The sequence below is a fragment of the Salmo salar genome, chromosome 15 (genome assembly GCF_965601325.2).
Source record: "Salmo salar chromosome 15, fSalSal1, whole genome shotgun sequence".
NCBI classification, from domain to species: domain Eukaryota; kingdom Metazoa; phylum Chordata; class Actinopteri; order Salmoniformes; family Salmonidae; genus Salmo; species Salmo salar.
In genome coordinates, this window is record NC_138305.1 from 38,416,366 (window position 1) to 38,560,544 (window position 144,179).

At 42.3% G+C, this 144,179-nt stretch overlaps 1 protein-coding gene across 2 annotated transcripts; it reads right to left on the reverse strand.

Moving 5' to 3' along the window:
* Positions 1-16,671: 16,671 nt before the first annotated feature.
* On the reverse strand, positions 16,672-92,781 carry LOC106571329 (ephrin type-A receptor 7). Of its 2 annotated transcripts, none has more exons than XM_014144271.3 (17): positions 92,594-92,781; positions 90,788-90,852; positions 88,805-89,474; positions 72,400-72,555; positions 64,732-65,067; positions 36,392-36,516; positions 35,006-35,174; positions 34,261-34,372; positions 31,743-31,798; positions 27,763-27,876; positions 27,135-27,320; positions 25,600-25,661; positions 25,217-25,426; positions 24,743-24,892; positions 22,508-22,701; positions 20,792-20,947; positions 16,672-20,507 (listed from the first exon to the last, which is right to left on the reverse strand). In XM_014144271.3, the coding sequence occupies exons 1-17, from the start codon at positions 92,685-92,687 to the stop codon at positions 20,393-20,395; spliced, it is 2,970 nt and encodes a 989-aa protein (XP_013999746.1). In that variant the 5' UTR covers positions 92,688-92,781; the 3' UTR covers positions 16,672-20,392. The 2 variants fall into 2 exon arrangements, with proteins under 2 accessions (XP_013999746.1, XP_013999745.1); XM_014144270.3 differs by having other exon boundaries at positions 27,763-27,888.
* Positions 92,782-144,179: the final 51,398 nt, after the last annotated feature.

The following is a 144,179-nucleotide window of genomic DNA, read 5'->3' on the forward strand; positions in this document are numbered from 1 at the left end:
CAATATAGCCCTCAAATAGACATATGATGCAAAGTACACGTATGGTATATATACACAGGGCCTGCAGTGTAAACAGTCACGCTGTAGCAGCCCTTTTGTCTCTCTCAGTATGTGTGGATCCAGGGGCAACGGAGGCAAGCAGTAGCAGCAGTAGCAGCAGAGGCCTGACCCACTTTGCTAAGCTGAGCCGCAGCAGAAGAAGAGTTAGCAGTGTGCTGAGGAATGAGCATCTCACACACACACACACACACACACAGACACACACACACACAGACACACACACACACACACACACACACACACACACACACACACACACACACACACACACACACACACACACACACACACACACACACACACACACCACCCTGTGTGAAGGTGTCAGGCAGATGACAGACGCAGCACCAGCCCGACAGCATGGTTATGCAGGCGCCTGATGGGCCTTCAGTGCTACTGCTGTGACAGCCCCCTCTCATCGTCACTGAGCTAATCACTCAGCCTGTCTGTCTGTCCACTACACCCCAGCCCCGAGCTAGCTCCGCTCCACTCTGCTCATCACATTAGCCATGCAGGGGACAGAGAGAAGGGACAGGGACGCTATTGCATTTACATACTTCTTTGACTATTTTTTTTTTTTAAGTTGTTTGGAGCTAAAGAGCTTTGTCCACAAAATAAGAGTTCCGATAATTAATTACACAACATGTTTCTAATTTAAAATCTAATCTCAAAGAGGTGGACACAAATTATTTGGCCTAATTGAAAAGCTAAAAGCAATAAAGCAGTACTCTACAACCCTAATGTGATTCTTGAATAGGTGCAGAATGAAGTGAAGGGTCTGTTATGTTCCCCCTTCTATTTAGATCTTGATGGCCACAATCTACACATCAGCATACATTCTGCCTCACTCTGTGTTGTTACATTGCATAAAAGTATGTTCGTGTACTAATTCATATCTAGGCCTAATCCTTGCTTCTTTTTGTTGCATAACAATGAAGCCTATGAAAAGCTTTAATTTTTGTATTTTTTGGGGGGAGTGAGGCATATTACCTCCATCTGTGTGTACAGTTCCCTGGTTCCTAAGACTGGGAGATGAGACGATAAAATTGTTAGCGAGGACTTTTTTTTATTTTGGAACTTCTACGTTTACCAAGTAAAAATGTGTTAATGTCCAAAAAACAGAAAGCTGTATATCTTGGTCTCCTACCAGAGAAAACTGTTTTGAACTCAGCTTCTCTGACTGAGGTAATTAATGTGACAGGAGAGAGCAGCCTGGTCTCATAGACTAGAAGTAACATAGTAAAAGCAAATCCGGGAAACTCAAATGAGAATAATATGTTACGTTTGGTATGGTTACATAAAACAGAATGTTACTTAAGGCAGAAACAAAAAGGGAGTGGTTGGTCGGGGTGGATGTGTGGGTGCAAATACTTAGCATGTTAGCGAACCCTAACCCTAATCCTAACCTTAAACATTTAGTTAACCCTTCCCCTAATCCTAACCTTAATCCCAACCGCTAAACCTAACCCCTAGCCTAGCTAACATTAGCCAGCTAGCTAACATTAGTGTTAGCAACCTAGCTAACATTAGCCACAACAAATTGGAAATCGTTACATATCATACTTTTTGCAAATTTGTAAAATATAGTATGTTTTGGAAATTCATAACATATCATACAAATTGTAATTCGTAACATATCATACGAAATGGATGATGGACATCCACAAATTAATACATACCATACGAAACATAACATATCATACTGAATGGAGTGTACAGATTTAAATAAAGAATAATACGAAATGCTCTGAGACTAGGTTGGAGAGAGAGGGAAGGAAAGAACGGAACCAAACATTATTGTACACAGATAGAGACAAAACAAAAATTTGAATGAATCTGGCTTCCTTTATCAATGTTACAGAGTTTTTAATCATCTCCAAAACTCCAGGTTGAGAGAAAGCTCCACAGGGAAAACAAAGGGTCAACGTTTCTCCATCTCCTTGAGGGGCTGGGACACTGGCCCCCACCACCCTACACCTCCAGGAGCCCATTGAGGCCCCAGTAAATGTTTCCTGCACAAAGGGCTTGTTCTCAGGGACGCACAGGCAGTGGGGATAAGAGAAATCTACAGGCTAATTATCTCAGACCCAGCTAGGTGGATATGGAGGGGCCTGCCAGGTATGCTCTCAATGGTCTTCTCTGGTAGGCTAGCCTGGGATTAGTGAGGTGGAAAGAGGGAGGCGGACATGCCCCTGTGGCGAGGTAGCCCCAACCAGGCGAGCCCGACCAGCAGGCCTGTATCCGGGTGTGAATGGAGATTGCCTGCCACGATGGCTGACCGCAGAAGTGCCAGGGCCGTGTGCCGGGGGGAGTGTGTTGTCAGTGGTCACCTATTATCCCTGTCTTTTGTTGAGAGATGGTTACTATGGGGGAGCGTGTGGGGGATTTTAAGCATTCTGAGACAGGGCCAGGGCCTGTGAAGGCTAGAGTGGAATGTGATCAGAATCCAGCACTGTTTGATGCTTTCATTCGTGTGACCTCTTGTCTCCCTGCCTCACCATGCTCCGTGTCTCTGAGCCAGTGGAAAGATGAAAGCAGCAGGGCTGGGCCCCTCTGGACAGAGCCCCAGCCCCTCTCCCCTGGTTCCATGGTCCACTGAGCCTTACTGGGCCTCACTAGGGTAATGAGCAGGGATCTCCGGCTAGCAGGTTAATGTGCTTTTATTGCCATGGTGGAGATAACAGAGTTGTGATGACTACACCTGCCACAGCCAGACAGAGAGGGGTGAGAAAAAAGCCACCGTGAAACCTCCCAGTGGGCCTAGAGCTGTCTACTGTATATTGGCAGGAGTGCAGCTGACAGATAAAGCATCTGACAATTACATATCGCTGTGGGACAACAATTAAAAATGACTCAAATATTTCTCTTTCTCTCCCTCAATGTTTTTCCCTCTTGTTTCAGCTTGCTCTTGGATTTTACATAACAGAGAGAGGGTAAGAGAGAAAATTAGACTCGAACACTTCTCTTTCTACCCCAAATTCAACCCACACTCATCCACCAACAATAGAAGCTTGACCGCCTTTCCTGGACTTACTTTCTGCCCTATTCTCCCAACCTCTAGAAATCCTATTCTTTATTGATTATTGGAGGTTTTGCTGATGTAATGGACAAGTGTTTTGTTCACAGACATCTCACCTGATTACTTGTTTTTTTTCTATGGTTAAAAGGGGCAGTGCAGTCAAGACCATAATTTTCATGTTTAATTTTGAGGTCGAATAACACTCTGAAATTGTAAAAATTATGATAATGCCGTTTTTGTGTTAGAGATGAAATTCCTGGAATTTCAGCTTGTTCCGGTGGGAGGGAGTTTTTGGCCCAGATAAAGACATCACAGTCTGATCTGATTATTTTGACCAATGACTAGTCATCTTTTATTTGTATATGTATCCTCCTTCTTTTAATTGGTAAGCAGGTAGGCTCATTAGTCTAGGGTCCTATTTGCCAATCAGGGCTGTGTATGTAAATATATTAACATTTGTATCAACACGCCCCCACGCAATCAGACTGAGCATTTCAATGGTAAAAGGAGGCTCAGGGAAATAAATGAATATACATTCATTTGGAGATACTTTCATGAAATGAACACACACAGTGATTTAATAGACATACAGTTACATTTAAAAGACTGCATTTGGGCTTTAACTTAAAATATTTGTCATGAAAAAGCACCTCCATTGTACAGAGTAACCTCTGCTTGAAAGCAATGATGTAACATCCTGAGAATTGTCAGTACAATCGCAAGTCAAGGGTTGTGCTTAAGTTAATTTTGAACCTAAGAATCAATCCTGTATTCTGGATCCCCTCCACTGTGTTTCAGTCATGTCCTGGCTGCTCAAAGCAGGGCCTCAGAGCTGAATAGCACCATTGGACATATTTGTGGTCACACTGAAAAGCTGGCCATTTATCTGTTTGCCCTGAAACCCCGCACTGCACTGTGCTCACCACTCCTCTGGAAGTGGGATTATGTCTCCTAAGGGGCCATTAAATCTCTAAACCCCAATTACACTGCTACCAGTTGATTTATGGGTTTATTTTTAATGACACATTAAAATGCAATTAGCATCTGTATCCAGAATAAACTGTGTGTATCCAATGAAGGTCTTTCAGTATAAATGACATGGATTCCCCTTCACTACATCACCGATTGGCTGTTTGGCAAGACCGTATATTGCCTTGCTGTATTTTATCCATTTGCTTTAGATTGAACAGAAATGCATTTAATGGGAATCCATTAAATCCACATGCATTAACTTCAGTAAGAGGAAAATAAAGTAAGGGAAAGTGAGAAAATGAATAAATGACATGTTCTGAACTTGATCTGGATTCTATCGTCTTAATTAGAAAAAGTGGCTATATTCTCTCTCTCTCTCTCTCTCTCTCTCTCTCTCTCTCTCTCTCTCTCTCTCTCTCTCTCTCTCTCTCTCTCTCAGTTACAGTGATTTGCAGTTATGAAATCCTGTTAGCAAATGAAAATTCATTGATTTTTCACAAAATGTATTAAAATCTGCTCTGACATGGAAGCAAGAACATCTCCAAGCAATGACCTCAAGAATTACCACTAGATTTACTGTACGTGCAAACATTTTCCACTCAATACTGCCACTGACCTGCAGTCAGCAAACAAAAGATAATGTCCCTTCCGAAAGATAGTCAACTTTACACATGGTGAAATACAGAAATGGCACAGAGATCAGCAGATTGCGTTCTGGGATGCCGCGGTGCATACTGATCGAACTGCTCGTATTGTATTCTCAGAAAAAATGAATTTGCTTTAGACAGGCCAGAAGACATGCAATGCAAGCTCAGATATGTTATTATTCTTCTAGGTGTCTGCAGCATTTACCAGGGCTTGCATATTGCACTTTGAACCTAAAGCTAAGGCCTTCACTCTTCATCTCTTAGCTAAGTCCTCTGCATATTTTATATAGCTGGTCGCTTTTCCTCATCAGAAGAGATGTATTGACAAGGGACTAGACCAAAGCAGGGGGCGCTCATCTGTTCCAATATCCCAATCTGCCTGCAACCTCAGGTCACACATCAGTGAGCAGCTCTCCATTGAGAACAAACATGCCAAATGTCTCCATTGATTTGTTATGCTCCCTGCATACTTACGCAATCAGGGGACATGGATAGCCCATATGGTCATACCCCTGCAAACAAAAATTAGTCGTTAGGATGTACCTGGAATGTCAGGTTGTATCATGATCCACTGGACGTCCTTAAGACGTCCCCTGTTTTCTGGGGACATACAATTTCATATAGAATCATCATAAATGTGACCCCCCTAAGTGACATAAAAGGTGCAGATTAAATTCATTAAATTCCACTGTAGCCCTTTCCTACAGTCAAATGTCCAAATCACCCTCTAGTGGCCTCATGGGTGGAATATTATTAAAACATTTCATAATTAATAAACATTATTTCTAAAATCCCACAGAAAACCCGGTGTTTCTATGTCAAACAGTTTTGTTATATTTCAGTCTTCTGTGATGTACTGTATATAAAGTGTAATATTGAGGTGCAAACTCAAAATGTGATACATTTCAACTCGATATCTGACATGGTACAGGTGTCTTCTTTTTCTACGCCCATAACCATATGTGTGAGGTGGATACTTTTGTTTCAAATTATGTTTGGTTAAGACTTCCAAGAAACACTCTGTGTGACCCTGATTTAGTCCACTACAGTAAAAGGTTAAAGCCAAACTACTCAGCAAGGATCCTCTTACTGAAGCACTAAAAGGTAATTGAAAGAATGTCTTAAATTGAACCTGATTCTTAAAAAAAAAACATTTTTATCTTTGGCATGGTCTGGTCTTAGGGCACAAGTGTCATGCAGAAACATCAGAAGCAACAGGGAGAAACGACTTGGGTGTGTGGATGGGAATGAGATCAGAGGAGCAGTCACATGGCTGAGTTAGTGTATGGTGACAACTGGAGGGACCCACTACAGCATTATTTCCATGAATACAATTGATCTTGCACTACCGTTGGCGCGACCTCCTACGTAGAGTTTGACTGACAAGGGTCAACAGCATCTTTCCATTCAGAGTCACTGCAGTCTTCCCTTCCCAGCACCTCAAGTAAAAGAAGGAATTGTATTTTTTTAATTTAACTAGGCAAGTCAGTTAAGAACAAATACTTATTTACAATGACGGCCTACACCAGCCAAACCCGGACGATGCTGGGTCGATTGTGCACTACCCTATGGGACTCCCAATCACAGCCAGTTGTGATACAGCCTGAATTCAAACCAGGGTGTCTGTAGTGACACCTCTAGCACTGAGATGCAGTGCCTTAGACCGCTGCGCCACTCGGGAGCCCAAAGGGAAGCATCACTTTAAATCCGAGCCAACCCTTCTATCTATCGTTCAATGTAATTCCCTTAAAAACAAGCTGCTTGCCTTTGCACAATCCACACTGCACCACTCCCTCACTGCACCATGAACCAATTAACACAGGTGGAACATATGGGTAGTAGGTAGTAAAGTAATCTTTATACAGATTTTGAAAATACATTTTGGGAGGAACACGTTATGAAAAGCTGTCCAAGTGTTGTGATGTACTGGGGAAGATGATGTTTCTGAGATATTTGTCTTTGCTACTCCTGTATTACTCTTCCATCCTTCATGTGACCATACACAGAACATTAGCACAATGCCATTTGTGTATGGGATATAGGAATACACTGGCCTGGAGAGGGCCAAACTGAGATTTATCAACTGAATACATACTGATAGCTATTATATGAGACACAATAGTACTCACTCACCGTACATCAACTGCAAAGCCTTATACTGCAAAGCCTTATGGGAGAACACTATTTGGAGGATCCTTTTGTCAACGACTACTCCTATCAATCATGCAAATTACCTCTCACCTTGTAATATTTATGATAATGCAACCAATGACATTGTGTTAATTGCAGCCATTTCTCACCTGTTCTGAGGGTGTGACACATATATCAGATAAGATCCTATCACTCCCCCTTCTGCTTGGACTACATCAATCATGTCCCTCCCTTTGAGGGTTATATTACATGGTGATGGAGCCAATATTTGTGAATTGAATGCGTTGTCTTCCCCACTTGCATTTCCATTCAGTTGTCAAATGTGGAATTTGATTACTCGTTGACAAAGTTGAGATTTTTGAGACCCATTCTCTTGTGTTTAATGGTATGTAGTGCATAGTTTTTCCTTTTTATAATGTTATAATGAATGGCAGGCAGGGTCTCAAAATCCAAACTGACAAAATCCCGAGAGACATTTATGAGTCCTACATTTGTATAGTGGTGTAAAGTAGTTCGATAAAAATACTACTTAAGTCATTTTTTGGGTATCTTCACTTTACTATTTATATTTTTGACAAATTTTACTTTTACTTCACTACATTCTTAAAGAAAATGATTTACTCCATACATTTTCCCTCCCACCCAAAAGTACTGATCCAATTCATGCACTTATCAAGATAACATCCCTGGTCATTCCTACTGTCTCTGATCTGGCGGACTTACTAAACACAAATGCTTTATTTGTAAATTATGTCTGAGTGTTTTACAGATTGCCCCTAGCAATCTGTAAAAGAGAATTAAAAAAAATGTTGCCATCCGGTTTGCTTAATATAAGGAATTTGAAATTATTTACACTTTTAATATTGATACTTAAGTACATTTTAGCAATTACATTTACTTTTGATACTTAAGTTTATTTAAAGCCAAATACTTTTAGACTTTCACCCAAGTATTATTTTACTGGGTGACTTTTACATGAGTCCTTTTCTATTAAGCTATCTTTACTTTAATCAAGTATGACAATTGAGTACGCCTTCCACCACTGCATTGGTGATCACTTCAAAAACAAATCTTCAGTCAGGACCTTTGTTTGGGAAGTTATGGAATTCACTGATTGGTCTTTTTGAAAAATACATAGATTACTACATCACAATAACCAAATATCTTTATCTATGTAAATCATAAAAATAACAAATCTGAAAATCCTCACCTGAAACTTTTCGTTATAAATTTAAGACACACTTCATTTTGACTTTCTCAAAACCAAGCAATCGGATTTATAGTTTCTCACTGGTTCCAAATCCTTTTCCAAATAATATATTTCTGGAAAAAATCACATTCCACAAGGGTGTATTTGTGCCGTCTGTCTTCTGAAAGATGTCTAAAGAACAGGACTAGTGAGTGGTTTTATGACTGTCAAACTGGATCTAATTGAACCATGCTGGAAAGAATCCACTAATCCTCTCATTTCATACCCTATAATTGCTCTCCGTGTATATCCAATGTCAGACAAGTGAAATATGGGTTCGTGCATGTGTAACAACAACACTAATGATGCCCTTCTACATGTCAAAACTACCATACCACTTCAGCCACTTCAGCCAACCCCAAATGATTCTGTTATCTATAGAGATAATTGTTTTAGCACTCAAGGGGGATCTGTTGTTTGTCTTGTTATACAAATTAGTGATTAATGTGTGAGTTTTCTCCCCTCCTTATCAGAATCCCCACACCACCATCCAGCTCTATATGGGGGAAATGGATGCATTTGATTGTATTCAAAAGCATCTCTGTTCTGGCTTAGTTTAGCTGTGCTCTTCCTCCATATACCCAAATCTCCCTCTGCAGATGTGTGCTGCAGCTGACAGCTGCGTTAGTCACAGAAATAGAATAAACAATTGTAAATGAAAGCTCAATTTCTTGTTAACAATTACTGTTGAATGGAGACCAGGAGGTTAATCTAGTAATCATTGAATCTGCATAAATGAGATAAGTAATGAATTATGTAAACTAGAGGCATTCTCCCCGAAAAGTAAGACATAGGATGTGATTCCCAAAATGGTTATTCATATAGAAATAAAACCCCTACAAACTGGTTGAGGAAGGCGAGGAAGTAGACAAGAAACATGCCTCCGCAACTGTCATCTCAGATTATAGAACCTTTGAGCACAGACCAAAATAACCCAAATAAAATATCTATATGGAAACATTCCCAGTGCTAGGGAGTAATTAACTTCCTGTAGAAATTCTCCATATAGGTCAGGGTGAATTGCCATTAGTTGATTTAGTTTATTTTCCAGACAGTTCCCTAGCTGAGACTGTACTGAAGTACCATTTACCCTCATCTAAGTCATATTAGAAATATCAGTGGCTCCCACATCTCTCCCCTTAACCCTGGAGGGCTGATCAAGCTGGAATCAGGGCATGATGAATGTTGGTCTGGGCTTACAATTTCCCATGACCCTTTGCACCACACACACCATACTTCATTGGAAAATGTGTCTGGTATCTAACCTAGTTTACATTGAATAACACCACACCAAGGTTATTAGGGGATATGTACTCCATACATCAGAGGCTGGAGCTTTAAGCAGATATTCAAACAAAGGCAGTACACCATCGAGGGCAGCTTACTGTACTCCATTAGGGCTGGGAATTACCAGGGACCTCACGATATGATATCACGATACTTAGGTGCCGATATGATATGTATTGTGATTCTCACGATTCTATAGTGTATGTATTGCGATTCGATGTTCCAAACATATTGCTCACTAGGCTTTATGTTTGCAACAGAAAGACAAGAGAGAGCATGAGAAAGTTTGTTTTTCAGTCATGGAAATAAAAGTGCTGAAAACATGTTGGCTTACTATTTAAGAAGAAGATGAAGAACAAGCTATAGGATGAAAAATACCAGAGTTTTGGTGCAGATACAGCTGACTAGCGATAACTTACGCTACCTACAGAAGCATGGGTTTTTAATTATTATTTTTATATTTTTATTAATCAATACATGGAGTCAAATATTGATATAATATAATCCAAAAATAATATTGCGATATGTAACTGTAGCAGTTTTTTCAAGCATCATAAGTTCATTCAACATAAATTATTGATACAAGTCCGACAAGAGTTATCTTGCAAGGTGCCATTTTAAATACCCTTTGAACTGTTGATTTATCAACTGAGAATCGATCTGTGAGAGGGAAAATACAATGTGTCAGGGGCACAGTAAGTAGTACTTTGTACCCTTTCCAAGGACCAAAACAGAACCATGTGTCTTTCTTTTCCTCTAGTTCAGCACAGTATTTCCCATTAGACCCATGGGGAGAGAACTGGGCCCTCGGTCAATAGAGGCCCCATTAGGGACCCCCGTGGAGGGTGGGCTCTGGGCATTGAATGGCCTATCCTGGCTGCTGCTCTTAGCGGTGCTGTTGGTGGTGGTGGGGATGGGGAGCCTCTCCAAGCCCTGCGGCACTCATCCATCAGGCCCTAGTTCCTCTCTCCAGCTATACCACAGCTCCCTCATCCAGGTACACAGCACGAATGGCAGCCTCTCATCTATTCTAGTGGGTTCCAGTGTTATTATGAGCTGTGAATATTGGCTACTGAGGGAGTGAATTTGTCATCTGTGTTTATCAAAATCAAGCATCCTGCCAAAGGACAGCCAAGCAGCTGTTGGCCACTATGCATTCACAGTGTATCAATTCAGGTGTCAATGAATTGTGGCTAATTTCATTTTAGTCTTGTGGAGATTTTCTAGTGTTGTCTTTCACATGCATAGGGTCTCATGTACAGCACCATACCACTACAAAGGGATAGAGGGGAATTGCTGTTAATGTACATATCAGACAAACAAATCTTCACAGGAATGTATGGTAATTGTTGCTATAGGGACGGGTATCGTGCATGTGTCGGTTCATAAACAGTCATGAAGCAATATTTATACTATATCACCATAGTGGTTACACAAACGCTGTTCTAGCACGTTTACCCAGATACCTCACTACCGCCTGAGCTGTTGGCATCTCCTACAGTATTAATTTCCCATTAATAATGTGGTACATCTCATGTGAGATGGAAAGACAATGGTGTCACAATGCTGGCACACATCTCTCTATTGACAATGGGCTACTCTGTGATTTCCCTGCCTCTTCATCCCTCACTTTGCTGGCCAATGAGAGGGCGATTTGCAGAGAAGATGCATGATTGACCCTTGACTCTCATTAGAGTGGCACCCACGCAGTTCACACTACTTGACCTTTGCGTGCCGTGGATGGTGCGGAGCAGGTCTGACTTCACTGATTTCTTTAGCTTTGGTTCCTCCCTCGCATGATTCCCATGAGGAAGAAACCTTTATTGCATCGTTATTTTCCCAGGTTTGATTTATTTCTTTCCTCTCTCCTTAGAACCCCGCTGAGATTGAATTTGATTTTAATCAATGATCTTTGCACTTTACCTGACTGGCCCTTCCACAATGTTATGCAATAGTCATCATCATACTCTCTCATTACACAGCAGTGACTAGTAAAAGGCAAGGAGATAGATATGGAATATCTATGATGGCGAGTAAACACCATTGACTTCTCTGAACCCAAGAATTCTGATTCTTCAGGTTTCATAACAAGAGCAGCTCAACCTAAATGGCATTTCAAATCCTTCCTCAGCCCAAATATGTTATCATGAATATATTCCTTGATACTATGTGCAGGTACATGGATTTGTGAGGCTCGTCTTCACAGTCGGCCATTACGGGGCTAGAAAAAGAGCCTCGGCTAGCTCATGCCAAATGAGCTGTTTCCTTCTGCACTACTGGCCAGCTAATAGCAGATACGCATAACTTACTGTGTCTTTAAAGAAACCATCAGATCTGCCAAATCCGTCATCCTTCTCCACAGAGGCTTTTGCCAGCCTGTGAAATTGATCATCTGCCCAGAGGATGGCAGTCCGGAGAGGGGGAGCCATATTTTACTAGCCCCTAAATACTTAATTCTGCAAGGTGCCATGTGCCTGGCCATAAAAAGGAATCAGTGTGAATCCAATGGCGGCCAGGCTATTCCCAATCAAATAGTCCGGGGTAGACTGGTATGGGAAAAGCATCTGAAAGGGTTTTCATAAAGGAGATAATGTGTCTAACTCGAGTCATGCCAGCGCTTTTCATAAAAAAAGGGAGATATTTTGAAAGGTATTAAAATAAAAAGACTTATGATTTAGTATTCTTTGGGGTAAGACGAATGTCAGATTTGAATCACAAATGACCATTATCTATTTATCTGCCTTGAGCAAAACGGGTTTCAATCAGCTTTGTGTGAGTTTGCAGAGTTGATGTCTTTATTTGCATCACACTGGACTGATGAGTCTTACCTTTAAGCATGTTTGAATGTCAAGCTAGGAAATGACTCTGCTGTCAATGTCATCATCTTAGGTGAGTGCAGAGACGCTGTAATTCTCATGCATAAACCTTTCCCTGCACTTTGCCAATTATTTCTCTGCGTTTCCATAAAATATAACACGAGCAAAAGAAGAATAACCTTTCTGTTTGTCTGCTGAAGGAAGGTCTTGTCTGAGGTAGATCAGTTAGGCTGATGACAGATTGTCTCTTCGATTCATACAATCAAATATGCAAATAATGTTCAAATATGCAAATCATTATTCAGCTTATATATTTTAAAGCCAAACGTGTGTTTTTCAAATGTCCTTATATTTTAGTTTGAAGCTTTTCATTTGCATATGATCCTGTTCATTTGTCCTTATTTATCAACCAAAGGATGAATTTCTTACTTGTGAATATGCTTTCAGATGTAGACCTAATGATCAAACCAGACTGACGATTAAGGCTAAATGGAGATGTTTGAGTTTCAGTGAAATACCTGACAACAACAGAAGACATGTTTCAAAACTGTTTTCAATTACATACAGTTGAAGTCGGAAGTTTACATACACCTTAGCCAAATACATTTAATCACAATTCCTGACATTTAATCCCAGTAAAAATTCCCTGTCTTAGGTCAGATAGGATCATCACTTTATTTTAAGAATGAGAAATGTCAGAATAATAGTAGAGAGAATGATTTACTTCAGCTTTTATTTCTTTCATCACATTCCCAGTGGGTCAGAAGTTTACTACACTCAATTAGTATTTGGTAGCATTGCCTTTACATTGTTTAACTTGGGTCAAACGTTTTGGGTAGCCTTCCACAGCTTCCCACAATAAATTGGGTGAATTTTGGCCCATTCCTCCTGACAGAGCTGGTGTAACTGAGTCAGGTTTGTAGGCCTCCTTGCTCGCACACACTTTTTCAGTTCAGCCCACACATTTTTTTTATAGTGTTGAGGTCAGGGCTTTGTGATGGCCACTCCAATACCTTGACTTTGTTGTCCTTAAGCCATTTTGCCACAACTTTGGAAGTATGCTTTGTGTCATTGTTCATTTGGAAGACCCATTTGCGATCAAGCTTTAACTTCCTGACTGATGTCTTGAGATGTTGCTTCAATATATCCACATAATTTTCCCCCCTCATGATGTCATCTATTTTGTGAAGTGCACCGGTCCCTCCTGCAGCAAAGCACCCCCACAACATGATGCTGCCACCCCCGTGCTTCACGGTTGGGATGGTGTTCTTCGGCTTGCAAGCTTCACCCTTTTTCCTCCAATCATAACAATGGTCATTATGGCCAAACAGTTCTATTTTTGTTTCATAATTTCTCCAAAAGTACGATCTTTGTCCCCATGTGCAGTTGCAAACCATAGCCAGGCTTTTTATGGCTGTTTTGGAGCAGTGGCTTCTTCCTTGCTGAGCGGCCTTTCAGGTTATGTCAATATAGGACTCATTTTACTGTGGATATAGATACTTTTGTACCTGTTTCCTCCAGCATCTTCACAAGGTCCTTTGCTGTTGTTCTGGGATTGATTTGCACTTTTCGCACCAAAGTATGTTCATCTCCAGGAGACAGAACACGTCTCCTTCCTGAGCGGTATGACGGCTGCGTGGTCCCATGGTGTTTATACTTGCGGAATATTGTTTTTACAGATGAACGTGGTACCTTCAGGTGTTTGGAAATTGATCCCAAGGATGAACCAGACTTGTGTAGGTCTACAATTTTTTTTCAGAGGTTTTGGCTGAATTCTTTTGATTTTCCCATGATGTCAAGCAAAGAGGCACTGAGTTTTAAGGTAGGCCTTGAAATACATCCACAGGTACACCTCCAATTGACTCAAATGATGTCAATTAGCCTATTAGAAGCTTCTAAAGCCATGACATAATTTTCTGGAATTTTCCAAGCTGTTTAAAGGCACAGTCAACTTGTAAACTTCTGACCCACTGGAATTGTGATACAGTGAATTATAAGTGAAATAATCTGTCTGTAAACAATTGTTGGAAAAATGACTTGTGTCATGCACAAAGTAGATGCCAAAATTATAGTTTGTTAACAAGAAATTTGTGGAGTGGTTGAAAAACGAGTATTAATGACTCCAACCTAAGTGTATGTAAACTTCCGACTTCAACTGTACAGTAGTATTTCTTTTGTGGGAAAAAAAGTGTTCAGTCAATGCTATATTATCCATCTATTTTTCAATTTAACTTGGCAAGTCAGTTAAGAACAAATTCTTACAATGATGGCCTACCAGGGAACAGTGGGTTAAGTACCTTGTTCAGGGATAGAATGGCAGATTTTTACTTTGTCAGCTTGGGGATTCGATCCAGCAACCTTTCAGTTACTGGCCAAACACTCTAACCCCTAGGCTACCTGCTGCCCCATCTGCAGGTTTTGCTTAACAGATATCATCAATTTATAGTGTGTTGGACAAATGTGAGTTGAATCTTCAGTCAAATCCATAATTGCTTTTTTTTATGTCTCTTAGCTGCCATAAAACCCCCACAAACAAATACACACCTTTGCATGCTCATCATGTCATATTTTAACATTACTGCTCACCTTGGGATCAGACATGATAAATAGTTGCGTAACCAGTGAACATCCAATTTTTTCATGTGTGGAAATTGCATATCTGTCCTTGGCTTTTCGTACTGACAAGTCCACTAGCTCCAGCAGTCATATTTCAAACCAGGAATTTAGTTATAGAAAGCAGGAAGTCAGATGGTTTAGTTAAGCCTTCCCACTGGGTACACACTGGTTGAATCAACGTTGTTTCCACGTCATTTCAATAAAATTAAGTTGAACCAACGTGGAATAGATGTTGAATTGACTTCTGTCCCCAGTGGGTTACCGTTCATCTGATTTCCATGTACAGCATACTGCCCAGCAGAACACAGCTGGCCATTGGATGATGAGTCCTCATTATTTAAAAGGGTCATGATCTTTTAAACTGCTGAGGCAGACTGGTATTGTCCAATCCAGGCCAAGTGTATTCTTATATATTTCAACAATATCACTATTGACCTTGGTGTTAGATGTGAATTGTATGAATAATGGCAAACTAGTGCTTCAGATTATTGCAGAATTGCAAAAAATAAATTATTTAATTCCCTTAATCCTCTATTGGCAATCTTCCAGTTTTTCTCCATCTCTGTCTGATGGTTGAGTTAAGTGCTGCATATCTGGGAGATATGAACTTTTCCTATTCAAACACGGAGAAAAGGGTTTTATAGAGAAGATACGTATTGCGACGCCTCAAGCAACTGATTGAAAATCAAACCCAACTTTTACAGGAAAACTTGCAGAGCTTCTTTTCTATACTTGTTCTGTTGGAGTTCACATATTTTCAACGTCAATACTATGTCCAATCAGCCTGCAGTCGTGAGAAAAAAACACGATAACATACAACCTCTACCAATGGACCCTAAGCATAAATCTGCCAAACTAGGAACCATGAGGATGGAAGAACACTCTATGTTGCTATTAAATCAGTCCAACTCTATTGTGTATATCAAAATACTCAAACATTTCTGTGTCCATGTTAGATGGCAGGATGATTAGCAGGCTGTAGTGTACTGTAGGGATTAGTGGTGACAGAGGAGTAGCCATAGAGCCTCTCCTACTCACCCAAAAATGCATGGATGGGGGCCAAACTCCCCTAGCAATATACACTATGGATGCATCCCAAATTGCACCCTATTCCCTATATAGTACACTACTTTTGACCAGAGCCCTATGGGCACAGGTCGAAAGTAGTGCACCATAAAGGGAATAAGGTGCTATTTGGGATGCAACCCTTAATAATGATTGCATTCCATCAGCCCGTGGGACAAGATGTTGATATCATTCCAACTTAATAAAATAAATATTAGAATAACAGGAGATATAATCCTTATAAATCGATTAAGGTTCCTTTGTATAAAATCCCTCAGGATGGAGCTTAATTAGATGTTTTGTTCAATGTTGGAGGTTTAGTAATGTCTTCTTAATGACACCATCCCAGCTATCTTTCTTCATATAGACTGTACCCTCCCATGTCACTCAGTCTCTCTCTCTCTCTCTCACACACACCACACACACACACACACACACACACACACACACACACACACACACACACACACACACACACACACACACACACACACACACACACACACACACACACACACACACACACACACACACTCTCTCTCTCTATCACAAAAACACAAAACAGTCATGTATCACATTTGTTTAGATTGAATCAAAACTACTTTGATTGTATTCTTACTTTAACTTTCAAATATCACTGGTTAATGATTTACAAAATGGTGTGTGTTGATGAATATATTAAACACTTTGAAACTGTTAAAAAGCAAAGGTTGTACCACATGTTTACATGGAAATCCTGTATAATAGTAGCTATTTATGATGGAAAAGAATCCAATGAGAAACAAAAGATTTCTATAGAGATTGTATTATATTTCCAAAAATATATGTACAGTCTATTACAAAGGTTACAAAGCAAAAAAGAAATGTCCTATGTAACAGGAAATTGTCTAAGAAGTAATGATTTTACAGTTCTGCTGTTTGGGGAAAATACTCTTGACCGATGAATACTCAATACTCTCATCACAGAAAAAATAAATAATACATTGACAATTCATATAACTGTACATTAAACTAAAAGAGAAAATAAAAACAAAATACAATTCTAGATGGAAAACCTGTCTTTGGTCCTAAATGAGAAAGTATGTACAACTGAAATCTTCTGGGTGACAATAATCATCTGCAAGTGAGATAGAAAAATATAGTGCATTTTCAATGTATTCAGAGCTCACTACAGAGTAATGTGTGTAAAAAGACAACAATATAAATAAAATGTACAGGTTTTACAATTAGAACATATACAAAGTTCCCCTCGGACCTCTGATCTTTATGACACCATCAACAGTGCTGAACTCTTTGGAATCATCCAACACCTATGCATTGCAAAGGCGTGTCCACAATTTCCAACAGTTTGTCCAAAAGGTTTGAAAATAATAACCATTCTACTTTGTATTTAAAATGTGTTCTCAATCCTGAATCCAATCAACTCACCACACAAACTGCCTTTAGCTTTGTTGAAACAGAACAACACCCCCATATATTCACTTGAACATCCTCAACAAGAAAACGGGTAAGAAACAAAGTAAAAGCGGACAGTAAAAGTTGACTGCCTGTGAAGGTTACAGATTATTTATATGGCAGATCGATTGTATCCAGGTCTTAATCTCAATTTGGCTCAAAATTGCTGTCTCTACAGGACCCCAGACTCAGAGAGAGAGGGAGGAGGGGGAGTGGGAGCCTCCAGCTCCGGGGTGTGAATGCCCCTAGGGGCCCGCTGTTGGAGATCAGAGCAGGGGAGAGTAGAGAGAGAGAGAGAAAAAGAGGGAGCCTGCTTGCCTTCCCGTGAACTGGGGGTTTTGTGCTGACTGAATGCCTTTACGCTGGTATTCAATTCAAAGGGCTGGCATGTTCCCAATTGCTGAGCTTTGCTGTATGGATAAAGAATGGGTCTGTCTGTCTGTGACATGGGGCCCAGAGTGGGCTGGGCATGGTCTGATTCCCTGGGTACCCCCCCACAGGTGTGAGTCCCTTTGGACCGAGCACAATGGAAATTAATCTAGGAAAAAATAGACAAAGTCACTAATGGCTTTACAAAAACTAAGCTTGCAGCCATAGTCCATGATAGTGTTCCAAGGTTGGTTTTCTGAAGACCAATTCATTCTCTACAGGCATAATGAAAGACGTCTTAAATAAACCATTGGGAAAAGCTGCAGCTTTGAAAATCTGAATCTATGATCAGTCCATAAAGACAGCCTTGGATATAATTGCAATTGGAAATACCGATTTTTCCTTACTTTAAATGACAAAGAAATGAGTGAATCGACCATCAGAGTATACAATGCTGGAGACATATTCAACGTGATAACATTCATTTTGTTGTAGAAAGAGAAGACTGCGATGGCACCATTAGGTTGGCTCTTTAGCACATCTTTGCAAGCCCATTCCTTATCTCTGTGCCGTGATTAACATACGAAGGGCCAGGTAAGTTAAGAAAAAAAGCATAGAAAACACTTTTATGCATGTTACATCACCCTGTTTGCCTGGAAAGGTTTGAGCAGAGACACATTAATAAACATGTGACTAGCTCTCCTGACCAGCTAGGGCTGGGACGGTATGTGATTTTCACAGTATGAGCATCATAATATGTAGTATCAGGATTTTCAATATATTATGATAATATTAGTTACTGTAGGTACCTCGCACCGAACTGAACGCCTGCAAATGCAGTGTGCTGCAATGGAAAAGATGATATCATGACTAATATGTGCGACTCTCCGCTGGTTGAATGTCATCTCACTCCACTGTAACAGCCATATATTCCAAACATACTCATACTCTGTGACATTGTTATTAAGTCATTAGCATGTCACGGTATACCATTTCGTAAGTGGCATTACTATTTCATTATTTGATAACTCTGTATTCCGGTATACTGTACCAATCTATCCTCCCAGCCCTATAATCCAGGTAATCTTCAACTGGAAAAAGGTCAATACATATACCTTTTTCCTGTTGGTCACAGAACGTTTCATTTTCCCAGCACTGAGCAACTGATATTTCTGTAAAACCTAGCACCTTAAAATCTCAGAGGACCATTTCCACCTGGGCTAATTATTGCTCTGTTCAATCTTCTACCCTACACTGACTGTGTTAACCATCACTCAACATATGTAAGTGTAAATGCACTTGATTTGATCTATTCAAGTTCAGGATGACAGGATACCACAAAGAAAAAACGGAACTTGTCCATTCAACCCTACAAAAGACTGTCTCATTGAATCGCAAGAAAACTTGCCATAGAAGTGCCTAAAAATAATGGGAGTACATTCGTTTTAAGGGAGAATTAGTTGTAGAAAGAACATACACAGCCTTTCATTGATTCACCCTTCACAACTGTATTAACCAAAATAGGAAACAAATACCATTTGCTGCAACATAAAAATAAGTTTGTTTAGGCATTTCAAACCCTTTGCGGTGGATCAAGTCTCTTTAAGTTTCAATACAACCTTTCTATAGTGCTGTCTGTGGAAACATTCAAATAAATAATTAAACAACAAAACATTTCAGATTGAAAGTATATTGGACAATAAGGTAAAATGATTCATGTGGTAAACATAAACATTGCCAATTTGATGCTTGATATTAGATATTAAAGTTGTGATCAATCTGAAATCGCTTTGCCTTGTTGGTGTCATACTGTTTCGCAATTCCTACATACAAATTTGAAATGTTTTCATTATACAACGAGAACATCTGTCTTCAGAAAAATTCATACAACAAGCCACTCTTGCAAGCTTGAAACAACCAAGTGAATACTACTATCCTTGAAGTCACTGATCTGAGGTGCAGGATACCATTTCCACTTCAAAAACATCAGGGACAAAAAACACAACTCATTGCAAACAGTTAAAACAGGTGTCTCAAGACAAACTGGTCAAGGTACCTCTAAATCATCTCCACCAAAATGTTCACACACCATATTCATCCTCCCTGTCCGGCTGGATGGGAACGTTTACCCTGTTGTCAAGTCCAAAATGAAAAGAAGAAAAAATTGTAACGCGAAAGAAAAATATTAGATTACTGTACGTACCACACCATATCACTGTGCCTTCTGAAACTAACAAAATTAACAAACTAGAATAAAAAATATTTTAATAAAACACTGCAAGGGGAAAAAGTTTTGGGGGGATTTTTTTGCTTTTTTAAGTGAAATCCATTTTCATGGTGCCCTCCCCCCCAAAAATTCATAAGGTTAAAAGAACAAGGTAATATGGATAAAACTCCTTTTCCAAAGCTCCATCTCTATTTGTGGTTGAGTTTCTCAGAGCGGCATCATGTCCAGGGAGTATTCTCTCATTCTCTCCTTTAGTACCCGTTCTAAAGAGGGGTTAAATCCTTTGCCAAGGAACAAAGGAATGATTTTAATTCCGAAAAATCCGGAAAAACAGAGTCAGACACAGGAGACGACGTCACGTCACATGATTTTTTTATGATTATCCTGGGAAGTTCTGCCCTAGCGCTGCTCTAGATAGCTCTTTGCCCCCCTGTCCACAGGGGGCACTGTAGTCTATCATCACACCTGGATGCCCGTGCCGTGGAGATTTAGCATCTGGGCTCTCATAGTCTGTATGTTGCTCATGATCTTCTTCTGATGTCCCACTAAAGTGATCCCCAAGCTCATCACATCCCTGCAAGACAAGACAACCAATCATAAATCACAGCACTGTACCACAAAGATGCTCAAAACATCTCATGATTTATAGCACTAGGTATTTCATTAAAGGAGAAATGGAGGATAAAAAAAATATAAGTAAAACTCGACAGGCTTGTTCATGAATCAAAATGATGAAATTGAAATTTAGTCAGGGCATATCCAAGGATATTGAATGAGAAAATAATTATAAGACAACTCTCCAGAACTGGCTATGGTGGCTTTGGCATCCACAAGTGTTTTAAAGTTCAGGTTCATTACTCGATTGACATCCTGGCCACAGATTCCAGTGAGCTGTAGCCTTCGACGGTGAAGTTGTCTCTGTATCTCTCCATCTTGATGGCCTCCAGCCACTCCCCCACCGAGCGGAACGTAGTGAAGTCTGGTGTGCTCTGATCTAACAGGGGACTAATCGGTCTGTGGGATGAGCAAGACAAAGACATTAACGTCTTATGCAAAAACATTCCAACAGCAAATACAAATTCAGCTGGAAACAAAACACAAAGACAGCCAAAGACATCCCGGGGTGCAGTAAATTGCAAGTGAAAAATAAATTACCACATTTTTTACACTTCAAAATCAAATTCAAAAGTGACTACGCCATCTGATCCTCTTTTTCAGTCAAATATGTGTGCTAAGTAACTATCAAAAACCCTCAACATCAGTTGGATGGTAATTTTCGCTTCAAATCCCCACAAATGGCCCCCAGAAACGGAAGAGTTTTTTTTACATTTTCAGGGGGGTTCCGTTCTCAATCTCACCCAGAGAGATTGTGTTCCGACTGTAAATATAATTAATTTGACAAATGTCACAGTGGGGTCCAGAGTTCCCACAGCACCTGAAAGTCCCAGGAACTCATTACAGGGATTGATTTAAAAGCCCTGCTATTGACCATAAAGCCATGGAAGCTGCTTTGGCTTATTGATTCTCAGGGATTTATCTTTCATCTGTGAACTCCTATGGATAAATCAACCACTGGATGCTCTGAATTGTCCACTAATGTAGTTCCATAGGAATGAAATATGAAGAAACAATATATACTTCCAGAGTCTTCAACAGATGTAGGATCTTAATTTGATCACTCTTTTGTTGCTGAGAATTTTCCTGCACCGCAGGAAATCTAGATGAGCTTCGTGATTGACATAAATTCACTGAAAACGCACAGTTATATTAACAATATAGCACTTTTCATGTAGCCTACGTTTGACTGGCTAATAGCCTAGTATAGAACAAGTAGGCCAGCACACTTTTAAAGCTCCCAATTCACCGCTTTATTGACAACGTTTCCAGCCTAAGCACCAATCAAGCATCATTGTGAACTAAACACAGGATTATTTTGCTGTGACAATATACAGGTAACTGCCAGAAAATAAAGGAAACACCAACAGAAATTATCTTACTAGGGCATTGAAACAGCTTTAATACACCTTGGCATAGATTCTGTAAGTATCTGGAACTCTATTGGGGTGATGTGACACCATTCCATAATTTGGTGTTTTGTTGATGGTGGTGGAAAAAGCTGTTCCAGAATCTCCCATAAGTGTTCAATCGGGTTGAGATCTGGTGACTGAGACAGACACGGCATGCGGTTTACATGGTTTTCAAGCTCATCAAACCATTCAGTGACCACTCATGCCCTGTGGATGGGGGCATTGTCATCCTATGGGGGCATAGCAATGGTACCCAAAATAATGTCTTGCCCAGCATTTTTATACATGACCCTAAGCATGATGGGATGTTAATTGCTTAATTAACTCAGGAATCACACCTGTGTGGAAGAACATGCTTTCAATATATTTTGCATCCCTCATTTACTCAAGTGTTCCCATTATTTTGGCATTTACCTGTAGGTCAAATTAAGATTCTACATCTGTAGCAAACATGGCCAAATCTAATAAATGAAGCTGAAAATTAAATGTATTTCATTGGTGTTTTGTAGTGCTCAGTCATAGGGTTAATGAGACAAGCTTTCCTTACCTTGTGCATGTTCCCAAAGGGGTTTTTAAGGTATTGGGATTGCGAATCATCTTATCAAGGATGCCAACTATTTGATCAAATTTGGGTCGATCAGCCCTGTCTTTCTGCCAGCAGTCCAGCATTAGCTGGTGCAGGCCTGGAGGGCAGTCCATGGGAGCAGGGAGGCGGTACCCTTCCTCTATGGCCTTTATCACCTGGGAAAACCGAAACACAGGAGAGTCATTACCACCACATTAACACAAGTCACCATTTCCTACAGTTCATTACCATTTCATCCTCTAATCAAGATGTTTGTAAACAGGAAGTGTCAGTACATAAGTCTTTTGTGGTTCCCTATTTACAGACGTGGTACATTGAGGGGAAACAAGCGAAACCGGATGTTCATCGCTCAGTGTCAGCATGTTAAGATGATGGTGAGACACAAGGACACAGAGTAGCAGGACCCAAATGAGGAGCTATTGAGAGTAGCATCCTGTATGTCCCTGTATGGCACGGAGATTAGTCTCTGGAAGAGCTGCTCCTGTCTGTTATAAAGAACCAATAGACATGATTGTAATTCATTTAGCCAACAGTGGCACTTTTTTCCTTTAGATGCATCATTTATACTGTTTGTCTCATCAATAGGGGGGCATCTGCATATCCTTAAAGCTACATATATTCTCACTGTGTCAATAGTTAAAAACCAAGTCCATTGAAAGTCTATGGCGTGAGAACATTTAACATTAGGGGCAATGGAAAACTTTGATTTGAGACTCAACCGTCTCTTCCTCTATTCTAGGATTTATTTTCTGCAAATATTAATCTGTTATTCCTGTCAGGGCTTTTCAAACAACACTGAACTACGGAAGGAAAAGTGTCGAAACACTGAAACTGTTGAGGAAATGTAAATATTTCTCTTTGTGTATCCCAGAGGAGCTGTTTGCCAACATCTTGACAGAGGAACTGAAATCCCTGACATTGATGCCTGCCAAGCACTAAAATGGCCAATCATGTTTAGCATTTCTACCAGCTGATTGTTCAATCAGCAGGCTTCCCATTAGGAGGAGTTGAGAGAAATATAATCCTTTTTCGTTGTTTCTGCGGAGGAGAAGACTGTTTGTCCTACTGGATTATATCATCTTTAACTTTGCCAAGGGAGACAACTAACACTGGAGCATCTTCCAGACTAGTATTTGCAAACATTGGTGGATTTTGGGCTCCTGAGTGGCGCAGCGGTCTAAGGCACTGCATCTCAGTGCTAGAGGCGTCACTACAGACCCTGGTTTGATCCCAACCTGTATCACAACCGGCCGTGATCGGGAGTCCCATAGGGCGGCTCACATTTGGCGCAGCGTCGTTGGGGTTAGGGGAGGGTTGGGCCAGGGTAGGCCGTCATTGTAAAATCATGATTTGTTCTTAACCGACTTGCCTAGTTAAATAAAGGTTAAATAAAAAATGTCAAAATGTTACAACTTATAGATGTAGTATCTTAATTTGAACACTCACATTCGTTCCTGAGAATGTTCCTGTTCCTGTAAACTTGTAGTGTATTCTAAGTTTAAAATGGCTTCTAAAGTTTATTTCTACCTCAAAATGTCAGACTTGTTTTGCCCTAACGAAAAATGTATCAACCCCTACAAAAAATATCCATTAATTCTAATCCAAATAATAATTCACATTTTCAGTTGCTGCAAAATTGGATTAAATTAAGATCCTACATCTGTAAGCATCATCGTTACTGGTGTTTGAATCGGCGACCAAACTCCGCTAAAGCCACTTTTGCGATCAGCATGATGAACAGCTATGCAATGTTCATCTGTTCCAATTTAGCTGAAACAAAGCAATGACTGCAGTTCAAACTAAAGGCTCTACATGACTAAGTAAATGGCTCTGGAATTATTGAACTCAGCTAATGGCAAATTTGGTTTTCATTATCCTAACTCATTATAAAGGTTAAAAGCCATTTTGAAGTCAGAAAATTATTTTGTATGCCAAGTGGCTAGCTACTCTTTTTCTTTATATTATCATATATACATTTTATGAATATCAATCTCTGATTAAAACAGAATTAATTAAAACCTAACAATCCACCTCATTCAACTATGAATAGTAATTGTGGCCCATGTTTAAATCATTTATAAGAATTCTGTTAATTCTGTTAACCCCTGGGTAATATGGTAGCTAGTCCCTGAGCTACATGTGAAACCTGACATGACATTTGGTGTATAATTGACTTCATGTAAAAGAGCAACTCACATCTTGATTGGACATGTCCCAGTAAGGCCGTTCCCCATAGGACATGACTTCCCACATGACAATGCCATAACTCCACACATCACTAGCGGAAGTGAATTTACGGTACTGGATGGCTTCCATTGCTGTCCATCGAACAGGTATCTTTCCACCCTGTTCAGTAAAATGCAAGTCAATGGCTGGAGTAAAGATCAAATTCATTATATCCTGCATCTTCCCCTAAAACATCAATTAAAATAGAGTTATACCTCTGCACACAGGGTCAGCAAAACGTGAAAACTTTCAAAGCAAAAACTCTACCACATAGACTGCAGGCTTTGCATATTGAATAGCTAGCTAGCACAGGTATGCATGGGCATGCATCCATATTTTATACTACATTTTCATGCATTGGCTGTTGGCTGGATTTGAGTATTCAGAGAGAGCGCAAGGTGTCTAGGAAGGGAAAGTAATACGGGGCTGGCTTAATTGACTTACCGTTGTTGTGTAGACAGCCTCGGGATCATCGTCGATCACTCTTGACAGGCCGAAGTCAGATACTTTACATACGAGATTGCTGTTGACAAGGATGTTTCGTGCAGCCAGATCTCGATGGACATATCCCATGTCAGAGAGATATCTCATCCCCGCTGCTATGCCCCGCAGCATTCCCACTAACTGGATCACTGTGAACTGACCATCGTGTTTCTGTACACAACAGAGGACAACCGTCAGCTAATCAAGATCCACTGAGATCCAGGTCACAAAGCTATTGCAGTGGTTTTATTCATAGAATAATAAGCTCTTATTGGGAACATATTGTATTATACATGTATAACTGGTAAGGGAGTTGCCATTTGAATGCATTGAAAGGTTCTCACCCTGAGGAAAGCATCTAATGAGCCGTTTTCCATATATTCAATCACAATCATCACCGGTTTTCCTGAAAACAAGGGTGACACTTTCCGTTAATTGACTCATAAATATGGCTTGCAAGTGTTTATTAATGACGGCCTGCTAAAAATACATTTCCACCTCAGTGTTATTTTGAGCCGTTTGTTTGTAATTAAGTGTTAACATCTGCCCCTTATATTAGGCTGTCTAAATTAGAAAAAATAAAACAGGGAGCAAGGCTAATTCAATCAGATACTTCTCAATGTCATTCCTTTACGACTGCAGCACTTTCACATTGTATAGCTAGCAAAATATATTGTAAAATGTTCCTCTCATGTCTTTCTCTCGCAGTTGGTCTGGCAACTTAACCTTTTCACACATTCACGTTATTCACTAAATGTAGAAAACATTAGGAAAACCTTCCTATTATGTGAGTTGCACTCCCATTCACCCTCAAAACAGCCTCAATTAGTCGGGGCATTGACACTACAAGGTGTTGGTAGCGATTGATGTTATTCTTCAATAACACAAACTCCAAAGCAAATCAGGGGGAGAAAAATAGGTTTATTTGAGAAGGACAAATCAAGATGTTATGCTGGGAGGTAGATGTTTAGTCTCCCCTGTCCTCAGCTTTCTCCACGGAACAAAGGAACAGGATGCCATTTACAACCCCCCACCCTAGCCTGGGGTTGACCAATCAGAAGTCCTTGCAGTACGACTGGGCCAATGGCCAAATAACAAGTATCCTGCTCCCGACTCAATGTACAGAACGTAGCACACGTAGCATACATAGCTCTGAGTTCAGGACTGACATTCCACAGATTCTAAACAGCTGTTGAACTGAAGACCAACTATTTACATCGACAATTCCCTATTGACCATTAGTACTATATTTAGTTTATTAATCTCGTCCTCTTATCCTCTAGGTTGTGTATTTATCTTCAAAATATTCTTATAGTGTTGAAAGCGTTCCACAGGGATGCTGGCCAATGTTGACTGTAATGCTTCCCACAGTTGTGGCAAGTTGGCAGGATGTCCTTTTGGTGGTGGACCATTCTTGATACACACGGGAAACTGTTGTGTGAAAAACCCAGCAGGCTTGCAGTTCTTGACACAAACTGGCACCTACTACCATAACCCGTTCAAAGGCACTAAAATGTTTTGTCTTTCTCATTCACCCTCTGAATAGCACACACACAATCCATGTCTCAATTGTCTCAAGGCTTAAAAATCCTTATTTAACCTATCTTCTCCCCTTCATCTATACTGATTGAATTGGATTTAACAGGTGACATCAATAAGGGATCATAGGTTTGACCTGGATTCACCTGGACAGTCTATGTCATGGAAAGAGCAGGTGTTCCTAATGTTTTGTGCACTCAGTTTATAATGACTGTAGCAATTTAACACTTGAAATGCAAGCTAAAAACAATAAATATTGACATTTAATGTGACCTTAATGTGTGTGTGTGTGTGTGTGTGTGCGCGTGTGTGTGTGCGTGTGAAAGAATGCAGTCCTTACCTCTGGTCACCACTCCCTCCAGATGGACAACATTGGGATGGTCAAACTGGCCCATAATGCTGGCCTCACAAAGGAAGTCTCTCCTCTGTTTCTCAGAGTAGCCCACCTTCAAGGTTTTAATGGCCACTGACGTGTCCCGTTTCCCTGGGAGCTTCATCCGTCCACTACACACCTCCCCAAACTCTCCTGTGAGACAGACAGAGACATAACTTGTCATGACCCTTAAGAAAAACCTGCATTTCATGTTTTGACAAAGCGCTTAGTGTGTTTTCAGACAAAACAGCTGCGCTGCAGGACAAAACAAATTGGACTAGGAGATCTTGTTCTGCTCTGTGGAGTGTAGCAGAGACACATAATAAGACAAGCTGTGGATATATAGATACTCTCATTGACTGCATCTCTAAAACTATTGTGGCAGCAATTTATCAGCTGTGAGCTGCTTTGCTATTGTCTTGCCTTTTAAAAAGTAGCAGGGCCACACATTAATTGCAATGAACTTTTCCCCATTATTAATATACGGTGAGGATAAACCGTGTCCCCATTCAAGGTGTAAATATGTGGCTGTCATTATGATGTATGAGTATACGTGACTTAACAGAGAGAGCTGGGAGACACCAGCCAGACTCACCTGCTCCAATAACTCGCTCAATCTTAATGCAGGACGCGTCCAGCTCCTTGGCAAATTGATGGACAGCCCTGTTCGGGTCCTCGTAGGTTTCAGGGTCAATGTATGTTTTGGTGCCTGGAAATTTAACTGTAGAAAGGTAAGGGGATTACTGTTACGATTAAATATGCATACAGAGCACCAGGCTGGCCGGGCGCTTGACAGGCACACCATTACCAAGGGCAATCATTCAGAAGGAATTGCTTGCTAAACAGCCAGCTGATGGAAAGCATCTGCGTCAAAAGGTCTTTCTATAAACACCCTAAACCAGACATTTATTATTTTATGTTACTCCTTTTTTATTTTCCTCCAATAGAAATGAAAACGTTATTATATTTTCTTCCTAACCTCCTCACAAAGGAGCGACAAGGATTTCAGAAGCCTAGAATGGGATTTGCTGCTAAAGTTGTCTGCTATACTGAGCAGGGTTTTGAGTTAGCTAAGTCTGTCAAGCTCTGCCAGTGAATTTAAAAGTCTGGTAAGGCAATCCCTGATATACTGTAATACGAGTTATAGAAGACAGTTATTTTCTTATGGTCTGTGACTTGATAACCTTCTGGATTTTGCTACCCAGATAATGGTGACTTTAGTTCTATCACAACTAGTACAATATTACGATTATAACACAATGATACTGGAAAGGTTCATACATATTCATGCGCACATACAGATAGATGTATGATCATAATTTGATCACTCACAATTTGCTGAGAAACGGAAATGTGTTGTGTATTCAAAGTTTAAAAAGGCTTCTAAAGTTTGTAATTTCCACTTTAAAATGTCAGACTTGACTTGCCCTAATGAAAAATGTGGATTTTAAATAATTCCATTAATTATAATTCACATAATAATTCATAATTTCTGTTGCTGCAGGATTATTTTCCTGCTGTAGCAAACTGGCTCATATTAAGATCCTACATCTGTAGGGTAAAAAAAAAACACTGCCTGAGAAAGACGCGGTGTAGTTCTTCCCATGTATATAACACCACACTAATAAATTACACGGGTATAGTACATGAGCGTGTTCCACTGACCTAATTTGTTCATATCAAATTATACCTAATTAGAACATAACCTGCCAGCTTCAAAACCACAAGCTATTTAATGAGATGCACATAGTGGAAGAGTAACACACAGCGAAAACACAGTACAGACAGAAACATGGAAAACAGAGACACCAAACACCATCATTAAATTACTAATCAGCTCCAGACTCAATAATGACAAACAGAAATAAATACTTTTTTGTAATATCCTCTGCATACATCCTGGAAAGCCATGTTGGCCTATCCAGTAACATAAACACAAACACATTGTGTTCCAGCGAGGAGCTCCAGCGATGGCAGCTGATATTCCCCTCCAATCCATCCTATAATTGCTTTGTCCATCCAAGCTGTCACTCGATCTGATAGGGAGACATCTTACCATGACTTCCGGCACTAGACAGCGGACAAATTGGGCCTACATGTTGAATTCACGCACTATCTGGCTTCTGTCACCCTGGCAGTCCCTCTATTAGGCCCAACAACACACAGCGGAGCGCTCTTGTTTGCGTTTCCATCTCCCAGTGTTTTTAGCTGAAGGACCTGTGCCTTCCTGCAGCTTGATCTGTCAGGTACTTATCAGCCGAGGATCGCGAAACGCCAGCACAGCCCTCTTTCTACCACTGTGCCCATGTGACACCTTGAACCTTTGTTTCACAATCAGCAGTTTGCCTACAGCAGCAGATCATTTGGGCTTCGCTTGGGAAGATGTCTGTGGCTGCATCTCTAGGGGCATCGTTAGGATGGGGTGGTGGTGTGTGTGTGTGTGTGTGTGTGTGTGTGTGTGTGTGTGTGTGTGTGTGTGTGTGTGTGTGTGTGTGTGTGTGTGTGTGTGTGTGTGTGTGTGTGTGTGTGTGTGTGTGTGTGTGTGTGTATTGGTTAAAGGAGCCTAGAAGAGGAACCTTGGGATAGAGCAAATATGTGTGTACATCTCTACATCTCTACTCCGAGTACCACCAGGAGGTCGACAGCATCCTCCTATCCTACCAAAGTGGCTGAAAAGTTGGGCCTTTACATTGTTTATGAAGAATTCTCTCTTTCAGCTCTGCCCTGGATCACTGTCTCTGACAACTCTCATATTTATGTGTTTGCAGTTTGGAGCTAGGCCTCGTGTCCTCATCTCAATAGATGTGTCTATCAAATACCAACCAGATGCTACAGTTGAAGTCGTAAGTTTACATGCACTTAGGTCGGAGTCATTAAAACTAGTTTTTCAACCACTCCACAAATTTCTTGTTAACAAACTATAGTTTTGGCAAGTCGGTTAGGACTTTGTGCATGACACAAGTAATTTTTCCAACAATTGTTAACAGACAGATTATTTCACTTATAATTCACTGTATCACAATTCCAGTGGGTCAGAAGTTTACATACACTAAGTTGACTGTGCCTTTAAACAGCTTGGAAAATTCCAGAAAACGATGTCATGGATTTAGAAGCTTGAGTCAATTGGAGGTGTACCTGTGGATGTATTTCAAGGCCTACCTTCAAACTCAGTGCCTCTTTGCTTGACATCATGGGAAAATCAAAAGAAATCAGCCAAGACCTCAGAAAAAAAATTGTAGACCTCCACAAGGCTGGTTCTTCCTTGGGAGCAATTTCCAAACGCCTGAAGGTACCACATTCATCTGTTCAAATAATAGTACTCAAGTATAAACACCATGGGACCACGCAGCCGCTATACCGCTTAGGAAGGAGACGCATTATTTTTCCTAGAGATGAAAGTACTTTGGTGCGAAAAGTGCAAATCAATTCCAGAACAATGGACCTTGCAAAGGACCTTGTGAAGATGCTGGAGGAAACAGGTACAAAAGTATCTATATCCACAGTAAACGAGTCCTATATCGACATAACCTGAAAGGCCGCTCAGCAAGGAAGAAGCCATTGCTCCAAAACCGTCATCAAAAAAGCCAGACTACAGTTTGCAACTGCACATGGGGACAAAGATCGTACTTTTTTGAGAAATGTCCTCTGGTCTGATGAAACAAAAATAGAACAGTTTGGCCATAATGACCATCGTTATGTTTGGAGGAAAAAGGGTGAAGCTTGCAAGCCGAAGAACACCATCCCAACTGTGAAGCACGGGGGTGGCAGCATCATGTTGTGGGGGTGCTTTGCTGCAGGAGGGACTGGTGCACTTCACAAAATAGATGGCATCATGAGGGAGGAAAATTATGTGGATATATTAAAGCAATATCTCAAGACATCAGTCAGGAAGTTAAAGCTTGGTCGCAAATGGGTCTTCCAAATCGACAACCCCAAGCATACTTCCAAAGTTGTGGCAAAATGGCTTAAGGACAACAAAGTCACAGTATTGGAGTGACCATCACAAAGCCCTGACCTCAATCCCATAGAAAATGTGTGGGCAGAACTGAAAAAGTGTGTGCGAGCAAGGAGGCCTACATACCTGACTCAGTTACACCAACTCTGTCAGGAGGAATGGGCCAAAATTCACTCAACTTATTGTGGGAAGGCTACCCAAAACGTTTGACCCAAGTTAAACAATTTAAAGGCAATGCTACCAAATACGAATTGAGTATATGTAAACTTCTGACCCACTGGGAATGTAATGAAAGAAATAAAAGCTGAAATAAATAATTCTCTCTACTATTATTCTGACATTTCACATTCTTAAAATAAAGTGGTGATTCTAACTGACCTAAGACAGGGATTTTTTACTAGGATTAAATGTCAGTAATTTTGAAAAACTGAGTTTAAATGTATTTAGCTAAGATGTATGTAAACTTTGTTGAAGTCAGAAGTTTACATACACCTTAGCCAATTACTTTTAAACTCAGTTGGGGGCCTTGTTGTTGGACCCACTTCCTGTGAGGCGACAGGCATGCTGTAAGTGAGATGTTTCAATGTGTGTGTGAGCTGATGAGGAAAGAAGGGACTCACATTGAAAATACAGCTCCTCGTCTCCTTCCTGGTCTGCCTTGCTGTAGCCACAGTGCCTGTCAGGGAGAGAGGCGGAGGAACACACAATCACTTGATCGGGCCGAGGCAGAAGACCTGTCTGTTTTACTAGAATCTTAATGCAGCGCCACAATGCTGCAGGTACAGATACAGCTGAGAAGCAGGGGAACACTGTTTGGCTGCTGATGTTGAACTAAAGTACCCACCTCTGGTATTCCATATCTACTGCTCAAAAAAATAAAGGGAACACTTAAACAACACATCCTAGATCTGAATGAAATAAATAATCTTATTAAATACTTTTTTCTTTACATAGTTGAATGTGCTGACAACAAAATCACACAAAAATAATCAATGGAAATCCAATTTATCAACCCATGGAGGTCTGGATTTGGAGTCACACTCAAAATTAAAGTGGAAAACCACACTACAGGCTGATCCAACTTTGATGTAATGTCCTTAAAACAAGTCAAAATGAGGCCCAGTAGTGTGTGTGGCCTCCACGTGCCTGTATGACCTCCCTACAACGCCTGGGCATGCTCCTGATGAGGTGGCGGGATCTCCTCCCAGACCTGGACTAAAGCATCCGCCAACTCCTGGACAGTCTGTGGTGCAATGTGGCGTTGGTGGATGGAGCGAGACATGATGTCCCAGATGTGCTCAATTGTATTCAGTTCTGGGGAACGGGCGGGCCAGTCCATAGCATCAATGCCTTCCTCTTGCAGGAACTGCTGACACACTCCAGCCACATGAGGTCTAGCATTGTCTTGCATTAGGAGGAACCCAGGGCCAACCGCACCAGCATATGGTCTCACAAGGGGTCTGAGGAGCTCATCTCGATACCTAATGGCAGTCAGGCTACCTCTTGCGAGCACATGGAGGGCTGTGCGGCCCCCCAAAGAAATGCCACCCCACACCATGACTGACCCACCGCCAAACCGGTCATGCTGGAGGATGTTGCAGGCAGCAGAACGTTCTCCATGGCATCTCCAGACTCTGTCACGTCTGTCACGTGCTCAGTGTGAACCTGCTTTCATCTGTGAAGAGCACAGGGCGCTTGTGGCGAATTTGCCAATCTTGGTGTTCTCTGGCAAATGCCAAACGTCCTACACGGTGTTGGGCTGTAAGCACAACCCCCACCTGTGGACGTCGGGCCCTCATACCACCCTCATGGAGTCTGTTTCTGACCGTTTGAGCAGACACATGCACATTTATGGCCTGCTGGAGGTCATTTTGCAGGGCTCTGGCAGTGCTTCTCCTGCTCCTCCTTGCACAAAGGTGGAGGTAGCGGTCCTGCTGCTGGGTTGTTGCCCTCCTACGGCCTCCTCCACATCTCCTGATGTACTGGCCTGTCTCCTGGTAGCGCCTCCATGCTCTGGACACTACGCTGACAGACACAGCAAACCTTCTTGCCACAGCTCGCATTGATGTGCCATCCTGGATGAGCTGCACTACCTGAGCCACTTGTGTGGGTTGTAGACTCCATCTCATGCTACCACTAAAGTGAAAGCACCGCCAGCATTCAAAAGTGACCAAAACATCAGCCAGGAAGCATAGGAACTGAGAAGTGGTCTGTGGTCCCCACCTGCAGAACCACTCCTTAATTGGGGGTGTCTTGCTAATTGCCTATAATTTCCACCTGTTGTCTATTCCATTTGCACAACAGCATGTGAAATTTATTGTCAATCAGTGTTGCTTCCTAAGTGGACAGTTTGATTTCACAGAAGTGTGATTGACTTGGAGTAACATTGTGTTGTTTAAGTGTTCCCTTTATTTTTTTGAGCAGTGTATATACTCTGTAAAAGACTGTTTAGCAGTCCTTGTTATATGTGTAACATTGATGTATTGAATGCACCCTCGGGCAGGTAATTCGTTGTACATGGTTGTTCTATAGCACTGTACAATATGGTTTGCTAACAAACTGAACTGATGATGGAGTGATGATTGACATGCAGATTAATGTCAAATGGATTTAGAAATCACACGTGTATGGCTCTACCCCCATGTAAGGCATGCTGTGATGAAATGCTATCCACATGGAAATGAGGGACCAATGGAGGAGAGCAGGGTGGTGACTGACACACAGGAGGGTTGATCTGGGAGGAGACGGCTACAGGCAGTGTCATGAGTGTATTACTGTTTAACACCAACGACGTAACACACGTGCAGGCACACATCGGCACGCACGAACACACACTCACACACGCACACACACGCACAAAGAGGAGACAAAAGCTTTAATTTTAGAGTACCTTTGTCTCTATAATGGATTCATTACAAAAAATAAACATGCAAAAAAGCGAGTCAGTTGTTCTTCACAGTGTGAGGACTGGAAAATGATGCATCACAATCCATTAGCACAGCATGCCATAGATGATGGGTGCCTGTGGTGTGTGGTGGACTGACTCCACGGCTATGGAGTCCTGTGAGTGACAGAAAGGCTAACTGACAAGCAGAGACTCACAGCAGTGGAGAGTCAATGGGGCCTGCGAGAGCGTACCTTCTCCCAATGATGAAGCCAAACACCATGAAGACCAGGATGATGGTTCCCGCCACGGCCACCACCGCGATGATGATGACGGGGTTCTGCTCGCTGGAGACAATGGTGGATGCTTGGAGAGGGATACACATGCAAGCGCACACACACACAAACAAACACACACAGACAAAGGGCACACAGTGTGAACATTCAGCACATACAGGACATAATAGAACCAATGAGTAGCGAGCATGGAGACTGATAACCCCCTTCTCACCCTTTACCACAGAGACACGGAAGGCTAGTTCTATTTCTGGGCCCTCTGCATGCACGGCTCCACTGTTTCAGAAAGTGGGCTTAACAGTCCCAGATGGTAATGCTGGTGCCCTTCATTTGAAACAATGACACATTCGGTTTGGATTGTCTCCCGTTCAGAGCCGATTACACTGTTAGACTGTTTGCATTGACAAACCACCAATTGCTCAAAAGAATGGTGCTAAGGCACTTTAGACTGTCAGTGCACATGGTGTATGACTGGGAGAATTCATGCATTTTAAATCAAGTCACTTCAGTTGCTATATAAACACCAGCGAGAGAGGAGAGTAATGATTTCTGAGCCCTGGCACTTTAGTTGGGACCTACTGCTCCTTGTGGACGATACTCAACCATATTTCTAAATGGGATAAATGGAGCTATGAGATCAGTGGCATTTTGATGAAGGTCTACACACTAATCATCTCTGCCTGTGCATGTGTTCTGCTGGTACCTGAGGCCTCCTCCTTGGTAGTGACCTCCAGCCGGGGGCCGTAGGTGCCGTATCCGGCCGTGGTGAAGGCTCGGATCTGAAACACGTAGGCTGTGCTGGGCTTCAGATTGTTCACTGTGGCTGACGTGGATCTGGACTTCACTGTGGAGTAGATACGATCCTTCTGGTCCTATAGAGAGGAACAAACAGGATTTGTGTTATAATCATCCTGTCAATTTGCAACCGTAGACAGTAGACACCAGTATGTCTAGATGATGTATGAATTGACAATCAGAGACACCAAGATACAGCCAGAATGTGTCTGTAAATCTTTGAATGCCTCAGTTTGTCTGGTGTTTTTATATGATTTCAGAAGATTTATTAATGAACTATTTGGAGGAGACCCCTATCTGGGGTTAAATAATGACTCTCTGTGTAGACTATTTCAAACCAATAGGAAGAAAAAAAGCTGTGATGTCAGGCTCAGAATCCGTTTACAATTTACAGACTGCGTGTACTGTGTCTTTTGTTGTTGATCTGTAAATGATTTGCTCGGCAAAAAACCCAAATGGAATGCCAAAGCCTGTTAGGAGTGAAGTCATGCTTGCTTCCAATTTTACAGCTGGGCAGACTATAGCCACAGTACGTGACACAGGAGACTGATTCCTGGCAGCCTGAGAGGCCATGGCCAACAGGGCCTGGAACATCAGGAGTCATGGAATCTAGCCCTTTGATTTGTTGTGTTAAACCCAATCTTCTCAACCTCCTCAACCCCATCGCTACCTTGCTCATCTGCTCAGACTTAGGGCACACGGGAGCTGAGGTTATATTATATATGAGGGGGTGAAGGGGGTGAAGGGAGGAAAGGAGAGAGGGAAGATACAGAAACAGATTGTTAATGATGGCAGAGTAGCATGATAAAGTGTGTGCTGCCTGGTATGTGTGTGTGGGTGGCTGTGAAGAACCAGGGACTGATTAAAATCTTATGAGCGTCTCATTCATTATTGCAATTATGGGACAAAGGATCTCCTCGCAGAATCCTGCCGATCCCACTCGCAACGGCATGCAGATAGAATGTGAAGTGAAGAGTAGGCAAAATGAAACTAAAAAGGAGAGGAGAGAGATAGGGAGGGGATGGGGGGGGTAGGGTTTGGGAGAGCCAGAGTTGTCTGTGTTCAAAGCTGTAACACAATCACACACAGATACATACACACACACACACACACACACACACACACACACACACACACACACACACACACACACACACACACACACACACACACACACACACACACACACACACACACACACACACACACACACACACACACACACACACACACACGGACAGGCAACACACACACTCTCTCTCTCTTTCTCTCTCTCTCTCTCAAACACACTCACTTTTTCGTAGTACTTAATCTCATATTCAGTGATGACTCCGTTGGGCTGCTCAGGCTCCTGCCAGGAGAGCTGGACGCTTCGCTGCTGAACTCTCTCCCTGATGACCTCACTGACTTGGGAGGGAGCTGTTGGAACAAGACGTGTCAATAAGTGATGGGCAAACCCACTCAGCGCACATAGTTTTTTTATCAACTTTTTCTCCATGCACTTGGTTGCATGTTTAAATGTGTATTTTTTTCTCAAACTCATGAAACGCACGCACGCACACAAATATACACACACACACACACAAATATACACACACACACACACACACACACACACACACACACACACACACACACACACACACACACACACACACACACACACACACACACACACACACTCTATTCACACGGCTGCTCCTAAATGTTTACACCTCTTAATTACAGTGCAAACAGCATAAGATAGCATTATCCCAGCCAGTGTAAAACTTCAACATGTGGATTCTGAATACATGTGGTCCTTTGTAGCTCAGTTGGTAGAGCATGGCACTTGTAACGCTACGGTAGTGGGTTTGATTCCCAGGACCACCCATATGTAAAATGTATGCATACATGATTGTAAGTCGCTTTGGATAAAAGCATCTACTAAATGGCATATATTATTATACTGTATATTATAATTAAGTCAAATAAATTCCAGTGAGATGGCGGTCGAACCGGCAGCACTTATTCTCTGACAGATGCATTCAAAAATCCTTTTAGTGAAATGCACCTGTAACCTCACGACACCTGGTTTATAGCAGAGTAATTATCTGTTGCACTGAGCATAACCTCTGAAAGTTAGTCTCTTTTTTCCCTTCTACAGCACAATTAAAGTGTCTTGTTCCTGCACTGGGTGTGAAGAGCTGTGAAGTTAAGCTTGTAATTGTACATTGTAACAGTTCTGAATATTTAAATTCTCCCACATGTTTGAATATCCATTGTTAAGCAAGAGGAAGTAAACATAGGCAGATTTTTGTAACAAAGATAATAAACTCAAGGTAATGAATTCAAATCTTTGTGCAGATGGGGCGTGCATTGCTCATTGCTGGTGTGAGCTGGAAGATGGACAGAGTGGTGTATGATACTCTTACTTCCATCTACTGTATCAACCACACACAGTCATGCCTCAAGGCCAGTTAGGTTCTGAATGAAACAATGCTTTAATTTTCTCAGAATCACAAATTACGACACATAAGGTTTAACTCCAGAACTTCCACAGAAAATGGAAAATACTCATTGAACTTCAAGTTATGAATATACAGTAGAGTATATCCTTTCAGCTTTCAGCTTGCCCTCCCGGACCACCTGAAGGCACCACAGACTCTGGGCTCCTTTAAAACGGGCCTAAAGACCTTTCTCTTTAGGAAGGCTTTCTGTTGATATCTGTGCTCCTTGGTGTCCTTGTCCCTGGTAGTGTCAGCTGGGTTCTTAACGTCTAGCTGTCTCCACTTGTTTTCTCTTTATTTATTATTGTATGTACTTTGAGATGATTCTGTATAATGAAAAGAGTTTTATAAATGTAATAAATAAATAAATAATAATGATCCAATATCCTATGAGAATGTATATGAAATAAGCAGGCAAAGGGATTTCCCATAGGAAGGAGGAGGGTGAGCCCTGATTGTGTGGGAAGGAAGGTTGAAGTTGGAGCTCAGAGCGGATAAAGTGCTGATGTCTCTATGTGTCATGCTGTTTAGTCACCCAGCGGAAGAGGGGCTCTCGGAGCTGTTGGGCCCCAACAGGGCCTGACCCCAGATTTGTTTTAAGATGATCTCCCCACTAATGACTGCTGCTGGATTTAAACCTTGTTAGGGCTCATCTGCATTCCTGACAGTAACGCACACGACACCAGAGACCCTGTCACAAACTCCCTGTTTTGATATGTCACGTATAATCCTACCAATCCAACCAAAACACGGTAACAATATATATTTTTCACAATGGCCTCGCAGTTCCTGGGACGATTAAGTTTCCACAACAAAAGGTTAGGCAGCTTAACTTGGGCCATCTTGGATGCCTGTTCTCTGCACCCTGTCCTGTGACTGGTCCTTTAATAAGTACAGACAACCGCCCCTCTCCTGATCGATGGATGTTCTGGTTTGAGTTTAGAACTGCGTCAAGACACCTCTAGCGTGTGTTCCTTTCAATCCTTTTACACTTTACTGTCAGTCGCTTGGCTCCATCGACTGTTTGGAAATTGAATGAAGATTTTGACTGTTGTGAGCCTCTCTCTCTCTCTCTCTCTCTCTCTCTCTCTCTCTCTCTCTCTCTCTCTCTCTCTCGCTCTCGCTCTCGCTCTCGCTCTCTCACTCTCTCGCTCTCTCGCTCTCTCGCTCTCTCTCTCTCTCTCGCTCTCTTTCTCGCTCTCTTTCTCGGGCCGCCAGTTGGGAAACCCTGCCCTATATAGTGCAATACTTTTGGGCACTTATGGGCCCTGGTCAAAAGTAGTGCACTATGTAGGGAATAGGGTGGCATTTGGGACACATCCACAGGCAGGCCTAATCATTAGATCGTCCCCATTTACCCCCCTCCAGCCTTGGGCCTTCTGCTAGGACTCTGTCAGTCACCCAGCAGCCCAAACAAACTTCACTCCTCCACTTCACCCCTCCCTCCCTAACTCAAGCACAGGTGACAAACATCTGCAATGTTTTGTTTTCACTAGGTACCATCATTAGATCAATGCACACTATTTGCAGATCTGTTCCACAGGAGAGAAAAAAGTGAATTCTCCAACAGTCATTTAAAAAAGGAAGGTAGTAGCAGTGGCCTTGAAGCATCTCAAATGTTTGAGGGGTGAGAATGAGTGAGGGAGCGGGGTTGGTTATTAATACGGACAAGGCATGTTCCTTTAAACGGTTCTATTCCTCCCCTGTGGATTACTCAGGCAGGACCCTGTGACAGCCATTAATGACGTACTAAACATTATAGGGACCAGAACCCAGTCAGCCACAAGACTTTTAACAAACCCGAGGGGCTTAGTGTACCAGAACATTTATTAATTGTTATGCCTGTCTCAAAGTGACTGTTTGGGGGAAAGCGTTTGTGCAATCACTCAGTCTACAATATTAGAGAATGTATTAGAGACCCCCAACACCTCCCACTGTAAAGCTAACTCATCCGGAAGCCCACTCTCTCTCATGCGCTGCATTTGAATACCTTTATGAATACATTACGCTGGAAGATTTTAATATCCGCTTCTCTTTCACTCCGGTTGGTTCTGGGTAAGTCTACAGTGGCGGAAGTAGTGGCAGAGAAAATGTCAGTTCATTATAGAAACTCCTTTCTTTCTGCTCCTCTATAAACTACTCTGCTTTTAATTACCAAACTACTGAAGTCAAGCTTGAGTATCTTACGCCCACATTATTGACTGAGTGTACTAGATGACGTATACTATCTTAAAAGCTATGGTTACTTAACAGCATTTAAATAGAAAATGAGTGGGAGATTGCTGCATCTAACAGGCTCTGCACAGTAGACAGGAAATCTAATAACAACAAGGTAATTTCAACACTTGAAACACCTGCAGATAACATACATTGGCTTAGCCTATGATATAAATATTAGCCTAAGGAAACGGGTGTGATGTCACACAGACAGGAACCACCTCAGACATGTTTTACACACAGTACGTTGTTTTTGGTCTGTCCTCTAGATTTCATTCTGTCATGACCACAAGTTTGATATTTATGGCCCACTTAAGGATCTCAACTTTAATAGATTGGGAACCTCTATGAAAACATCAAGATCGGCGACAGTATGGTCCCAGGGTTGACGCTAATGAGCTATGACATAATCCCCAATAATTCCCATTTGACATTGTGACTCACATAGGAGAGAAAAACTCCCTCGTATTAAATGTTGGCGGTGCCCAGGAGAGAGAGGGATGTTGAAGCAGTGGACGAAGGGAAGTAGAGCTGGTGTGTGTGTGTGTGTGTGTGTGTGTGTGTGTGTGTGTGTGTGTGTGTGTGTGTGTGTGTGTGTAAGAGGTGGGTGTACTCCCTCATTGTTATAACTAGGTTTCCAGCTATAGCCTAACTGGCTGTGAGACAGTGTAGTCTTGCCTGGGCTGGAAACAGCAGACTGGGTCTACTAGCTTAATAGTGAAGGTTCTTCAATCACTCTGGGAGCAGTCATGGAAAAGAAGACAGAAGGAGAATTCACCTTTTGTGTTCAGAGCAAGCAGTAGAGGCTCAGTGACTCAGAAAATAAAAACCTCAGACAATGATTGGCCCAGCCCTTGATGAATGTGAGGGGAGCTGTCGGGATTGGCTAGTGGGCCTCGATCTGCACTGGTGTGCGTCCTTCATCCGCCCGCTCCACTGCCTGCCGCGACAAGCCACACACGGAAATGTGCCTTCCCAGCCACCGCCGCTCACAGCTTTGTCACCTCCGCTTAGAGTTTGGGGAGGGAGATGGTGAGAGCGACCACAGCAGACGTAAATTGTTCAGCCCCGTTAAGTAACGCTTTCATTTTGTAGAGGGATCAAGGCTTCAGCTTTCATGTGGATGACATCGCTGAGTGGAGTCCTTTGTAACAGAGAAATTCCCAAGCTCTGCTCAGCACCTACAGCAGAACCAGGGTTCTCTCCTTTCACTCCCAGCACTTGGCAATCTCCTTCTCTTTTCAAACAAGTCATTAAATATAGATAATAAGCCAAAGCTAGAATGTCTTTATTCATCTGTGAGTTATATTTCATTTGATCATCTCTATAGTTACCCTGATTCAAATTCAGTGTGAGTGCTACGTATAAATGAGTGTCTGTAAAAATACCCTTATATAATCACCCTTATAAAAATACCCTTATAAAATACCCTTATAGAAATACCCTTATAAAATACACTTATATAATTACCCTTATAAAAAATACCCTAATAAAAATACCCTTATATAAATACCCTTATATAAATACCCTTATATAAATACCCTTAGATACATACCCTTATATACCTTATATAAATACCCTTATATAAATACCCTTATAAAAATATGCTTACATAAATATCCTTAAATAATTACCCTTATAAAAAATACCATTATATAAATACCCTTATATAATTACCCTTATAAAAATACCCTTATAAAAATACCCTTATATAAATATCCTTATATAATTACCCTTATAAAAAATACCCTTATATAAATACCCTTATAAAATACCCTTATATAATTACCCTTATATAATTACCCTTATAAAATGACCCTTATAAAAATACACTTATATAATTACCCTTATAAAAATACCCTTATATAAATAGCCTTATATAAATACCCTTATAAAATACCCTCATAAAAATACTCTTACATAAATATCCTTAAATAATTACCCTTATAAAAAATACCCTTATATAAATACCCTTATATAAATACCCTTATATAATTCCCCTTATAAAAATACCCTTATAAAAATACCCTTATATAATTACCCTTATAAAAATACCTTTATATAAATAGCCTTATATAAATACCCTTATGAAATACCCTCATAAAATACCCTTATGAAAATATCCTTATATAAATACCCTTATCAAATTACCCTTGATGTGGTGTGCTTCAAAATAGAGTTAGCAAGAGACTAGCTAGCTAGTTGGACCACTACCTGTATAATGACAATGCTGGACTAGGGGCACCTTTGCCGGGCATTCAGGGAGGTCAAAGTGGCCTCTGCTTCAAAGTAATTAGCAGAAACTGATTTAGAGGAGTTTGGCTCTTTCATATTACATCAGCGAACTGACAGCTCCGCAACTGATGGGTAATGATTAATACATATCTGACACTTCAGTACTGCCATCAAGATGACAATTCCATACCATTATTTTCCCACTCAAAGACCTTTTAGAAAACCTAGCCCAACGTATATTAATTTGTACTCCCCTGGATCAACAGTGAGATATTTATGGGCTTCAAAACTATGTATCGCCATCTATCATGTACTCTATGTTATCTTGAAGTGACTATTTTTAAATATCATGTAACAATGGTATACTGTGTCTACATCTTTAAACCATCTAATAAAAGCTTTCTGACCAAAATTTGAATCAATGATGAATAACTTCTCGATTGGCCAATTTTATGTCCGCAAATGAATTAAATTCAATGCGTTTCAGCAGGTTTCCTGTGTCACCCACCATAACAAAATAACTATAGTCTTGTGGTGAACTGTGCCGTGAGTGTGAGGGTCAGCGGGAAAATTATTCCAGACCCTTTTAATATTCATACTCACTGACATGGACACATAATGTGCCGTGCGCATCATTGCCCCTCCATCGCGAGCTGACGGAGTCCGATCCGTTCAAACCTGCCCCTCAATGGTCGTCCCATGCTGTGTGAACTCCGTTCTAATCTCCAAATAGTTGTGTAACAGATGCAGAAATCACTGGTCAGCTTTGTTACATAATTGTTTAGGCAGCAGGGACCCCACTTACTGAAAATACACTCTGCTGCTCGGTGTCAGTGGCCAAATTAGGAAGCAGGGCTAACAGGGCTGGCAGCCTATCATCAGCAGCTCTGAGACACACACCCCGATTCCTCCAAGAGGACAGGAGAGTAGCTGGGGCTGCTTGGTTGTCATGGAGATATTTGTCCTCTACCCTCATGTAAAGCATGAATGGAATCATCTCCTACCTGGAGTTTCACTACCGATCATTCTTATCCCCATCATCAGTTCGCTGCAGCTAGCGACTGGAATGAGCTGCAAAAAACACTCAAACTGGACAGTTTTATCTCAATCTCTTCAAAGACTCAATCATGGACACTCTTACTGACAGTTGTGGTTGCTTTGTGTGATGTATTGTTGTTTCTGCCTTCTTGTCCTTTGTGCTGTTGTCTGTGTCCAATAATGTTGGTACCATGTTTTGTGCTGCTACCATGTTGTGTTTACCACCATGTTGTTGTCATGTGTTGCTGCCTTGCTATGTTATTGTCTAAAGTCTCTCTTTATGTAGTATTGTGTTGTCTCTTTTGTCGTGATGTGTGTTTTGTCCTATATTTATATATATATTTTATTTTTTATCCCTGCCCCCGTCCCCACAGGAGGCCTTTCGCCTTTTGGCAGGAGGTCTTTTTGCCCTTCTTAACTGACTTGCCTAGTTAAATAAAGGTCAGATAAAATAAAAAATAAATAAATTATTAAAATGAGAGTGATTTATAAGAGAGAAACAATGTGTCATCAAGAGACTGGCTTACCAAGAAAAAATCCAAAAGGACTTATTCCAGGTAAAAAGAAGGACGCAACAAAAAAAGGCAGAGATTGATTTCTTATTGCTCACTTTAATCCATTGTACAGAATGCGGACAGGTGACTGATGTTTCGATGTCAAGCTGATGTCTTCCTCAGAGTGACCAGACCATTGCACTTAGCTCCTATTTATAGCCTAGTGGCCCACTGAGACACAACAATATTAAACAATTATAATGATATGTTTCAAGGTAAATGGAAAATTGTATCATCAACTTCAGGATCATGATGATGTAAATAGAAGAACGATAGCCTAAATGTCTTCTTGGGTGCCAGTTAAATAGTACGCATTAATGGTCTGAGAAAGATAAGTCAATGTTTTGTTTTCAAGGCCGGGGGCCCAAATAATTCTGTCTTCATAAGGACATTTCCCTGGCTATAATAGTCAACTAGGCTAATGAACCACAGCCAATAATAAGGTCCCGTGTGGCTCAGTTGGATGCGCATGGCGCTTGAAATGCTAGGGTTGTGGGTTTCATTCCCACAGGGGACAAGTATGGGGAAAAAAGTACAAAAATGTATCCACTCACTACTGTAAGTCGCTCTGGATGAGAGACTCTGCTAAATTACTTAAATGTACATAAATGTGAATAAATGTATGAACCAAGAAAAAGAAAGATGCTGTAACATATGGAATAAACAATGGTCCATGTACTATTAGGGAGTAAACAATGGTCCATGTACTATTAGGGAGTAAACAATGGTCCATGTACTATTAGGGAGTAAACAATGGTCCATGTACTATTAGGGAGTAAACAACGGTCCATGTACTATTAGGGAGTAAACAATGGTCCATGTACTATTAGGGAGTAAACAATGGTCCATGTACTATTAGGGAGTAAACAACGGTCCATGTACTATTAGGGAGTAAACAATGGTCCATGTACTATTAGGGAGTAAACAATGGTCCATGTACTATTAGGGAGTAAACAATGGTCCATGTACTATTAGGGAGTAAACAATGGTCCATGTACTATTAGGGAGTAAACAATGGTCCATGTACTATTAGGGCCGGGACGATACCAGTATCACGATACTTGTTAGCAAGGAAACAAAACACGAAGCGGATTCCTACTTCTTTAGGAAAACAACCGTAATGTTGGAAACAAACATTATGTTGTCATCCAGAGTCACATGTATGTATTTTCCAAGCTATAGCACACAATATTTTACACACAGCAGGTTTTAAAGGACCAAATAATTTTGCAATATTGCAATACTGGTATTGTACCTGCCCTAAATACTACAATACAAAACACAACACAACACAAAGACCTTGCATTCACACATGAAGTCAAATTTGGCTTCTTTACATGCAATAACAGCATCATAAAATGTGTAATTCAGCTCCGCATTTCTGTCAAATCCTCTGCTGCTCACACCAAGGGGTATACAAGAGGACAATTTAATGCAATACATTTTACTTGCTGCCAAATAAGGCTTTTTGTTGACTTATGTTGGCAATCCAAATTTGACTGACAATAAACAGCATGCCTGGATGTGGGAGGAGAAGAATGTAAACGATGCTAAACACCAACCTGTTTTAGGGGCGGTCGTCGGAAATACATGAAAGGTAAAAAACAGAGTGAGATCTCCGTGGCTTTGTAAATTAATCTAGTTTTTGTTCCAGTCCGTTTTCCATCTGAACTCACTTAGTGTAAATCCCAGTCGGAGTACAGAACAGAACCTCCCTGGAAGACGTACAGGGCCAGATCCATGGAATTCACGGCAGAAAAATATGCCACGGCCCTGCTCGTCCAAATCCCTTATTGTGAGTCGTATTCTAATGATGATATTTAAGTCCTGCTCAGCACACTGAATATCACAGGGAATCAGGTGATGAAACAACTGATGAGAAATGAAAGTAGTGGGACAGGTGGTAATGTAGTAATGTACACACCTGGATATGCTTATCGCCTGCCTCAATGACCTTTCTGCTGCAGGCAGCTGCAAGGCATGTCTTTTCAAATACACCAACAGGCCTAAGCAGAGAAAGTCTATGTGTTTGCATACAGAGTGGCTTTATCGTTTATCTTAATAAAACAAAGGTTCTGGATTGAAAAGGCACAGAGGCAGATTACAGCAGCGGCGCACACGGCAGAATGTTCCTAAGAGTAGGTCTGACTGTGACTGTGGACATTTACAGGATCCGCTGCTAACCAGCCACAAGGCCCTCCACCTCCTCGTCGCTTCTATTAAATGTCAAAGCACAGCCCCAGGCCCCCGGCGAATGCATCTAAAGCCTTGATTGGACAGCCGAGCCATATGGGGATTGAAATGAGAGAGAATTCATAAAATGCAGTGTGTTTGGAGGGTGATGGGGCTAGCTTGTGTCGGAATCCCGAGGCACGGATATTATTATGGCCACGTATCTATGCCTTCCTACAAAGGCAGCTCTGCCTGTCTTAGACTGCCTTAACCCCGCATCCTCATTTCCTGATCAGCGGTGAATAAATCTTAAGTTTGGCATCGGCACGGCGAATATACAAATGCCAAATGAAACCACCACAATCGGGGGAACATATGATCACTGAGGGTTGGCATCATAAACATCTATTTATTATAGAAATACCTCTGTCATCACCAAGATGATCATATTAATCAGAGCTCATATGCTCTTTAATCACAGTCTTGGACAGCATCCATAGCAGGGAAATTATATCCAGAGCCCCTCCAGCCAAGTCTGTAATTTTGCATTGAGCAGTCTGGTTGGACGCACTCTGCTGACTGCCAACAGCTCTAAGCCAACCCGGCAGACCTCTCTCTGTCTCTCTCTCTCTCTGCCTCTCTCTGTCTCTCTTTCTCTCACTGTGTAAGAACACTGAGTCAGGTCCATACCTGTAGATTCCAGGCCAAAGGCAGACCATCTCTCCCCAGTGTGGAAAATAACCCTGCCTGCTCGAAACATTTTGGAAAGCTACAGGGGGTGCGGTATGTTGGAAATTAAAGACATCATCATCACCCCTGGAGCTGCTGTGGCCAGCGTGCTGAGTGACTACCTGAGTCTGTCAACAGATAAAGCAGGAGCAGCACAATAATCAAGACTTTCTTTTTTGAGCATCACGGATATGTGGTTAAAGGGTTTTATCTTGTTTGGCAAGTAGACTGGAAATTATCAGTCGAGAGAGGGACTGTGAATGTAGACATGGTCCGTTCCAACAAACTTGGCATCACAGACTCACAGAGTGTGATAAGAGGGGAGGTGGTTCTATTCAACAAACTCTTGAATGTTTGTTGTAGCGTAGGCAAAACAAAAAACCTGAAAAAGACGGACAAAAAAAGAGTAAAAAGTCATTTCATTTAACGACATGGCCGACCCCAGTAGATTTCACCACAACTCTGACCCCCTCAGTTTACTGGCAACTCTTTATGTTTCTCAAGCCACAGGTCACAGTCACGCTCTCAGAGGGGAGGTATGCTGCCTCTTAGCTCTCTTATGTCTGCCTGTAAATCACAAATCAAATAAATGCCCACGTCACAACTCTGTCATTCTACCTCCTATTTTGCCACCTCATTCTACCTCTGTCGCAAAACAGGTGATGATGACATGACATAGTAGTGGGAGGAATACTCCAAGTGGGTGTAGGATGGAGCAGAACTCAGTCCGCCCGTGACAGGCGAGTGTGCCTGTCCATGTGAAAACAAATCTGCTTAGTGTCCCGAGCGTTGAGGGACAGAGCTGGCAGGCCCACTAAACTCCAAGCAGCCAGTAATGACATGATGGGGAAGGCCCACATACTAGCAGCAGCAGCGGTCATGATGAGTAAACCCTGCCTCCGACACCCAGACAAACTCAGCCCGCAGCCCTCAACCCGCCCTCCACTGAGCCATACAGACAGCAAAGACACAGATTGCGCAGAACAGTCTGCTTAGTCACAGTATAGTTTTAGAGGTCAGCTTTTTGTGTGTCATCGCCGGTGAGCTATCATTCATCTGTGTGATGTGAAGCAAGCTTGATGTCTTATGTTCAGACAAAAACAAAATGACAGGGCATGGCGAAAATCAGACACGTGCACTGACAATGACAGGGTGTGCTCAATTTACACTTCAACACATACTCCAAACATAGTTCCTTCAGGGAATAAAGTATGTAGATGCATTGATGATCTTAGATGTGACGGCCCACCCAGCCATATTTATTCATGATGTATTATATTAGCTAAACAGAAACAAAAACTGATTATGAGTCATGTCTGATTACCATACAAAGAGAAATACAATGACTCAGTGTCTATGGGGTTTTCTCATATCACACTGCAAAACATTACAACTCCTGGCTTTGGAGAGAATTTCAGAGTTGGTTTGCCAGATTTCCCCAGCTTGCAACAATCTGTTTTGATCACAACTGTAACCATGATTTATTATAAATTGTCAGGTAAAACCTGTTTTGGCATGCTAGAACTCATTGAAGTCTTACGTTGTTTCCACCCCTAGGTTGGGAATGAATTGAACAGACTGAGAAAGAGCTGATTGTTCCCCCAGTCAGACACCACTGTCTTCTCTCCCCTTACATGGAAACACTCGCTGATTTCAACCTAAAGTGTGCTGAGTGATGTGCTACCTTCTAAAACAAGGGTCTCTCTCAGGTTGCTTAGCTGAACCCTGAACTGCTGAGAGAGGCTCTCTCTCTCTCTCTCCCTACCCTACAAAGACCAGTGAGACTGTCCTTTGTCCCTCCACTGCCCTACTCCCCTCGCCTCCGCCAGCTTCCAGAGCATGTGATTGGCCATAATCACTGGGCACAAATCGGCTTCAGTTTGCCGTGAGAAGCGCAACACCACTATAATACCCAGAAGATAGCCAGGTCAGCTCCATTTCCCTAGAAAGCACCCCCCTAAGCCTCTTCAACACTGTTCTGGGTGGGATGACAATAACAATAAAGCGAGGGGTTTGGAGGCAGCCGCCCCCAACCTTTCAGCTGGTGGATATTGGCTAAGCTATACTATCTACAGTAGTATGACCCTTGACCCAGGAAATAGAACCACAGGAGGTTATATCTGCTGAGGTAGGAGGGTATGATCTGTTTGTTGTTGTTTTGTATCAAAGATTTTCTATTATATTGACAAGATAGCCAAGTGACCACTCGCTCTAACAATGGAAATACAAGTCCACTATGATTGAAGGTAGGTGAGCTCAGGTGGGACCATCCTAGCCAATGAGAGGGCAGATACGAGTGTGAACAACAGGCACAACTAAGTTGTTTTTCTCAAAGTTGCCAGAATGCCATGTGCATCCACTTATATCAGTATATTTGTAACAGAGTAAACATTACGAAACTTCTATTAGATCAAATAAGCCTCAGGTAATTCAACACTCTCTCTTAGAGTTCCATACAAAAACTGGCTTATCTCATGCGGACAGATTTTGGGCGGAGTAAATCCTTGCGCTTCGTCTTTTCCTCTCTGTTTGTATTCAGTACCTGAACCGCTTTTGGTTAGACTCATTCCCCCAGACCGCAGCTCTCAGGAAAACAACGGATCTCTCAACACAACAGCTGAAATTATTCTGCTGCTACACAAGTCAGGAAAATAGTAATGGGGTATTATAAATGTAGTATTTTTTTGGTATTCAGATCAACATTTTGCTCATACAAGGGAGAGCAGGTGTGAGTGTGTGAATATGAATACGTTCTCACATTTTGACATAAGGATCATGATGAGTTACACTGGCATAATTATATAAGGTAATTATCCCTCAGAACATTGTACAGTTCCATGAACTCTTCAGAGCTTGTCTTATAAGAGCATTATTTGGTTACTAACTCCTCTAATAGACTTTGTAATGACTCTTTCTTCTTTCCTCAATGTAGGAAAAAGATGACTGCAATTCATCTCTGACATAAAGCAAGCATTAGAGCTGTCAAATGATTAAAATATTTTATTGAGTTATTCGCAGAATTTGCTGTGATTAATCGCGATTAATCGCATTGTCAGAATTTGCTCAAAGTGAGGTGTAATTTAAAGATTTTTCAGAAAAAAAATATTACAAGAATATTAATGTCTTAATTTTGTCTAAAGTAATGGTTAGCAAAATCAGGTACATTTAAAATGCACACTTTCTTTAACCTCAATGTCAACTTGTTTCTACATGACATTGTAGATTTTAGCTGTATATATTATGTATTTTGGAAGTTTCCATGTACTTTCAGACAATGCAAATAATCACACAAAAACTAAATGGTGCACTAAAACGACACAAAGTTAACTGATTAACTGATGAACTGATTAACTCTGACAGCCCTAAAAACAATTGATCAACTACATAATAATCTATTGCTCTTTGAAAACAATACAAGTCACAGACTAATAGGATAAATATTGAATGGTAAATGTTATAAAAGCTACTAATCAAGATCTTACTCAAGGTTGAGAAACATTCTTGTAGAGGTCAGCCAGATCCATCTATAGAGACTGATTCTGATGTGCCCACAGAAGATCAGGACTAACGGTATTCATGAAATATAGTATGATGTAGGTAGCATACATCATGCTATGTCATTAAGTAATCATTGAGGATACTTTTTGTAATTGCTCCATTAGCTGGATAATGTTCTCTCATTTGGGGATCAAAGTGAGACGTTTTCATGGCTTTGTGGTGAAGTTATTGCAAGTTGCTTAAAATGACAAACCCTGGGAATGGCCCAATAAAACTCAGCTAGGCTTGGCAGATGAATCAGTTTCTCTGGATTTATGAAAGGAGGAACACGGCCAGTGGAATGTATTGGAATGTGAAAATAGAAAGGCCGGCAGCAAGGCCTTTGAAGTCGTCAGCCTGATTAAAGTTTGGAGCTTTGCCAGATACAAAAACCCCAATCTTTACTTACTTCAAATTTTCTCTCGGAATTGTCATTTTATTTTCTCAAAGAGAAAGCCGGTACAGTAAGAACACAAGATTCTGTGGACCTGTTCGTCTTTAGAAGAGGGGGAAGACAGGACTTCCCTTAATCTATTACAAATGAAAATGTGTTCTGGTCAAATCAAATTCTCAGCCCTCCACATGGAACTAATCAGTAGTCAATGCTTTACATCACTTTTAATTGTGTTGTCTCCTAAAATGCCTGGTCTAACGCAGCTGCCATTAATCAAACAGCACAATTAAAAAGCTGCCACAGCCTTTTCTTTGTTTATCAGTCTGAATTGCCTTAATCCTTCACTATTAAACTAAAGAACAGTTAGTCCAGCCATTCATATCCATATCCCATGTACTCTCCATTTTGGCCATGCAGCCTCGATGTGGATTTAGGAAAGGCGGCAGCAGGGAGTGAAGGGTAAGGGGTGGGGCTGTTTGTGATGTGATATTCTACACTGGGAGAACAACCGGGAGGACCACCAGCAATGCAGAGAGCACACAAACAGCTTTTACACAAATAGCACATTCTCCTAACAATGAACCCAATGGGATAACAAAATCATCTGAAATTGGACTAAGACGGTTAAATGCTGTGCATATAGGGGAGTTAGTGACTGAGGAGCTCTGTATTGAGAGATCAAGTAAACCTTGTTGATGAAGATCAGCCAGGTGTCACTTCTCTCAGCCTTTGTGTATTGAGGCCAGGATTTGCCATTACAGTAATTGGTGATTTCTGGGCATTGTTAGACAGTAAGGAACAGGCTTAGGGCTAGTGGGAGGGCTGGACTATCGTTTGCTTTCAGTTTGTTGAGCTTGTCCCAAACCCTGTTCCCAATTACCCGCACTGCACATTGACAGACAGAAGCTTTTGCCTCTCTTTGTGTCACACTATATGTTTTCTTTAGCAGATCCACAAATCACCAGCTAATTGGAGGATGTTGCCGTATTATTATGTAAATACCAGGAATGTTCACACAATTTAAAATGAACTACCTTTCAATTATCTGGAGGTAACGAACTAACAAAACCGTATTGACAGTCTGGGGGTTCAGCCTGCTCCCACCTGCAGCAGCAAGCCCAGTGAAGCCACCATGCATGGAGTATGTCTCACAGTATCAGCCAGTAACCTCTAATCTAGAGTATCCACAGCCTGAAACAAGATGCTTTTGCCAAAGTGTATTAGTCTAGCTGCTATGTGACAGTATTGCTGGCTATGGCTACTCAGTGGTGTGACAACGAGACCATTTGAGGAGAATTTAATTAACTCATTTAATTATTGCAGTCTCTGGAGATATCGGCTCTTCCATGTTTTTTTTTATATAGTTTTTCTTCCGAGAATACTTTTCAGAAAACAATCCCAAGATCTCTTCAAATAAAAATATATTGATTATTCCACTATGAAATATGGTGGTTTTATGCATGAGGAACCTAGAAATAACCTAGAAAGCACCTTTTTCACCAAAGCTTCGGGCACATCCACACTATCACAACAAACAACTAACACAAAGAATAGCAAAAAAGCTGAATCTGGTCATGCAAGGATAATGTATCCCCAACACAGACTATTGTATAGTCTACTACCGGAAGAAATATCCTTTGAGACACCAAGATAGTAATTAAGCAGTTTCTCCAACAGTATTAAGTAAAACCATGTTTTTGTCATCCAAGTATAAAATTATAAAATTGCACTGATGCACAAGGTTAAATAGGCAATTAAATTCCCAACTACATGACTCCCTAGTTAGAATAGGACACCAAAGGGACACTTAAAAAAAAGTCCTTCTCTAGAACTTCTTACAGAACTGTCCAAGGATTTTGTTACAGACTAACCAAGATGACCACAGAGATGACTCCACCCTCACCACTGGGCATGGATACTGAGGAAAGGAGGAAGGGAGGGAGGTAGGTTTGAAAGCCCAAGGAAGGCCACTTCTCAGTCAGACCCAGATTCCCTCCTGCCCCTCGCTAAATTCTTCCAGCCCAGATGTTTGTCCCATCTGCTTCACAACCAGTAACCAACACTCAGTGGACTCCACGGATGCTATAATCTTTTTACTGTTGTTTTTATACCAAATCATCAAAAGCAGCGTAGCAGATGGCTGTCAAATATTCCCTGTGCTTTTCTAAAAGACAATGTGTTGCTGGTACTGAGCTGCTGTACATTGGGAAGGTGAAGAGCTCAGCTAGCACAGCTGAGGAGACAAGCAGGTGGCTAGTGGTCAGGCTATAAGGCGACAGCTTTGGGGGTCAAGAGGTCACCCATAATTACCAGCAGGCCTTTTCAGAGGTAGCAACTGCAGTTTGGAGGATTTCTGGATTTGGATATTTTTTTTGCGTTCAGTGCCGAAGTGGTCGTCTGACTCAAACTCATTATGATTTCCAAGTGTGATGATCTGAACAAAGGGGAGGGGGTGAAGCAGGGGGTTGAAGACATAATTAGTTCCCCTCACTGCAGGAGACAGACAGTATGCTGATGAGACAATGAAAGAGTGAAAAAACAGACCTGTCAATCTGCCTCCTTTCTTTTTATCTCAAAAAACAGCAGTGAGTAATGCTCACAGACCCGGAAAAAAATCTCGGTCTCTCGCTGCTACCAAAATACATTCTTGTGTGATACAACATACAAGTCCTGCCAAAGCCCATCCCATAAGACAATCTGTGATTTTTCCCAAGCTGAATTCAAAAGAAGAAAATAAACTCTGAAAAGTAGGTAGTTGTCTTCTTGTTGCAGACGTTGCAGCTCATTTTCTTCAACTCTTCTCTTTGTATAAAAGTCATGGTGACAAGCTGAAATAGACTGCAAATGGATATCAAATGTCTAACCTCAGGCTGACGGAACCGTTTTCCAGTGTGTGGCAGTCTAGCAGAGAGAGTTTTCCCTGTCAACCTGGGTTAAACTGTCTGGATCGTAAGTAAAGTATCCCACTAGTCTGCACCCAGAGCAGTGCTGGGAAAATTCCCTCTGTGAAAGAAACAAGCCACGAAGGTCTTGAGATTGGTGGTTGGCTTCGTGGGAGTGTGTGTTTCTTTCTCTCTGGTCGATGGGGATTTGGTCCCTATCAGGCACCTATGACATGCATCACTATTTAGGTTTTATTACCAAACTCCTTTAAGTTCTTCGACAGGAAATGAAACACTTGAATGCCTACGCTGCAAACTGCTGGAGCCCTTTCCAGCCAGGGGATCTAGCATGGACGAGCATGTGTTCCATATAAACACAGTGTCTGGGAGTCACAGGTGCATGCTGAGCTGGTGTGTGTGTGTCTCAGAGAAAGAGAGAGTATATGAGTGTTTAGTGGGGCCTCCCAGTCACCCCCATGGGCAGTAAAGGGGCGTACAGACTCTGCATACCAACACAAAGGCCAGCCTCACTCAGTCTGCCCTACTTAACGCCACTACAAACTTTACACAAACAAAGCGATGGAGCAGTGTTTTCTAAGTACTCTATGTACTTCTATGTACTTTTTTACGGCTTAAATGTTGGAACAGACCGTATAGGATGCTCCATCGCTCTGTTTGCGTAGGGTGTGTAGGGCCCTTTGCTGGTCAACTGGATTGAGCAGTGAGTTGCAACTTCTCCAAAGGATCTCCCTGGTTCATCGTAAACTAAATTTGTGTTTCAAGCACAAGGTGAATATCTTAAAGGGATTGTTCGGGATTTTGGCAATGAGGCCTTTTATCTACTTCCACAGTCAGATTAATTAGTGGATACCATTTTTATGTCTCTGCGTGCAGTTTGAAGGACATTTTGTTCTAGCGTTTGCGCAATTACCAACTTCCCTTAGCCTAATGACTAGAATTCGATGAGAATAGCTACTACAGTGCCTTCAGAAATCATTCACACCCACTGACTTTTTCCACAATTTGTTGTGTTACAGCCTGAATTTAAAATTGATTAAATTTAGATTGTTTGTCACTGGCCTACACACAATACCTCATAATGTCAAAGTGGAATAAATTTATAAAAAATGAAAAGCTGAAATGTCTTCAGTCAATAAGTACTGAACCCCTTTGTTCTGGCAAGCCTAAATAAGTCCAGGAGTAAAAATTTGCAATAATAATAGTGTTTACCTTGATTTTTGTTTGACTATCTCATCTCTGTATCCCAGACATACAATTATCTGTAAGGTCCCTCAGTCAAGCAGTGAATTTCAAACACAGATTCAACCACAAAGACCAGGAAGGCTTTTCAATGCCTAGCAACTAACTATTGGTAGATCAAGAAAAAAGCAGGCATTGAAAATCCATTTGAGCATCGTGAAGTTATTAGACTTTGGAGAGTTTATCAATATACCCAATCACTACAAAGATGCAGGCGTACTTCCTAACTCAGCTGCCGGAGAGGAAGGAAAGAATGGCGCCAGAGGGGATGGCTGATGTTTTACATGCTCCTAAGCAACTATGCTATTTTGTTTGCTTTTTGTTCAATGTTTTGTTGAATCCTACGCTCGTCGGATGTGGCAGGGTTTGAAAACTATTATGGACAACAAAGGGAAACACAGCCGCGAGCTGCCAGTGTGAAAAACTGAGTTTAAAAGTAATTGGCTAAGGTGTATGTAAACTTCCGACTTCAACAAAGTTTACATACACCTTAGCCAAATACATTTAAACTCAGTTTTTCACAATTCCTGACATTTAATCCTAGAAAAAATTCCCTGTTTTAGGTCAGTTAGGAACACCACTTTATTTTAAGAATCTGAAATGTCAGAATAATAGTAGAGAGAATGATTTATTTCAACTTTTATTTCTTTCATCACATTCCCAGTTGGTCAGAAGTTTACATTCACTCAATTAGTATTTGTTAGCATTGCCTTTAAATTGTTTAACTTGGGTCAAACGTTTTGGGTAGCCTTCCACAAGCTTCCCACAATAAGTTGGGTGAATTTTGGCCCATTCCTCCTGACAGAGCTGGTGTAACTGAGTCAGGTTTGTTGGCCTCTTTGCTCGCACAAGCTTTTTCAGTTCTGCTCAGAGAGTTTACTATAGAATTGAGGTCAGGGCTTTGTGATGGCCACTCCAATACGTTGACTTTTTTGTCCTTAAGCCATTTTGCCACAACTTTGGAAATATGCTTTGGGTCATTGTCCATTTAGTGCAACAAAGCACTAAAGTAATACAGCAAAAAATGTGGCAAACAATGAAGTTGTGTCTTTAATACAAAGTGTTATGTTTGAGGCAAATCCAACACAACACATTACTGAGCACCACTCTCCATATTTTCAAACATAGTGGTGGCTGCATCATGTTATGGGTATGCTTGTAATCATTAAGGACTGGGGAATGGAATGGACAAGCAAAATCCTAGAGGAAAAACTTGTTGAGTCTGCTTTCCACTGGATACAGGGAGATTAATTCACATTTCAGAACAAGGCTACATGTACACTGGAGATGCTTAGGTACAGGTTTGACTTAAATCTATGGCACGACCTGAAAATTGATGTCTAGCTATGATCAACAACAAATTTGACAGAACTTGAAGAATTTTGAAAATAAAAATGGGCAAATATTGCACAAAACTACGTGTGGAAAGCTCTTAGAGACTTACCCAGCTGTGATCGCTGCCAAAGTATTGACTCATGGGTGTGAATACTTATGTAAATGAGGAATTTCTGTATTTAATTTTCAATACATTTGCAAACATTTCAAAAATATGTTTTCACTTTGTCATTATGGGGTACTGCATAGATGGTAGAGAAAAAAAAAATACATTTTGAATTCAGGCTGTAACACAAAAGATGGGGGTATAAGTCAAGGGATATGAATAGTTTCTGAGGGCATTGTACCTCTAACTTACTTCATACTGGACGCAGAGACATACAGATGGTATCCACAAGTTCATCTGAACTCTATCCCTTTAATACAGTTGTTACAACATAATTTAATTCAGCCAAACATTATAATTGTATCCATTTGTCACCATGAATACGTACATTAACAGTCAACAGTTTGGACACACCTACACATAAAAGGGTTTTTCTTCATTTTTACAATTTTCTACATTGTAGAATAATAGTGAAGACATCAAAACTATGAAATAACACATATGAAATCTTGTAGTAACCAAAAAAGTGTTAAACAAATCAAAATATATTTTATATTTGAGATTCTTCAAAGTAGCCACCTTTTATCTTGGGGCTCCCGAGTGGCGCAGCGGTCTAAGGCACGGCATCTCAGTGCTTGAGGCGTCACTACAGATACCCTGGTTCGAATCAAGGCTGTATCACAACCGGCCGTGATTGGGAGTCCCATAGGGCGGCGCACAATTGTCCCAGCGTTGTCCAGGTTTGGCCGATGTAGACCATTGTAAATAAGAATTTGTTCTTAACTGACTTGCCTAGTTAAATAAAGGTTAAAAAAAGACAGCTTTGCACACTCTTGGCATTCTCTCAATCAGCTTCACCTGGAATGCTTCCCCAACAGTCTTGAAGGAGTTCCCACATATGCTGAGCACTTCTTGGCTGCTTTTCCTTCACTCTGCGGTCCAACTCATCCCAAACCATCTGAATTGGGTTGTGGTCGGGTGATTGTGGAGGCCAGGTCATCTGATGCAGCACTCTATCACTCTCCTTCTTGGTCAAATAGCCCTTACACAGCCTGGAGGTGTGTTGGGTCATTGTCCTGTTGAAAAACAAATGATAGTCCCAATAAGCGCAAACCAGATGGGATGATGTATCGCTGCAGAATGCTGTGGTAGCCATGCTGGTTAAGTGTGCCTTGAATTCTAAATAAATCACAGACAGTGTCACCAGCAAAGCACCCCCACACCATCACACATCCTCCTCCATGCTTCACGGTGGGAACCACACACGTGGAGATCATCCGTTCACCTAATCTGCGCCTCACAAAGACATGGCGGTTGGAACCAATAAACTCAAATTTGGACTCAACAGACCAAAGGACAAATTTCCACCAGTCTAATGTCCATTGCTCGTGTTTCTTGGCCCAAGCAAGTCTCTTCTTCTCATTGGTGTCCTTTAGTAGTGGTTTCTTTGCAGCAATTCGACAACAAAGGCCTGATTCAAACAGTCTCCTCTGAACAACTGATGTTGAGATGTGTCTGTTACTTGAACTCTGTGAAGCATTTATTTGATCTGCAATTTCTGTGGCTGGTAACTCTGATAAACTTATCCTCTGCAGCAGAGGTAACTCTGGGTCTTCCTTTCCTGTGGCGATCCTCATGAGAGCCAGTTTAATCATAGCGCTTGATGGTTTTTGCGACTGCACTTGAAGAAACTTTCAAAGTTCTTGAAATTTTCCTGATTGACAGACCTTCATGTCTTAAAGTAATGATAGACTGTCATTTCTCTTTGCTTATTTGAGCTGTTCTTGCCATAATATGGACTTGGTCTTTTACCAAATAGGGCTATCTTCTGGTTACCACCCCTACCTTGTCACAACACAACTGATTGGTTCAAACACATTAAGGAAAGAAATTCCACAAATTAACTTATAACAAGGCACACCTGTTAATTGAAATGCATTCCAGGTGACTACCTCATGAAGCGGGTTGAGAAAATGCCAAGAGTGCAAAGCTGTTATCAGGGCAAAGGGTGGCTACTTTGAAGAATCTCAAATATAAAATATATTTTGTTTTGATTAACACTTTTTTGGTTACTACATGATTCTATGTGTTATTTCATAGTTTTGATGTCTTCACTATTATTCTACAATGTAGAAAATAGTAAAAATAAAGAAAAACTATGGAATGAGTAGGTGTGTCCAATCTTTTGACTGTTACTGTATGTATACATCTTGAAAGCGTGGGAGGTAATTACACACTTGGCGTTACAGACCAGAGTTACATACTAACGCTGAACACATTCTTGAACAACTCAGAGGTACACAATAAGTGCCACCTCATTGAAAGCAAGGGTTATGCATTGCCAAATCCATTCCTCTATGTAACAATGCAAGCATTGTCTCTGAACCTGTGTTGAGTCATTTTTATCAGTGCTAACAATATTTTCATAATTTTTCATTAGCGTTGCATTGTTCCCGGGTCATGCTATTAGTTATCCCAGCCCTCGTCTGGTATGTCCGCCCAGCCAACAACTACTTCAATTAGGCCCTGTCAGTCAAAGAAACTCATTAATAAGAGTCCATCCAATTTTGAATGAACTATATTAGTGTTCCATTTTCGTCCTACTCTTTGTAAGGACATTTATTTCACTGAGCTCATAATCTGTACTCCATGGATTTGTCCTGTATGCCAGTATGTCATTTATGCCAATGGGTCTTAAAAGATTGAGATGTGAGGTAAAACTAATGATTGATTCCTGGTCCTTGACATAAACAGCGAAGATTGGAAGATGATCGGGGAATGATCCAGTAAAAAGTTCAGTTGCTATGTTGCTACGGTGAACAATAGGCAGCCTGGGAAAAACTTTGCCTCCAACTTTGTTTGCAGTTTCACAGGCGTCTAAATAATTAACTGGTCTCCATCCTGACTTCTGCAAGGAGACACCAGCTAGAAGATGAAACTGAATAGGAATGGGCACCAGAGCCTTTTAAGATTCCCAGTTGGGGAAAAAACATAATCATGAAAAAGTTGCAGTTCCTGGCAAATAACACAATTTTCTACAAATGTTCACGTATAACTGCAAACACAACACTCTCAGACACACACAAACACAAAAGCCGAGACTGAGAGATTGATAGATATTGCTTTCATCAACGTTATCACAGTTCAGTATGACTAAGGAATACAAAGTTATTATTATTTGTAAATGCTATTTAGTGGACGGTAACAACGCACTGGGCACAGACGTCAATTCAATGTCTATTCCACATTGTTTCAATGTAATTTAATTGAAATGACGTAGAAACAACGTTGATTTAACCCGTGTGTGCACAGCTCTTTCACACAGTCGGTCTGCAACGGTGTCTGTAAATGTGTCCTTTCCAAGGCAGAGAAAGAGAAACAGGACTATCATTCTGACAGGGTGCACGGAGAGCTTAAACTCTGTGTGTTCCTATTGAAAAGCCCCTCTGCCACTGGGCTGTCCACTGGTGGTGACCAAGTCAAGGGGAAAGAGGGAACACTGTGGGGCTACTGTGAGCTAAAGCTCAGTCATGCACAGCAGATTCAGGGGGATTTAGGTGGCTCGTCTGCCAGCAATAAAAGGCTGAAACAGGATACTTGGGGAGATTAATTACCTAGATAGGCCACGATAATGCCATTTAAATGGGAAAGTAATTAAAGTGCACCTTCCATGAAAATTATTCATTGCTGACGGATTGGGTGACAGACAAATCAGGAGGCATTTACAGAAAGCAACAGGTTAAGTGCCAGAGAGCTTGTGCTTCGGGGAGACCACCGCTGTCTTATTGCAGCTGTTGAATCGGACTGCTTTGCCCGGCTCTCATCAAATTACTGCATGTGGAGGGACAGAGCAAAAAGAGAGAGAGAAAAGAATGGGTTCCCAGGTAACGTAAAACCACAGACAAACGCTAGAAAGGAGTATCCGCTTAAGTAGAAAATTACACGGGCTCAGGTGGTGGTAGTCAGTGGGGAATCCTCTGAATCAATCAATCCATTCTGTTTAAGGCCACCATGACAGATTAGGAATCAATCAATGGGCCTTATTGTTCCCAAAAGTGTTACTCTCACCAATGCATTCAGCAATATCCATTTTGTGGTGATGAAGTGTGGATAAAGTGACCGTATAGATTACCGCTGGAGAACCTGAGAGTATCGGCTTGCATGGTTGCCCTAGAAGTCCAAATACTTCACACTCCCAACATTTATCTAACTAATTTCACTGTGTTAAGGGAGATTGATTATCCAATCATTACACTAATACAGTTTCTGTACACCTTCATACAAATGACTGACATCAGACAGTCAAGTTGTCCTGACAATACTAGCAGGCCAACAATACTAGCAGGCCTCTCTGCCAGAGCAGAGAGGCTTTTCAGATCAAAGTGAAATGCTTAACTTACATTCATGCGTGCTAGAATGCATATTTCCCTGGGTGAAATGGTAGCAAAGGGAATAGCCTCTTCTTCCCTTTGAATGTTTAAATAGGTTTGTTCATGAGGGCACTCCAATCTCCTTTATAGTACAAATGAAGTTAATCAAAAAATAGTCCTGAAGGAGATTCTCTCAAAATAAACAAATAAGCAACATTGTTTTATCTGAATCCATTCATCTGTAACAATTTATTAAAGAAAGGCTTCCTATATTTTCCATACACTTGACCTCAACAGTTCCACCATGAAAGATGATGTCATAAAGAATAAAATACAACCCTAATATTCATCTAGGTGTAAATAATACATGTTGCTTAGTTACAGTATATCCCAGTCCCACTCTGACTCATGCATGCTAGAGGGCTCTGAACACAAACAGCAGTGCTCAGCGATAGTAGAAGTTTCTATCTGATCGCTGCTCCTGGCTAATATGAGCAGTCAGCATTCAAATTATTTCCCACAGCTTTTCCCTTTCTCTCTTACGATATTGTTTATGCCTCTTTCTGCTCGTACCTCAACAGCATCATCGTCTGTGGCTGAGTGTCCACAGCGCTCCTATAGCCATTCCACTTAACCAATTCCAGTCTTATTTCTACTTTGTTCTCCAATGAATTTTCTGTCTGAGATGTGCACACACACTCTGTTGAATAAATATGAATGGTTATTCCATGAAAGGTTCCCACTCACTGCCTCCTGCCAGAACAGAAGGCCTTGTTTACAAGTGTGGCGGCATGAAAGCAGCCGGAGCACGGAGGACCTTCGAGGACGGCTCTGTAGAGCTGTCCAGCAACAATAGAGCCCTGATTGAAATGCACTCTCTGTCTAGCTAGCCTAACTTTCCACGAAAAGACCTTCTGGAAAAACTCCACATCATCAAGATGTGATGACAAATTTCTATTCATTCACCTGTGGAGGAGGTGGTGAGGACTCGAGGGGGGGTCGGATAGAAATCAAGATGATGAACTTGCACTGCGTCTCCAACAGTAGCTATTTAAACACTGAGCTGAGAGGTAATTAGGTTTTACTTGGAACAATAAGCACTCAGCACCTTGTACAGTTCCTCAGCTCCACGGCTGCAGCCTGCCTCATCACAGCCTCACTCCACACACTTCCTTTGGTATAATTAGGGGAGGTGTGAATTCCTCATCAGATGGATCACCATCTGCATTCGAGCAGCACTGCGGAGCATTCCTTCCCCCAGTCAGTCCCTCTACTCCACTCCTCCAGCTCCCTCTCCTCTCCTCTGCACAGGCTGATTATCATGCAGGAGAAGAGAGAGGCACCACCCGCTAGAGGGTTTCTCCTCTCCCTCCTCTCTTTAAGACCTTTTCTGAACCACAGCTCGCTTTCTCTCTCTCTCTCTCTCTATCTCTATCTCTCTCTCTCTCCCCATCCCCATCACCCAGGAAAGGTTAATCAATTCTGGATGATGAGCCGTAAAGGGTTTAATAATGCAGTCATTCTTTAACGATGTGGCCATGCATGCTTGCTCGGAAAGGGGCCATTGTTTTAGGAAGCGCCGACGTTCCAATTACAAAGCGCTGGAGCGTTCCCTAACGGCTCCAGGAACAGCAGCCGGACACAGTGAGGGGCCAGTGCTAAGAGCTGAGCAGGACGGGGTTAATGTCTGGCCTTCTACGTGCACAACAACACTCGGATTCTTCCTGCTCTCTCACATGAAGATCTCACTAACAATATGTGTTTGCCCATCATCAAACTGAAGCCAAACAATCTCTTACATCCGTAATGTTGAAATCAGTCATCATGTATCTAGGCTATAGGTTAATAAAATATATATCAACACATCTCATTACAATAAATAGTAGAGTGCATCTTAAACTAGGTTTGCTTCAAATAGTAGCCTACATAGCTTCAAATAGTAGCCTACATAGCTTCAAATAGTAGCCTAAAGCTAGCTTTAAGACTTTAACATCATTCCTTCCTCATCAAAATGCGTCCCTTTATTTCCTTCCATTTATGACGGCTAAATATTCCTCAGGGTGAGCAGAGTAATTGTCTGTTGTCAACATGTAATTATAAGAGGCTCTGAGAGAGCCATGTGTTAATTGTTTTCCCTGTGTTTTCCTGCAGGTCTCCCTCCTTGCAGTGTCCATGTGTCCTTGGCAAGGCAACCACCAGCACCATCCAGCGTGTGTCTCTGTCATCAACTGTGTCACAGAACATACATCATTCCCTACAGTTTATCCCAAATGTATTCTGCTGCCTGGCAGCAATTACCATCCTATTCCACCCATTTCTCTCCCTGTAACCTTCTGGCAATTTAAGAATGGAGGTTGTCGCCATATTAGTTCCTTTACTTTGTTTATTTGATCTTTTCATTTCTCAATACATGCCAAATTTGGTACAATTTTCTATAGTGCAATCAAACATTTCAGAATGTAACAGATATTGTATGAAGCTTCATCTTACTAGGAGAGTATCATAGCACCATAGGACATGGCTGGATGTGCAGGACTAACCCAATTCTTTCAGCAAAGAATTCAAAGACTTGCAGCTCTTCTCCATTCATGTATAAGGTTGGGTAGGGGTGAAGCTAAACCCCAAAAGACAACATCCCATTCCTCATTTCAGTTAGCCAGTAATCTGAAAGGTGCCTCAAAGTAAAACTTAAACGTATACCACAATAGCTATGAGTGCCCCACGAGTCCCAGAATGCTCGTACAAATGTAGGATCTTAATTTGATCACCCTGTTGCAGGAGAACTTTTAAACACTTAAAACTGGTAATGTTTTCAAGGTTTAAAAAGGCTTCTGAAGTTTGTAATTTCCACTTTTAAATGTCAGACTTCAGAAAAATGTATCTACCCCTAAAAAAATGTCCATTAATTATAACGCACATAATAATTCACATTTCCTGTTGCTGAAGGGTTATTTTCCTGCTGTAGAAAAGTGGCTCAAATGAAAGATCCTACATCTGTAGATACTGGTAAGCAACATGGTTATGATGATAATATTCCCCATACCCTCGTTATAAGCCACAATGGCTATGCAATCCTCTTTTTTTAAATGATTAAACCATACGATCTACTTGCCGTGAAGCCGCTCAACATTTACATTACATTTATTCATCTAACAGACTCCCATCCAGAGCGATCCAAAGGAGCAACCAGGGTCAACACACTGCTCAAGGGCACGTCGACAGTTCTCCCACGAGGTCAAAAACGGGGACCTGTGCAGTCCTCTTTCAATAACACTAGTTAGTGGGTCCTTTTTACGCCAACTGGATTTCATGGATGCTTGAGCATAATAGACAAATCTTGTTTGGTGGATCCATAGAAATAATGAACAAATAAAAAGGTCTAGTGCAGCCTTGAGTTGGAGTGTGTCACCCCCAAAAATACAGCATTTTAATTATGGTAGGTTCCCAGTGGCTTTTAGCAACACACACTGTTTCCTATGGTAAAACTGGCAGCAAGCCTTGCTACATTAATAATGTTTACCACCATAGCTCTGACGCACACTTTAAATTAATCTGGGTAATATGCTAACTATAAATGTTGTGGATAATATCAGCCTATGATCATTAAAGCCAATGTAGAATGCTTAAGGTACTTAAGGTGCATGTTCTCAATTGAACTTCACTAACAACCTCAGTGCAAAATACCCATATAATTCTGTCAGAATGTGCTGAGACAAAAGAGCAAACTTTTAACATTATATTGTATCCTAAAAGGGCCATATTTTCCTTGCTTATCCTGAACATCTAGAAGACCAAAAAATGCTGCATATGAACATTAATTACATTTCTTTGTAACTCAATCATGAAAGCAATTCCAGCTCTCACCAGCCCTCATCAGCCCACACCAGCCCACACCAGCCCTCACCAGCCCTCACCAGCCCACACCATCCCACACCAACCCTCACCAGCCCTCAGCAGCCCACACCAGCCCTCACCAGCCCACACCAGCCCTCACCAGCCCATACCAGCCCACACCAGCCCACACCAGCCCACACCAGCCCACAGCAGCCCACAGCAGCCCACAGCAACCCACACCAGCCCACACCAGCCCACACCAGCCCTCCCCAGCCCACACCAGCCCACAGCAACCCACAGCAGCCCACACCAGCCCTCACCAGCCCACACCAGCCAACACCAGCCCACACCAGCCCTCAACAGCCCACACCAGCCCACACCAGCCCAGAGCAGAGGAATATTGAAGTTCCCCAGCAGCTCTACTTTCTCTCAGTGTTCTAGGCATTTAAACTGAACTGAATACTGTAACTCTACGAGCCTACCTGCTTGACTGGTGGCGACGCTGACTGCGGCAAACAGCCTCTGGGTGCGGCTGAGGTCAGATACCCCGTTGACGGCCTCCACCTCAAAGGTGTAGTTGGCGTGGGCCAGTAGGTCCACCACGTTTACGTAGGTGTCCACTAATTCCGCCTGCTGGGGGGAGTATCCCACATTCCCCCCGCATGGCACGCACTCCTCGGGCTCCCAGCTGCAGCGCCGGCACATAATCCTGTAGGTGACATCGTTGCGACCGCCCATGTCGGCCGGCGGGCTCCACTCCAGGCTGACGGTGGTCTGGTTGATGTTGTAAACCAGGTTCTGTGGCGCCGAGGGAGGTCCTGTCAGGGCAGGAGGGAAGACAATGAGAGGAGGGAGAGGAGGAAAGGCGGGAGAGGATTTAATGAGGGAGAGGAGGGAGAGTTAAATAACAGAGTGCCAGGGAAGGAAAGTGACAGCCAACCATATGTGTGCACTGACTGGATCTGTGGTTCACCGTTCTGTTCTGTTCCCTCAGACTGAATGCCGCGGGACATGCCAGCTCTTAGCCTGACACACAATTATGACAGAACTCAGATCTAAAAACAAAAACTAGTGCAGGTCGGCAGAGGAAGTTAAATACAAGTAAGGTCAATGTAGACGAGGTGCTGAAATGGAAACAACCCATGGAGACCATTATACTGCAAAACGACTGCATTACTACCACTCTGATATGATGCTGTGTATGCTAAATATGAATGTTAATCGATAGCCACAGGTCGTGCGCCCAACGTCATTTGTTTTCTCCCATTTAAGGGGTGTTTTCATTGTTTATCAGCAACAATTATGCCTTATTAATGTCTTAAGCATTCGACATTGTAATGTCAAGTGTGCAACAGTATTTCCTTTTGAGTGTGATTATCCTGTTATAGAGATTTGACCTATTTAAAGGTGTGAATGGCTCATGCCAGGCCAAGGTAGGCCCTTTTTGGATGCCCGTTCTCGTCATTCAATGGTCATGCATCCACAATTCACAAATCAATGTTTACATTAAAACATGGAATAGGCCTATATGAAAAATGTAAGATTTGTAGGAATATCCCATTTTGAAATGATTGAGATGTCATTACATTGTACAATTATTAATCCTGAACGGAGGTTCAAAGGGAGGCATAAAGTGGCATTATTAGCTCTCCCTCAGTCCTCCCCAAAATAGAATTATCCCATGGTGAGACAAAGGGTTTCCTTTCCAATGAATTGCAGAGACAAGACACTAAACATATACGTTTGAGAAAAATAGGCAGACAGACAAGTCTGACTCACCCCAGAATTTACAAGTGAGATTAAATCTCACAATAGCCTCACAACAGCCTATAGAATAACAATCAGTTCCACAAAGTCTCCAAACTGCACTACACAAACCATTGCCCTCTGAACAGGGGGTGTAATGGCAAAAAATGACATTCCTCTCATAAAAACAATGATTTACAAATTGCTGCTTTTATCATTCAAATTCCAGCCCTTGTTTTTATGACCCAGATGTTTACATACTGTACACTTGAAATTGAGTGCTAGTTTTATAGCCCCCTTAATGCACCATACAGATGTAGGATCTTAATCATACACAGTTTGCTACAACAGGAAAATAATCCTGCAGCAACAGGAAATGTGGATTATAATTAATGGACATTTTTTGTAGGGGTTGACACATTTTCCATTAGGGAAAATAAAGTCTGACAATTGAAAGTGGAAATTAGAAACTTTAGAAGCCTTTTTTAACTTTGAATACCTACATCTGTAGATTATGATTTGTAATCTTTGTTCATGAGCATTTTTAAAAGCATCTTTAATTTTCCCTCTAAAATTCTAAATGACCATTTTCATCCGAATTGTTCCTCTAGTGAACCCTCGAAAGGAGCTTCTCAACACATTTAATTAGACAGAAGTATTTACAAATAGGTAATAGGTATGCTTAGAGCGAAAACTACAATCGTCTGAGTCAAAAATATTTGTTATTTGACTGCGTGAGGTGAGACTCGGCGCTCTGGAGATGAAAGAGACACCTGTGGCAGGTGAAGAGGAGTGGCGGCGTGACTCAAGCGAGCACCAAGGCACGACTTCAGCACTGTCGCCGACACTCAACCTGCGTCCTTAAGAATCTTCAGGGACAATGAGCGAGAGTCACTCGCACACACGCACACACACACGCACACACACACACACACACACACACACACACACACACACACACACACACACACACACACACACACACACACACACACACACACACACACACACACACACACACACACACACACACACACACATCTCTGGGGTCTGTTTGTACTGCATTACAACAGTCACGGTTAACAACAGATAATAGCTAGTTTTACTCAGCCACTCTCATTGGGTCTCAAGTGACAAAGACCAGGGCAGTGATTTCAGAGATAACAGCTGGAGGAGGATATTGAAATAGAATTTGAGTGGCCTGTGTTTTGGTCTTGGTCTTGTTTTTGCAGACATGCAATACAGTGCAAGCTTCCCCTCTTTGTCCTTGGCTAGACATAGTGCTTCCTGTTCACTGGGTTGGCTTGGTTCCCTGCCTCGACACTGTCCTCTCCAAGCCTCTGTTGGGCGAGGTGACACTGTCCTCCCCCCGCCTCACCTGCAGCTCGGAGGCGCGACACATCCTGAGAGTCCGCCGTCTGTCTGCTGATCCTGGTAGCTCAAGGGCTTGCTGCTCTCGCCTCTCTGTCTTGCTCTCTTTTTCTGTCCCTCTTTCCTCTGCTCTCTCTATCTCTTTATGTTTCCCTCTCTCACTCCCTCATCCCAGTGAAGTTTCCTTTCCCTCTCTCACCCCCTCCTACCAGTGAAGTTTCATTTCCCTCTTTCACCCCCTCCTCCAGGTGAAGTTTCATCCCCTCTTTCACCCCTCATCCCAGTGAAGTTTCCTTTCCCTCTCTCACCCCCTCCTACCAGTGAAGTTTCATTTCCCTCTTTCACCCCCTCCTCCAGGTGAAGTTTCATCCCCTCTTTCACCCCCTCCTCCCGGTGAAGTTTCATTTCCCTCTTTCACCCCCTCCTCCAGGTGAAGTTTCATCCCCTCTTTCACCCCCTCCTCCAGGTGAAGTTTCATTTCCCTCTTTCACCCCCTCCTCCCGGTGAAGTTTCATTTCCCTCTCTCACCCCTCCTCCAGGTGAAGTTTCATTTCCCTCTTTCACCCCCTCCTCCAGGTGAAGTTTCATTTCCCTCTCTCACCCCCTCCTCCCGGTGAAGTTTCATTTCCCTCTCTCACCCCTCCTCCAGGTGAAGTTTCATTTCCCTCTTTCACCCCCTCCTCCAGGTGAAGTTTCATTTCCCTCGTTCACCCCCTCCTCCAGGTGAAGTTTCATTTCCCTCTCTCACCCCCTCCTCCCGGTGAAGTTTCATTTCCCCCTCTCACCCCCTCCTCCAGGTGAAGTTTCATTTCCCTCTTTCACCCCCTCCTCCAGGTGAAGTTTCATTTCCCTCTCTCACCCCCTCCTCCCGGTGAAGTTTCATTTCCCTCTCTCACCCCTCCTCCCGGTGAAGTTTCCTTTCCCTCTCTCACCCCCTCCTCCAGGTGAAGTTTCCTTTCCCTCTCTCACCCCTCCTCCAGGTGAAGTTTCCTTTCCCTCTCTCACCCCCTCCTCCAGGTGAAGTTTCATTTCCCTCTCTCACCCCCTCCTCCCGGTGAAGTTTCCTTTCCCTCTCTCACCCCTCCTCCCGGTGAAGTTTCCTTTCCCTCTCTCACCCCCTCCTCCAGGTGAAGTTTCCTTTCCCTCTCTCACCCCCTCCTCCCGGTGAAGTTTCCTTTCCCTCTCTCACCCCCTCCTCCCGGTGAAGTTTCCTTTCCCTCTCTCACCCCCTCCTCCCGGTGAAGTTTCCTTTCCCTCTCTCACCCCCTCCTCCAGGTGAAGTTTCATTTCCCTCTCTCACCCCCTCCTCCCGGTGAAGTTTCATTTCCCTCTCTCACCCCTCCTCCCGGTGAAGTTTCCTTTCCCTCTCTCACCCCCTCCTCCAGGTGAAGTTTCCTTTCCCTCTCTCACCCCTCCTCCAGGTGAAGTTTCCTTTCCCTCTCTCACCCCCTCCTCCAGGTGAAGTTTCATTTCCCTCTCTCACCCCCTCCTCCCGGTGAAGTTTCCTTTCCCTCTCTCACCCCTCCTCCCGGTGAAGTTTCCTTTCCCTCTCTCACCCCCTCCTCCAGGTGAAGTTTCCTTTCCCTCTCTCACCCCCTCCTCCCGGTGAAGTTTCCTTTCCCTCTCTCACCCCCTCCTCCCGGTGAAGTTTCCTTTCCCTCTCTCACCCCCTCCTCCCGGTGAAGTTTCCTTTCCCTCTCTCACCCCCTCCTCCCGGTGAAGTTTCCTTTCCCTCTCTCACCCCCTCCTCCCGGTGAAGTTTCATTTCACGGATTAGCCTTCCATAGCCCTCACAGTCTGAGATGTCTCAGTCACATGCTATCTTCTTCCTTCCAACGCGGCATTGTGTTGTGTACGTGTGTGTGTGCGCATATGTGTGTGTCAGCACGCACGTACGTGTGTGTGTGTGCGTGCGTGTGAGTGTGTGCATGTGTGTCCTGCCACCTCCTTCTCATAGCGTAATACAGCTATTTCTCCAGAGACAGGGTGAAGCTGTGATATTGCTGATGAATAACCGCCTCTGACAGCACGTTCTCACTCCCCCAATGTGTCAACAGAATCTAATGGACGTTTCTCAACTGAATTAAATTGCATAAATCAAGATGGCTGACTATTTTGGTTAATAGCAGTTAGTTGATAATTAGGTCATCTTCCTGAGCCTGTCGCTGGTCTGTTTAGAGTTGAGTTAGTCAGAGGGCTTAGGAGAAAAGAATCCTGTGCTTATCTGGTGTGAGAGAAAGCTGCGCTGGGAGAGAGAAGTGCTCCAGGCTGTCTCAGCCCTCCACTGCTCTACAGATGTACAATCTTAATTTGATCACCCTGTTGCAGGAGAACTTTCCTGAAATGCAGGAAATGTAAAACTTTGGAGTTTAAAAAGACTTCTGAAGGTTGTAATTTCCATTTAGAAATGTCAGACTTGATTTTACCTTAAATAAAATGTATCAACCCCTACAAAAAGTATAATCTACATAATAATGAACATTTCCTGTTGCTGCAAAATTATTTTCCTGCTTTAGCAAACTGGCTCAAATTAAAATCCTACATCTGTATTAGCTCACTAATTGGAGGGATGGAAGGAGAAAGGGGAGGCTGGTATTCAAATCAGCCAAGCACTAATCCTTAATCTACAAACACGTGTCATGACCTTTGACCTGGGTGATTAAAACTTGGCTGAGTGAAGCCATGCGGAAGAGAGGGAGGCTGTGATAGGAGGAGAGGAGTGGGGCTCTTACATTTCACTGGCACCCAACCATCCCCTAGCAACTACAGACAGGAATCAGGATGGATTCTGTTTCTTTCTCTCTGTTTCTCTCTGTTTCTCTCACTCCCTTTCCCTCTGTGATATGTCAACTTGTTGAGGTGGCAAATTTGAGTGGGACGGGGGGCAAGAGGAGCTGGAGGGAAGGAAGGGGGAGAGGGGGGAGAGGGGCTGGAGGGGAGGACGGGGGAGATGGCTGATCACAACTGCCCTTTTCAGATGCTACTACCACCAGCACTATTCACAGCTGTCACATGATTGATGCCCACTCCCCAACCAGTCAACAGCTTCAAGTCTTTTTCCCCAGCTTCTGCTTGGAAAATTGTTCCCAGTCTTCCTGCAGTGTCACCCCCATACAGTTCTCATTATCTCTTGGCTTTGCATAAAAATGGAGTGAACAAATAATGTAAAAAGATTATCATACAATGTTTTTTTCCCTTCTCTCCCAACATGCAATATTTGCAACAATTATAACGCAAAATATATTGTTTGACTAGTGTCCTAATTTTTTTTCTGCCTGGCTTTTTGCCTCTTGCAGTGAATTACCTCCCATCATGTTGCATCTTTATATTCCCCTTCGTCCAATCTTCATCTTAGATGTCTAATCCATCTGCTGCAGAGATCTATCTGTTTGTGCAGAGCCTAACATAAGGGAGGTTTACAAGCGCCCATTTCAAAATATGTCAATCAAGCTGTTTGCTCAAGCAATGTAAATTCGCTTTCGTTTACTATTGTACCCCAGACCATACAAGACCCCACAAAGAAAATGTCCACGAACATTGATGTGGTCACAATAACTTCATCCAGCAATAATTTACATATGCAGCTATAAAAGCATTGTTAACCTTCTCTATTGGTTGAATGGGAAGAATTAAACTTTACTTAATATTGGTCATTTTGAATACAATGAACATTTTTCTATGTTGTATAAACCTATACATAGTGAATCTGTGAAATAGAGAGCTCAATCTCCTGTTTCTTCCTAAGTGATTCTTCACAGCAGAACAGGCAGAGGGCATCGAAAAATAACAAACCAAATGTGTTCTGCTCTTGGTCAATGTAAGAGGGAATTGCGGAGCAGTAAAGTGAGTATTTTCATCTTCAGACATAAAAGCCACGGGACGGCCCTGGTGGAGAGTGGTTACCGTGGAAATATGGGCTTTTTTTCTACCAGTTTTTGATTGGAGAAGGTAAGGGGTGGGAAGGGGTAGGTACCAGGTAACAATTAAGTCAAATTGCATACAGTGTGTCCTGTCCTTGTTTCAAGTCAATTACTGTATTAAGACTGGCCAGAACAAACACGGGAAGAGCTCAACACACACACAGAGAGAGAGACCATCCTGATTCCTGCCTGTAGTTGCTAGGGAATGGTTGGGGGGAAGTGAAATGTGTGTGAGAGAGAGAGAGAGAGAGAGAGAGAGAGAGAGAGAGAGAGAGAGAGAGAGAGACGCTGGAATAACGCACTAATGATAAATCAGCCTGTCAGACTTAAGGAAGAAGTCCACTTTTCCACCTCACCTTATTAGCCCAGTCTTGTACCACTCTGCCCACGCTACTGTTCCTTTAAATGAAGACTAATTTCATTGTCCCCCTATCTCTCCCCGTTCTCTATCTCTCTCTCTCTCTCTCTCACGCTCCCTCTCCCTCTTCCTCCTCCTCTCCCTCTACATCTACCACTCTTTCTCTATCTGTCCCCCTCTTCTCCCTCTCTCTCTCAATCTCTGTGTAGACTGTCATTGGTTTGAGGGGGAGCCTTGTAAAAACACCCCTTGGCTCTCCTGAATCAACCTGTTTGGGAGCAACAGGAGTGGATTTGGGAGCAAATGAGCCCCGCCCTGTAAAATGAATCCCCTGGCCTGTGTAAACAAGTCATCAATGCTTGTCACATAATTGCACCATTGGCCAGGACAAATGGAGACACAGGGTGCTGCCAGGGCTGCTGCTGCTGACTGTAATTGCAATCTTTTAGACGGGAAATGGCAAATTAGCTACCAGCTAGGGGGGGGGGGGGGGGGGGGGGGGGCAGACACCCAGGCCCAGGCCCATGAACATCATTCTAAAGACATATTGGGAAGCATAAGCAGGGCTCTGGTATGGACTCTGGAGTGGGTTTTCACCAGACTTCTTCAGATTGAACATTCTCAGGGTGGGCAGTAGGGATCTGGAAGGGGTGCAAGATTGTTTGTACATGTGCGAGGATGTGTTAATGGGGGCATAAATGCAGACTCTACCTCAGGTTCTTCCTTCATTTACTTAGCAACACTCCAGTACTTACTTGTGCAGGCCACAGAGGGTGGGTCTGAGTGCGCCCGGTAGTAGCCGTCCTCACAGTCGCAGCGCCACAAGCCCTCCCGGTCATTGTAGCTGTGTGCTGGGCAGCGCGAACACTGCAGGTCCTGGGACGAGGACTTGTAGAACCCACGGCCACATGCTATAACCAGGAGAAGAAGGGAAGGGAGTGGGGGGAGAGAGAGAGAGAGAAAATACTTTAGTTCACACTTGAATTCCCATAAAAGAGAAAGGGCATGATGGAACAGAGCATTACGCTTGTGCTCACATCACAGAACAGCTGGTGTTTGGATCAACCTGCCCCTCTGGCTTCATCAACAAGCTTAACAAACCCTACTTAAAAACACATCACAAATATCACCATGGCAAAGCCTGCACTGCATGGGTGAAAATCACTGCTTATTAACCAGAGGAAAAATCTGGCTATATTTGGTCAATTTTTTATCATTTAGTCACTTGAAGTTCCTCTGTCCAAATCACTAAGGACTTAAAATGGTCCAATCACACACACACAGTCGTGAAGAAGGGGTGACATCGCTTCTTCCCCTTCAGGAGGTTGAAAAGGTTTGGCATGGGCCCTCAAATCCTCAAAACGTTCTACAGCTGCACCATTGAGAGCATCTTGACTGGCGGGATAACTGCACACACACACACACACACACACACACACGCACGCACGCACACGCACACGCACACACACTAACATACAATAATTATTTACTCTGCTGCTACTCTGTTTATCATATATCCTGATGCCTAGTCACCTTACCCCTATACATGTCTACCTCCATCACTCCAGTATCCCTGCACATTGTAAATAGGGTGTTGGAACTGACCCTGTATATAGCTTCTTACTTTATCGTGTTCTTCTTATTGTCATTTCTTGTGTGTTTTTGTTCTACCTTGTTATTTTTAGTATTACATTGTTATTGATTACTGCATTGTTGGGTTTAGAACTAGAAAAAAATCATTTTACAGTGCTTGTTCACCTGACATAAAAAAACTTGAAACTTTAAATAAATAAGGGTTTTTTGCTAATCAAAGCCCAGTCTGAGAGAGAATGTTGTCCTACAGTGCTCCGTGGGGTGCTACCATAGAACACAGACAAGGTTGTATAAATCCTAAATGGATTATTTCAATGTTTCACCTTCAAAAGAAAGAGGTGAGATGAATAGGCTTGTCCACCAGGGATAGGAGACAGTGAATAATTCACTATCGTTCACATGGTTGTTTGTGTGGGTCCTTTTACATGTCTCAATGACAATTCATTAATTCAGCCGCTGATTCAATCTATCCACATGAGCATCTTGAATTATCACAGATCATTGTTTTATGCAATGGGCCACAAACTAAATCGTGTAGGGGACAAAAAAGGGCATATTTCCTGACAAAATCCAGCTATAATAACCGTTTTTTAGCAAAGAAACAATTCCAGTATAATAAATAAAACGATTCATACAGAGGGCTTTGTGAATCACATTATCCAAATTCACTTTTAAGCATTACAGGCTGACTACACAGCTCGCGTCACGTGCGCGAGAGCTGCAAAATAAATTTAGACATACATGTTATTCAATTATTGCATCCACACTACTCGCGCGCAGTGTGCCAAGGGCTAAAATAGCCAAGGGCTAAAATAGAAGTCAGTTCTATTTCTGACGCAGATCTCGCTGCAAGTCCTGCCTCTCAAATCTCCTCATTGGTTTATAGAAGCAGCTACCCATGTGCCATCTCCTCATTGGTTATACCCGCGTGGATGACTGAAAGACGAACGAGGTCAGTGCCGGTAATGCACCTAATTTATGAAAGTTGCCAATCACAATATAAAGTCAAGAGAAGAAATAGCCTGGAAGGAGGAGAGATGACTAGAAACGATTCGGTTGACCGTTTTATGTGTGGATGAACTGGCGGAGTAGAGGACCTTACACAGGTAAAATAACAACTCAATGTTTATATCCCATAACAAATTAGCTAGCAACAGCAAGATAGCTAAATAGGACAAATTAGCTAGCAAGTGCAAGCTAGCTAGCTAAATTGCCATAAATGTTTAATGCTTTTCGACCTATTCCCAAATTAATATAATTGGTTGAGTTTGTTTTGATATTTTAACCTGCGGTCGTGATCGTGTTTGGTGTGGGGGGACAAAATACATTTATGCACGATGGCACACGCGCGCAGCCAGTTTGGGTTCCATGTTAGTGAATAGGGAAATTCTGGGTTTGGCTTTTTTTGTCTCAACACTTTAAGTCTGCTAATCCACGGTGACCTACTGTTGGTGTAAAATCCTTTGCTAAGCCTTCTGGCCACATGATTTCTGTTCCAATCTACAAGGAGTCTATACGCCTGTAAATAGCTCTGTATACAAACTAGCAAATTATATAAAAAATATAAAAAATTCAATTTTTCATGAGCTGCTGGGGAAATGGGCAAAGGTTTTCATGCCGATGTTTCCCGTTTCAGATCACCGTTGCACTCTTTTTTCAAGTGTTCAAAATCTTTGGCCGTACTTCTGTGACAGATCTAAAATAGAGAGGATAAGGGAACACAGGTTTCCTCATTCTAACACCGCCTCAGCGCGTGGAGGAGAGCGAGGGATGGGGTATCCCCATTTCAGCAACATAAAAGCCCTGTCACTCTCTATTTATCTCACCAGCCTCGTGAAACAAGACATTTTTCGTAGAGAGGGTGGGAAAATACATGATTTTAGCTCTAACATTACTTTAGCTGAGATAGTAATTGAAAACAGGGTTTTAAGGCTGTGAGAGAGGTGCCTTTGGTTGGAGTTGTGTGCTGCCTGCCGAAACATATTAATCATACATATTCTAATTTACCAATCTACCATAACATTAGACTTTAAGTGCAAACAATGTACCTGCGCAAAGACACACACATAACGCGCTATACCGTTCTCTGATAAGACTATGTAAATATTCACGTTGGCCCGTGTCTGTGATCACACAGAGCAGTCCATTTGAGGCAAGTTAAAGATTGGCCAACGGTGCTGTTTGAAAGGCTGCTTTCTCCTCTCTTCTCTCACCACGCATGGCTGTTTAAACACTCTGATAAGCCAGTGTGTCTGTTTACCTTTAGGTTTGAGTAGTGGTGCTCTGCTAAGTGGCCAGCAGTGTGGAGGGGAGGCCCAGCTGAGCCCAGGGCTGCCTGGCTACCAGGGTCCCAGGCTGAGCCTCCACGTCGCTAGCTAGCAGGCCCAGATTAGTGCTATCTCAGCCACTGGAACCACAGGGCTTTGAAAAGTAAATAGTACTCCAAGTTAAAGTTTCCATGAAAAAACACTTTATTTTCCTTGTTTTGTCATCAGGGCCCCTGTGTTTATCAACGTGTCTGACCGGCTTTGGCATCCGGAAATGTTTACAGAAGCAACAAGGCGGCAAATTAGGGCCTCAAATCCAACAGCTGTGTGACATGGGTAACCATTTTCTGGGCTCGCCCTGGCTCTCCCTCTCCAGGACTCTCTCACAGTGCACTGAGTGACATGCACAAACACAGCCATCCCAGAGCCTACATTCCAGGCCCAGCAGCACAGACGCGTTTGGCCAGTCCCTGTTCCTGGCATCATCAGCTGAAAACACACTCTTTAACGCAGATGTTGAAGCATTAGGTAAAAGAGGGTGATAGTTTTTTCCCCCTCATTTTTCCCTTGCAGCATCACATTTCTTTGGGAAAAAAAACACGTCACTGTATAATTACCCTGGGTTTAATCTCTAGTGCTTGTCTGTAATATCAGGACAAACCCGGCCCGCCTCTCATACAGTATTTGAGAACTTCACTGACAGAAGTGTCACACTGACAGGGAAACACATTAGAACACCGTACACGTCCATCTCCTGACTCACAATAATCCATTGCGTTTTACATTGACGCCGAATCCGACAGACAAACTCATACATGGGGGAAAAAAGTACACAGAGACTACTTGAAAATGTCTGTTTTTGTGACACCCGCCCTATGCTACCACTCAGATAAAGGCTAGGTTAACAGGCTGTGCTTGTTGACACAGACGGTGGATTAAAAAACATGGAGCAGGAGCTGGGACAGACAACACAGGCCTTATTTACACTACACTGCGAAATTAGCCGGTCTTTAGAGAACAGGGCTGAGGTTGAAAATACAAGTCTGACATTCCACCAGGCTCCTTAGCGAGGGGCAACAGACAGCATCTGTAATTTACCTTACAGTGGTCAAACGCTTTCATTCAGCGATAGGGAGAAAAAACTGTCTGCAGTCAGCATTTTCGACACTGTACTGACAGAACAAGAAAGGCCTCACTCTGGGGCTAGGAGCACAGTTAGGGAGGAATATGTCCTGACTGACTCCCTATACTGAGGACATCTCAATCACTCTCCACATCACTCTCCACATTGTGGGGCCACGAGAGGATGAAACAACAAGGCCTTATCTCCAACAGACACACACTAAGAAATGAAATTCTCTCATTTTTCAAGATACTGCTTTGTCTGTTTTTCCTCCAAGCTCGGCTTTTTAACATTCTTCAATTCCATCCAGACGCTCTCTCTGTTTGGCAATTGAATGGCAATCTGGGTAAAGGACACAGAGGTAGAAAAAGGAATAAGGATGGATGAGATTCTCATCCTCTGTTGACATTTTGTGACAGGCTGACATATCGCTTCCTGTGGCCTTACCAGATGATAATTATTCCTAATGTCTTGGTGTGACGCAATGGCACTTGAGCTGTTTTTCCTTCGGTTAATCTTCCACTTAGATTGACAGATCGCATTTCATAAAGTGCCCATTGCCTTCTAGCTAGTTTTACCATTCCAGAAAAGCAAAGGTTTTACCTCACTTTTAGAGTCGGTGAAATAGGGAAACAACACTCTCCACTTCCCTAATAACCATAATATCTAAACAGGCTAGTTCTCCATATCAACTACTGAGGACAGAGGGGACTTCAGGGTTTTATCAGACTAGTTCTCCCTATCAACTACTGAGGACAGAGGGGACTTCAGGGTCTAAACAGGCTAGTTCTCCCTATCAACTACTGAGGACAGAGGGGACTTCAGGGTCTAAACAGGCTAGTTCTCCCTATCAACTACTGAGGACAGAGGGGACTTCAGGGTCTAAACAGGCTAGTTCTCCCTATCAACTACTGAGGACAGAGGGGACTTCAGGGTCCAAACAGGCTAGTTCTCCCTATCAACTACTGAGGACAGAGGGGACTTCAGGGTCTAAACAGGCTAGTTCTCCCTATCAACTACTGAGGACAGAGGGGACTTCAGGGTCTAAACAGGCTAGTTATCCCTATCAACTACTGAGGACAGAGGGGACTTCAGGGTCTAAACAGGCTAGTTCTCCCTATCAACTACTGAGGACAGAGGGGACTTCAGGGTCTAAACAGGCTAGTTCTCCCTATCAACTACTGAGGACAGAGGGGACTTCAGGGTTTTATCAGACTAGTTCTCCATATCAACTACTGAGGACAGAGGGGACTTCAGGGTCTAAACAGGCTAGTTCTCCCTATCAACTACTGAGGACAGAGGGGACTTCAGGGTCTAAACAGGCTAGTTCTCCATATCAACTACTGAGGACAGAGGGGACTTCAGGGTCTAAACAGGCTAGTTCTCCCTATCAACTACTGAGGACAGAGGGGACTTCAGGGTTTTATCAGACTAGTTATCCCTATCAACTACTGAGGACAGAGGGGACTTCAGGGTCCAAACAGGCTAGTTCTCCCTATCAACTACTGAGGACAGAGGGGACTTCAGGGTCTAAACAGGCTAGTTCTCCCTATCAACTACTGAGGACAGAGGGGACTTCAGGGTCTAAACAGGCTAGTTCTCCCTATCAACTACTGAGGACAGAGGGGACTTCAGGGTTTTATCAGACTAGTTCTCCCTATCAACTACTGAGGACAGAGGGGACTTCAGGGTCTAAACAGGCTAGTTCTCCCTATCAACTACTGAGGACAGAGGGGACTTCAGGGTTTTATCAGACTAGTTCTCCCTATCAACTACTGAGGACAGAGGGGACTTCAGGGTCCAAACAGGCTAGTTCTCCCTATCAACTACTGAGGACAGAGGGGACTTCAGGGTCCAAACAGGCTAGTTCTCCCTATCAACTACTGAGGACAGAGGGGACTTCAGGGTCTAAACAGGCTAGGAGTAATATAGAGTTTCACAACATCTGTCTCCTTGTATTAGGGTAGCTCTTCACAGGGCCAGGCGAGGCTCCTAGTAGTACCAGTAATCCTGCCTAGTCTGAGAGTGGGGTGGTGGTGGTAGTAGTGGTTGTGGTGGTGGTGAGTGTGGTGGTGGTGGTGGTGGTGGCAATGGTGGTGAGTGTGGTGAGTGTGGTAGTGGAAGTGGTAGTAGTGGTGATGGTGGTGGTGGTGGAAGTGGTAGTAGTGGTGATCGTGGTGATGATGGTGGTGGTGGTGGTGGTAGTGGTGGTGAGTGTGTTGATTGTGGTGGTGTTGGTGGTGGTGAGTGTGGTGGTGATGGTGGTGTGTGGTGGTGGTGATGGTGGTGATGGTGTTGGTGGTGGTGGTGGTGGTGGTGGTGAGTGTGGTGGTGGTCATGGTGGTGGTGGTGGTGGTGATCGTGGTGATGATGGTGGTGGTGGTGGTGGTGGTAGTGGTGGTGAGTGTGTTGATTGTGGTGGTGTTGGTGGTGGTGAGTGTGGTGGTGATGGTGGTGTGTGGTGGTGGTGGTGGTGTGTGGTGGTGGTGGTGGTGGTAGTGGTGGTGGTGGTGGTAGTGGTGATGGTGGTTTTCGTGGTGGTGGTGAGTGTGGTGGTGGTGATGGTGAGTGTGTTGATGGTGGTGAGTGTGGTGGTGGTGGTGGTGTGTGGTGGTGGTGGTGGTGCTTCAGCTCTCCTGACCCTCAGTGAGATGGACTGGTGTGGGCTAGTCTGAGGGCCCTGACAGGGCCGGGCCTCCCCCTGGCCACCCTCTCATTAAGCCTGATTATGTGTTAAATCCGCCTGCGTGTCTGTCAGGATGGACGGAGAAAGAATGTGAGAGTTGGCAAGCCGGTGAATGGAGGCTGCAGAGACCCGGAGTGAGAGAGCAGCTTAGAGAGATAGCACGCCATTAGAGTGATAAAAGAGGCCTAGGGAGAGAGCTGCAGTCGACAGGACCAACAGCCAGGCCTACCGGGCTCTGCTCATTGATGTATGCCAGGTGAAGCAGGTCAAACACGATAAAGGAAACAGATTATTTTCTAATTTCAAAACGCCATTGCCTTTCCTTAAAAACAGTCTCTGTCGCCACCGCCACCACCGGCGCTACGATAGGGAAATGTCTTTACAAATATCAACTATAAACACAGGCCCCACAAAATATTGGAAGCTTGTCTAGGCCGGTTTTTATGAATCCATTTCCTCCGAGAGTCTTTTCCTTCTTCCTTGTTTTGCTTGTTCTGACCTCAGTGCTCTGTTGTCTGGCAACACAGCATAAACACATCTATCTCCTATTCACCCTGCGAGGTGTTGTTTCATCAACTCCATTATACTGCTAACTCAATGTTCATATTACCGGGGACATTCTTTGCCAGTAATTTAAAAACACCCTGCTTCTCAACGCTCACAGAGCCATGAAATTCTATTCCAGAATCATTGCTTTAGGTCAATGTCTGGGTTTTATTCTGAGGGCATAATATATAATTATGAACGTGACACTGTGTTGTTAGAGAGGGATGTCAATAGCCCTGGAGAAGCTGAGTTCTTCTACATACTGTGTGGCTCTGATTAGATGGGTGTTTTTGCCATGGCAGGTAGTGTGTTAGGACATCCATCAAGCTCTGTTTACTGACATGTTGTGTACTCTACACAGTTGTTGTTTTTACGCTAATGCCCTTTGGTTTTTCTTCAACAACCTCTCTTGTTTCCCATGGAGTAAATCTTGAGAGTAATTTCACAGCATCCGCCTAGCAACAGGTGTTTTTAGACTTCTCCACCTCTGTGAGAAAAAAAAAATATCTTGAGGTAGCGTACTGCACTTTTCTACTAAATCTCCCTCTTTTTTATCCATAAAGAAAGAAAAGAAAGAGAAACTAAGCTGAACAGTTGGGCTTTTGCCCCGAGACATGTTAATCTCCCACCTTTGAAAGGCGAGGCGCCTACCCAGCTCCTGGAAACAGTGGCACAACACACAAAGGAGAGGAGGGAGAGAGATCTGAGACCCTGTTGGAACCCTCTTCACAGGGGACGGGGATAGAGTTTCAATGTCTAACCCCTTCCAAACAAGCTACTTTCAAACACCTACACCTCCTGTGGGCTTTTGAATGGAGGGGTGGAGATAGAAGGAGAGAAAAAACAAGGCTACAGTGAGCAAAAAAAACTAAACAAACTTTCAGATCAAGAGTTTTAGCTAGAAAGACCAGATTAAATGGCTGGAAAACCTAAAAACGATCATATTGTCACTAATTCTTCCCACATAGGCCCACACCACGCATAGCTTGAATGGCTGTGCCTGGCTTTGCGTGCACTCGGCACACCTAGACAACCCCTCCATTCATCGGTGCTACCTGTGCTTAAGGGGAGATAAGTAGCTTTACTATGAGAAACAAAGAGAAGATTAGCAATCCCTTACACTGTGTTGGATGGCACACTGCTTTGGCCTCCAAACAGCCAAACTCCTGAGGAAGTGTCTGGTTGGACGTACCGAGTTAAGATCAAAGCTAGCTAGCCTACTGATCAACTTCTAAAAGTCTAAAAAATCTATTCTGGCTACCAAAATATTATATATTATTTAAATCCAAACTTATTTGGGTTTTATAATTAGAAATATACACATAATTAGAAATGAAATATAACAGAAAAATTTAACTGATTTAACTTACATTAAGTAAAACAGCAGGATAATGTAACAGTCATGCAATTACTGTTGAATACATTATATTTCTGACATTCCCATTTTTGTTGGCTCCACTTAGTCGTCCCCAACACCAAAGGAAGAATCTTTAGCCTCACTTGTCATTTTTTGTGTCAAACCTAAAACCAAGGCATCTATATTAAAAACTAAGGCTTAGAAGAGAACAGATTGTATCGGGTGTGATGATAATTATGCCAATACATCCAATTCAATAATCAATATGTACAGTTGTTTTGGTAAATGTCACATTGATAACAAAAGTCACGATAAGTGTGAAAAAAACAATATTCACAACCAGTTCACAACAAGTTCACAAACTTTTCAAATCTGTTCCTAGTGCATTACAGCCTGCGCTACCGCATGTTGTCAGAAATTGAAATAAGCAACAATAAACCCCAGCACCTGTTTCCTCACTTAGCTATCACACTGATTTACTGCATGGGTCTGCAGGTGGAAAATGAAGGACGTTTTCACATTAAATCATTACAGAATTTATAGCGCTGGTTCCGCCTGAACAGAAACTGAACCTTGTGTCCGTACAAAAGTACACCCTCTTCCAGAGAGAGAGAGAGAGAGCGAGGTCTTCACTTTTTTAATTCATCATGCAGGGTAAGGGCTTTCCAAATGACTTTCCAGTGACATGGAAATGTCCCTGCCTAATCGCCTTTTGTTTAGTTCATTAAACTCGCATGGCGACGGGAGAAAAAAGTCTTAAGGGCAGCTAGCCCGGGCAGCTGGCTACCTTTAAATGGAGGATGTGGCTAGATGTAAGAGGATCTCTTATTGCTGAAAGACTTCTACACTGAAGAGAAAAGAAGAGACTGTGCTGCTCTCGGGATAAAAGCAGAGGGCCCAAAGGTCTACCCCGACCCAAAGCCCCCTGCAGCCACAACGAATCAACGCTTAAAATGTCCCCAGTCAGCAACCAAGCATTATCTCCAAATTGTGCCAATGCCCCACCCCCCTCTCCCCACTCCCCCCTTTCCCTCCTACCCCACCCCACTCCAATCCCCATGGACCCACTGCTGTGACAGAATGGACTGAAACACAGGAACAATTTCAAACCAGCCACTAGTCTCTCTACAGCGGTCCAGCCCCCGTGGCCTCCAGTTACACACAAAGGTGTCCGTTTGGCCTCAGATGGCCATGCTGATGTGCTGCTCCACAGAGAAACAGCCAGGTCAACTTAAGGAGGCAAAGAGAACATCAATCCAGATTTGACAACCAACTACACAATACATCTAAACCCAGCTCCTGTCCTGACAACCAACTACACACCACATCCAAACCCAGCTCCTGTCCTGACAACCAACTACACACCACATCTAAACCCAGATCCTGTCCTGACAACCAACTACACACCACATCTAAACCCAGCTCCTGTCCTGACAACCAACTACACACCACATCTAAACCCAGCTCCTGTCCTGACAACCAACTACACACCACATCTAAACCCAGCTCCTGTCCTGACAACCAACTACACACCACATCTAAACCCAGCTCCTGTCCTGACAACCAACTACACACCACATCTAAACCCAGCTCCTGTCCTGACAACCAAATACACACCACATCTAAACCCAGATCCTGTCCGTGGCTGCTCCAGTTCAAACAAATGCTAATCACGAGTTTATGGATTATAATAATCACGATAATTAGAACAAACATGCTTTTTTGCATCTGAATAAGTGGTACCACTGTGCTGCTTTGCTTACGTGAGCAGATCAAATTATTTGGAGTGGGGAAAAACAGACGGCTTGAGTCAAGAGAACATTGGCTGTTTTATTCATTTTTATACAACGAATTTGCTTAGATTTTTGATTTGGTAATAACCTAGCACAGAAACACACTCATTGCCTGCCTCACAATGTAGCTTGTATTCCTCTGTGCAGTGCCTTTGCTCTTCTTAATCCCTTGTTATGAGAAAAAGGCAGTTTCTTCTGCTTCTCATTAGTAGACTGAATCATAGTTTCTTCCTCAGAGAACTGGAAAGATCACAGATTGGTTTAAATTATAAATGTGGAGAGCTATAATAAACAGGGTAGTCATTTTAATGTTGGATACAATGTTTCTCCCTTTTAAATATACACCACCACTTCCGAATGAGAAATAAAAGAATAAAAATACAAGTTTCCCTGGATACAAGACTCCTAGCTGCACAACGCTGCCAGGCCTGACATTCTGCGGGAACTTTAACATGTGAAATGAAAAACAAATGCCTCATTTTCTAAACAAAACAGTTTCACAGGGCTCACTCATTTCCATTTCATTTAGGTATGGTAAATATTTGTTTCAAAGTCATATGCAAAAATAGAATATGCCCATATGTATTGATTCACATCCAGTGGTCGTTAACCATGCTTTTTTTTCAGTCCCCACAGTTTTCATTAAAAACACATACAGTATACAGTACAAAAATATTTGGGGATTTTAGTTTTGTGTCAAAAAAGACAGTAAAATCACCCGGAATTCAAAAAATAATAATAATAATTTAGAAAATCTGTTCTTAAGTATTCCCACTAATAAAAAATAAGGGACATTCGTGAACATGTCTCAATGTTATCAAGGTTATAAAAGTATTGTTATTTTCAAATAAAATCTATTTTTGGGCTGAGTCAATTTGCAGTGTACAAATTATAATTATGTTCCGGCCCCCCGAACATCCGCTCTGAAACAAATCGGCCCGCGGCTGAATCTAGTTGTCTTTACTCTAACATAATGCATATTGGGTTAGGGCTATATCAAATCAAAAGAAAACTCTATTATCTTTAACGTTTGTCTCTACTGTTTGTCATTCTTGCAGATATTATACCTAGAGATAAAAGTTGATAAATTGAGGGTTTAAAATCCAGACCTAAAAATATCCGGAATAAGTCTCCCTGAAACAGACAAAACATTGCTGCTCGCTGCCTGGTCATTGGTAATAGGTTTTTCTTTCACCTCGCTTGATAAGCTGCTGGAACTAAATCATGTATATATAAATATAAATCAGAGGACAGTAAAATATAATCCACTTAACGCTTGTGGGGACACACCAACTTGCCCAGAAGACACCATTAGATGAAATGTATTTAACCCCTTAGCTGAATACCTGTTAATCAAATGGGGCAAAACCACACATAATATTCCTATTAAGCACTCTTTGAGTCATGTTAGTTCAAAATGGAGGCTAACTAACTGACACACATTATTCATCTATAGATCTGTCACTAAATCAGAGCTGTCAGGCCAAATTAGAGACCAAAGTAGAATTTCATGAATAGACAGAAGCCTAGTAAACATTCTCCATTTTGATGGAAACAGAGGACAATAAGAAGAGATATGTGGGTAGACATTGTTGACCCTAAAAGAGAGACCTTTGCTATTTTGTGTCAGATGGCGTTATTTCCAAGGGGACACTGGGGTCTCTCATTGGCTATGCTTAAGGTCAGTGAATATTAACTTAATTTACACATGGCTGCAAACAAGGCCGGGCTGGACAATGGATGCCTGGCTTTTGTGCTTAGTAACGTGAGCGCCCTGGATGACAGGACACTGCCAAGACGGAAGATGGATGATCGCAGCAGTTGACCCTTGTTCATCAGAAGAGTCACCTCTCTGGCCCCCTCTCCCCGCACAACAATAGCCCCCTCCCCATGCCTCAGCAGCCCTCATCTCCACTTGCACTAACAGGTTCAGACACTTCCATCGATCCCCGGTTCCATACCTCTTGAGATTGCGGGCTTTACTTCCTTTGGCTATCTAAACTGTGGCACAGATGTCTTTTTTTGTAATTGCTCAACCACCATTCTGTTAGGAGGGATGCGATCGGACAGGGGAACACTATGTCAGATGACAACGTCTTGCCGTTTAGTGTCCCTGTGGCATGTGGGGGAAAGTGACTCGGCCCAGGGTCTTAGCACCTTACCGTGCGTCAGGGAGAAAGGCAGAGAGGGAGGGAGGGAGGGAGGGAGGGAGGGAGGGAGGCAGGGAGGGAAGGCTCTGTCTGTTGTCTCCTCTGGGAGCTTTGTAGACCAGTGGCTCTACACTTCAATCTTCCTTTAAGAGGAAAATCAATAACTTATTACATAAGCTCAACACTTTTTTTCCCCACTTACACCCCGAGCAGGCAGAGAGGGGACTTAAAAATGTGCTTAGAAGTGCTCTGTAGCATAAAAGCCTACCATTTCTTTCCCAGGCACATACTCTATTACGCTGTGACTATACATATGGGGTGTGTACGTATGTGAGGGTGTTTGTTTCTGTCGATATGTGTCTCTCCAGCTTCTAACAAAACAAAAATGTAAATCTCCATATCAAATATTAGTAATATCTAAGGCTTGGTGAACACTTTGTATAAGCCTACATACTATTTATTTGAACCCCCCCCCCCCCCCCCCCCCCGCCAAAACTAAACTAATTCATTTTGAGACTTGATGCTAGCTGTCAACCATGTTTGTGTTTCAAAGCAACAAATACAATGGCCCCACAGTCTATCACCGTGCTACCTGCCAGGTCAAACAAACAAAAACAGGAACAACCCTGAAGCTGTGGAAGAATGCAGCTTTTCACCAGAAGCTAGCCGACACGGGCGGTGACAAGACTAGCCACCATCCATCACCAAATTATTTCAATCTTGAGTGATTTCAATCCAGTTGTGTCTCCTGGGGATTCCGTGTGCACCACTATTTGAATAATTAAGCCCAGGAGCGGTTGTAAAGGACGGCCATTTGGAGCATTATTAAAATCACACCTTATCAATCAGGAGGAGCGTCAAGATGCATGAGGACCCCTGACTCCTGGCTTCATTTGAAATGCTAAGTAGTGGCCTTGCCTGGGCCTGGAGCTGGGTCTGCCTGGTGCCCCTCTCCCCTCCACACAGACAGACACACCTTGGCTTGTGTGGTCAACCGCATCACAGTAAGGTCCTTCCCTCAGGGGTCTCAGCCCATCAATCAGCCGTAGACTAACTCCTGTCTGAGTTCCTGACACACCAAGATGGATGGTGTCAGTGTCTGCAGGATGCTGTATCCTCTCATGAATTATCTTGTTAGCATGTAGCGATAGCGCTGGGATAAGGTTGTGTTTTTATCTGTTTACTTGAGAGACTAGGCCTCCCACACTGGAGAAAGAGTTGAACAGGTGAATAGTTCATCAGTTCTCAAGAGTTGGTTGCTTTAGGGTATAATTATGTGATGTGTTAAAATTGGACAACCTACATTCCTGGCAAAACAAAGACACCAATGTCTGTCCACAAGGGCCCTCTATTTCTCGTAACGAATCAGTGGCTACATTTCTGAATGGCCACTATTTTAACACCACACACTTCTATGCAAATAAACCCTGTGCACGTTGCAGGACACTTAAAATGTGCCCTTTTCAACACCCATAACACTGATTCTCCTAACATTGGGAGAGAGAGAAACACAGGTATTTATAGCGCTGCAGATGCCACAAAATAGTTAAAGAGAGACATAGACGGAGAGGGAGAGGAGTGAAAGACATGCAGTCCCTCTCCAGTGACGGTGATGAATGAGTGGATCACAACACGTTTTGGAGGAGGCCTCTGCATCTACAGAGGGGGGGCTCCTAGTCCTCGAATGACATGACTGACAGCTAAACTCACTTGCTCCTCCTGCAGCCTTCTGCTCATATTTCACAGATGGACATTTTACAATTGGAGGATACTGCAGATATTGAAAATAGGACAGTGAGCGGAATGTGTATCTATTTTCTATATAGAAAGTCACAGTATCGCAAGCAGGATGCTAAAAGAGAGGCCTGGGTGAAGACTGAGTAAACTCCAACACAAGTATTGTAGCTGTACTGAAGCTAAGGGGCAGTTACAAAGGACAAAACCCTCTTCCATTCTAGGCCCCATTGAAGTGGTGTTCAACCGATGGAAAACTGTTGGATTTTCCTCTTTCTCTAGGAGAAACCACTGAATGGGCGATTTAATATCACCAGATCTCTGCGAGAAGCTGCTGATTCTGCAGTAAGATGTTCATTTTATTTAGATGAACTATCCGTTAATACAATGGCCAGCCATGCCCCAATGGAAATAAATCTCTCATAAAGTTAACATGTTGAGAAAGGATTTGAATCCCTCATACACAGGTGAGTATGTTTTCCACCTCATTAAGGACAGTTTTAGCTGGCAGTTTTAGCTGGCACAGTAGTTGGACCAGTTAATTGCCACGAATGGGCAACAGTTCAGATCTAACAGGCCTGCTTTACAAGCAGAAGAGCAGGCTTCAGCTGGTACTTTTAGACAAAGCTTTTATGTAATATATGCTTCATTGTTTGCTCCAAAATAATATAAACGACTACACAAAAAAGGACTCCCCGGGTGTTGAACAAGCTCTAACCTCTAACCACATTTTAGAGCAACTTAACTCAAGAGGCAATTTTTGTTTGTTTTTGATAATATCACCTAAGTACACTTCACATGGTAGAGGGTATAGACCTAACTCTCTGGTGGAGGACTACGTGTTGTAGTATTGGCTTGAAAGTGGCCAGCCTGCCTGGACTTCTAGTTTGTCCTGAGACACATTTCCTTTAATTATTACTGGTCAGTACCCCTCATAAGCTGCTTAGAGGGACACTGCCCATTCCGTGAAAGAAAAAAAAGCTTGGCTGACAAGACAGAGCACTTAAACTCGGTGACTTAAGTAGTTCCCCTTTAATCCACAGTGATTTTTATCTTACAAGTCAGGTGGCCGCTGAAAATAATCCTTTGTGCAATTAGAGTGACATAAAGCATTTAATGCTAACTGCCGAGGCATGGTGCTAGGACCAAACAACACAAAATGCATATCCGCAGCGACTTTAATTGTGTTTCCTGTTAGGGCCCTTCATAAATATCTTGGGGCCTAAATGCCATAGTATGGCGGCTATTTGTTTTCTCTCTCTGTCAGGGTTGTTTGGAAGGGGCAGAGGGATACTGAGATTGGTTGGACATCCTCCAGACCTGTGTATTCTGCAAGTGATTGCCTTGGCCAGCAGCCAGCCAGAGAGGGAAGTGCTCTTACCGAGGAGCACTGAGCTAAACTGAAGTGCAAGTTATCATTTAATCCCAGTGTCAACAGAACCACGGCAATAAATTAAGAGCCTGCTAATCAAACAATTAACATGGATTCCAATTATTACACAGGATTTTCAGGCCTCCATACTTTATCCATCATTGATATGGCCCTCAAATCAGTTGCTTTCATTTTATTTGCCACCACAACTATTCAACATGGCCTAAATTGTCCTTTGCCTGTTTTGTATAATTAAAAACTCAAATACTCAACAGATTCTTTCTGTTGTTTAGGCATGGGTGACCCTGTGCAAAACGATAAATCAAAGGGAAAAACTATTCTAAACATTTACATTTGAATGAGGCACATTTTCTGCTTACCAATAAGTTTCCTATTTCCCCAAATTAATACAATGTTTAGGGCTGAGTAATATTTTTCTATATTGAAAATTGCAGTGTAGCAGAGGATGGAAAAAGTTATGCCACTAATGAAAACGGCGTATAGAGAGGATAGAGCAAGATGAATATAACTGCACTCACGTTCACATGCATCGCCCTTCTGATGAAATCCAGCTTTGCATATACATTTCCCTATAGGCACCAGCCATTCTCCCTCTGCGCTGCAGTGCATCTTGGGAGCATTATCGGCCTCCTCCTCGGCGTCACCGACACACATGCCCTCGACCTCGACCAGAGAGGAGAATTCTGATCCCGTAACAGTGTCTGGGAATGTGGCCAGGTTCTCAATGATGGACCAGCACTTCTTGTAATAAACATTGACAGAGACCAGAGCGATGCATGCCCCTACATCCTGGAAGGCCAGGTAAAACCCTCGTCTGGACAGCGGCCCAATGATGCGCACTTCTGTATTCAGCTTCATCTTCCTCTCTCCCAGGTCCCCCTGAGTGAAGCTCTCATCTGCTGCGATTGTATCAATTTTCACGTACTGGTTCTCTCGTATATTCCTGCCGACCTCCGAATCGGTTTCCTGGTAATACAAGTTGAATGTCTCCTTGCACGTGCCCACCACACCGGGTAGACTGTTACAATCCCTCAACGTGAACTTGAGTTCCACAAAAATCCTCTGGGCATCGCCCTTCTCTATCCAGCTAGTCCGAAGCCAGTTATTCTGATTGGGCTCCATGACCTGACAAACCTGGTATGTGCGAATGGGGGTGTAGTTTTCATCCAACCCGCTGATCTCTTCCCACTGAAAAGAACAGAGCACAAGTTTGGTCCATTTATATGGATTGGTTCTCAACAGCAACATACTTTTGCAAGGAAATCAAAACACAACAATGTAAATACTGGCTGGTTTTCTGTCCTACTGTGTTTTAACATATTAATAAAGGAGTGTACAAGGTGTAAAAACTAGTAATAAAGGCGGGTTAGCTAAATGAAATCACAAAAACATAGGGCATGAAAAGACCTCCATTATTGGAGCACTTTAAAAAATGTGGTCATCCATTTTGTTTTTACAGTATTTGGAAAGGAGTATGGAACTATTAAACAAAATCCATAAACCTCTGCACTGTTATTATGAAATCAGACCTAAAGAAAGATTAGAAAACAGAGATAAGCCTAAAGTTAGATATTCCTAATAGAGCAAATAAGTAAATCTGATAAGCATAAAAACAAATGGATCAACCTCGATTACTTTCCAGTCATATTGCTAGATTTGTATTTATTTATTATTTAAATGTTGTTATTTTAGATTAAAATGTTAAAACCTTTACGGACAGGCTATTATGGAAAGGTGACTTGAGGCCTGGGCTACATAAAAAACAAAATCAATATCTCTTCACTTAAATGCCACCCATCCTATAGATTTTCAGGACTGCTACAATTAACAACAATTAACATAAACAAACATCCCACCCAAATGGCCTTTCTCGAACTCGGTCCGACACTCTGACAATTTTAAAAAGCTTGTCTCTGGACAGTGCGGATGATAATGACTCAGAGGCACATATCCATGGTAATGACTCAGAGGCTCATATCCATGGTAATGACTCAGAGGCTCATATCCATGGTAATGCCCCAGAGGCTCATATCCATGGTAATGCCCCAGAGGCTCATATCCATGGTAATGCCCCAGAGGCACATATCCATGGTAATGACTCAGAGGCTCATATCCATGGTAATGACATAGAGGCTCATATCCATGGTAATGACATAGAGGCTCATATCCATGGTAATGTCTCAGAGGCTCATATCCATGGTAATGTCTCAGAGGCTCATATCCATGGTAATGACCCAGAGGCACATATCCATGGTAATGACACAGAGGCTTATATCCATGTTAATGACCCAGAGGCTCATATCCATGGTAATGACTCAGAGGCTCATATCCATGGTAATGACCCAGCCAGAAATACATAATAATACTGGACCATGTTGAAATTTCACATTTAAATCTAGATTTTCCTCCATTGAGGTAGAGCATGGTAACGCTGAAAATAATAGTGTTAATTGGAGTATTATATGTTCTCAGAGGTGTAGGCTAGTTAGTGTCCCACTTACCCCACCAGGAGGAGAAGATATCCACTCCAGCTCTGTCTGCTGTGCCTTGGAATCCAACAGAATCACTAGCGACAGGAAATAAAAGAGTAGAGCAGGTGATTAAACCTCTGTATGTGCCACTGTCAGTTCGACTAATATTATTAAATTAATAAGCTATGAAAGTCTACAGCCTGATGTGAGGGCTAGGTGACTAGACACATGACCCATTTTCTGCAGCCAGCTATGAAAATGAACAATTACAGGCTGTGCAATAGGGTATTGATTTGATGACAATACTTTTTACCTCAATGGAACTGCCTGAGAACTGCTTTCATATTGAAGACTACTGGGTAAACGCATGTCATATACAGAAGGCTACCCTTCCTATTAAGACTAAGGCCAGCTTTTATCTCCATTAAGCTAAATGGTAAGTGGTATTTGTGACAACTTTGGGTTTCATGAAGCCTACAACCCACATAAACATGGGGTAAAATGGCAAAATTATTTAAACCTATCTATCTGTTTGTGTCTTTTCAGTATGGAGGCACACATGCTGGTGCAATAGGGTCAGAATAGAACACCTGCCTCTATACGTAAATCTAAGACAATAAAAAGCAATGCACGAGTCCTTGCTGTGCCATGGGCGACAGGCGCACTCACAACATAAATATAATCATAAAACTGTTCGGCTGTAGTCTACCAACGGCGACATGAATTTGGTGTAAAAGTGTCACTTATCTAACATAATAATCTATTAAATGCACACACACATATATACATATATACATATATATATATGTGTGTGCATTTAATAGATTATAAGCGGGTAGACGTGGTATTCATTCACCGGAATAGAGCCTCAGAGCGTACTGCCGATTTCTCTCCTTGAACGCAGAGCCATGAAAGAAAGTGTTTAATAGCAGAGTTACTATAGGCTAAATATCATTTCAATCTATTGATCAGACATGAGATAATATATTATAGCCCCATATGCTTTAAATCATTTACACAGCCCGTTTCAAACTTCAGACAGACTCGAAAATAGTTTGTATTTCAGAATCATTACAGTGTGTTTACGAATACAATAATCACCTTAAAAGTGAAGGTCAGCAACTTGGCAATACTTTAATATTATTTATCTCCTTCCAATTGTATTTGTTTATTAATAAGTCAATTTCCTTAGCAAAATTAACCTCTGGTTCATTTATATAAGCAGTATACCTTGATCTTGCGATCTCTCCGTGTATGTAACATATAGACTTTCCTTGTGCGCTCTCGCTATGTGCATGTCCGTTTTCATAGACTAATTTCAGGTCTTTCAAACATGAACTCCTGTAATGACAAGGAGGGTTAATGTGTACCATATTTAAGGTGAATGGGTTGGTATTAGCTTACACATCGATCTTGGAAGTTTATTCCAAGTCATAATGTGAGACTGAGTGGAATGAAAGTCTAAATGTAGACTATCTTAGCCTTGAAAACAACAATTTCACCATCGTCCGTATAGAGCCTTATTTTGGATTTGGTGCCATGCGTAAAAGCTTACTAAAATAGCCTACAACGGGTCGTTTGTCACACAAACGTTGTGTAATGCGCACAGACTGCAATCCACTGACTAACAACACTGTAATGTCATTGAACTAATGTCATGACATATTGTCTTTTTTAAACATTTGACAAATACAGGAATGATAATTTGTGCGCAAGCAACACAATCGCAGGATGGTCTACTGCGCGCTATTTCTCTGGATGTCACTACGCGCGATTGCCGATTCGTTTTCGGGATGTAGCCTGGTTGATGAGAGGTTATCAAACTTTATTACATACCTTCTTTCGCATTCTGTGCTTTCCCAGTGTTCATCAAACAACATAAATGAAGACAAAATGTAATCCACAAACACGGAGTCGACGTAGAACCCATGTTGTAAATGGAAGTTAGCTAGACAGTATTCGCTTTTCCACCTTGGCGTGCACTTCCCATTGACGACGCTAAAACAGCTCTATGTACGAGAACCTGCCGTGTCTCACTCAAATAGCATCCGCATCTGCTGGGCGTGGACTGTAACACAACTGATGTCACTCAACTAGACTGACAGAAGAATGATCCACTCACGGCTGGTAGAAAAGGATCCTGTGCAAGCATTGTGACAAATAAATTCGTTGCAGAGGCTGTTCTTCAGGATAATTGAATGAATTATGATTTTAGTCAATGTTACAGTCTAGTCTTCTTTGGCCAAGATGGACCTCTTTGCTTTGGGTAAGATGATGGTAAGAAGCTTTCCTTCCATACAAAACAAAACAAATAGTTATCAGCTTACATTAACATAGCCTAAACCAAAAATATCAATAGGCCTATTTGAAAGCCATCTCTCTCTCTCTCTCTCTCTCTCTCTCTCTCTCTCTCTCTCTCTCTCTCTCTCTCTCTCCTCTCTCTCTCTCTCTCTCTCTCTCTCTCTCTTGTCTCTGGAAGTATGTAAGAGTTTGAGGATGAGGATTAGAAAAAGGGGATATACTCTAATTCAAAGTATGTGGTGCATTTCCCTGAAATAACAACATAACTATTTCAAGAATTAAGGGCTATCTGGGCAAATAATGTTGTTATAAACTGTTACCATACTTTTACCATGTTACCACTTCGCTGTAATGTCCCATGTATTTGCTTAGAAGAGTGAGTAAAGACAATGGGTAGAGACATTGGAGTAGTGTGCATCATCTTCAGAAAAACAAACTGCATTATTGGTTAAGGACTTGTAGTAAACATTTCACTGTAACACCTGTTGTATTCGGCACATGTGACAAATACAATTTGATTTGATTTGAGAAGGCCATCTTAAGACAGGAGTCTGGGCATTAGGAGGAGATGACTCCTTATGTTGTGTTGTGTTGCTGCGTGAAGAACTGCTACAGTAAAGATTGAACTAACTGGATCCTGGGGTTCTAAGTAGCGCTCTACATCAAGATAAACACAAAACACAATTAAAAAGTGTAACGTTAATTTCCCGTTGCTCAGTTGACTTGGAAAATCACTGATAAATGAAAGCATAAAAGAGAAACGCATTAACCCTTTACACATACAACATGTGTTTCAGCTCACTAATTAATCACAATTTACCTCTACCAAGTAAAAACAGCTGTAATTATGGCCCACAAATATTGATTAATAAACTATGTACATTATGAATGGACGTAAGGAGACAAGGCATGAATGGATGTAAGGAGACATTCAAGTTTTATGTACCTAATTTGTTGTTTGACATGTTTATTATGCAAATTACTCTTAATCCTCTTCACCTGTGATACATGTTCCACCAATGCATTATGCTGTATTCTTCATTATTAGAGAATTAAAATGTCTTAAAGTTACCTTCATTATCCAGCATGTTTTATTATTTATAGTTATAGCCTGTGTCTCTATAATTTAAACCGTGCCTTTAATCATTGATTTGAAAAATAATGATTATGTTCAGTGGGGCATCATTTCAGACCTGTTGACTGTGTTTATTTACTGTACCACTGACTGTCATTATACTCCGTCTGTTGGATTTGTATCAAAGACATTTGAATATTCATGGTTATTTGTTATTCACTCTCAATCTTTGGCTTGATTCCCACGTGACAAGCTCAGGCATTACAAAGCTTCCCATCTCTAGAATAGACAAATGATCACAAGGATATTCAAAGAGTAAACAATACATAAAGGTTTCTACATTTACAAGTAGTTTCCCAAAAAGTACAATGCTGTCTTTTTATGATGTTAATATTAATATTCCCGCATTAATACATCATAGAATATCCATGATCCATCAAACCATATTCTGTATCATGCCAAGGAATTGTCACTCTGGGTCAGATCTCAGGTCATTATAAGCTTCCGAGATGCATTACCTCTATTTGTTGTTGCTATCTGTTGCTTACTGTGACCATGGCACTCTCTAATTGGGTTCTTATTATTATAGCCGTGCTGTGGTTAGTGGTCATGTGGAAGTGACACTCTTCACAAGGGAAGACTTATTGTTGTAGTGGTAGTGTTCACTGTTTTATAGATTGTGTCACAAATGGCACCTTATTCCCTTTTCAGGGTGTGAATTCTGACCAGGGCCCATAGGCCCATAGTGCACTATATAAAGAATAGGGTGCCATTTGGTACGCAACTCTAGTAAAGCTATCAGCAGCAACTAGGCCTATCCTCTGCAATAAGGTGTGGATAACTTATTACACAGGAACCCATATATATGTGACAGATGAAAGGTACACAGAAATAAACATAAATCATAGTTTTTGAATGGTGTAGATTAGGCTATGAAATCCTATTTTTGCATGTAATATTTAAATTATAGCAACTTATGTTGAAACGGGTGTTAAATTGTCCATCATATGGGGAAACAATGATGAGAGAGTGGTCGGAGGGTTAGATGCAGCTGTTGCTGCAAAACCAAGTGTTATTTCAAGCTGTGAACTGACAGACACTTACTGCTCCCATTCAGTCTGTTTAAGGAACCCCCTAGTTGTCGAGATATCAGCTGAAATTAATGTGACGTCATTAGGCAAGTGGATGTACTGTAGCCTACCAAAACCAAAACAATTCATAAAGCCTGAGAAGAAATTACCATCTGCGACCAATAATTCACAAGAGTAACTACAAGTTTAGTGACACATACGCAATAGTTTATTATACAGCATTATACAACATTTATTTTCTGGTTCCCTTCCAGTGAAAGCTGATCCTCCACCAACCACACTGTCGTCATCAGCAGGCAGTTACAACATTTTTTTTTTAGCTTCTTTCCCTGCAGGACTGAATTATGTGGTTCTCACCGAAAGCAATCTGAAGACTGCTGAGAAGTTGGTGACTGGCTACTTATAACAACCTGGACTCAGGGATAGACGTAACATAGTTCACTTAAATCCGAGACACTACAATTAGTATGATATGTAACGCTTCATATGTATGTATTGATTTGTCATCGTCCATCATTCATTTTGCATGATATGTTACAAATTACAGTTTGTATGATATGTTACGAATTTGCAAAATGTATGATATGTTATGAATTCCAATTTGTTGTGGCTAAAGTTAGCTAGGTGGCTAATGCTAATGTTAGCTAGGTGGCTAACATTAGCAGGGTTAGGGGGTAAGGTTAGGGTTAAGGTTAGTATTAGGAGTTAGGTTAAAGTGTTAAGGTTAGGGTTAGGCGAAGGGTTAGCTAACATGCTAAGAAGTTGCAAAGTAGCTCAAATGTAGTAAGTAGTTACAAAGTTAATAAATAGCTAAAACGCTGAAGTTGTCCGTGATGAGATTCGAACACAAAACACCCACCCCGACCAACCACCCTACTTTCATTTTTACCTTTAGTAACCTTATGTAACCATACCAAGCGTAACATATTTTGCTAATTTGATTGTCTAGTCTATGTGTTATGTCTAGTCTATGAGACCAGGCTGCTTATGCATACGGCTCTTGTCTTGTTCCCATGCACCTCTGGCTGTGTCAGTAAGTAGTGGGAAGCACCTCCACAAGAACTTGCTACAGGATGATCCTGGCATCCTGCATGACTGGGTGGGGGCAGTCAGAACATCTGTGAGTGCTGGAGGAACACACCACCCATAGCTGTAAAGTGGCACTCCAGTCTCCTTTTCACCTCATTTAACACCTAATTTACTTTTCTTCGGGATCGGTGTCCCATCCACGGGACGGTTGAGCTAACATAGGCTAAAGTGATTAGCATGAGGTTGTAAGTAACCAAAGGTAGTCAATATAACTATTTGTTAAGCGCGCAGCGACAGAATTGATATGTGCAGCAACAGAATTCAGAACATAGGCCGTTCTTACAATGTTCTCCCTGTACACCATGTCAGAACCATAGGATAAGTAAAGGGGGCATACAAGCAGATAATGAAAGCTCTTACAATATTCAATGATTACATTTCTCAAAAACAGGTTATAGGCTACATGTGCACCACCAAGTCAGAACAGTAGGCAAAATTAAGAGGTGAAAATAGACCAAATTATTAGGGCGAGGCACATGTGCTACTAAGAGCTTACTACACAACATACACTTAGTATTACTTTCTTAGCTACAGTATATCTCCCTGGCATATTACATAAGTTATGCAGCAGCATATAAGACATTTTTGATGTGCTCATTTGAACAGGAAGGTGGTGCTGCGGTCCTTCGCGGGCAAATTTTGTCATCAAAGAAAAAGAAAGAGGTCGGATTTACAATTCCGAGTTAAATGACTGTTCAAAACATATATTCCCAGTTTGAGCTCGTTTATTTCCAACTTCCCAGCTATAATGCTTGCAGTTAGCAACTGTCACCGATTCCTTCCAAACCACTCATTGTTGAATTTGCAATTTCTAACTTGTTGTGTCATGTTACTGTCCAATGGCCAATGAGCACCGATACCTTTCATCTATAATTTCTCTTCATATGACAATGATTAAAAATGATATGCCAGTAGATTGTCTACTTGATTCATGATGATGACTGCTAGCTGAGATTTTGAAAGTAAGATGATGACATGATCAGTACAGTCAAAGCTACTGTACATATAATGTGTGATTTGACGCCATTTATTTGTGGCCAATGACCTTGAGCCTTCTTGGAAGGGCACTTATAATGTAACTCTATGGCAGGACCCAAAGGGCTTAAACATTTCAATGTCTACCCTTACTAAGGACTTAGAATTGGTGATGACGTAGTGTCCCCATGAGTGACAGAACACTGAGCCAATCATGGCGCAATGCTCCTATTTTCTGTTTGGCTTGTCCCACCACCAGAGAAAGCACTGAGCTAGGCTGAAACACCTGCATTTTGGAGCTGCCTTACTCAAGAAAACAAAAAAGAGACCATGTTTGTATGCGGCTTTATTAACTCAATAATATATTTTTACATGATTTGCAAACTGATATGTGACACGTATTAAGGCCAAAATAGCATGCAAAACAGGCAAGTTTTCTTAACTCTTCTTGAACTGCACTATTGGTTAAGGGCTTGTAAGTAAGCATTTCACAGTAAGGTCTACACTTGTATTCAGCGCATGTGACAAATAAAGTTTGATTTGATTTGATCTCTCCCTTCACTCCATGCACAAATTGGCGAGAGGGAGTGAGAGCAAGCAGCAAAATAGGGACAGGACAGATACTTTCATTGCAAGAAGCAGGTTAATGCATATTACTATTGACCAAATAAATGAAATTATGCAAAGTTCACGAGGCCACTGATGATGTGAAGCCTCAGACAATTGCCTGAGTTGCCTAATGGTAAGTCCGCCTCTGCCCATGACCTTGGTGCCTCATCTATCTTGTAGTTGTTATCTATCCAACCAGGTGACATTTTTGGCTTGGTAAGTCTAGCATGTGTTAAAATTTTCACCTTCGCCCTTAATTTTACCATTATTATTACCACCATACACATTGTCCCAGGAGAATGTCTTGTCTAGAGGTGAGTGTTCTTGAGGTCATTTGATGACTGTTCTAAAATAATGTTTTTAGAACCAACATGCAAATACATTACCACCCTTAGGGGCTTGCTTGCCTTAATTTAGCTTGCATTTATAGTCTTGCCCTTTCATGTTACAGTAAGTGGACATTTTAAACACCCCAAATGTGAAATAATAATAAATCATATTGATAAAAATATACATGTAGGTGGTATTGCCCGACTCGTGTAATTTACCCCTGGAGTATTGTTTATGTTGGCATTAATATGCTAGTGTTGTACGTTAACTCGGAGATAAGTCATTGTTGCATGCCCGCACTTCCCAGGGCACCTGAATTAGCATGTGAAAATATGCCACTGTTAACTTGTGTGACTTTGGGGTTTACATGGCTGTCAGAACAAGCATAGTGAGTCTTTCTCTCTCTCTCTCCTCTCTCTCTCTCTCTCTCTCTCTCTCTCTCTCTCTCTCTCTCTCTCTCTCTCTCTCTCTCTCTCTCTCTCTCTCTCATGTTCACAGGGAGAAATGAAGGAGTGTGGCTTCACAGAGAGAGTAGTAGAGGGAGAAAATGGAGGGAGGGAGTTTCACATAATGCAGTACATATAGACAGAGGGGGAGATGGGAAATGACGAAGCAGTACAAAGAGAGTGAGAGGTGGTGCGAAGTACACGCGCATACGCACACAAACATGTGCACACACACACAGAGAGAGAAAAAAAGAGAGCGCAAAAGAGAGAGAGAGCAAGAGAAATCGAGAAGTACAGGTAAGGAAAACTAGGTAGAGACATAGTGGTGTGGAGACAAAGGACACATGGTGATGTGAAGAGAGAGAGAGAAGAGAGAGGGGGAGAGAGAGAAAATGGGGAGAGGGGGGAAGAGAGAGAGAAGAGAGAGAGACAGAGAAGAGATGGAGAGAGAGAGGCTCCTCAGCCTGTGTACTCTGAGCAGAGAAAGGACACCGGTAGAGCAAAGTATGTACAGTGGCAGCATGGCACGGTGGGCCCTGCTTCAAAGCCATTCTCTCGCTCACTCAGCACTTCTGCCTCCTCCTTTACCCAAAACAAGAATTAACCCAATCAGGAGATGAAACGGAACAGAAGAGCAGGGCTAGATGGGGGCCAATCCCTTTAAAGCTTACATAATGCCTTTTATTTCCTGCAGGAAAAATTAACTAAGTCTGAAGTTGAGCCGAAACTTTGGAGCGAACCAGTGGCATCTCATTAAGGTGTCTCACAGGTTAAAGGATTTATTTCCTGCTCTCTTACTTTGTCTCCTTTCTGAGTCAAGGCATACAGATGCAGGATCTTAATTTGAGCCAGTTTTCTACAGCATGAAAATAATCCTGCAGCAACGGGAAGTGTGAATTATTATGTGGATTATAATTAATGGCCATTTTTGTACGGGTTGATACGTTTTTCGTAATGAAAAATCAAGTCTGAAATTTCAAAGTGGAAATTACAAACTTCAGAAGTCTTTTGAAACCTCAAATACACTACACATTTTACATTTGAATTATTGCATTGCAGGAAAGTTATCCTGCAACAGGGTGATCAAACTAAGATCCTATATCTGTACAGGTTAAAAAAAATTGGTTTTCTGAAAAAAGGGAAAAAGTAATGCTGAAAAAGTATCTTGATGAGACAATTGATGTTATAATGATAGTAGGTTCTTCCCATGGCCACTAGTTCATTATCTGAAAGCTCGGGGCTTCTGCAAAATCTGAAGAGCGTAGAATTATTTTGCTTTGATTTGCCAGATGAAGGAGCTTGGCCATTTTTCTCCATGGGTAAAGACACACTCAATTTATAATAGAGAGGGATAGGGAGCACTGTAAGTACTAATTGGCTTTTTAGGACAAAACTTCTGAAATTACACTTGCCATCTCACAGCCTAATGCAGTAAAGAATTACAGTCTGTCGAATTGGTGAGTTTTACTTTTGGGATCAACTGCAATGAAGTAGTAGAGTTGTAACGTGTGTTACCATGAAAGCCTAAAATGAAAATGAGAGCTAGCATTGTTTGCTCAAATGGATTTCAGGCCTCTTTACTCCCATATTCCTCTGTTTTGGTGTAAATGGAATAGTTCAGAACCATCAACTTCAATTTATGTTGGATTATTGACTTTATTTATTTTGTATTTTTTTCACCTTTATTTAACCAGGTAGGCAAGTTGAGAACAAGTTCTCATTTACAATTGCGACCTGGCTAAGATAAAGCAAAGCAGTTCGACAACATACAACAACACAGAGTTACACATGGAGTAAAACAAACATACAGTCAATAATACAGTAGAAACATAAGTCTATATACAATGTGAGCAAATGAGGTGAGATAAGGGAGGAAAAGGCAAAAAAGGCCATGGTGGCGAAGTAAATACAATATAGCAAGTAAAACACTGGAATGGTAGATTTGTAGTAGAGGAAAATGCAAAGTAGAAATAAATAATGTGGTGCAAAGGAGCAAAATAAATATATACAGTAGGGGAAGAGGTAGTTGTTTGGGCTAAATTATAGATGGGCTATGTACAGGTGCAGTGATCTGTGAGCTGCTCTAAAAGCTGGTGCTTAAAGCTAGTGAGGGAGATAAGTGTTTCCAGAGATGGCCAAAGGAGGAATTGGCTTTGGGGGTGACCAGGGAGATATACCTGCTGGAGCGCGTGCTACAGGTGGGTGCTGCTATGGTGACCAGTGAGCGGAGATAAGGGGGGACTTTACCTAGCAGGGTCTTGTAGATGACCTGGAGCCAGTGGGTTTGGCGATGATTATGAAGCGAAGGCCAGCCAACGAGAGCGTACAGGTCGCAGTGGTGGGTAGTATATGGGGCTTTGGAGACAAAACGGATGGCACTGTGATAGACTACATCCAGTTTGTTGAGTAGGGTATTGGAGGCTATTTTGTAAATGACATCGCCAAAGTCGAGGATCGGTAGGATGGTCAATTTTACGAGGGTATGTTTGGCAGCATGAGTGAAGGATGCTTTGTTTGCGAAATAGGAAGCCAATTCTAGATTTAACTTTGGATTGGAGATGTTTGATGTGAGTCTGGAAGGAGAGTTTACAGTCTAACCAGACACCTAGGTATTTGTAGTTGTCCACATATTCTAAGTCAGAACTGTCCAGAGTAGTGATGCTGGACAGGCGGGCAGGTGCAGGCAGCGATCGGTTGAAGAGCATGCACTTAGTTTTACTTGTATTTAGGAGCAGTTGGAGGCCACGGAAGGAGAGTTGTGTGGCATTGAAGCTCATCTGGAGGGTTGTTAACACAGTGTCCAAAGAAGGGCCAGAAGTATACAGAATGGTGTCGTCTGCGTAGAGGTGGATCAGAGACTCACCAGCAGCAAGAGCGACATCATTGATGTATATAGAGAAAAGACTTGGCCCAATAATTGAACCCTGTAGCACCCCCATAGAGACTGCCAGAGGTCCGGACAACAGGCCCTCCGATTTGACACACTGAACTCTATCAGAGAAGTAGTTGGTGAACCAGGCGATTCAATCATTTGAGAAACCAAGGCTATATATCTGGGGTTTATATATGGGGTTCCGTCTGGATTTTGTCCGTCAAAGGTTTTTCCATTGGAATACAAATATTTATTTGGACTTGGACTTTGACTCAACCAGAGGTTCTGGTAGGACTAAGGTTTTAGGTTAATTTGTTGTTAATTATTGAATCATTATTTTGTTGTTTACGCTGAACTCCTTTGATTTTCCTGTCAATACACTACTGTTGCACTGACCAAGTTCCCCAATGTCTCATTTCAGACAAGTTTACGCTTTATGCAAGTTTGTTACAGAGTAAGCCGTTACACTTCATGAAAAAGCATATTCAATTGACAAACTAACCAAATATTTGCCAAAAATAACATTGAAGTCAAATACCAGTCCCATAAGGATGAGACAGTGGAGAAATAACCTTGGTTGTGTTCACAAGAGGATACGATTGCAATATCCCCCAAAAAATAAAAGAATGAGAAATTGTCAATATCTTGTGCAGGGACCTGATTAAACCATAATTGGAGGATAGGACATATAATATTTTTCAGGAGTAATGGCTGCTAGACAACGGCTAGCTGAGCTGGGGTCTGTTCTGTCTGGGCTGTGGGTCGCCATTTGCCTGGCTGGCTGCACATTACAAAAGTGGATGCCATCAGCATTTCAGAGCAGGCAGCTGGAGAAACAGTAAAATAAAACACCTTTCTGCTGAGCATCCTTCAGATTCAGAGGGGCCACCGTCTACTATTTCACGCTATGGAAATCCTAACTGACTCCCTGGCTGCTTTTTTCCCTCTGAGGTAGTTGATTTATTAGAGACAGTCAAGTAATGCTATACTGTTACCACATTTGGATCTTGGTGACACGTACAGTAACACTCTGACAGAGCAGCAATATCTGAAAGAGAGAGGCTTTGCCTGTGTCCTAAGTGGCACCCTATTCGCTACATAGTGCACTACTTTTGACCAGAGCCCAATGGGCCCTAGTGAAGGTAGTGCACTATGTAGGGTATAGGGTGCACTATGAAATACGGTGCCATTTGGGACGTATCCCTTGATTTGAGCCCAGCAACCCGTACCTATTTTTGTCTTTAAAATGAGATTCATTGTTGCATGAACAGCTGAATAATGATAACTTTAAATTATGAGTTTTCATACGTGAAGTGTATTTCCCCACCACAGAATCCTTGCAGCACATACCGTGCTGAAGTACTGCAGCAGATTATTAATACATTTATGGTAACACTTTACATTATACAATACATACCATAGACACTATGTTTGCATGAATTATTGCAGAAGAATAGTGGGTAACACTTCATTGACACCCAGCGTCGTAACACGTTATAACACGGTCATAACAATGTCATAATATGTCATAACAGCTGACATAACTTGTCATAACCTGTCATAATATGGTCATAACACTGTCATGACCCATATATTTGCATCTGCTATGACAGGTTATGACAAGTTATGTCAGCTGTTATGACATACTATGACATGGTTATGACCGTGTCATAACCTGTTACGATGCTGGGTGTCAATAAAGTGTTACTCACTATTCTTCTGCAATAATATATGCAAACATAGTTTTACATTGTGTTATTTTAAGAGCGTCAAAACCCACAAAACTTACCACACAAGGCAAAACATTCCATTACATCAGGGATCATCAACTACATTCAGCCGGGGGCCGATTTATTTCTTGAGCGCATGGTCGGGGAGCTGGAACATAATTACAAATAATTGACTGCAAATTGACCGCAAGAATCCCAAACAGATATAATATTGGACTAAAACATAGTGATTTCAAACCTTGCTTGCATTTGTATGTGATCACATCTTACTATTATGCATGGAAATACTTGGGGACAGATTTCCCAAATGAATGTCACTTGGAGATGATTTCCTGGTGTTTTTACCGTTTTTTTTGTCCAACAATTTTTAAATTTTTTAATTTTGTTTTGCTCAGAAAACTTGGGGGGCCAAATAAAATCACCCGAGGGCCTCCAGGTGGGTAACAATACGTCTCAACAGTATGTTTATGATGTAAATTATAACCGTTTTTTAAATTGACCATGTTAAATTATCATTGTAATTGAACACACATTGATGTCAGACATGCATCTACTCCAATGCTCTGTTGCTGATGACTGGAATGAATGCAGGAGCAGATTTCAGGAGCAGGGCAAGACACCCTCTTGTTGACTGATGACTGATATAAGGGAATGTACGTGATAGGCCTGGCTTATATGCTTATGATGCTCATAATCCTTCCTGACAGTATCATAAAGTCCAAGTAAAGCGACACAGGATGGTCATAATGTATCATGACAGTGTCATAAAGTGTATTTTCTAGAAGTCATTTAAAATGTGATGAGAAAAACCTGACTGTGGAGAATTCAATACAACAACAACAAAGGATCTAAGATAAAAACTTTCTAAACAAAGGAAACTTCTTAGCAGGGAAAAAACAAATGTCAATTAATGTGGGTTTTGACACTCTTACAGTATGTCATAACCAGCCAGAAAGTAACGCAATATATGTCACAACAGGTGTGAATATAAATTATGTCAGGTTATGACAAATGATGTCAGCTGTTATGACATATTATGACATGGTTATATCCTTGTGTATGACACTGGGTGGCAAGTAAAGTGATAACGAATAGGGTATTGTAATTGTACTGTTCATTGAACAGAGTCTGCATGAGACATGGACAGTAATTGGCGGCTTATAGGTTCTTAGTGGCATTGTCACACCTCATCCTTTCATATCCTTTCAGTCTTAACTTTGAAACTCCTCAGCATATCATAAGATTATATCATAAGTCTGATCCTTGAGCGGGAATCTGCCAACGTCAGTTCTCACCATGTGCTGTCATCTGTGTTTCAGAGGATATAAAGATCACATTTATAGTCAGGTATAAGGAGGAAAAGGTTTATGTATCTCAAAGCTACATCACAATGACTTAATCATTGATCACAAGAATGGCCTTCCCTTCCTTGGAGAGTTTATGCAAACGGTTGATTTGTGATTTTATTCTTGGCCAAAGTGACCCTATAGTTCATAATTTTTCCAGGTACAAAGTGACAGCTGTTTAAACATCTGAAGTTAGGTAGGCGGGTCTTTTTCACCATGCCAAAATATACAGCTAGACATTAATGATCCTGTCTCAGCCAATCAAATTGCTTCTCCTGAAGCACGAAGGAGGAACTGACTAACCACATGGTTTCCGTACATATGGGTGTCTGGATGTCTTCATCTGTCACTCCAAGAATCCCGCCATGTCTAGGGTAGCCCAAAGACCCATGACGCAGGCACTGACCCAGTCATTAGTAAGGCAGACCTCTAAGGAACCAGTACGCAGAGGAAGAACTCACACGACAGAAGCAGAACTGAAGGGCTTCCCTGAAAACTACTGGAACTTCAATGTTAAAGGAAAATTATGGACAGAAAGCAAAGTATATATTTGCATAAAACCAACCGACTTCATCCCCATTTGCAATGGGTAAAACGGCAGATTCATTTGAAGTTGGTGCATAAAGTCAGTGTTTTTGTGTACATACTGCAGATAGTTTGAAGGCTTTAATTAATTTCCACTTGCTATGAAATAACATGCTTGAATTAAAAGCACAAGTATCGTTGTAGCTTAACTTTAATGTGAGCACATCAATCAATGCATGTTTTTTCCTCTGTTGTGTCGTTTGAGGCTCCATTAGTCTTCAATTGTGTATAATTTTCCATTCCAACTTCTGTTCTTCGTGTAATTAAATGAAATATAAAAAAGTGTACTTTTTAAAATTATTGCTATGACAATTACTCAAGCTTAACAGCCTGCCTTTATACACTGACAAATCATCGTACTCTGGTTCCAATGGCCTATACAAGTAGCCTAGAACACTGCAATACAATACGTTCTCTCTACATATGCCTCGAATTGAACCTTCCTGCTATCCTTCCTTCCTGTTATCCCTGAATGGAACTACACACCAGATAGGAAAATGCTTAGTAAAGATACGTTTTCATATCACTCTATTTGAACTGACTAATTGGATCACTGCATATTAAGGATTTTCTGCCGATTTCCCTCCTTTTCTTGCTACTTTTCATATGAACTTAATTGTGACCCAAGGCATGAATAAGAGCCTTCTACTGTTTAAACATGGGGGAAATTATGTGGCATGATTACTGTTTCATCAGTGCTTTGCATTTTTTTAACTTCACCCGGGCAGAGACAGACTCTCAGAGACAGAAATGGGATTTTATCAACAAACCGGTGTCAGATGCAAATGGGTGTGAGCTGCCCCATAACAATACCAGGGAATTTTCAACACTTGAGATTTCCTATGGGAATGCCATTCCATATCAGTGAACTATCAATGAACTGTTTCGCTGCCAGACAAGGCTCCGCTGATAGCCAGGTGTAGCAGTGGTAAGGTGTTGGGACTGCAGTTGGGACAGCTTTATGTAGGCCCTAACAGTTTGTGGGCACCGTTTGTCACCGTTATAGTGCAATTAATGTATAGTTTAGTGTTGTGTTGTGTAGTGGCTTTGCTGGCATGCATCCCACATTAGTTTTTTTTTTCCCCACCAAAATGTACAATCACAGCTGGGTAGGGGTGATGTGACTATGCATAGATAATAACAGCAAGTAGCAGCAGTGTACAAAACAAATGGGGGAGTGTCAATGTAAATAGTCCGGTGGCCATTTGATTAATTGTTCAGCAGAGGGTAGAAGCTAAAATAAATCAATTACATGGCTATCTAGCAAAAATATTGTATTTAGGGTTAGCAATATAGATAATGTGTTTTGAGCAGGGGCTAAAACCAAAATGATTTTCCAATCATTTTGTTCAGAACAGAACCCTTATTTTTTTAATTCTGTCCCACTGTTCCAACCAGCAAAATAAAGTTCTGAACCGATTCGAACTGGTTCCTTTCTGTTCCTTTTGAAATCAGGTAACCTACAATCACACACAATCACACACACTGGCAAAGATTTTCAGCTGGCAGGCAGACCCTGGAAGAAGTTTCTGATTGACAGAGAAAGGGCTTTGCATGGGTGCTTTGCTGTGTTTTTATTTATTTTATTTATTTTTATTTTTATTCTTTGCTCCCTGAACCGGTTCCAACCCCTAGTTTTGAGTTCCCACTTCCTCAGGTGAATTATGTAGCATATAGCTAAGGCCAATATGCATCTCTAAAGAGTCAAAAAGGAAGCTGATCATTCTGGATCCTATTTTGACATGTTGCACATTAAAATATCCATGATGCATTCTCTGAACATGTTTGATGAAATATCTAACGGATTTCATGTCTTACTTAGCACTGGAAAAGACAGACTAGCGCCCAGCCACTAATAGAAAGTAACTGCGCATATATATATATATATGGTATATATATACAATGGGTTAATTTATTGTGGTATGACTTTTTGTCCATATCGCCCAGCAATTTGGCCTGCAAATTGCTTTTGGAGAACAAAAACGGTCCCCCAAAAAATCAATGTGGCCTGCTCAACCTGCCAAGCGACGTCACTCTACAGTACATGTAATGGAAAAAGAAAGGAGTAAAACCTACCCCTACATACATGTCACCATATATTTGTTGATGATGCCACACTAAATTAACATTCTGAAGTAATCTACATGGCCTTTATAGTAGTTGAGCAGAAATAGGAAGGAGAAATAGAGACCCTTTTAAAAGACAAGGCCGATATCATTTTTGTACAAGAATTCTGCCTGAAAAATCGAAAAGAAGTTGACCAAGTTTAAAACATGGGCTATGAGTAAAAGGAATGTCAGTGGTGGAACTTTTAACAATTTTATACGGTCATTATAGGAGGTGATCTTAATACTGTAGCACAAGCTAACAACCGGGAGGCAAGTTCGAACAGAACTTAAAGGGAGAACTATTGAAATGAAACGAGGAAGGGGTGAACAATTGGAGATTCTTGTTTTTTGATTTCTTTCAAATCAATTCTCAATCCTTTTTGTATTATGAAATGTAAACGTTGTGTTAAGGATTTTATTCATGTTAATCATCGATTTTAATAACAAAAACTAGCAAAACAAATCCTATTGAATATGAAATAAAGATATTTTAACACAAAAGAAAGCAACAAAACAAGAGATAATGCTAAACAATGGTCTGCATCTCATCAAAGAGAAAATAATCAGAGAGCTATGGTTTAAAGCTGATCTTGTTAAAGAAGAAAACAATTATGGGGCCGGTTTTCTCCGACACACATTTGACCTCTGTCTCAGATTACACGTTGATACAAATCACATACCAAATTATTGTTTAAATAAGATACATATAGAAAGACATAATACAACACTTTCAATGTGTAGCCAGAGGTTGACATACTGCCCCAAAAAAGTGACCAAAATAAGAAAATAACAGATATTATCATATGTGACCAAAAGGGAAAAAACAGACATTATCATATGTGACCAAAAGTTTAAAAAACGGACATTATCATATGTGACCAAAATGAGAAAAAAACAGACATTATCATATGTGACCAAAATGAGAGAAAAAATACATTATCATATGTGACCAAAATGAGAGAAAAAATACATTATCATATGTGACCAAAAGGGGAAAAAACAGACATTATCATATGTGACCAAAAGTGGGGGAAAAACAGACATTATCATATGTGACCAAAAGGGAAGAAAACAGAGAAAGCATCAAATGATAGACAAAAGACAGCTTAACTTTATGACCCTGAGGACTGTTGGGAGAAGGGGGAGATAGTAGTCGGGCTCTGGTCAGGATTGACAAGACAGATCCAGATACATGGATTTAACTGGAAAAGCATAGCTCATACAATGTTATCAGATAATTAAATCACGCGACGATTGTGTTTCACATCTTCTTAAATGTTTGATTCAACATGTGAAATCTAAACGGGCACTCTAAGACACAAAGCACAAAAAGAATAGACACACTTTTAATTCCCAGAGATAGCTCAACATTACTGGATTAGAAAGTACCAATTATTCCCTGTTCCGAGCATTTCACTTAATAATAGCCACTGTATAACAAAGGGAGCTCTAAAGTGCACTTCATGGGTTTAAATGGATGTAAAGTTATATTTGCGGTTAAATTGAAATTCCTAGTAATAGATATGGCATGGGGATTTGCCCCACCAGCTTGGGCTCTGCTCAATAGACATTTATGTCTCCCTGGCTTGGGGGGATAATGTACTTACTGTCAAGTTGGTGACACTTGAGTGACATTCTAAGACAGTTATTAGACATCATTCCCTCCTAATCATTACTTACAGTATATAAATGTCCTGATGTAGAGTATGAAGATGCAGAGGAAAACAGACATTGTTTAGTGAAATGTTCCTTGTCCCGTGCTGCTTTTGCAAAATAATTGTTTTCTACTCCCCTGGGAAAGTCGTAAGTGTCTGCGCCGTATCACCACATGAAATTCATATAATCCCACTCAGCTACATAGTGGTGCAATTCTAGACTTTATACACTGAACAAAAATATTAACGCAACATGAAAAGGGTTGGTCCCATGTTTCATGAGCTGAAATAAAAGATCCCAGAAATATTCCATATGCACAAAAAGCTTATTTCTCTCAAATTGTGCACACAAATGTGTTTACATCGCTGTTAGTGATCATATCTCCTTTGCCAAGATAATCCATCCACCTGACAGGTGTGGCATATCAAGAAGCTGATTAAACAGCAAGCTCATTTCACAGGTGCACCTTGTGCTGGGGACAATAAAAGGCTTCTCTAAAGTGTGCAGTTTTGTCACACAACACAATGCCACAGATGTCACAAGTTTTGAGTGAGTGCGCAATTGGCATGCTGTCTGCAGGAATGTCCACCATTGCTGTTGCCAGAGAATTGAATGTTAATTTCTCTAATTTGGCAGTATTTCCAACCGGCCTCACATCCACAGACCTCGTGTAACCGAACAGGCCCAGGACCTCCACATCCGCCATCTTCTCCTGCGGGATCGTCTGCCTGTAATATTGCAGATTTTAAATGTAGATTACTTTTTTACACGACAGTAAATGTTTTCTGTAAACTGAGGACTATTTCTGTCTGTAATAAAGCCCACTCTGATTGGCTTTTCCTGGCTCACCAGAGGGTGGGCCTGGCTCCCAAATGGGTGGGCCGATGCCCTCCCAGGCCCACCCATGGCTGCGTCCCTGCCCAGTCATGTGAAATCCATAGATTAGGGCCTAATGAATTGATTTCAATTTACTGATTTCCCTATATGAACTGTAGCTCAATAAAACCATTGAAATTGTTGCATGTTGTGTTTATATTTTTGTTCAGTATAAGATTGTATATACATTTCGCTATAGGCCCATGCATGTGCAGAATGTGATGTAAGGCTATCTATGGCTTATATTCAAATACTTTGATTGCCTTTCATCATAGAGTACATGCTAGGGCATGAGGATCATCCTAAATGTAGTGTTATTATCTCCGTTATTTGATGACTCTAGGCAAGACTGTGCAGTTGAACAAGCAGAAGTTCTGTCCTGCACAGGCATGCTGTGGATTATAGTGTTTTGCTTTTCCTTAATGCCTCTGTTTTGAGAACATCTTTCTGAAATATGTATATGCAGGTCACATCTATTCACACCTACCTCACTGGTCAGACAGAGCTGACCGTTGCGGCTCACTACACACATAATGATGCTAACCCTCTGGCCTTCACAAACATAGTCATTAGCTGGTAATTGCTTAATGGTGCCGGGGTGCCAGGTCAATATGAATGTGTTGCTGTTATTAGCTGAACTTCATACTGTCTGTATGCACCAATGTAACCTACATGATTACATTGCCTCTGCATTCATAGGTCTCAATAATGCTGGAAGCTCTAGTTTTATGAGTTCATTGATTGAAAAGAAAGAAAGAGCATGAGCGGGACATTCTGGTCTTATCTTTTATTTTTATTATTCTGGTCTTATCTTTTATTTTTATTATTCTGGTCTTATCTTTTATCTTTATTATTCTGGTCTTATCTTTTGTCTTTATTATTGTGGTCTTACCTTTTCTCTTTATTATTCTGGTCTTACCTTTTGTCTTTATTATTCTGGTCTTATCTTTTATCTTTATTATTCTGGTCTTATCTTTTGTCTTTATTATTCTGGTCTTACCTTTTATCTTTATTATTCTGGTCTTACCTTTTCTCTTTATTATTCTGGTCTTATCTTTTATCTTTATTATTCTGGTCTTTTATCTTTATTATTCTGGTCTTATCTTTTATCCTTATGATTTTGGTCTTATCTTTTATCTTTATTATTCTGGTCTTACATCTAATCTTTATTATTCTGGTCTTATCTTTTATCTTTATTATTCTGGTCTTACCTCCAATCTTTATTATTCTGGTCTTACATCTAATCTTTATTATTCTGGTCTTATCTTTTATCTTTATTATTTTTTTCTCTGCTTTGATTTGTTATCTCCTCATCTTTCAGATCCTCCTGATATCTCTCTCTTTCCACATAATTCCCTTTCTTTGCCTGTCAGATATAGAAGTGCAAGCTGTCAAAGGGGTCCAGTTGTTGTCTTTTTTACCCAGGATGCACTGCAATCACACACTCAGATAGGTTTTCCATTCCCTGTTTTTCTTTCACTTCTTCTGGCAATAGCAACTGTAGACTTCAGGTCAGGATACCGCATATCCCATGTCGACAACAGACATGCACAATCATTTATCTTCTTAATGTCTCGGAAAACGAAACAATTTAGACATTCCATTAGAACCCTGCCCATATCATCTCAACTGTAGTTTTTCTTAGTTAAAACCAGAAAATTATAGTTTTTTTTTTATTCCCTCTCCTTACATTTAATTGCTGGGATTGTTTTCTTAACAAATACCAAACAGGGTATGCTCAGAGCCATGCATTTAGAGAGTTGGGCCGAAGCGGTTTCTACATTATGATGCATTTACATGACACTTCAACATTCTATGGCAGCCATCTTAGCTCCCCATTAACATTACATGGGGAATATTTAAACAATGCTACAATGCTACACCCTTCTGTGGCCAAAAGGTTGCGCAACTCTCTGTGTGTACTGTCTGTGTAGACTCACTGTGACCCTGTATGTTGGTAGCATGAAGCTAGGAAAAGCATGAGTGTAGAGGGTAGGTTATTTGACACTGACGACAGCCTAGATGGCTAGTTCTCCAGTGGGAATGCTACAGTATGTGGAGGTTGTAGACCTTCTAACAAGCTTTTTGCAACTCAGCAACATTTTTATGCAGGGTAGTATAAAACACAGATACAATATCCAGCCAGTAACATATTTCCGTCTTGCTTAATGAAGTGCTTTTTAAGCACATCTACAAACACGTCTACCTTATTAAAAAAGATATACCTTATAACCACCAGCAATAACAAATATGTACATACATAACCATAGTTTCAGTGTAACCTAAATATCTAATTTTCATGTTCATGTCACATTAATTTCTGGATTTTTAGAAGGCATTCAACAGGATCAAACTTGATCACCATCTGTTGCAAAGCGATATCATTATGAAATGTGCTAAATGGTTTTGAAGATGTAATGTACAGTACCAGTCAAAAGTTTGGACACACCTACTCATTCAAGGGTTTTTCTTTATTTTTACTATTTTCTACATTGTAGAGTGATAGTGAAGCCATCAAAGCTATGAAATAACATATATGGAATCATGGTGTAACCAAAAAAGTGTTAAAAAATCAAAATATATTTTATATTTGAGATTCTTCAAAGTAGCCACCCTTTGCCTTGATGAAAGCTTTGCACACTATTGGCATTCTCTCAACCAGCTTCATGAGGTAGTCACCTGGAATGCATTTCATTTAACAGGTGTGCCTTGTTAAAGGTTAATCTGTGGAATTTCTTTCCTTCTTAATGTGTTTGAACCAATCAGTTGTGTTGTGACAAGGTAGGGGTGGTATACAGAAGGTAGCCCTATTTGGTAAAATACCAATTCCATTTTATGGCAAGAACAGCTCAAATAAGTAAAGAGAAACGTCAATCCATCATTACTTTAAGACATGAAGGTCCGTCAATCCGCATTATTTCAAGAACTTTGAAAGTTTCTTCAAGTGCTGTTGCAAAAACCATCAAGCGCTATGATGAAACTGGCAATCATGAGGACCGCCACAGGAAAGGAGGACCCAGAGTTACCTCTGCTGCAGAGGATAAGTTCATTAGTTACCAGCCTCAGATTGCAGCCCAAATAAATGCTTCACAGAGTTTAAGTAACAGACACATCGCAACATCAACTGTTCAGAGGAGACTGCGTGAATCAGGCCTTCGTGGTCGAATTGCTGCAAAGAAACCATTACTAAAGGACACCAATAAGAAGACGAGACTTGCTTGGGCCAAGAAACACAAGCAATAAACATTAGACTGGTGGAAATCTGTCCTTTGGTCTGATGAGTCCAAATTTGAGATATTTGGTTCAAACCGCCATGTCTTTGTGAGATGCATAGTAGGGGAACGGATGACCTCTGCATGTGTGGTTCCCACCGTGAAGCATGGAGGAGGAGGTGTAATGTGTGGGAATGCTTTGCTGGTGACACTGTCTGTGATTTATTTAGAATTCAAGGCACACTTAAACAGCATAGCTACCACAGCATTCTGCAGCGATACGCCATCCCATCTGGTTAGCGCTTAGTGGGACTATCATTTGTTTTTAACAGGACAATGACCCAAAACACACCTACGCCTCCAGGCTGTGTAAGGGCTATTTGACCAAGAAGGAGAGTGATGGTGCTGCATCAGCTGACCTGGCCTTCAAAATTACCTGACCTCAACCCATTTGAAATGGTTTGGGATGAGTTGGACTGCAGAGTGAAGGAAAAGCAACCAAGGAGTGCTCAGCATATGTGGGAACTCATTGTAAACTTTTGGAAAAGCATTCCTAATGAAGCTGGTTGAGAGAATGCCAAGAGTGTGTAAAGCTGTCATCAAGGCAAAGTGTCACAAACCTCGTCTGAAGAGGAGAAATCATCGGACCAATATGCAGCGGTTAAGGTGCTCAAGGGAAAAAAACACTCCGGACTGTGGCTCCAGACTGTGGGCCGTCTCTGCAGGCTCCGGACTGTGGGCCGTCTCTGCAGGCTCCGGACTGTGGGCCGTCTCTGCAGGCTCCGGACTGTGGGCCGTCTCTGCAGGCTCCGGACTGTGGGCCGTTGCCGGAAGCACTGGACGGGGAACTGTCGCCGGAAGCTCTGGACGGGGAACTGTCGCCGGAAGCTCCGGACGGGGAACTGTCGCCGGAAGCTCTGGACGGGGAACTGTGGCCGGAAGCTCTGTACGGGGACTGCGCAATGAAGGCCTGATGCGTGGGGCTGTCTTTGGAGGCGCCAGACTAGTGACTCGCACCACAGGGCTAGTGCGAGGAGCAGGAACAGGATGTACTGGACTGGGCAGGCGCACTAAAGGCCTGGTGCGTGGGGCTGGCTTTGGAGGCGCCAGAACAGTGACAGGGCTAGTGCGAGGAGCAGGAACTGGATACACTGGGCCTTGACTACGCACTGGAGGTCTGGAGCGCACAGCCTGCACAACCTGTCCTGGCTGGATTGTTACTGTAGCCCAGCACAGGTGGAGTGCTGGCACAGGACGAACTGGGCTGTGCTGAGGCATGATGGCTGCCGTGCGTAGAGCAGGCGCAGGGTAGCCTGGGCCTAGGACATGCACTGGTGGCCAGATGTATTGAGCAGGCATACTTCTCCCTGGCTGGATGCCCACTCTAGCACGGCACTTGCGCGGGGCTGGTATCGCTCGTACCGGACTGTGCGTGCGGATGGGCGAGACCATGCGCACTTCCGCATAGCACGGTGCTCTCACCGCCAAACGCTCCCCATAATAAGCACGAGGAGTTGGTTCAGGCCTATTGCCTGACTTACTCCAACTCCCCGTGTGCCCCCCCCAAAAATGTTTTTGGGGTGCCTCCTCACCTCCTGAAATGGAGGATATAGTGCCTCGTACCTCCGTAGCTCAGCCTTTGCTGCCTCCAGCTCCTCCTTTGGGCGCTTGTACTCCCCAGCCTGGTGCCATGGTCCTTTCCCATCTAGTACCTCCTCCCATGTCCACGACTCCAAATAACTTTCCTGCTGCTCCTTCCTCCGCTGCTTGATCCTACTTTGGTGGGTGGTTCTGTCACAAACTTCGTCGTCTGAAGAGGAGAAATCATCGGACCAATACATTTACCTTTACATTTAAGTCATTTAGCAGACGCTCTTATCCAGAGCGACTTACAAATTGGTGCATTCACCTTATGATATCCAGTGGAACAACCACTTTACAATAGTGCATCTAAATCTTTTAAGGGGGGGGGGGGTTAGAAGGATTACTTTATCCTATCCTAGGTATTCCTTAAAGAGGTGGGGTTTCAGGTGTCTCCGGAAGGTGGTGATTGACTCCGCTGTCCTGGCGTCGTGAGTGTTACGAACCGGCTCTGAGTTCGCAACAAAAGGGAGACAACGTGTAGACAAGGAGTATCAAAATATATATTTATTAACTAAAGTAACTAAATAATTAACAATGGCGTGTGTAATCAGTAATCAGTAGTGTAAGTGAGTGTTTTGCATACCTGAATGTAATAATGCAGGGTGTTGAAAGGTGCCAAAGCAAATAACCAAAAAGCCACAAAACTACCCAACCAAAATCAACAAAGTGTCTGCATGGAGAGAGTTCCCCTTAATGACTGTGGAAGAGGTCTATTTATCCTGGGACCCAGCCGGGCCCAGGTGCTTCCCATTTAGCTGACGACCCTTCCAACTCCGCCCACCGGCATCCTAATAAGGAAACAAGAACAAAGAGAGAGAATACGGCAGACAGTGGGAGGGTCGTCACACACCCCCCCATAAAACCGGGGACCAACAAGGGCCCCGGAACAACGTACCAGCCTCTGCGTCCCAAATTGACACAGGCCTCTGCGTCCCAAATTTATGAGGGGTTACATGTTCACCTTCCACTTGCCCCAGCCAACCTCCTTCTCCCCAGACCTCAGCAACCTTTGTGCACAGGAAGCAAAATTTAAGAGGAAAGGAGAACACAAGACCAGAAGGGAACAGACAGGAAAGTTAGAACATGACAAAACCAAACAATGGTCAGTCACATAACACTCAGGAACAGGGCGCACAAGAGACCACATCAGCTACAAACGCAAACAACATCTCCCAACGGTTCATAGTCACTTCTCAACGGTTGTCATTTCCCAACGATTCATAGTCACTAAACTCATCGAATACGAGTACGAGTACAGACCAGAGGGTGTAATAAAGGCAAAAATTTCATGTGCCCTACTCGTCAGTGGCACCTGCCAATAGCACAATAACAGGTCAAATTTGCTCACAAACTTAGCTGCGCCGACTTGATCAACGCAGTCCTCCCTCCGAGGAAGAGGAAATTAATCTGGCTTAGTGACTCCGTTTACCTTACGGTGGTCCGTTCCATCCGGTTTACTGACCAAGATACAGGGAGAAGCCCAACTGGAGAAAGAAGGCTCTGCTATCTTACTCTCCAGCGTGTACCTGACCTCAGCATCCAGACAACGCAGTTTCTCTACAGAAACTCTATAGAACCGCTGACGAATGTGGTCAGCATCTCCAATGTCAATATCATGCTCTATCAAGTTTGTACGTGTAGGTGTCACAGAATACAAACCTGGAATTTTCCGAATCAGACCAACCAGCTCTTTCCGCCCGTCAACAGGTAGCTGAGTAAAAGGGCTATCCAAAATATCCAGTGTCTCTGAATTTTTCAATCTACCCTGCAGTATACAATCATCGGGACCAGGAACATTTTCGTCCTCATGCACAGACCTAGCATTGCAAGAACCAAGGGAAGTAATGGTATCAGCCAAATGAACAGGTTTACCATCCTCTGTAGACTTCCACTTTCGCATCAGAACATCCTCTTGGAGAAAATAACCATGTGCGACATCTCCCAAGTGTTCCACAGGCACAATTTGGTCACGCAACTCTTCTAATGTGGGGTCAGTCCGTGGCGCATTGATTAGATCGGAGCGGAATACAGATAACGGGATAACAGGGAAAACAGTGATAGACTTCTTTGTGGTATTCTCATTTACCGGAGCAGGGACCAGGTCACCATGGCTCATAGACCGCGTCACTGCACCCGCAGAGAACACCGCTGGGAAACTCTGCGCACTCTCATCAGGAATCCCTACAATTGACGGTTTAGTGGAAACCACTAGAGATGGAAACACGACAGGCCACACACGCTCACCAGCCAAGTTATTCCCAAGGATAACGTCGATACCCTCAATAGGCAACGAAGGACGCACCCCCACAACAACCTCACCTTTCACCAGTCCACAATCCAATATCAGTTTATGCAATGGAACTGACAGATTGTTCAAACCTATTCCCCTAATTAGAACACTATTCCCAGAATCAGTCTCAGCAGAGAAAGGTAACACAGATTCCAACACAAACGATTCCGAGGCACCTGTGTCTCGTAGGATCTTCACTGGCACTAGGTTCTTACTTCCTAACATAGACACAAAACCCTCCATAATGAAAGGTAAATAGCCTGGGTCAATATGGACTTTCACATGCCCATGGGCCTGAGACAATGTGTCAGGAGTAAACTGATGTGGAACAGACGCAGTTAACGGCGATGTCTACACTTAACGTTAACACACGTACTGAATTTACCCCTAGACCTGAGAACCGGACATTCGTTTTTCCAATGACCTGAGCCTTGACAGTAGTGACACTCTTGACCAAAGTCAGTTTTACCACGGGAGTCAGGCTCAACCCTAGTTGAATAAAACTCTGCCCGTGAACCAGAGTATCTCAGTGAGCGAGGCCCAAATCTCTCCGAACGCCCCACTCACTCCAAGTACGGGGTTCTACAAAAACACTTTTGTGAGTCAAAACATATTCGTCCGCCAAAACCGCAGCTTCAGCGACAGTCTTTACTTTTCGTTCGTTAATATACGTCGCTATATGACCAGGGATTGTGTCCTTAAATTGCTCTAGCATAATCAGATCACACAGCCCTTGAAAAGTCATAACCGCAGAGGCGGAACACCAGCGATTAAACTGTGAAGATAATTTTCGCGCAAACTCAACATGAGTCTGCCTATCATCCCTTTCTAAAGTTCTAAATCGTTGGCGGTAAGCCTCAGGAACCAATTCGTAAATCTGTAACACCGCCATTTTAACCTTATCATAACTGACACTGTCGGCTACACTAAGAGCTGAATATGCTTCCTGCGCTTTACCAGTCAGCACACACTGCAACATCAAAGTGCGGTCAGAATCAGGCCAACTCCTAGCGTCAGCAACACGCTCAAACAACGAGAAGAACGTCTCAGGGTCCTTTTCATTAAACTGAGGCAACAACCGTAAATTCCCTACAATGTCAAATGTGTCCGGGGCACGACCAAAAGAGGAACGACTCCTAAGTAAATCTGCATCACCTTCCCAGAGCAAACTCTCCCCCGAGAGCTTTCCTTCCCTAACCAACTCTAGTCGCTCTTGTTGCAGCTTGATTTTAGCACGCTCCATATCCTGTTTAAATTCCAATTCCTTTTCATATTTTAACCGATCAGCACGCTCCATATCCTGTTTAAATTCCAATTCCTTTTCATATTTTAACCGATCAGCACGCTCCATATCCTGTTTAAATTCCAATTCCTTCTCATATTTTACACGATCATGCTCTAGCTTCTCACGATCGTGCTCTAGCTGTAACAGAAGCAGCTCTTTCTGCTGTTCAAAAAGAAGACTACTAGGACTAACCGATGGAGCGGTAATTGTAACATATCGGGGAGACGGCGAGTCCTCAGCAGAGGCTGCCCCAGTGGTATCTTCAAGAATACCACTCTCCATCAGATTGGCTTTCAATATTAACCTAATAGAATTTTTTTAACGTTTATCACTAATTTCAACCTTATAGTGTTCAGCAACCTTCAACAGCTGTTCTTTAGTACATACATCTAACAGTTCCTTTGATGGAAAGCGAATGAACTCGTCTACTTTAGACGCCATAGTCCCAAAAAATTCTCACTCAACCCCTCTACAGAGCACACCAGACCACAAAAAGAGAAAATACAATCACACCGGGCACCACAGAAAAGAGATGAGAAATGGAGCTTCCCCAAAATCTACAATAACTCAACCCTAGTCTTCATGCAGATTTGCGGTGGGTAATTATGCACTGTAGCCCGCTGGCAAGGAAGTAACCCCCCAGCACGCTGGTAGATTCCCCCAAGCCACAGATGTGCCCCCGAGACAACTGCTCAGTCCACAGACACCCCACAAAAATAACAAACATTAACAATGCCCAACATATTCCAAAAATGAAACACGTCGCTAAGCCTATCAGGGGAAAAAGGTTATAGCTCCGGGTAGTAAGTTTCACTACCCTATCCAAATCTCCCACCAAGGTACACAGCTGATTGTACTCACCTCCTCAGACCAACGTCCCAACAGCAAGTAGAACAAGCGTTTCCAGGCTAGGCAGGGGCCTGAAAACTAACCAATGTATTCTCTCCAACACAGCACACAAACCAAACAAACAAAGGCAACCAATACTAAGCACCAAACTCAAACTAACAAACAAAGCACCTCAATTTAACATACCTCCACGTTTTCTCCCAAACACAAGTTCAAGATCCCGGACGAGCCCCCACTTGTTACGAACCGGCTCTGAGTTCGCAACAAAAGGGAGACAACGTGGAGACAAGGAGTATCAAAATATATATTTATTAACTAAAGTAACTAAATAATTAACAATGGCGTGTGTAATCAGTAATCAGTAGTGTAAGTGAGTGTTTTGCATACCTGAATGTAATAATGCAGGGTGTTGAAAGGTGCCAAAGCAAATAACCAAAAAGCCACAAAACTACCCAACCAAAATCAACAAAGTGTCTGCATGGAGAGAGTTCCCCTTAATGACTGTGGAAGAGGTCTATTTATCCTGGGACCCAGCCGGGCCCAGGTGCTTCCCATTTAGCTGACGACCCTTCCAACTCCGCCCACCGGCATCCTAATAAGGAAACAAGAACAAAGAGAGAGAATACGGCAGACAGTGGGAGGGTCGTCACATGAGGGAGCATGTTCCACCATTGGGGTGCCAGGGCAGCGAACAGTTTTGACTGGGCTGAGCGGGAACTGTGCTTCCTTAGAGGTAGGGGGGCCAGCAGGCCAGAGGTGGATGAACGCAGTGCCCTTGTTTGGGTGTAGGGCCTGATCAGAGCCTGAAGGTATGGAGGTGCCGTTCCCTTCACAGCTCCGTAGGCAATCACCATGGTCTTGTAGCGGATGCGAGCTTCAACTGGAAGCCAGTGGAGAGAGCGGAGGAGCGGGGTGACGTGAGAGAACTTGGGAAGGTTGAACACCAGACGGGCTGCGGCGTTCTGGATGAGTTGTAGGGGTTTAATGGCACAGGCAGGGAGCCCAGCCAACAGCGAGTTGCAGTAATCCAGACGGGAGATGACAAGTGCCTGGATTAGGACCTGCGCCGCTTCCTGTGTGAGGCAGGGTCATACTCTGCGAATGTTGTAGAGCATGAACCTACAGGATCGGGTCACCGCCTTGATGTTAGTGGAGAACGACAGGGTGTTGTCCAGGATCACGCCAAGGTTCTTAGCACTCTGGGAGGAGGGGACAAGGGAGTTGTCAACCGTGATGGCGAGATCATGGAACGGGCAGTCCTTCCCCGGGAGGAAGAGCAGCTCCGTCTTGCCGAGGTTCAGCTTGAGCTGGTGATCCGTCATCCACACTGATATGTCTGACAGACATGCAGAAATGTGATTCGCCGCCTGGTTATCAGAAGGGGGAAAGGAGAAGATTAATTGTGTGTCGTCTGCATAGCAATGATAGGAGAGACCATGTGAGGATATGACAGAGCCAAGTGACTTGGTGTATAGCGAGAATAGAAGAGGGCCTAGAACAGAGCCCTGGGGGACACCAGTGGTGAGAGCGCATGGTGCGGAGACAGATTCTCGCCACGCCACCTGGTAGGAGCGACCTGTCAGGTAGGACGCAATCCAAGCGTGGGCCGCGCCGGAGATGCCCAACTCGGAGAGGGTGGAGAGGAGGATCTGATGGTTCACAGTATCAAAGGCAGCAGAAAGGTCTAGAAGGATGAGAGCAGAGGAGAGAGAGTTAGCTTTAGCAGTGCGGAGAGCCTCCGTGACACAGAGAAGAGCAGTCTCAGTTGAATGCCCAGTCTTGAAACCTGACTGATTAGGATCAAGAAGGTCATTCTGAGAGAGATAGCAGGAGAGCTGGCCAAGGACGGCACGTTCAAGAGTTTTGGAGAGAAAAGAAAGAAGGGATACTGGTCTGTAGTTGTTGACATCGGAGGGATCGAGTGTAGGTTTTTTCAGAAGGGGTGCAACTCTCACTCTCTTGAAGACGGAAGGGACGTAGCCAGCGGTCAAGGATGAGTTGATGAGCGAGGTGAGGAAGGGGAGAAGGTCTCCGGAAATGGTCTGGAGAAGAGAGGAGGGGATAGGGTCAAGTGGGCAGGTTGTTGGGCGGCCGGCCGTCACAAGACGCAAGATTTCATCTGGAGAGAGAGGGGAGAAAGAGGTCAAAGCACAGGGTAGGGCAGTGTGAGCAGGACCAGCGATGTCGTTTGACTTAGCAAACGAGGATCGGATATTGTCAACCTTCTTTTCAAAATGGTTGACGAAGTCATCCGCAGAGAGGGAGGAGGGGGGGGAGGGGGAGGAGGATTCAGGAGGGAGGAGAAGGTAGCAAAGAGCTTCCTAGGGTTAGAGGCAGATGCTTGGAATTTAGAGTGGTAGAAAGTGGCTTTAGCAGCAGAGACAGAAGAGGAGAATGTAGAGAGGAGGGAGTGAAAGGATGCCAGGTCCGCAGGGAGGCGAGTTTTCCTCCATTTCCGCTCGGCTGACCGGAGCCCTGTTCTGTGAGCTCTTAGTGAGTCGTCGAGCCACGGAGCAGGAGGGGAGGACCGAGCCGGCCTGGAGGATAGGGGACAGAGAAAATCAAAGGATGCAGAAAGGGAGGAGAGGAGGGTTGAGGAGGCAGAATCAGGAGATAGGTTGGAGAAGGTTTGAGCAGAGGGAAGAGATGATAGGATGGAAGAGGAGAGAGTAGCGGGAGAGAGAGAGCGAAGGTTGGGACGGCGCAATACCATCCGAGTAGGGGCAGAGTGAGAAGTGTTGGATGAGAGCGAGAGGGAAAAGGATACAAGGTAGTGGTCGGAGATTTGGAGGGGAGTTGCAATGAGATTAGTGGAAGAACAGCATCTAGTAAAAATGAGGTCAAGCGTATTGCCTGCCTTGTGAGTAGGGGGGGGAAGGTGAGAGGGTGAGGTCAAAAGAGGAGAGGAGTGGAAAGAAGGAGGCAGAGAGGAATGAGTCAAAGGTAGACGTGGGGAGGTTAAAGTCACCCAGAACTGTGAGAGGTGAGCCATCCTCAGGAAAGGAACTTATCAAGGCGTCAAGCTCATTGATGAACTCTCCAAGGGAACCTGGAGGGCGATAAATGATAAGGATGTTAAGCTTGAAAGGGCTGGTAACTGTGACAGCATGGAATTCAAATGAGGAGATAGACAGATGGGTCAGGGGAGAAAGAGAGAATGTCCACTTGGGAGAGATGAGGATTCCAGTGCCACCACTGGATGCTCTAGGGGTATGCGATGCTCTAGGGGTATGCGAGAACACGTGGGCAGACGAAGAGAGAGCAGTAGGAGTAGCAGTGTTATCTGTGGTAATCCATGTTTCCGTCAGCGCCAGGAAGTCTAGGGACTGGAAGGTAGCATAGGCTGAGATGAACTCAGCCTTGTTGGCTGCAGACCGGCAGTTCCAGAGGCTGCCGGAGACCTGGAACTCCACGTGGGTCGTGCGCGCTGGGACCACCAGGTTAGAGTGGCAGCGGCCACGCGGTGTGAAGCGTTTGTATGGCCTGTGCAGAGAGGATAGAACAGGGATAGACAGTATGCAATATGCAGCGGTTAAGGTGCTCATCTTCTTTTATTTTAGAAGGGGAAAAAAACACTTATACAAAACAAACTACGAAAACAGTCCTGTAAGGTGCTCAGACTATACACGGAAACAACCACCCACAAACACAAGAGAAAATAAACCCACTTAAATATGGCCTCCAATTAGAAGCAACAACAACCAGCTGCCTCTAATTGGAGAACGTTCCCAAAACTAACATAGATATAGAAAAACTAGAAAACCCACATAGAAATAGAAAACATAGAACATAAACCAAAACCCCGAAACACACTTAACAAACACCCTCTGCCACGCCCTGACCACTCTACAACAACAAACAACCCCTTTTACTGGTCAGGACGTGACACAAAGGGTGGCAATGTTGAAGATTTGTTTAACACTGTTTTGGTTATTACATGGTTCAATATGTGTTAATTCATAGTTTTGATGTCTTCAATATTATTCTACAATGTTGAAAATAGTAAAAATAAAGAAGAACCCTTGAATGAGTAAGTGTGTTCAAACTTTTGACTGGTACTGTGTATGGTTAGCACACCTGGGAATATGGTGCTAAACCACTGAGATGTCAATGAAATATCGGTGGCTTCAAACCTAATTGAATGACCGTCATAATCAAGAAATGTTTATCCAACATCTCCAACAGAATACTTTGAGTAGCTTGCTGTAGGCTACAAAATGGCAAAAATTCCCATATCATTTTATTGAGGCATCTGGAACAAATCATATTTTTAATCACATTCAGATGATTCCACAGACGTGTCCCAAATTAATACAGTAAAGAGGGTTTTTTGGGGAATTCAAACAATTTATTTCTGATTTCCTCTATTCACTCACTCATGAAAATGCTACTCATTGTCTATCCCCTTTTAGACTGAAATCAGAAGAGCCTAATGTGCTAATATGAATTACAGTAATACACCCTGAGCAATGATGGGGCAATGATAGGTTGTCCTCGAAGAAACCCCTCTCTATCTTTGGAGTGTTGCCACTGTCTTGGAATACGGTGGTCGACCCAATTCTGCTGGGAGGCTTTTAGGAAGTCATACAGTAAACAAAGCCTTGTGTCTCTGTGTGTAACGACCCCAGAACTTCCCCTTTTTGTTTGGGCACGACAAACCCACCGATGAAAGCTCGTAGCCTGAAGGGCAAGGGGCTACAATAGGCTGTCTGTTTAGCGGAGGACTGCAAAGCCTGCTGCTTCTATCAGAGGAGGTTGGAGGGAGGTATGTGGGTGGGAGGTGCAGGCAAAACAGAGTAGACTCACAGGATCTCTTCCCTCACCAGTTCTCCCAGCAGGTATACATGGACAGACTATGGACAGACTAACAGGCCCAGTTTTCTTTTCTCCCCATCCAGGGATTCTTCTCTTGCCATCCCCCTCTGCATTCCCAGTGGCTCCTGAGCCATGACGCAGTGTGGACGTTTTGTTCCTGTTCTTAGGTTTGTGTGTTGTTTCAATGTACATGCTACCAGTGCTTTATAGTATACAACCTGTCATTCACACTGGCCTACCAGACTATTAACGTCCTGCATTTGGAGAAAAGCATGAAAGACATTATTGATCTTATTCTTTTCTCAGGGCTTGAGTTTCACATCAGAATAATGTGGGTTTACTTATTCCCCATAGTGAACCAGCATTCCATGTCTGTTTCTCATGCCATGGATAACATTTCTGTGTTGTATTGTGTGCTGGACGGTGTTCATACAGTACAAGTAATTTCTCATTTATCTTCTTTAATTCAGATCCATCTGTTGGTGGCAAGTGGTGCGGGGTCTCAGAGCGCTCCCGGGGATTATTTCAGACATAGACCTAGCTTTGACTCACATCTGTCACTTGTATTTTCAGAGCTCCTTCACAGACTATTACCAATTACCATAGCAGTACATGCAGGATGAGAAATGAAATGGTAACAGTTTATTTTTTATGTATGTTATGCAACACACAATATTTGTCCCACTTTTACGGTGCCTGTTCTCATTGATTCAGTGTTGTGTTCTCCCTCTACACCATGATCATAGAGGGAACCATCACAGCAGAGCACATGTCCGGTGATGGTGAATTCCAACACGTACAGCATGGATCAGTAACATTTACCTTACATTTTAGTCATTTAGCAGACACTCTTATCCAGAGCGACTTACAATTAGTGCATTCATCTTAAGATACCTACTTGAGACAACAACACATCACAATCATATCAAGTACATTTACCCTCAACAAAGTATTTATCAGCAAAGCCAGCGCTAGTAGGAATGGGTAGGGAGGGGGGGGGGGGGGGGGTCTGATGTACCATGAGAGTTATTTAAGATGCTCTTAACACAGTAATTACATTTTCAGGTTGCATTATTCAAAAATATCGTTAGTTATGAGGTCCAAATAAGTGTGACTGAATAAAGTGTGGAAGTACTACAGTAGTCTGGATCCTTGCATTTTCAGTAACTCAGTGAAGCAACTATTGACCTGTGCAGCAGTGCTAATAGATCCACAGCTAGAGCTGGGAGACCAGAGCACGACGACGACAATGTCTGTGGGTCTGGGATCAGACATTACACTGAAGTCTTAACTGGTCACATGGCACTTATCTCAAAGAGGCTTATCATTAACCTTTGCATACTGGACAAATTCCCTGCCCACTTCTCTCATTGTCTCTGGCTAATTATCCCCAAGTTTAATTGGCTAAATAAATCACAGCCAGGCCTTAACAACTTCTGTGTCGGGGACAAGTCTGGAACTCAATGGGCAGTGTGAATCAAATCACCCAGGTAATTAAAACGTAATGGTGAAACATAGCTAGGTCACTTCACCACTATTGTCTTAGTTTATCATGGAGTTGCTAGTGGTAGTAGAATGCTAACTCGTGCATATATTGTTTACATGTTTTTGTATAGAGAACCGGCATTCATATTCTTATAACATAGTTGTAATGGAGTATCAAGTATCGTTCCCAAAATGGTGCCATGTACACCCTTTGTATTGTCCATGCAAACTCAAAAGGTTACAGGCAAGCAGTTTGATTAAACCATGGGTTGGTTCACAACAAGGTACAAAAGGTTTTCGAATTGCAGGTGTAATGGTAGTCAAGTCTGCCATTGAAGTTTCCCTATTGGGTGGTAAAAATGTTGTCAGGCAGAACCTAACATATCTGTGGTGGATTGGAAGCATGGCACCCATCCCATTTCATGGTGCTATTGTGTAAAACGTTCTAAGCGGCCAATTCACGAGGATTCGCGGCTCAGGTTAGACACAATCTGAGGTGCACCTCTGAAATAAATGGTGAGATCGGTCACAGATGAAAACCATGTTTAATAAAGGCACTCTGTTGTCAGCTCATAACCAGAGAGTGTTTTCTTTTTCACACCATGCCGCTTGATCATGGGGATTTTTGTGCTCTTTGCTTAAGATTTTCTATGAAATAGGATTTTCTCTCTCTTTGTGAGGTAGGAAGTCCAATGCAGTGGGTCTCAGCATGGGTCTCTCCTTCTGTGGGGAAGGTATGTCCTACTAGAGAGTTTCTGACACATTCTTTACCAACTATCTCTTGCTGATAGAATCCAATGAATAGAAAATCAGAAGCTATTTGTTGTCCAGCAGAGAACAGTGAGGGACGGAGAAGGCTATTTTAATTCATGTAATACGTTATTGACTTTGACCCTTTGGGAGCACCGTTTGAGGACACTGATGATCCCTTTTGACTTACATTTCAGTTCTGCCATGAGACAATCAGAATACGCCTATCTACTTTCATTCTTTCACCTTCCTTTTCATCTGTTTAAGAATTTGAAATCAATTTGAAGCATTTCTCGTTTAAGCGTGAAACAAATTGCTTTCAGAGCTCATATAGGCGTATCTACTGCTTTGGCTTTGTATTTATGCTCTAGTTTTCTGTGCATCTCAGACAGATCAGGACATAAAAGCATATACACATACTTCTACAATTATTGTTCAAACACAAATACCATTTAAAAGTGTATGACAGCTTTGTAGTTTTCTCAATTGCATCCTTTAATTTATGTACCAACGTAATTACTGATTCCATGACATTTTATAAATGACAGTGAAATCCAACCTCGAGAGATCTCTAATGTATCCACCTAAAATTTACATTTTCTAAAACAACATTTACAGTAGCCTACATTTTCTTTGGAAAACTGTCATGTTAACTAGTATAAGCATTTTGTCTGGATAAGCTACAACTCAAGGCAAAACGATGCTAGGTTTGTTAGAAATATATTTTTCAAAACAAGGGGTATAGTAGATCTATATTATAGCTGAGCTATTATTGAAGAATGCACATATGGAATATCGCCAGTGGACAGCTATTACCCAGCCAATACCCAGTGCAGAATGACATTTGTGATTATGTAGATTGCCACTGTCAAAAGCCCATGTCAAAGTTTGTTTAAATTATACTAAATAGGTGTTGCTAAGCAAAAGACAGAGAAAGGAATCATGAACCACATTTGCAAAACAATGAACATAATGCAACAGATTTGGCTGTCATTTAAAAGGCTTTGCATAATTACGCTCCCATTGAATAATTCTCCATAATTGCACATGCACTAATGCTCACCAAGAACAGCACACTATTCACTAAACCAGAAGTGTTTGTCTTTAATTGCTGTCCGTTCTTTTTAAACCCATCTTCAAAGGTCAAGTTTATTTAAATATATTATATTGTGTTTTCATATATTTTGCATGTGACGTTGTCTAATAAAATGTTTGAAATAATATAAAATGAAGCTAATAGTACAGGAGTTCAAGGTGGAGAAAGGTGCCAATTCAGCTATTCTCCCATAAGCAGTGTTCATTCATATTTTCAATGGTGATTCATGTGTCCTTTCTCCCCATCCCATCCAGGGGAGAATGTGTGTGTGCTCAGTTGGCCTGAAGAATATGTTTAGTTAAATAAAGGTTAAATAAAATAAATCTCCAGTCAGAGTCTGGGAGCCCCACTGGGCCCACAGGGTCAGATGAGGTGTTTTCTAACCCATTGTTGTCAATTTCACATTTCTGTCTTGAAAACGTGAAAGAAAGCAGACGTGAGTGTTTTTTAAAATCCCATTTCTTCTTGGAAGTGTGGCCACCTGAAGGTAAACAGTGGACAGGAGGGCACGGGGTCAGCTGTGTGTCTGGATTGAGCCTCTCCCCATAAACTGAGGATGTCAGAGGCCTGGCTCGGCCCTGTCTGGAGCTCTGAGAGGGGCTGAGCCACTGTGGCACCTGGGCTGACTGTCTGACATCCCGTCAAGCTCCGGGGCAGGGATTGTCATGGAGTAGAGCTGCCTGCTGAGTCCCCATCCTCGTTTAGCATGCAGGGTTGGTACAGAAGGGCTCATGTTCTCAAGGCCCCTCCAGTCCGAGGCCGGGGCGGCTTTGGAGAGCTAAATGTCTGGCAACTAATTCCTTGCAACCGTTCAAAATGTATGGGCAGAGAGAGGACAGGGGTCTGCTGGTGGCTCAAAGGGGGGTGCCTGGGCCTTCTGGAACAGCATATCAGCAATCTCATCAGTTTCCCTGCAGGTAGCCTCCCACCCAGCCTCAGCACTGGAGACACGCAGAGCTGAAATAGCATAGAATATGTCCCCTCTGCGTGCCCCTGAGGAAACAAAGCACAATGTCACCAAGTTAGCTTCAGGATCAGAGTTATGAAGATCAGTACAAAGAGTGAACTGAGGGAACTAGGTGTGGGAGTTGTTACAAAGTCATATCAACAATATCAAAGTTCACATAGGGAGATGTTGAATTAATAGAAAGGATTGTATAACTTCTCTCTTTTGTTACTCACAATAAACTACTTGAATTGAGATTTTTCAAACTTTTGAACAACCTCCTCAGCTTTTTATTTCTTGCTGTCTTTTACGTACACAACAATGCCAAGCTCACACTATCTGACCTGATTGAGCTGGAGGTTTTTAAGTATTGGCAGATTCTAAACAGGCTGCCTTTTCAAGGTCACAGTGAATCACAAATAGTTTGAGTATCTTTCACTTTATGCGTATGTATTGGATTCAGTGACTTCTCCCAGAGCATTCTCAACTATTATGTTGACGGAGGCCTTGCATTTGTCCTTGAGACATACGGAGTCTATTGAATCTCTCTTTTTTTAATCCAGTTCAGATATTTTAAGAAAAATGATCATTTTCATGCTGCATTTTCAGATGTCTTTTATCCCTTTGTGAACAGAGTCTTACACCGTTTATGCAACGTCGGATCACATTGGGACCATGATACACCGCAGGCTATTTTGAAGTTCACATCTATATCTACTGATTTAAACCCCAGACCATTTAGCTTGTTTAAATATCTGTGTTCGGAAAAAATGACCCAGCTGATTGGGAGCCCCCGTTTGAGGGAGATTAAGGTTGCTTGTGTATCAGCTTAAAACAGGGGACAAGACAAGCACCCCAACATGACCTTTTCACATCCCTAGTGGGCCTGATTGTCCTGCAAATCACCAACATGGGCAGGAGCATGTTCTGTCAGGAGCTTAGAGGCTCAGTAAGACCTGCATGACCAAGACACTTGATGACTTATTAAAAGCAGAACAAGGCGTAAAAGAGGGAGAATGTCTGGTTCATCACCCCCTCAATAAGGCACCAGACGTCTCCCAGGCCAGCACTGTTCCCATGGCATTTGATTAAACCATCATATCACAAGGATGACTTTCGGTGAGAATATTGTAAGTTCAATGGTTTCTGATATATCTGATATATAACCATCACTGTCAGTGTAAGATTTAGTGCATGATATTATGCATAAAAGCTTGACGGTTTCATTTCGATGATATAAGATGAATACCAGTTAATAATAGCAATAAGGCACCTCAGCGTTTGTGGTATATTGCATACAGTTGAAGTCGGAAGTTTACATACACCTTAGACAAATACATCTAAACTCAGTTTTTCACAATTATTGACATTTAATCCAAGTAAAAATTCCCTGTCTTAGGTCAGTTAGGATCACCACTCTATTTTAAGAATGTGAAATGTCAGAGAGAATGATCTTTTTCAGCTTTTATTTCTTTCATCACATTCCCAGTGGGTCAGAATTTTACATACATTCAATTAGTATTTGGTAGCATTGCCTTTAAATTGTTTAACTTGGGTCAAACGTGTCGGGTAGCCTTCCACAAGCTTCCCACAATAAGTTGGGTGAATTTTGGTCCATTCCTCCTGACAGAGCTGGTGTAACTGAGTCAGGGCTTTGTAGGCCTCCTTGCTCACACACGCTTTTTCAGTTCTGCCCACAAATTTTCTATAGGATTGAGGTCAGGGCTTTGTGATGGCCACTCCAATACCTTGACTATGTTGTCCTTAAGCCATTTTGCCACAACTTTGGAAATATGCTTGGGGTCATTGTCCATTTGGAAGACCCATTTGCGACCAAGCTTTAACTTCCTGACTGATGTCTTGAGATGTTGCTTCAATATATCAACATACTTTTCCTCCCTCATGATGCCATCTATTTTGTGAAGTGCACCAGTCCCTCCTGCAGCAAAGCACCCCCACAACATGATGCTGCCACCCCCGTGCTTCACAGTTGGGATGGTGTTCTTTGGCTTGCAAGCTTCCCCCTTTTTCCTCCAAATACAACGATGGTCATTATGGCCAAACAGTTGTATTTTTCTTTCATCAGAACAGAGGACATTTCTCCAAAAAGTACAATCTTTGTCCCCATGTGCAGTTGCAAACCGTAGTCTGGCTTTTTTATGGCGGTTTTGTAGTAGTGGCTTCTTCCTTGCTGAGCATCTTCACAAGGTCCTTTGCTGTTGTTCTGGGATTGATTTGCACTTTTCGCACCAAAGTTCGCATCATCTCTTGGAGACAGAATGCGTCTCCTTCCTGAGTGGTATGACGGCTGCGTGGTCCCATGGTGTTTATACTATGGTCCCATGGTGTTTAAACCATGGTGTTTATACTAGTACTATTGTTTGTACAGATGAACGTGGTACCTTCAGGCGATTGAAAATTGCTCTCAAGGATGAACCAGACTTGTGGAGGTCTACATTTTTTTCTTGGCTGATTTCTTTTGATTTTCCCATGATGTCACGCAAAGAGGCACTGAGTTTGAATTTAGGCCTTGAAATACATCCACAGGTACACCTCCAATTGACTCAAATTATGTCAATTTTCCTGTCAGAAGCTTCTAAAGCCATGACATCATTTTCTGGAATTTTCCGAGCTGTTTAAAGGCACAGTCAACTTAGTGTATGTAAACTTCTAGCCCACTGGAATTGTGATACACTGAATTTTAGGTGAAATAATCTGTCTGTAAACAAACAATTGATAGAAAAATTATCTGTGTCGTGCACAAAGTAGATGTCCTAACCGACTTGCCAAAACTATAGTTTGTTAACAAGAAATTTGTAGAGTGGTTGAAAAACAAGTTTTAATGACTCCAACCTAACTGTATGTAAACCTCAGACTTCAACTGTATATACCACAGCTAAGGGCTGTTGTAACGGTCGTCGTATGGAGTAGACTAAGGCGCAGCGGGTTGAGTGCTCATTTTAACGTTTATTGAACACTTACAAAACAAAACAAGAAAACGAACAAACGACAAACAGTAATGCAGGCTAAACACAGCAATGCAAAAACAACTTCCCACAAAAGACAGGTGAAAAAAGGGCTACCTAAGTATGACTCCCAATCAGCAACAACGATGTACAGCTGTTCCTGATTGAGAGCGATACCAGACCAACAAAGAAATACACAACATAGAAAAACCATAGAAATACAAAACAGAACAAAACCCAAAAAACCCCGGAACACATAAAACAAACACCCCTCTACATAAATACATATCCCAACAAACCCCGAACCACATAAAACAAACACCCCCTGCCACGTCCTGACCAAACTACAATAACAAATAACCCCTTTACTGGTCAGGACGTGACAGCTGTGTCCAAGCACTCCACAATGCGTCCTGCCTAAAACAGCCCTTAGTCATTGTATATTGGCCATATACCACACCCCCTCATGCCTTATTGCTATTATAAACTGGTTAACAATGTAATTAGAGCAGTAAAAATACATGTTTTGTCATACCTGCGGTATACGGTCTGATATACCACGACTGTCAGACTGTCAGCATTCAGGGCTCAAACCACACAGTTTACAATGATGCTTATAACATAATCATACACAGGAAGACATATGCCAGGAAGACAAAAAGCTTGACACATATTTAATGCACCAACTTGCCCACAGCACACATCTAACAAGCACCGGCAAGCACTCAGCCTCTGCACTGGTATCAGATCAAAGCATGGGATGCTCTTCAGGCCAGCCATCATGTTTTTTCCTGTATACATTATCTAATGAGAGAGGCCTAAACACACAATTACAAGTCAGCCTACATACCACTGCTTTATAGAGCTAAACTGCCGTGCTGCATGCCACATTTCAAGTACCAATGTGGAATGGCATGTTAGCCAGCAGAGCTCTTCTCATCAGTGAGGAGAGGAAGAAGCTCCACTACTGGAGGTGGTAGACCACTTGGCAGCGGATGATTAGTCATTTTTATATCCCCTGCTGTCGGGGAGTAATTCAAATGCATGCAAGCTGTACCCGTTTCTATTTGTAATTTATCCATAAACTCCAATAATAATCCTGCTTTAAAGGGATGTAACGTTGAAATATTCATGGTAGATTAATGAAATGCCTGTTTGTGTCTAATTTAAAGCCCATGGCACTGTTATGCACTTTGGCCGAACCCAAAGATACTCAATAAGTCGTTTTACTTTGGTTCTGTATCAGGGAGATCAGTTTGTGTGTTTATGTGTGGGGTGTGTTTGTGTGTTGTGCTTGTTTGAACAAAAGTTCAACCCCACAATTAAAGTAACAAACAACCTCAGCATAGTGGGGGTGTTGTTGATGAAATTAGATCTACTATTGAAGTCAGGGTCTTTAGCTCTTTGGTGACTAACATCATTGCTTGTTATTTGAACTTAGTTAAAAGTTAAAAGTGCACCACAAAAATGGTGTGAGTAGCAAGAAGATCAAAAGAACAACAAAAAGCTTGTAATTTTCCTTTGGTAGGTTATAGTAGGTTATACACTTCACAGTGCATACTACATCAATAGCTCATCTTCAAAGTCGGAATATGTTGAATAAGCTTGTAACAAAAGCCTGTTGGTGGAAAGCACTACATGCTACATGCAATGTCTCCTTTCCTTTGTGTATGCCAACATAAAAAGTCACATGAAGCACATATCAAACGTTCAAACCTGTAAAAGAAGAAACAATGTAAGTGACACACACACAAATTTGCGTGCACGTACGCAGGCACACTCATCAACATCTGAAGTGATTTACAAATCACCTTTGCAGATTAGTGAGGGGATTGAGTCTCCCCTTCACCAGCTGCAGGTCTGGGGGCTTCCTGTTCTTGTTGCTATAGCAGTACAGGCTCGGTGCGCTGCAGGAGGCTGTAGCCACAATGTGCTGTTTGTTAGTGTATGGCATCTGTTCTGTGTGTCACAGAGACACCCCTGGCACAGGCCCCTTCCCCACAGCCACAACGCAACACAGTATGTGGACACCCCTTCAAATTAGTGGATTCGGCTATTTAAGCCACACCCGTTGCTGACCACTGTAAAATTGAGAACAAATCCATGCAATCTCCATAGACACACATTTGCAGTAGAATGGCCCATACTGAAGAGCTCAGTGACTTTCAAAGTGGCACTGTCAAAGGATGCCACCTTTCCAACAAGTCAGTTCGTTTTGCTTGAGCTGCCCAGGTCAACTGTAAGTGCTGATATTCTGAAGTGGAAACGTCTACGAGCAACAACAGCTCAGCCGCGAAGTGATAGACCACACAAGCTCACAGAACGGGACAGCCAAGTGCTGAAGCACATACCGCGTAACAATCGTCTGTCCTCGGTTGTAACACTCACTACCGAGTTCCAAACTGCCTCTGGAAGCAAAGTCAGCACAAGAACTGTTCGTCGGGAGATTCATGCAATGGGTTTCCATGGCCGAGACGCCGAACACAAGCCTAAGATCACCATGAGCAATACCAAGTGTTGGCTGGAGTGGTGTAAAGCTCGCCACCATTAGACTGGAGCAGTGGAAATGCTTTTTCTGGAGTGATGAATCACCATCTGGCAGTCCGACAGACGCTACGCCCCAATGCATAGTGCCAACTGTAAAGTTTAGCGAAGGAGAAATAATGGTCTGGGTCTGTTTTTCATGGTTCGGGCTAGGCCCCTTAGCGCCAGTGAAGGGAAATCTAAACGCTACAGTCCTTTGACATTGTAGACAATTCTGTGCTTCCAACTTTGTGGCAACAGTTTGGGGAAGGCCCTTTCCTGTTTCAGCATGACAATGCCCCCGTGCACAAAGCGAGGTCCATACAGAAATGGTTTGTCGAGATCTGCGTGGAAAAACCTCATCGAACACCTTTGGGGTTAATTGGAACACCGACTGCGAGCCAGGCCTGATCGCCCAACATCAATGCCCGATCGTACTAATGTTCTTGTGGCTGAATGGAAGCAAGTCCCCGCAGCAATGTTCCAACATCTAGTGGAAAGCCTTCCCAGTTCATTGGAGGCTGTTATAGCAGCAAAGGGGGGACCAACTCCATATTAATTCACATGATTTTGGAATTACATGTTTGACAAACAGCTGTCCACATACTTTTCATGTAGTGTATGTGCCATTGCAGCAACTCACCTCTCCAGGCCATCCACCGGACAACAATAGAGAGAAGGGGGGAAAAGAGGAAGGAGAGAGAGAGTGGGAGAAGGAGAGAGAGAAGGAGAGAGAGGGGGAGAGAGAGAGCGAGAGAGGTAGGAAAGGAGAGTGACAGTGAGAATGAGAATGTGCTAGAGAGTTCTATTGATCAGGTTCTACTGAGCTATTGATCACTGGAACTAAGCTCTTTTGTGCCCATTCGTACTTTTAAAAACAAACAATCTGTGGTTTTAATTGATAACTGCATGTGTTTCCCCCCTGACTCTTAAATGCTGCCTATTACTGAACGTGTTACTGACTGTTTTACCGACTGTGCATTTTTTACTGTTGTTTGTATCATATTATTTAACCTATTTGTGTGTTATACGTGTTGCGCGCTCTCCCTGACAGGTCGTCATTGTAAATAAGAATTTAGTGTTAATTGACTTACCTGTATAAATAGAAAAAGGTGCTGATTAAGTTAGATATTTGCAAATCTGATTTATTGACCATGCACATCATCAGGGTCGATGCTAATGGGATGTGCTATATTATGGGTGGAATACACTGGTATAGACTTCACCGTGAAATACTTGCTGAAGAGCCCTTCCCAACGATGCAGCGTTTAAAAATGATAATATAAATGTAAATAAAATAGTAACACAAAAGGAATAAAATGTATGCACAAGAATGGAGCTATATACAGGGAGTACCAGTACCAATTGGTTAACCACCTAACTGAGGAACTTAATTTAACCTTGAATAATACTCTAGATGCAGTCACACCCCAAAAAACTAAAAACATTTGTCATAAGAAACTAGCTTCCAGAAAATGTAAACAGAAATGGCGCTACACCAAACTGGAAGTATTCCGATTAGCTTGGAAAGACAGTATCGTGCAGTATTGAAGACCCCTCACTATTGCACGATCATCCTATTTTTCCAACTTAATTGAGGAGAATAAGAACCATCCTCAATTTCTTTTTGATACTGTCGCAAAGCTAACTAAAAAGCAGCATTCACCAAGAGAGGATGGCTTTCACTTCAGCAGTGATACATTAATGAACTTCTTTGATGAAAAGATCATGATCATTAGAAAGCAAATTATGGACTCCTACATATTTCTCCAAAGGTCAGTTGTCCTGAGTCTGCACAACACTGTGAGGACCTAGGATCAAGGAAGACACTCAAGTCTTTTAATACTATATCTCTTCACACATTGATGAAAATAGTCATGGCCTCTAAACCTTCAAGCTGCATACTGGACCCTATTCCGACTAAACTACTGAAAGAGCTGCTTCCTGTGCTTGGCCCTCCTATGTTGAACATAATAAACGCCTCCCTGTCCACCGGATGTGTACCAAACTAACTAAAAGTGGCAGTAATAAAGACTCTCTTGAAAAAGCCAAACCTTGACTGAGAAAATATTAAAAAAACTATTGGCCTATATCAAGTCTCACATTCCTCTCAACATTTTTTGAAAAAGCTGTTGCGCAGCAACTCACTGCCTTTCTGAAGACTAACAATGTATACGAAACGCTTCAGTCTGGTTTTAGACCCCATCACAGCACTGAGACTGCACTTGTGAAGATGGTAAATTACCTTTTAATGGCGTCAGACCAAGGCTCTGCATCTGTCCTCGTGCTCCAAGACCTTAGTGCTGCTTTTGATACCATCAATCACCACATTCTTTTGGAGAGATTGGAAACTCAAATTGGTCTACACGGACAAGTTCTGGCCTGGTTTAGATCTTATCTGTCAGAAAGATATCAGTTTGTCTCTGTGGGTGGTTTGTCCTCTGACAAATCAACTGTAAATATCGGTGTTCCTCAAGGTTGCTTTTTAGGACCACAACTGTTTTCACTATATATTTTACCTCTTGTTGATGTAATTCGGAAACATACTGTTAACTTTCACTGCTATGCAGACAATACACAGCTGTACATTTCGATGAAACATGGTGAAGCCCCAAAATTGCCCTCTTTGGAAGCCTGTGTTTCAGACATAAGGAAGTGTATGGAGGCAACATTTTTACTTTTAAACTCGGACAAAACAGAGATGCTAGTTCTAGGTCCCAAGAAACAAAGAGATCTTCTGTTGGATCTGACAATTAATCTTGATGGTTGTACAGTCACTTAAATAAAACTGTAAAGGACCTCGACGTTACTCTGGATCCTGATCTGTTTCAAGGACAGCTTTTTTCCATCTATGTAAAATGGCAAAAATCTGAAATTCTTCGTCCAAAATGGATGCAGAAAAATGAATCCATGCTTTTGTCACTTCTAGATTAGACTATTGCAATGCTCTACTTTCTGGCTACTCAGATAAAGCACTAAATAAACTTCAGTTAGGGCTAAACACGGCTGCTAGAATATAGCCTCTCTACACTTGCTTCCTGTTAAGGCTAGGCTGATTTCAATGTTTTACTGCTAACCTACAAAGTGTTACATGGGCTTGCTCCTATCTGTCTTTCCGATTTGGTCCGGATTTACGGGGAGTCACTGGCTTACTGGTGCTTTTCCATGCCGTCCCTAGGAGGGGTGCGTCACTTGAGTGGGTTGAGTCTCTGACGTGATCTTCCTGTCCGGGTTGGCGCCCCCCTCGGGTTCGTGCCATGGGGAGATCTTCGTGGGCTATAAGTTGGTGGTTGAAGATATCCCTCTAGTGGTGTGGGGGCTGTGCTTTGGCAAAGTGGGTGGGGTTATATCCTGCCTGGTTGGCCCTGTCCAAGGGTATAGTCGGACGGGGCCACAGTGTCTCCCGACCCCTCCTGTCTCAGCTTCCAGTAATTGTTCTGCAATAGTTTCTGTGGCAGGGGGTTGGGTCAGTCTGTTATATCTGGAGAATTTCTCCTCTCTTATCCGGTGTCCTGTGTGAATTTAAGTATGCTCCCTCTAATTCTCTCTTTCTCTCTCTTTCTCATTCTCTTCTCTTGGAGGACCTGAGCCCTAGGACCATGCCTCAGGACTACCTGGCCTGATGACTCCTTGCTGTCTCCAGTCCACCTGGTCATACTACTGCTCCATTTTCAACGGTTCTGCCTGCGGCTATGGAACCCTGACCTGTTCACCAGACATACTACCTTGTCCTGCACCTGCTGTTTTCAACTCTCTCTCTCTACCGCACCTGCTGTCTCTAACTCTGAATGATCGGCTGTGAAAAGCCAACTGACATTTACTCCTGAGGTGCTGACCTGTTGCACCCTCTACAACCACTGTGATTATTATTATTTGACCATGCTAGTCATCTATGAACATTTGAACATCTTGGTCATATACTGTTATAATCTCCACCCCTCACAGCCTGGTTCCTCTCTAGGTTTCTTCCTAGGTTCCTGCCTTTCTAGGGAGTTTTTCCTAGCCACCGTGCTTCTATGTCTGCATTGCTTGCTGTTTGGGGTTTTAGGCTGGGTTTCTGTATAGCACTTTGTGACATCAGCTGATGTAAAAAGGGATTTATAAATAAAGTTGATTGATTGATTGACTTTACTCAGTACTTTGTTGAAGCACCTTTGGCAGCAATTACAGCCTTGAGTCTTCTTGGGTATGACGCTACAAGCTTGGCACACTTGTATGAGGAGTTTCTCCTATTATTTCATGCAGATCCTCTCAAGCTCTGTCAGGTTGGATTGGGAGTGTCTCTGCACAGCTATTTTCAGGTCTTTCCAGAGATGTTCAATCGGGTTCAAGTCAGGGTTCTGGCTGGGCCACTAAAGGACATTCAGAGACTTGCCCCAATGCCACTCCTGCGTTGTCTTGGCCGTGTGCTTCGGGTCATTGTCCTTTTGGAAGGTGGACCTTCGCCCCAGTTTGAGGTCCTGAGCACTCTGGAGCAGGTTCATCAGACCAGAGAATCTCCAAGCAGGCTGCCATATGCCTTTTACTGAGGAGTGGCTTCCATCTGGCCACTCTACCATAAAGGCCTGACCAAGGCCCTTCTCCCCCAATTTGCTCTGACATGCACTGTCAACTGTGGGATCTTACTTAGACACGTGTGTGCCTTTCCAAATCATGTCCAATCAATTGAATTTACCACAGGTGGACTCCAATCAAGTTTTAGAAACATCTCAAGGGTGATCAATGGAAACAAGATGCACCTGAGCTCAATTTTGAGTCTCATAGCAAAGGGTTTGTGTGTGTGTGTGTGTGTGTGTGTGTGTGTGTGTGTGTGTGTGTGTGTGTGTGAGAGAGTGTGTGTGTGTAATGTGTGTGTAATGTGTATATATGTGTGTTTGTGTTGTGGCGGTATACGTGTGTACGTTATGTGTATATGTCAGTGGTGGTCGGTTGAGGGAGGATTTTTTTTTTTTCATGAGCATGGCCTTCTATTACAGCATGTTGGATGACTATTCATATTCCATTCACCCAGGTCAATGTAACAGTGATAGGTTTAGGCTACTACATGATACTCAAATTTTCCCTATACCTATCATGAGGTTGCTACAACCTAGCCTATGAATGAAAGTTTACATCGTAGGTGCACACAGGTCGAGATACATTTTTTAGATGACAGACAGTGACACATGGACGGACAGTGACACATTAAATAACGCTTTGCACACTCTTGCCTGCATCTAGCTTATCTAGGGTGTAATCATTAGTTGCAAATGACAGTTTCTATTGGACAAATTCAGGTATTTTTATCCCCGTTTATTTTGCTTCGGTTTAAGAAATGTTTTTCAACAGAATGAATATACCCCCGATCATGCATAAACACAGTTCACTTTCATAGCAGCCACGTTGTATTCCTTCTCACCTCTATGCACTCTCCTCCTCCTCTTATATTTTCCCTTCGTTTGTGGACTTCAATGAACAACACATCAGCTGTATGTGAACAGGTGAAAAAACCTTTCCAAGCCAAACCATGTCATAACTGCTACACACAGCCTATTTCATTGTCCCCATATTAGCTAAAGTAATGTCCTAGTCAACATAGCTAATAGAACTAATGCATTAGTAAACCCACTACAATCATGCAGTAATGTTACAGTGTATAGTCAGTAAGCAGTTACACCGGCGGGCTCCGTGGCAATAAATGAATAAAACCAAAAGTTTACCTTGACTTGGAAGAGTTCCAGTGTTTTGTTGGATAGTCATAGCCAGCTAGCTAACATAGCATCCCTCTGTATGAGCCGGGTGTAACTAAACTAGCCGCCTGCATTTTTTAGCTAAGTAAGTGAAACTGAAAGTGAAAAAAAATGATGAATCTCTAATTTGTTGAAAACTGTTAAACTATTGTATTTCTCCCTCTTTGAGTAAACTACTCACGACATCTTATGCACTGCAGTGGTAGTTAGCTCTGTAGCTTATTCTTTCAGAATTAGATTAATTCTCTGATCCTTTGATTGGGTGGACAACATGTCAGTTCATGCTGCAAGAGCTCTGATAGGTCGGAGGACGTCCTCCGGAAGTTGTCATAATTACTGTTTAAGTCTATGGAAGGGGGTGAGAACCAAGAGCCTCCTAGGTTTTGTATTGAAGTCAACGTACCAATATGAGCAAGGAAGCTAGCTGTCCTCTGGCTACACCATGGTGCTACCCTACAGAGTGCTGTTGATGCTAGTGTAGACCTTCACTGCAAAACAGTGTGTTTTAATCAATTATTTGGTGATGTGAATATATTTAGTATAGTTTTATCTAAAAAGGAGAACTTTTTCAATGTTTTATCATTTTTATTTTTATGAAATTCACTGAGGAGGATGGGCCTCCCCTTCTTCCTCTGAGGAGCCTCCACTGGTGTGTGGAACGTATGTTGTGTATGTGGATGCGTGTGGGATTTTGTGTGAGTGAATGAGTGAATGAGTGAGTGAGTGTGTATATGGTGAATATATATTGTCTAGTGAGTGTGCGTAGGGTCAGTTCAAGACAGTCGTTGGAAATAGTTCAGGTACCATTAATGAACTATTTAGCAGTCTGGCTAATTAGCAGGCTTATGGCTTGGGAATAGAAACTTGGGTGGCTGGAATTTTTGGCAATTGTTCGGGCCTTCCTTTGACACCGCCTGATATATAGGTCCTGGGTGGCAGGGAGCTCGGCCCCAGTGATGGGGTGTCCGCACCACCCTCTGTAGCACTTTGCGGTCAAGGGCGGTGCATTTGCCATACCAAGCGGTGATGCAGCCAGTCAAGATGCTCTCTCGATGGTGTAGCTGTAGAACCTTTTGAGGATCCGAGGGCCCATGCCGAATCTTTTCAGCCTCCTGAGGGGGAAATGGTACAGCCGTGCCCTCTTCACGACTGTGTGGGTGTGTGTGGACCATGTTAAGTCCTTAGTGATGTGGACACCCATGTGCCGAGGAACTACTGTATTTCAAATTGGTGTCTGTCAAGTGATCCTAGATTCAATGGACAGAGGCAGGTTCCTGCTCGGAATCAAGAATGTATGTCCACCCAGCCCAGCAGACTAGGGATGGGCACGCCATCAGATGACCCTTCCCTGCCCGGTGCACCTTCACTGGAGGATGAATATATTCGTTCCACAGATTTTCCCCTCTGCTTTTCGCTCTTCAGCGGTGATTGAGTGTGGCTGGACGGGGGGAAAGCCTGGGCCACAGGGAACATGAAAATCTCAGTTTACACTCCGAGACACATTCATGTTTCACACCAGAGACTCTTGATGTACCTTGCAGCCATTTTCTCCTCCCTCTCGCTGTCAATGATGCCCCCAAGACTCTAAGATCCACCCTCCATCCTCACTGGCCCTTCATGTCTAGTTCAGATGTACAAAGCACATGTTCACATCTTCAACTGACAAAAAATTCCTCAATCTTTCGCTCACTTTATATGGCCTTCTTTACACCATTTTGTACAGTTTAGGGGAAAAATTCACTTATATGTGTGTTCATAAAGTAATCAAAAGTTAAGTATTTGGTCCCATATTCACAGCATGCAATGATTATATCAAGCTTGTGACTCTACAAACTTGTTGGAAGCAAATTTTGCTGTTGGTTATGATTGTGTCAGATTATTTTGTGCCCAATAGAAATGAATGGTAAATAATGTGTCATTTTGGAGTCACTTTTATTGTAAGTAAGAATAGAATATGTTTCTAATCACTTTTGACTACTTTAATACACATACAAATTAATTTGTCCCAACACATTTGGCCCCCTAAAATGGGGGGACTATGTATAAAAAGTGCTGTAATTTCTAAACGGTTCACCCAGTATGATGAATATACCATCACATTTAAGATGACAGTCTGCATTTTAACCTCATAGTCGTTGTATAATTTCAAATCCAAAGTGCTGGAGTACGGAGCCAAAACTGTCCCAATACGTTTGGAGCTCTCTGTATGTAGCCAATGTAAGGGATTTACCAAAACAACAACAACAACAACAACAACACAAAAGCAATCCACACCTGTTATACAGTATGTGCTTATAGAGCAGTTTCTGCAGAAGCACACTGTAGCTGCTCTGAAAAGGGTCATGTATCATTTCTACAGCAGTTTAAACAGGTCTTCCAATTAGCAGTCAAGTAAACACAGGCCTGGGGTCAGCCGGGAAGCCTTGTGAATGAAATTGAAGCTGACTGCTTTACAACAGCTTCCAGTGTGAGCCAGATTGATTTATTCACGAGGAAGCCTCCCTGTTCCGTTCTATAGGTGTTCTCACTGGTCCTCCTGCGGCACAAAACTTTTCGAACACAATCAAAAACAATCATCATTGTCCTTATGCTATGGTAAGAGTTACATGAGGACACACAATACTGCATTGTTTACTTCATGACGAAGTTGAATGTAGGGTTAGTGGCTTGAAGAAAGTGAGTGTAGGCTAAAGATGGTGTAAGGTGTTGGATGTCCCCTCGTTGGTGTGTCTTGTCACAGCAAGCGTCAAGGATCCGATAGGTTTGACTGACAGCTTCAGCTTCTTAATGTTCTTAAGTTCACGTGTCAACTTTGTTTTTATCAAAAATAATGTATGAGCCGACGTCTCTGTTCTGTCAACCTGAGAATCCTCCCTCTCTTCATCCATCTCCTCTCCTTACCTCAGATTGTCTGTTACGTTATGTTGTTCATAGGGCTGAAATGGAGGGTAGTTTACAATGGACACGAACGCTTGTTATCCTGTCAACACAAATGATGTGCAAAGCAGAGGCATGTAGATGAGCTTCAGGGTCAGTCACGGAACTGACAATAAACCCGGTAATGACATAGCGAAGAGCAAGGCCCAGAGATGAGATGTGAGCGAAGGCCATCCGGTCCTCTATAGGGTTATTGAAATGTGGGCACACAAACATGCCATCCGATATAGTCCACGATCATCATATCAACAAGAGCATCAGAATGTCAAGGATGTCCAGGCCTGAAAGGCACAAATAATAGTAATATCAGTAATATCAATTATCACATCATTAAGAAACAGAGAAACATTCCTCCACGGTAATCTTCAGTCCTTTGAGATTGATTAGTCACATAGTTTATCCCGGAGGTATCTCAGTCTCCTTGACCCTTCAGCGGTCTCAAGTTGGAACCTAAAAACAAGAATTTCAGAGGACATTCCAAGATACCAAAAAGTTGAATAGAGGTGAAGATGACATGGTCAATTCTGTCTGAACATCTTTTCTATCTGTAGCTAGATATCCTTAACATCAGGGATGGGCAACTTTGATGGGGGTCGGGCCACAAAAAATCTGAACTCATCGTGTAGGGCCACAGTAGCTTGTGGGTCTGCATAGCCACATTCATTTATTGACCCCAGTGACTGACATAACAAGAGAAAAACTGCTGATGAACAACCCAATTTCGAAATTGCACCTTGTGTATTCTACTATTCTAACTCTTAACAGTAAGTTGAGACCCCGAATGATGAGTTCCCAAAAAATAAATAACAATAATAATATTTGGGAAATTGATCGGCTGGCCTACAAAAGGAGCCAGTTGCCCATCCCTGTTTTACATAATCCTTTCTTTCTTTAAAGCTAGAGGAAATCCATTTCGGTGTCATGAAATGCATGCCAGAACCTCTTTTATCCCACATAACAATGCCTATTTTGGAGATTGTCAGTGCATTTCATTGCAGGCTCATATTGTGCCTGAGGGACAGCAGCTCGTCATAACCTCAACCAACACACCACAGTTCCAATTACTCCAAGAAAACAATGGGTTGCCAAACGTTCTGTTGTCACCAAATGGAGTAACTGAAGTGTTTGATTTTAGCTTGATAGGCGATTTTCCCGAGGCAGATAATTCATATTTAACTCGATAGGCTAGAGACAGGCTTTGAGCAAAGTCAAGACGCATAATAATAGAAGCAATTTAAACGTGAAAAACTAAAAACTCATTCAAAAGTGTTTAGATCATAAGTCATCTCCAGTTTGCTTGACTCTAACATTCAATTAAAAATGGCTTCTTTTTACCTACTGCTGGCAGGCTCCGATAACTGTTTGGCCTTTGTGAACCTGCCACTCTCATATCCATTACTCAAGCAGAGGGAAGTAGGCCATTTCCAAACTCCCTCGCAAGGGTATGTTCATGCTGCAATTTTCAATTAAAAAAGTTATATTGTTTGGCAAATATGTGTAACGCTTGTAATTCACCTTTAACTGATTATTCATCCTGTGTGTGACCTCTGCCCCCTTCTCTCCTTTCAACTTGCTCCTGAGTGGAATCCAACCATCTCCGCAAATTATTATTGGAAGCTCCCCTGGAGAGACTGACATTTTGACCTTTCCATATCCAGTCATATCTTCACATAAACATTCCAATGTATGAGAGAGCAGCATTCCAGTGCTTTCATTACAACACAACACAACACAACCCCATAACAAACACGCTAGAAGCACTACCAAGACATAAACATGATGCACAGTCAAATATATTTGCTGGAG

What these genes read in the sequence shown, in the direction of transcription:
- LOC106571329 (XM_014144270.3), bottom strand. Translation starts at nt 92,687, where the DNA reads ATGGGTTCTACGTCGACTCCGTGTTTGTGGATTACATTTTGTCTTCAT. An exon ending in CATTAGATGCTTTCCTCAGG is followed by an intron (nt 25,427 to 25,599) that starts GTGAGAACCTTT and finishes TGTTGTGTACAG; the next exon opens with AAACACGATGGTCAGTTCAC. An exon ending in AGGCTGTCTACACAACAACG is followed by an intron (nt 24,893 to 25,216) that starts GTAAGTCAATTA and finishes TTTACTGAACAG; the next exon opens with GGTGGAAAGATACCTGTTCG.